The sequence below is a fragment of the Dicentrarchus labrax genome, unplaced genomic scaffold, assembly GCF_905237075.1.
Source record: "Dicentrarchus labrax unplaced genomic scaffold, dlabrax2021, whole genome shotgun sequence".
Classification (NCBI taxonomy): Eukaryota; Metazoa; Chordata; class Actinopteri; family Moronidae; genus Dicentrarchus; species Dicentrarchus labrax.
Genome location: NW_026136703.1, coordinates 7,078,933 through 7,223,111, shown reverse-complemented (window position 1 = coordinate 7,223,111; position 144,179 = coordinate 7,078,933). Strand labels below are relative to the sequence as shown.

Genomic DNA, 144,179 nt, shown 5'->3' with positions numbered 1-144,179 from the left:
GCTGATGTCTTTTTTTTTCGTGCAGGTGTCTAAAACTTCTATAAAATGAGATAGTATTCCTCACATCATTTGTATCTGTAATACTGAAATGGGAGTTCAAATGACTTAGAGCACTAGGTTTAAAGGGAAAAGTGGCATTTGCGTGCTGCAAGTAGGAAGAGAAGACGGATATGAAGCCAGGGATTTGCCTCATGGTGGAAAGCATTTTAATCCTCCATGTAGGCCCCATACAAAGTTCACAGGAGAGTATGTGAACAATGCCTCTTACATTGCGGTCTATGTTTATGGATTGGCAAAAAGAGAGTATATCATGAGCCTTGTATGGACTTCATTGCTGTCAAACGTAGAGGAAACAGAGGGACTTATAAGACGTCGTAGTTGTTTTTGAGAAAGGAGACAAATTCTGTGAAAAGAACTCTTTCTTGAAATTTCAAAAGAAAGAGGCAGTATACTGCACTGTACAGGTTCAGAGATGGACAGTACACTATATATTTAAAAGTAAGAGGCATCATAAAACTTAAGCAGTGCACAATAGTTCTGAAAAGAGCTCTGACAAATGTTGCACCAGATGGTGTAAAGGGGACAAGGACAAGAAGAGGTGAGGAAGAGCGAGTGCAGAAAATGGAGGAGGCTGTGGGCCATCAGAAGTATGAAAAATAGATCAGACAGTCTCAAGTCAAAGGTCTCTGCTCAACAAGACATGAGGATGTGAGTGTCCAACGCTGCATATCACCCAACAGTGGCGCTGACACACACCCACACACACACCCACACACACACTCACACTTCCTCTCTGAAGCTGATTTGTTATCGCTGCCTCTCCAGGGTCAATGCTCGTGTTTGATTGGCTGCCACAACGTAATTTAGAGGAAGTGGAATGTTGCTATGCCGACACCAGTCAAGGCCAGAGACAGAAAGGAGGAAAAAGAGAGTGATGTGTGACGAATATTGATTCTTTCAGTGTAACATTTGGCCAGTCGACTGCTTCCTGATGAAGTTTAAGGGTGATGAAGTACAAAGGACTGTATTAAGTAAATGTTTTATGCATCTGTGTGCACAAATATAAGCATCAATCTGTGTAGACAGTTTTTTCTGCATCTGGAAGGCAGGTCGCCACTGTGCATCAGATTTTATAAACCCTGAGTATCTGGCTAACTTTCTACTTCTGCTTATTAATGTGTCTTTAATTTTAGGATATAACATAGTTGATTAACTAATCTACTATAAGCACAAAGGCCCTGTGACACCAGAAAGTGGCAAGCAAAATTCAACCGCATGTCAACTGTGTCAGCATTTACTAGCTAGCAAGTTTGTTGCCTCAGTTGCTAGCTGAGCAGGAGTACTTCAAGGTTGCAAAGCTGTGTGTGAAGGAAGCATCAGTGAGCTGCAGGCACATTACTCTTATCCTGGCTGATAGCATTAAATAAAATAAAATCAGCTCAAGTCAGGTGAGGTTTCAGGCACTTGCTCCTGTTTGATCTAACCATGCGTCTGTGAGGAAATGAGGTCCGTATTTGATAATGGGATCACTGAGAGTCTTGCTGGCCAAGGTCCTAACATCAAGCACTGCCAGTTTCACCACTGCATGTCAGTGTGTTTTGATGCAGTTCAAGTCTGAGCAATGATTCATTTTACCCAATTTCATCTTAGATTGCCAATGTTGACTGACTGAATAACTGATAAAGACAGACTTTTGTCTAATATGACTGCAATGGTGAAATCTACTCCCCTCTTTTTTCTGACCTGTGTCCCAATTTCATATTGCATTCGTACAGTATATAGCTTGTACTATAGGTATGTACTAAACCCATTAGTAGGCAACACAAAATGAGTGTTCTGTTTTGTACAAACAGGAAATTATAAAGACATGCACGTATGGACATTACAGTTTAATTGGTCTGAAAAAGGTAACATTTGCATACAACTAAAATGCTACAGTAAAACATACTGAAGTGTTTAAGTATGTGAGAATATGTCTGCGAGCAAAAGAAAGAAAAGGAAAAGTAAGTCAAACTGCAGCTTAGATAGACTGCCAGTTTCACATACCAAAGAGAAATTAAACCTATATCCTTAGGCTGCCTCACCACTATATAGCTCCTTTATTTTTCTTGTCCAGCACACACAAACAAAGAAAAAATAATTTTCTGTTGATGGACTAATCAATTGATTATTCATCTCAGCCGTAAGGCATATTTCCCAAAATGTCAACAATTCAGGACTGTAAACAGCAATAACCAGGCAACTATAATGGCAAATCATGATACTTTCACAAACTCAAAAAGAGAACATTTCAAAACAAATGTACAAAACAATGTTTCTATAATAAAGGACACTCCCACCAAGCATTTTCTATAAATCTTGCCAAAATGGAAATCCCAACTCAACATATTACCTGAGAGCAAAGTTCACATTTTGGGAAATACGCTTTTCACTTTTTTGCCAAGAGTTAGATGAAAAGCTTAGATACAACTACAATATCTGCCCATAGCCAGCAGTCAATTCATTTAGTTTAGCATAAAGACTACAAACAGGGGGACACAGCTAGCCAGGTAACACAATAATCCGTGTATCATTCGTTCTTTTCATATTCAGTTGAGATTCCAAAATCGGAAAATGAAAAAACGGTTTGTTATTTCCTTATTCATTTATGAATCTGATACCAAAAAACAAATAACGGTTCATTTTTTTGTACTTTCGATTTATTGCTCATCTCAAAAAAAGGAAATGAAATAACGGGCCACGGATCGATTTTGATTTTGATATTTAATTTTTTGTATGCTTTGTATGAACCGGAAGTTATTGTCTCGTTAGCTTGATTCACAATCATGGAGAGTTTCATCTGCTGCAGCGTAGTAGAAATCTCTACATGTGTCTTGCCAGTTTAAAATAAGTCTTTAATTAAATCAGCATATGGTTCCAGTGTGGCCATGGTGTTGATACGAAATCACAAAAAACAAATACAGAGTACAATCACTGCATGATTGAGTTTTTTCAGGCTTTGCGAAGTGCGGTAAACTTCCAAGTGCTACACACGAAGAAGACAATAACTTCCGGTTCACACAAATCGGACAAATTAAATATCAAAATCAAAATCGATCCGTGGCCCGTTATTTCATTTCCTATTTTTGAGATGAGCAATAAATCGAAGTATAAAAAATGAGCGGTTATTTGATTTTTGGTATCAGATTCATAAACGAATAAGGAAATAACAAACCGTTTTCATTTTCCGATTTTGGAATCTCAACTGAATATGAAAAGAACGAATGATACATGGATTCACAATCTGCATACCGCTTTAGAGATCATTTTCATGTTATATCTAATTTGTTTTTTACTAAAAAGTGGAAGTGTGATGACAAGATGTGGTTTTAAAAATTGGTTTGAGCCCACTTTTTATGCTAAGCTAACCAACTGCTGGCTGTAGCCTCATATTTAGTGGTATCGATATTCTCATCTACTCTAACTCTCAGCATGGAAGCAAATAAACATATTTCTAACTATTGTTTACACTGGTTTTTATTTTTTGATTGTTTTTTTTTAATGGCAAACTCCTTTGGTCACTGTACATAGAGCAATGACACATAAAAGGAAATTCATCTTCTACAACAATAAAATCACAACAGACTAGGGATGGGTATCAGAAACAGTGCTAAACTGGTACCGGTTCTTGACTGGTCAGTAGCGAAATCAGGATAAGCTCCTGAGCAAAAAAATACTGCTATCAGTATTCATGTAACGTTAAATAAACAGCTTACTTTACTAAATTTAATGAAAATGAAACTAAATGCAAAACCTCAGGAAACAATTTAACTTATTTCTGCAAAACAAGTAATAATAAAATAACTGTTGAAATTGTTCAGTTCCTTTTATAAGATACCGTTATTTTTTGCACCACATTATGGCAAGTAGTATAAATGAGAGTACTGATAAGTATTGTTTTTATAAGCGGTATCAATATCAGTGTCAATAAAATCCTCAGGATACCTATCACTACAAAAAACACAAAGAGCTGCTATTCAGAATTGTGCACCAGTTCGTAATTAGGCACAAAGGAACCTTCTCTTCTATATTTAATGGAACCCTGTAAAAATTTTATCTCTAACCTACTGACTCTTTTATTTTTGTTTTTATCATTTCATATTGAATACAGGTACTTTTTTTTTCATAATCCACATAATAATCAGCATTACTGTTGCCCCTCATTTTTAATCCTCTATAATCCCTAACACAGCTCTCTGTCATATTTCTGATGCTGCCTGAAAAGCATGAGCGTAGGCCAGAGGACTGACTGCGCAAACAAATATGCAGGACAAACATTTCATTTACACCACTCAAAACAAATAGAGGCGAACGCCAAGGTAATAAGAAAATGTCACACACACTTACATGTGCTGGCAAGTGTGTACACACTCATCCATGTGATTCAGAGAGTGGATGGACTGTGTAAGTGGAAAGACACACACAGGAAATATAAAGACCCAGGAATGGCTACAAATACACATGTTCATAGGGTTAGAGTCCCCAAAATAAAGAGCACTGAGAGGCCAACAACAAGGGTTTAATTGTAGAAATTGTGACATGAACCCAAGGCCGCTGTCAAAGGGCAACCGATCTGATTTGAAATCCCAGGGCCATTTACTTGGACAAACATCTCACCTCTTGTGGCAGACTGACATAACCCTGGCATTTCCCCTTTTTTACCAATTTTTTCACATCCATACAGCATTTTATTTTAATCCCAAATGTTCCTCTGTGAGACACAAACTTTTTATATAAGTGATTCGAGAGTCATAATTGGAATGAAAAGATTGTGCATAAAATGGCCGATTTCCGCGCAAAATTTCCAGGGCTTGCATGATTTCATAATCCCCGCATTTTCGTTGCAAAAAAGTCACATATATCTTAGCAGAAAGTTGAAAAATGTTGCGTTTACTTCACACATGTAAATTTGCGTTACAGTAAGAGATTGCACTTTGGGCATTGGAAGCACTTATTTTAACAGAAGATGTCTGTTTTGTATAGCTACCTCTGTAAAACAGGAAGCACACATTTTATTTTTTTATATTTTATTTATTAATTTTTACAGAAGTTGTAGCATATTCCTTTTGTAAAGCTACAGAACTTGTTTGACTCATCAATGTTTTGTAAGTTTGAGCCATGTGTTTATTAAGGTCTGAAATAAAAACAAGATGAGAACTTAAATATTCCCAGCACTTTCTGTGATGTAGTATGCTTGCTTATCATAGGAAATAATAAGAAATGACTCTTTACATTAAGGTAGTAGCCTAGTGAGAACAGGGTGTTGGGGGAATCACTTTTTTTCATCAAACCACAGTTTTTGCAAGTTCCCGCAATTTCATCGCATAAAATTGCATAAATATCCCGCATATTCCATCGCATTTTTTAAGAAAATGTGTCGCATAATCAAGGATTTTTGCCCACAACAATCACAAAAAAACTCTGCATTTTTCTGGAAGGACTGAAATATATATATATATAAGTATAAGAAATGTCTTGTATTAGTTTGTCTGCCTATTGATTCACATTATCTTAGTAAACCCTATGTCTACTTTAGTAAAACTTTAAACAATGAAGCATTGTATGACCATGCTCCATTAGTATTTGTAAATGGTGCTGCTACTGTACCCATTTGTGCATTGAGGTTAGGGGCAGAGAGCTCCACATTTGGAAATACGCTGACATACTTACTTACATACATACTGCTCTCCAATATATTAGAACCAGATGGCACTCGGCTTGTGCTACTCAAAGCACCAAAAAATACATTTGCAAAACTCAACAGCGAGTTCTTTTTCAAGGAATCATGACCTGGTTACTCAAGACAATCCACACACTTTGTCGTGAGCGGTTACATGTTGGAACTATTTTCTGTCTACATATCACTACGCAGAAGGAAGCGTGCATCTACTCTTGAATGAGAGGCTCGTACTTGTGACGGTGCAGGAGGTAAACATTAATGGAGTCCTCTTCAGCTGAACTGTAACATTACTTAGCTCACCTATAGCATCGCTGATATAGCTAACATTCAGCTGCAGTTGGCTGGAGTAGTTTGGTAAAAAGAAAATAGTCCCTAGATGAAACTGCTCACAACAAGGTCTGTGGATTATTTGGAGTAACCGGGTCATGATTTCTGGAAAGAGATTTTGCTATATGCAGATATCTTTAAAACTATGTATTTTCGATTTTGGACTGAACTGCCTTTTTAACACAGTTCAAACACAGATTAGATACAGATGTGAACTGATCAGGAAACAGCATAAGGCTGATATTTTAACATATAGACAGTAATGTAGCAGTGAAACTCAAATCTAGACCACAAAGATTCAGTTGGAAGCTGAACATAGATAAGAAGGTGCTGTGGCCCTGCTACTAAGCAGTAACAATATGAAGACAAAAAGTTGGGTAAAAAACAAAGAAAAAATATTAAAAAGCCATTGGGTTGCTTTATCTGTGGATGTAATTCAATTAAGCAGATTGCTTGATATTTTTTTTATTTGTAAACTGAAGAGTTGGAAATTAGTTCATAGACAAGGAGGCGACCACACACATGCCAGTATACATGAAGATAACGACATAAAGAAACACAGACAGTGGGTTCAGTGTTGGGTCAGTAGCAGTCTCAGTATTAGTGATGGTTTCTCAGCCAAGATGAAGTGCTGCTTTCTTCTGCTTTCTCCTCGTGTGTGTGTGTGCGTGTGTGTGTGTGTGTGTATTGTGTGTGCTTGCATCTTTCTCTGTTCATTTGCCAACAGCAGTAATTACATCACTGTAATTGCACAGGCAATCACACAAATGAGCACACACGGCTATTAGACAGATGACCTGGTTTAAAGCATCACACTGGTATACCTACCTTTTTTCATACAGCTAATAAAGCCTATGAAGACTTTAAACCTCTCCGCTGTATTTACCACAAAGCTCCAACTGTCTGCTGCAGTGGGATTAACTTACCTCACAGGCGTCCTGGGCTCCCATTATTTAAAAATCCCTATCAGACACACTGCTGCGCTGTCCTAACATAACAAATCATGCTGAACAGTATGCAAATGAAGCTTTCCTAACTTAGCCTCGCTTATAGTTTTTGCTGTGAGTGAACAGTTACATATACCTGGTGACAGTGGCAGTGGAAGAACAATGGAGAATAAAGTCTGACTGGAGACACACGGGGACTTCTTTCAGATGCAGTGGCTGTGGTGTTTTAAAAGTCATATTAGGAACAATCGGCAGAGTTATTTGATTTACGGTGATGGATTGTGTTTGTCAAGGAAGCAGTACTGCGTGACTGTGTGAGTTGTTTGAATACGGGAAAAACTTGTGGATTATAATGGAAATAGAAAAATATAAATGCACACTGATGCTGCCCTTTAAGATGTTAACACTTAACACACAGAAGATGTGAGCAATTATTGGCATAGCTAGCAATTGTGTCTGAGCAAACATTTATGGCTGACACTGGAAAAAAGGTTTGTCCACATCATGTATTTTCTCCACACACCCATAGGGAGCATAAAGTGTACATTTTCTACATAGTTATGCACAAGACTTTATTAAAGGTGGGTCCTATTACTAAAACAATATGTGAACAAAGTCCAACTTGCAGTGATAATTATGGGACTGTTACGCAATTACTTAAACAACAAATTTATGCGTGAGAGGGCAGTTGTAGAAAACAACCTACTTTATACACCAACATTACCATTCATTTGGAGTTGTGTTTGTGTCCTCATTATTCGCTCTCCTTTTACCTCTGTTTTCCCCCAACTGCTGAGGAATATCACGAGTTAATCGCTAACATTTTGCCCCATTAACATCTATAACAAATTGAGTTACCATCACTCACAGAACACGTTCACACTTACCCAACAAAACACAGAAAACAAACCGCCCGGCTTTGATCCTGTGCATTTCCTCTTTCCACTCTCTTACTCCTTTCCTCCACCACTCCCTCTTGCCCTGTACCAGGAAACATTGGATTGATCAAATAAACAGCCAACTCAACACACTTTGATCTTTGCAACTTCTCTATTCCATCTCCCTTCCTACTTTCTCTCCCTGCCACAAATCTTTCTCTTACTCTTTTCCGCTTGTTCTCTTGCCATCTCTTTCTTTATATATCCTCATATTGCTCTCCCAACACACTTTCTCTCTCATACTTTATAGACCTGAAATGTACTTTTCCGAACTATGCTCAGAAGTATGTAAACTTTTATCCACACCTTAACTCTGCACTTTTTTTCTCCCTTTCAGTCAGAGAGGTGAATTGTGTCCTGCAGTTGGTTGGATGTGTTTGGATTGTACTCACATTTGCTCTGAGGGTTCATTTATTTTATCTCTGCCTAGCATGAATTGGTTGATGAGTTGATGTTTGCTTTGTGCTCACATGTGGATACGATGAGTCAGTGGAGACAAAACAAGCAACCCCAGCTGGCATACTGAGCAGTGTAACCTCTGCATAGATGCCCTGAGAGATGTTTTTGAAAGATTCAGTCAGGGTCTGACACTTGGGTTTTGATGATGGTTGAGACTCTCCAACAGCTTCTGGATGCAAAATACATCCAGTTCTCTATTGTTAGCAGAATAATGCTTCCACAGGTTGCCTTATATAAGGCCAGTGTGCTAACTCACATGGAAAGGATTATTATGTGACCGAAGAATATGTACAGCATTGATATTTGGTGTCTAGGCTTTGCCCTTGTCACTGCCTACAAGGAAATACAAAGCTAGGCACAGCAGGGAGCAGAGAGTGACAAGAAAAATGTCCTAATAGCAGTGTGTAGAATCAGAGCATTCAGCTGGATACTGGGGTGGAGGTGGGACTTTTCCTTTATGAACAGCTGCAGGTGGCAGCGTTGCTTCTGGGTTGGCGGTGTAGCAAAAGGTTGAGTACACTGACATTATGAGAAGGGTGTGAAGAGGATGTGATGCGTGTGGAGCTGCAAACTTGAGTTGACTGCCTGAAGCTCATGACCACAATCTTTCCCTAACAATAACCAAGTATTTTTTATTTTTTTGCCAAAACATAAACCACATTGTGGTAGAACAGAAAACAGACATATGAATCAACAATAATGTTTGTTTTTGGAAGGCCCTGACAAATAATGTCATCCAGACAACACAAGGACATGTGAACAGTGTACTGTCACACCCTGGAGAACACTTCTAACTCAGTTTACACTTTTTTCCCAAAAGTTTTTTGTAAAGAAATCTCTTGCCCGTAAACAGCTCCAGATCAGAGCAGCATCTGGTGTGACTACGAGTGTTTATTCCTCCAGAAGCTTTGGCTTTGCCCCCAGCTCTCTACTGTAGTCGGTGGGCAGCAGCTCTGTTTCCCTGGTCTTCCCTACACAATACAAAAGCCCCATAATACAGGCAAATGTTCTGCTCAGAGTTCAATATTTTCCACTCTTGCATAATCCACGATGGATAAAATTCATGTTTGCCCTATTCATGTTGCCTGATACAAATTTGCGTCTATTTGTGTCTTTGCATTGACTGTGTATGTAATGTATCATGCAAATAATTTTATTTGTGTTTGTTACATAACACAACAGAGGTATAATATTAATTCCATTTTCTGTTTTCCACTCTTAGCCAGCAGGGGGTGGTGCAGTATACCTTCAGCACCTCCCTTCCGCAGTGACTGGCAGTAATGTTATATTTTAATTTAATCAGATCTAGCAAATGGACATCTGTCAATCATGCGGACATTGCTTGGCTAATAGACACTGTTATGCAACACTAAGGATGTGAAGGAGAAATTGCAACAATAGATATTTTTTGAGAAGTCTCCACAATTTTCCAAAAATGTGTAAATTGCCATTTTTGCCATGTAGCCCAGTTCACTCCTTGTCAGCTCCGGAGCTAAAAATCGTAGTGGAGCTGTAAACCTTGCAGGGTCCTTGAGTGTTGGCCCCTGAAGAACAATTTTGTCCTTTTCTTTCAACTCCCCTGCTCCCCCTCTCTCCATCTCTCTCGCCGAGTGTTCACCAAGTTTAAAAAAACATGTATTCCTCCTTTCATCTTTCCCTTCTCCCATTCACCACTCCCTGCACAACACTCCCCTCGACTTAAAAAACATGTATTCATGCATCTTTTTCACAGCTCTCTCCTTCTCCCTGTCAATCTATCAGTGTACCCACCCTCCCCTCCCTAGCTCCTCTCTCTATTTGAACATCTTTCCACTTACCATTCATCCATCCATCCGCAGAGAAGGAGTGAAGAGCGTGGTCACAGTGCAAAGTGGGGTAAATTGGCAAATGCTGCCTGGATGGAAGGAATGGGTGAAGAGAAGGACCAGGATGGGAGGTAAGGAAATTAGAGCAGAATGGAGAGCTCTTGGAATGGAAAGGGAGATACCGCAACTGTTTACCTTCTCAAAATGTTTTATTCCTTCTACACCACTTCCCCATCGATTTCTCTCCTTCTTTCACAGTATATTTATCCAGCAATTCACAGTATTTTTACCCCTGTTTCCTCCCTCCACCTCTTCCACGCACTCATTCTTCATCTATCAGACTCACTCTGCCACTAATTCCCTCTGAGGTCTGAATATAAATGTTGCAAAAACCTACCAATCTGCCAGTGTTGTGGGATAATTTTCTTAAAACTATTGATGCTTTTCGCTGCCTTGCTTTGAGGCACTGAAGCTTGATTCTAATAAATGTGAGCACATGAAACTGCATTGGAAACAAGAGGAATTATCTCAACCCAGTGGTAGAATTTTTTCACTTGGCTGTAAGGAAAATACATTTCTCTCCTCATCATCCCTCTCTCTATCACATCATGTCCCTTGCTTCTCTTTCCCAAAGGTGTCTCTGTTTACCAGTTTCCCTCCATCTCAGCCCTCGAAACGTCCACAACATGGAAGTAAACAAGTAGGCTTAGGGATTGAGGGCGGCAGTGTTAACATTCAGCCAACAGCTAATTGATCCACACAGCATACAGTTTAACAACAGGGCCACAAAGAAAGCCTGGGACTCCAGTTTTACTGCCCTCTCTCTTCTACAGAGGAAGGTCCATTCTTCATGTTCAGTCAGCGATAATGAGACATCTGATTTCTCCCAGTCACGCAGAGAGTTAGAGACTTATTTTTATTGAACGATATCCTAGACTGATATAAAAGTTAGCCAGACAGTCTAAATACCACTAGAAAAAAGAGAGAAAGAGATGCTGGCTTATTATAAGCAACAACATATGGTCCTTTTACTGCTCAAAAAATAATAAATACACATATGAGGCAGAGGCCTACAATTGTTACACTCAAATTGTCAATTCACTGTTCAAATTCCAGCTGTACTCCCTCACTACAAACAATATAGTATATAAAAGAAACACTTGTATTTGCTATTTGGCAAATGTTAGCACATATATATAATACATAAAAATAAGATGGTCAACATGGTAAATATTATACCTTCTTAACATCAGCATCTTAGCATTATCATTTTGAGTAATTCGGCAAACAAAAATGTGATAAGCAGTAGGTGGCGTCAATGACGGAAAACCAGAAGAAGAAGGTGCAACAAGATTTTATAATTAAAAGAACTGTCAAACCTCAAACCGTAAACAAAACAATGCAGAAAATGATGGAAATATGACATTTGTTTGTTTTATGTATTAACGGGAGGATTAATGGTTATTATAGAGCCATGGGAGTGATGAGGAGACTGGGAATGGAAATGGCTGATCAGTAATGTTAGTTAAATGTTCACTACGTTAGAGCTTTCTCCCATTTAACCATTAGATCTTTTTCAAAAATAGAAAAACTACTAAGTTTTCTTCAAATTTTTCCATTTTAGAATAAGTTGATGGAAACATGGCTATTGTGAGCCTGTTAGAATGACCTACAGCCTCACAAAGCTGCTAGCATATTTTCACAATCAGCAGCAATGTACTGCAAGCTCTTTGGAACTCTGATATGAATATATTTATATTCCAATCTTATGCTGCCTGTGTCTCCTCGGCACAAGCAAGGCAACCCTTGGGAAGAAATATTTATCTTGCACTTTTAGTTCTAATGTATAACAAGCAATTGGAAATGTCAATACATACTGTACCAGCTAAGCAAGGGACTGACACCAAAACCTTTAAATCATTGAAATATACTACAGTGTATGTGTGGTGGAAATATCAATAACATATAAGCAACTCTCTATACGTCAAACAAAAGTCACTGTTTTTTATTATTTTATTGTATTTTGCCAGTTCATGTGTTAAGCTACTATTCTGTGCTGAAATAAACATATATATTTGTGCTACAGTATACTATTCTTACAAAGCTTCAGGACTTTCTATGGTGCTTTTGCTTTTCGTAATCAGAGCCAGAAAGCATTCTTCTTATCATAATGAAAACTTGACACTATGAACGAGACTTCAAGGTTGTGTACGTTTTTATATTGACTTAATTGTCAAAAGGCACCACGTACTTGTATACTAGTTCAACCTCTCTCTTGACCCTGGAATACATCTTGATGAATACTCCTCATTCTCTTCACTGAACTTTCTGGAATAGAAATGTGTTGTTGATTAAGCATGCACAGTATGTAGGCCTACGTGGTGCAATATTCATTTATATAAATATCAATATTTCTTTCTGTGTCAGACATATCCGAGAAGTGACGGGATATTTCTGTTCAAAGCTCCATGCTGAATGGCGTAGCAACCTTGGCTACATATACAACCCAGTTTGTTCCACTTTTTGGGATGTAGACTTATTAGCTTTTTGCAGGGAGTTAGATGAGAAGACCGCTCTCATTCTCATTACATTAAATAGGAAGCTGGAGTGAGGAGAGGTTTATCTTAGATTAGCATAAATGCTGGAAGCAGGGAGAAGCAGCTAGCCTGGCTCTGTCCAATGGTAAAACCACCCAGAAGTCCCTGGGAAGCACATATATTCTTGTTAAAGCACAGCTTTTCATTTTTACATTAAACTTTTTTTACATTTGAAAATACATGTAACTTCTGAATTAACAAGCTTGAGAGCCAAATGAGCTTTTTCCAGTTTTTATGCTAATAAACTGTCTCCCAGATCTAGCTTCACACTTAGTTTACAGATTATTTCTCTGCACCCAAAATGATGAACTTTTCCTTCAGGCAAAATTTGAATTCAGAATCCTTCAGAACCGTATTTTTTCTATTGTGGCTTTTTGACTTTCTCAGATGTGGGCCTTCCATATAGTGATTATTTTGGATTGATCTCTTTCAGATGTCTTAGAAAGTTTTAGAAAATGTTTCTTACACTTATAGAAATACATAATAATATAGTAGTGCTCCATAAGCACCAGCTTTTCAACTCAACATGCATAAGCTGCAAGCTATGTATTGCTAGTATGCATAGGTAATACGGCATCTTTGACACATGCTGTGTTGACAACACTATATTTACCGCAGATGTGTTGGAAATTATACCTTTTCAGGAGCGCAGACCTTCTTTCACTCAACTATTCATTCCCCCGGTTAATAAATATGGATTTAAACCTCCTTACTTCTTTCCTTCCTTACCCCACTCCTTACCCTGCTACCATCCCTCCTTATCCATGCCTCCCTATTTCACTTTTTTTGTCCCTGCCTTACCTCCATCCTTGTTGAAAAGAAACAGGGGGCGGCACTATCTGAAAACTCAGACGCCATTGAAATGGCCCCCGGGGGGAGTGCTGCAGAAGAGTGTACACTTAAGGTGCTTTGGGAAGATGGGATGGAGAAGTGGATGAAAAAGTGGCGCAGGGGTTGTACGAACACCTTCCTCATCCTTTCATCCCTCCATCGAGTCTCTCACCCTCCAAAGCCTCTCGAGTGTACTTGGCGCTCCGCTCTTCCTCCGATTTTTAACATTTTGTGGTGTATGAGCATGCCAGACATCCTCCGCACAGCATGGTGCTGCAGGAAGGTGTTTGTTCTCTCATTTCACCCATTCATACTCCGTTTAAGGCTTGAGCTGTGTGACTAATTGGTTGGCAAGCCAAACTCAAGGGGTAACAGCAACGCCGAGCAACAGTGTGTATTCTGTTTGCAGGGACACAGCAGAGCAGCTTCAAGAGAACATGATCTGCTACTGAGCCAGTCCCTTCTTTATACTGTCATCCTGTTGCTGGCTACAGTGTATCAACACACTCACAGAACTGTTTAGTGAGACTGCTTAGGAGTTGGAGAAGAAGTGAGGAGGAGGAGGAGGAGGAGGAGTTGGCTACCAGACAAGCAAATAAATAAATGAAATCTAAAAATACATATTTATATGTGAGAGTGTTTACTGTATGTAACTTGTGGGACTGAGTGTTAATCTTTTAAACGTTTTTTTTCCCCTACCAAGTTTTGAATGCAAAAACTTTACTTTTAGTGGAGTAATTGTTCATATACCAATACTTTGCTGGGAACAAATTGGACTTTACTTTACGCATCACATGAACATAATAGTCTATACTGTTTCCAGACACAGCTGGAGAGGGAACACTGTTTAATTAGTGCGGTAGAAAAAAACGTGTCTCTGTCTCTTGCCAATCTCTTCATGTGTGCTGACTTTTTATAATGTTCACACCTACCTTGTGTGGTTCAGTCCAAATTAAATCTGATGAATTTGCTTGTCATATCTGGTTGGTTTCAGCTGGTGAGAGTGCAGTCAACTGAACTCTGGTGAGGACCTCACAGCTGGACTGAAACTACTTGAAAAGATGGATCTTGGAGTGGTTTAAAACAAATTCTACTAGAGCTTGTTTGTGGTAAGAACACAAAGCAGACCAGCCACAAGATCATGTGAAACTAAAGGTAAAAAAAACATCTGATTTATAATCATTATGCTAATTATTTCCTTTCATCATGTTGCTGTTGGATGCACCATCCTCTTCCTCCTGATGTACCTGCCCATTATGATTTATCATGCATAAAGTACCAGTATTTGACTCTACATTGAAGGACGTGTGTAGGATTTTGTGGTATCTAGAAGTGAACTGGTACTGGTTACCATGACCACAAAACTTGCGAAAAACAAACCAAAAAAGCCAGTGTTTGGTTTGTTCGTTCTGGGCTACTGTAGAAACATGGCGGTTCAAGATGGCAGCCTCCATTGAAGAGGACCCGCTCCTTCTGTAGATAAATACGGCTCATAAGGTAACGAAAACAAAACAATTCTTATTTTCTGGTGATCATACATTAATGAAAACATACCTATGAATATTAAATTCCATTTCTGCTAATAGTGTGAAATCATTGGCAGGACTACTTAGTGGTCAAAAACTCTACAGGGTACCTTCAATGTTTTTATCCAGTTAATAGGCTACCTTGTGAGCTTCACAAGACCACATGAGGAAAGAAATTACACCATTAAGTGAAGTGAAGTGCAGCACGTCATGCATTATAACCTTTGTGATTTTCTACTCTGTAATTCATGTCATGACTCCAATAATGTGAGTGTGGCTATAAATACAACTCTTATCAATGTGCAATAAGAGGGATGCTAAAAGGGGCTTGAACCAAAATAATTAATCAATAAACTTAAAAAATCATTATCTTTGAGGATACAGGTGCTTTTTGTCCAGTGAATGGAACCAAGTGTGAGCCTAACACGGTAGTACTTTAAGAATGATCATTTGAGCTAGGTTTCTTATAATAGATTGTGCATATAAGTATAAGTATAAGTATAAGTATATTTAAGCTTACAAGCGGGGAAAGTGGGGAAAGCGGGGAAACCATTTACTCAGTATTTCAATTTGTTTCAAATTTCCGGCATGGTTTTTAACAAACAAATTGTAAACGCACATAAAAAAATGTTGGAATGTCTGTAATTGCACTTAATAGCAATAAACCTAGCAATGCCAATAAAACACTAGAACAAGCTCATTCCCTTTACCTCCTCTCTGAAATAATGCAGTATGTGCGTAGGGAGCTTGATATAAATGTCACTGTTTACTCTTGTACCTACAGTGATTGTAAAATGTATTACATTGTAACAGGAGAGGTAGCACAGTAAACTCATCAAATAAGTTGGCAGTCATTTAAATGATACCTTGAGATTTTTCCACATAATGAAAATAAAACCATCCATAAAGAAAGACATTCAGAGTCACATAGTTTGAAAACTAAAGGCCAGGTGATTCCAAGTAACAAATATGATTCTGCCTTATTCACACCATTGTAACCTCTTTTCCTGCAATACAGTTGTTTTTCTCCCATTTCATTCCTTCCTTTTTTCTTGATTTCCATATAGTTTCTTTCACCTGGTAAAGTGGGCATGTTTAAATGAAACATGTAAAGGCTTTGCTGTATTCTGCAGAAATCCCACAAAGCTTCACATTGTCGCAAAGTCCTTGACAATAAATTATGCCAGATTCACTTACACAACTATTTATGTAAGCTGCCTCAGCTCAAGGACCTTTTATTTATTTAGAACATGATTTAGTTGTTGTCTCTCCTCTCTCTCACTGAATGCATTTCAAAACATACATAAGTAAAAGCATGCAAAAAGGTTTTTTTATGATGATTAAAGGAAAAAAGAAGCAAGACACAGCTTTCTGCAGATGTCTAAACCAATTATTTACAGCATGAATGAGCTGACTTTTTTCTCTTCTTAAATGATTAGTTGATTAGCTATTTTCCTGCAGAGTTTGAACCTCACGCCCTCAGACGATAACTTTCGAATGCCTGCTCAGAGGATGAGGAGCTTCATTTGTTCCCTGTGCGCTCCATTTGCTTAATACAAAATGATGTTGCTAACTTGACACTTTGCACTTACTTAATAGGATACTGTTCAGAAATGAATCTCATTATTTTTCTTTGAGGTGATGTTGAGGTGATGTCCGCTTCACTCACTACACATTGACACGCACACACATTCAAACTAAGTCACACATACACACTTCCTGTGCCACGCACATGCTGACGCTCTCTTTCTCTCGTACACAAACACATCACCACAGTTGGCCAGCAAATGCTGACACACTCATTAAGCATTTCTTCTGGCTTCATGAGCAAAGGAAGAGGGGCAGAATAATTTAGGTCTTACACACACACACACACACACACACACACACACACACACACACACCCTCAAACACGCACTTGTTCATGTTATTCTGCTCTTAAGAACGATCCATTTACTTACATTATGTCCCTAATGCTAACCTCTCATTTAATCCCTCCATTTGACATTTGATCCTACAGAAGTAAAGCAAAGACAATTATTTTAGGGGACAAAAACATGCACACAAGCTTGTGTGGGGACACACACACACACACACACACACACACACACACACACACACACAGCAGAATAATTAGTGTTTGTTTCATTATACAACACAACAGTCCCTGAAGGCACGGATAATTCAGAATGGGAAATCTACTGCAAAAACACAGGATTGCTTGTGTGTGTTTAGGTCTGTGTGTGTGTGTGCGTGTGCATGTTCACAATATAAGATGCACCTGCTCAACCATATGGATGACATGAGACAGTGGGGGGAAGCTGACAGTGAGAAGACTATCTGATACTCTGGTGGAGGAACTCAATACACAGAAACACACACACACAGACACACACAAAATAATTAATTGTCTTGGCTAGAAAATGTGACTTGTAGTTAAAAACAACATCAATGCAACACATTCAGCTTAAATTAAAAATCTAAAAACATTGACAAACTGAAGAGTAAAGTAATCATATAAATTACCACTTGAGAAACATTTTTTCCTTTAGTCCATTAGTTTCTAGGAAGTTTCCTGGAAATAACTATGCAATTTACCACTAATTATGGTCATAATGGGACATTGTTCATTTGATACACTTTTAATTAATGAATTCCAATGAACTGCTCTCATAGCAATTAGTGCAAAAAAGGTTAGCTGAACATTCAAAAATATGATTTATATTGTTTTACCTAAGCAGTTTTAAGGAAATTCCTCTGTAAATTATAAAATCAACTTTAACTTACTAACTTACTAACTAACTAACTAACTTAACTAAAATAACTGGAGCTTTGTCTTGATTATTCCTGAAATTAGGACTTAATTACATAGTTCTTTCCATGAAATTATTAGAAAACTACAGACCCATAAACTATAGTATTGCCCACCATTTCAAATTTGCTTTAAAATCAACTTTAAAGGGAAGGTTGGAATGACTGCCTTGCTTAAGCGTTGATTACTCTCCTGTAAGTGTGCATACACTGAGCCTGATCCGCCCCTATGAACTTACTTAACAGTTTGACAGGTTTCCAAGCTTGCTCTTGTTTCACAGGTTAAGGTTGGCACAGAAAGCCTTTACATGGAGGCCAGTTCCTCTAGGAAGCTGGCTCGCAACTTTAAATTCAACCAATCCCTGTCAGAACCATCCAATTTTGTCCAACCACCACAACTTTTCTGCAAATTTGACCTATCATTTCAGTTGCACACTCCAAACTACTTGCAATTTTATTCTCACTGGAACAAGTTGCCTTTGATTTTTAATCAATATATACAAAAAAAAAAACACCTTTTCACTCAAGACATGCCTAAAACCTAGCACTATGCTACACACATTTTTTGAATATCTGCTGGGAAATCAGGCCTTTTAGGCTGCAACAATCCCCACAAAAGCTTGCAAGGTCCTGGGGGGACTGGAAAGCACATTTTTCCCCCCAGTTCCATTAAATAACATGCCTTTGGCCTCATTGTGATAGCTTAGTTCCCAGCAGCCTCAGCAAAACATTGGGTATTCTTCAAGGAATCAAGCCTACAAGCCTCATCCTGGAGATTGGACTACACGTCACTAATGTCACCCTGGCCTTGGTTGCTTGCTCTCATGCTGGACAAGAGCATCAGACAAATTCTTAAAAATTAGAAAGTGAGAGAGACAGTGACATGAAGAAGTTGAGTAACTATGGGAAAGAGAGGAGATAAAAAATGTAGCTTTTAGCAGCTGCATGCTATGTGCTGTTGGTGCTAGAGGCTTTTAATAAGCAAGTTTCTCGGTTTTCTTAGCTTTATCTTGTTCCCCTCGCTGCTTTCTGCTGTACTTGCTTTGTGCTGCATTTCCTTGAGATTAGTTGTCAGTGGATGGGACTGTGTTGTATTTTGTTCTTACAGTCCACAGCATTCTTGTCTTTGTGTTACCAAGATAACAAAAGAGAGCTTTTTTTTCTGTTCTTTCAAGACCGCAAATTTAAAGCTCTCTTGACATTTGAAATGGCAAAATAGGGCTTTAATCAGAAATAGCTTCTACAGTTCAACAATGAAACAATAAATCCCACAGTTTGCACTATATTCCATGTGGCTTCTTAATCAACTCTCTCACACTGATGGCATTAAACCTACATCCACTGATTTTTTTTGGCCACTAGGCAGTAGTGGAAATATTATCCTTTAAGGCAATGGTGAAGTGAAGTGAATGTGTTAGTAGTTACGGAGTGACATTATCATTCATTTGTAGTCTTGTTTCTGGCCACTTTGCAGATGTAAATCCCATACTCACTGTCTTTAGCTCTGTTTGTAGTCTCTACCAACTCCTGAGGGACAGACCTCTCTCTTTTGCTGCAAAATGCTCCACTATGTTCACCACACTGACGCTAACATTGCCGTTTGTTAACAGGCCGAACTAGTGACCTGGCAAAATCTGGGAAAATTCCAGTTCTAGTTAATAGCCTTCTTCCTGTTTTATCTCTTCTGGGATGTTTACTCCCCCCTGGCAATGTGTCTGCAGGATTGTACGTCATGTCATTCAATAATAATTTATTTTAAGGGGAAAAGCTCTCTAACTAGCTTGCTATCCGTCGGTTACTTAGTGTTAACTGTCATTTATTAAGCTCATTAGTTTGGCTGCTAATAAGACACAGTCTCACATCTTATTCAAAAGGCATATTAATATTGTATTTGACTCCTGTCTCATAACTGTCCGCAAACTGTTCATCTTCCTGGAGCAGTTTACACTCCGACTGAAAAGTGAATGGTGGAACACAGCTAATAAGCTGGCTTCCTCCATTTTGGAGGATCATGCTGATTTTCTTCGCACCCCTGAGCAAATCCACAGTGTAGCTATTCCATTGAGATTAACTGATTTCACCGATTGACTGGGCCTTTACTCTGCAACAGATGGTGACTTCACCTGGAACCATTAGATGTCAGGCTTCACACTTTAAGGTTTTATCAACACTTTTAAACTATATACTATATATGTAGCAAAGCCTTTCTAAAGCAACATTAAAACTGAGTTCTGTAGTAAAGCTTTTTCGCTCTGGTTCATCGTCCTCTTTCATGCTTTTTCTCCTCTCATTAACTTCTTCTCACAGTCTTGTAATAGACTCACTGTTTTTCTCAGTTTGTTTCTCGTCTCTCAGGTACCTCTGCCTCCCAGCTCCTGCCAGACAGATGACTCAAACTTCTGCTGGTGGTCTATGCGATGGCCTCCGTTAGAGCGCTCTGCCAGGTTCTACCCCCAGTCAGGATCCACGTGACACTGGAGTCTTTGACATCATTTTTAAACATAACATAATTAATACATTTTGTACCTTATTCCAATGTGGCAGAGTCTTCATTAGTAGTTCATATTCAGTGTAAATGTCACAGGTGATTACTTTAAGCTTCTTTCTATACAAAACTGTCACTCACTGCACAAAAGCTGCTGCTAAATCCGGAAAAATATAAAATGGTAAATGAGAGAAACTGAGAGATGGACGGAGGGAGATAGAGAGAGGGGTTAAAAGCGAGAGAAAACGAGGAAGAAGAATATAGAGAGGGATATTCTCCTCTAAAGCCTCTTACCATTAAGCATTTACAGCTTAAGAAAGGCATTGGAAGGTCAGTCAAGGAGGCATGAACCAGGACATTACTGACACACTTTTAAAAAAGAGGAGGATTGTGGATGTGTGGGCTCCCTTCTGTGGCTGTACAGGACAGCTGTGCAGCAGAGCCAATGGGCTTTTTACACAAATTAAACGAGGAGAATTGTTTCCCCTCTCATCTTCTCGTATGACCCTCCAGCGACTCAGGTTCCTGTTTAAATATTCACCTGGTGTCTCTTGGCGTCATCAGCTATTGAAATTTAAATCCAGGGGAGAGAACTTGAATGCGATAGGAGAGCGGCAGTGGGGGTGATTTTGGTTTTAATCCCACAGGAGTTTGAGTTTGTGTCTCACTCTCTTTAATTAAATAACTTTGTCAGGATGAAACATATCAGTTTCATTGACTTTATTACTAATAATTTAAGGTCCAACAGTGAGGGCCCACCACTACTGGAAAACTCGGAATAAACACTTAAATATGCTCACAAAGGTCAGCAATGATTCACCATCAGTTCAGTCAATTCAATTTACCCCATTAAAACAGAAATGTCTGACAACTGAAGTGAGAACATCTATTTGCAATTGCCTGTCAGAACTGTTTCATGTCAAACAATTTCCAGTAATTTAATTACAAAGTGAATCAATTTCCTGCGTTGATGTTAACTGATAGTGACTTCATCCATACTGGCTATGGCCCCCAGGTCGCCTTGTTACTGTAGGTGCTGGCCCATGATAGTAGACTTTGTGGTGTTTTTGTTGTGTGGTGCACGTGTGTCAGAGCCACATTCTTGTGTTTGGTGCAGGAGATGTTAAAGGCGCAGTCTTGAATTTGGGGTTTTGAGAGTTAACTTTCTGGCACAACAAATCTGATTTGATTGATTCAAATCAACTCTTGTGCATTTGGCAGTTTGGTAAGGTTGGTTTGGGTTGGTGTAAAAGCTGGACTCAACTGAACTCTGCAGACTGAATGACCGGACCGAGATCTGCTTTTAAATGAATGCATCACTAATAATAATCAGGTGATATTAAATATATTATTCTAAAATGGGCCATTCTGCATAAGGAATACTTTTACTTTTGATGCTAATACTTTGTACTTTTAGTTAAGTGGGATTTTAAATGTATTTTTTACATCGTGGTATTGTGACTTTTACTTAAGTAAAAGAGCTGTGTACTTTTTCCAACCACTGCCTCCATGCACTGGCTGCCTATGTTGGTTAAACCACTTATTGTCTGTTAAATTTTGGATGTGAATTTTCTTGATGCGTTTTTTCAGTCCATTTTCTACTACTATTCTGGACCATAACATTTGTTATAACTTTAACACAGATAAAACAATTATTATATTTGTGAATACTGCGTGTTAGTCATTGGCATACTGTCAAGGCCTCATGGGAGCACTTTTTTAAAACAAACCCCCCCAAAAAAAAATTTTTTTAAAAAAAGGGAAGAGGGGGGGGTATAAAAAATATTTTTTTTTCCCCAAAAAAAAAAAAAAAGTGTTTGTGTGTGTGTGTGTGGGGGGGGGGGGGGGGGGGGGGGTTTTTTTTTTTAAAAAAAAAAAATAAAAAAAAAAAAAAAAAAAAAAAAAAAAAAAAAAAAAATTTTTTTTTTTTTTTATAAAAAAAAAAAAAAAATTTTATTTTAAAAAAAAAATTTTTTTTTTTTTTTAAAAAAATCAATAATAGGAGACAAAGTGCCTCAATCACTGAAGGCCGATGAGAAGTATTCATGACCTCCGATAAATAATGTCTTTCCTTGTAGAAAGCAGCAGTAGAAACTGAAAACATTATGGCTGCACTTCCAAAAGTAAAATTTGGAGAATACCATCACTAAATATGCAAAGATCAAGTGAACAACATTTCCTCAGAAGTATATTTTCAATATAAATGTGCATAAACCACACTTTTCACATTTCCAGGTTTCATTTTATCCCTTTTTTATTTTACACAACATAACAACACAGTACATGTTGTCTTTTTCTGTACAGAAGCTTTCCAGGAGCTTGTGACCAACACAGGCTGTAGTATACCAATGTCAGTGAAAAGCTCACAAGGTTTTTATGTTCTTTTTTTTTTTAATTCTTCCCTTTAAAAAATATCAATTTCATAGGAGATACGTTAAGTCTTCGTCTGTTTGTTACTTTTTGTCTCAGTTTGTGTCTGTCTACATGTCAAGAAACGTCTGTACTCCTCAGTAGGTAAGAAAGGCTATGTGTGAAATCTCTCTCTTCCTTTGTCCGTCCCCTTCGTCCTAATCCCTCGTTGTGGAGCGTGGTGGAGTCCTAGATCCGGTTATATCATCTGTCAGAGGGTCTGTTAGTGCAAAAGAAGGCACCGACTGCTGTTCTCTTGCCACGGTATGGACACACACTTCCTGTCGGCGTGTGAGCGTAAGAATGGTGTGCTTTTCAGTTCTTGGATTGTTTTTTTATTCCTCTTTTTTTCCTGTAATAATTCCCTTTTCGTGGTATTTTCAGATAAGGTGAGTGTGAATCGGGAAATGACGTGGCGAGCCCATTGTCTTGTTTTCTTTTGTGCTATAAAGTGGAACCAACGAGACAACTCAAGGACGTTACGAGACAACGCAAATTATCCACCCGCCGAATGACCGACTGAAAAACAGATAGGAAACTGTCAAAGTGAAAAAAAAACAAACTGTAAACTGAATACAAAGAATTGTGGAGAAATAAAATATGAAAACGATACAAAAATAACTGGCTGAAAAAGAAAAAGTATGCTCACGCTTTCACCCAGAAAAACACGATCATCAACTCACACATCTATAAACAAAAGGTTCCGACATGAACACACACACACACACACACACCAAAAACGCACAACACACGCACTGTTTCATATGTCACAAACACACCTTTGTTTGTTAGCCTTCACTCACACACCTCTAAACAAATTCAAACTAACACACACACACACACACACACACACATATATATAACTGCAGGCACACACTCATACAAAGGATGAACAATAATGAATAAACCAAAGTTTGTTGGTTGCTGTCTCATTCCAGTTCAAACTGTGCTTTCTAAGATCCAGTCCGAATCACACCGCCCTTTGTCCGAGTCTCCCTCCCCGTCTTTCGGTAGAAGCATCCCGCTCATTGATTGGCTCCTTTTGTTCCGCATTATGCGCCCTAATTTGGGCGGCCCTCCTCCTCCGCCCTGATGGGACGAGTGAGTCTTTGAGCTGCCTCCTTCACTGAGGGAGTACCTCCTCCTCGCCCTGCTCCTCCCTCCCTCCTCCACGGGGAGAGTCTGGTACTTGGCAGGGGTGGAGGAGGAGGCCCGAGGAGCCCTACGTAGGATGGGCGTCTCTCTGAATCGGATGGAGGGGACGGGGCTCGGGGTGGCAAGAGGGCTGGAGAAAGGAGAGGGGGCGTAGGGAGGCGGGGTTTGGTTGAGAGAGGTGGAGTTGTTGCGGTTGGTGTTGAGGTTCTCCAGAGGGGTGGAGGAGGGGAGGAGAGCAGAGGAGGCAGTGGAGGAGGTGGAGGAGGAAGGAGGGCGAGGGGTGGAGGTGGGGAGATTTTCAGTAGTAGCCGTGGTGTTGGAGCAAGCGGAGCCTGGCTTACTCGTAGCGGGCTTCCGCTTTGGCTTGTTTAGTGAACCGGTGGCGGCGGTGGGTGACGAGATGACAGCTCTCTCTTCACCTGCTTTCTCCTGTTCCTCGCCTCCAGCTGTTGGGCTTCTGGCTGCCCAAGGCTGGCTGAGAACGGACGTAGCAGTGGAGCAGTCAGGCAGGGAAGAGTCGGACGACTGAGTCATCGTATCCTTGCCGCCTCCTCCTCCTGCTCCGCTCCTTTTCTTTGAGCCTCCTGAGAGGTCGTCTAATCCGATTGAGCCGTGTTTGGAGGCGCTGGGAGTCACAGTGCATCCCTGTGACTGCTGCCCATTGGTCTGTGAGTGAACGTTGGTCATCGACATCGAAACACCTTTACCCCCCTCACCAGGGTTACACACCTGTGGAAAAAAACAGATGGAAGCAATGAGGTGTTGCTTCTTCTCTTTCCCACTGAAATATGTAGGGCTGAGCAAACTGGCAAAAAATATAATTTTTTCATATCGTGAAATAAATCAAGGCAGTATTTATGTTGAACTCAAACATTACCTTTAGCTTAAAATGCCATTGTAGGTAATTTAAGGGGCGTGAAAATTGACAATAATTATAAGCTGCAAACAGAGAATCTATTTAAATACATAAATTAAACAAAATGATCATAAACTTCAACCATTTCAGTCTAGATCCTGCAGTGTGAAATGTTTGAAGGCAGTAACCTTGTGTCTTGTATCATGACATATGATTATCTTTGTTTCAGTCATGTAACAGGTTGTTTAATATAACTTTTGAGAAAATGTTGTATTACAGTCAGTAAGAGTGGACAGTTATTTTACATATTTATTAAAGTCATTTATTTGAAAAAAATGTTTTCTTACATGCCAGTTTAGTTTGGAATAGAAACAGATATTAACAGATATTCCTGATGTGCTGGCAACATCTTTCTCTGCCTTTTCATGATACAAGTTTACAGATGCTTAAATAACAATAGCTAGAGCATTCCTAACCTGGGGCATGAGGTAACTGGACATTTGACTCGCGCAAAGAAAGTAAACTTAAAAAGATGAAATATTCTAATGATAAAAATGAATTACTCATCAAGTCAAAATGATGAAGGAATCAAAGTGGATAAATATTAAGTCAAAATAATGATGCAAAGTCAAAATTATGACTTACAGAGCACCCTTTAGCTTAGTGGTTAAGGAACAGTATGTATGACTTCGAGGCATCTTTAGTACATGGAGAGCCTTGTGCTATCAATATGTAATTCAAATAAAAAAAATAACAAAAAAAACCCCCAAAACCCTTAAAAAACAACTTTCTGTTTAAAAGTTGAATTAATTTCATTTTATATTTATTTTTATCATTCCAAACCTTTTATGATTTTCTTTCCAGGCAGAAATGGGCTTCCGTACTAACGTCAATGAGACGTGATAATCATGTAGAACTATAGAGAATCAGTGGGATATGGGTGGATGCTGCAATATAGTGTTACTCAAATTTTCAAAAATGTCTTGTGAGTGTTGTCAGTTCATCAGAATTAGACCAGGCTAGCATACAGCCAGCGCGTGAGTAATGCCAATCTACCCACATAATGAAAAGCTCTCTCCTCTTATTCTCTCTCCTATCTGGCCAGAGTGGATTAAGCGAGACAGACAGAGACCCACCTTGTACCGTATCATCAATATAATGATGAAAACGAGCACAGAGGCCACTATTATCCCTCCGATGATGATGATCATAGTCCCGCCGAGGAACTGAGACTGCATAAAATGACACCTCATGTACTCTGACTCGGTGGTGAACTGCACGCAGCCGACCACACGTGTGGCTGTCAGCGAGGTGATGACATCATCGTAGATGGCCAGCACGCAGAGGTCGTACTGGGTCCCTGCGGCCAGGTTGTTGACCAGGAAGTTCTTGCTTGATGGGGGGATCATTCTGTGGCAAAAGAGAGGGTCAGAGAGGGGGGCGGGGGGGGAGTGGAAAAAAATACAAATATTAAATCGTTGAGGGCATTAACAGAGTAGATGCACGTTGAGGAAGAGCAATGTACAATGGGAAGGTTAGGGTTTGGATTCCCACTTGGACCAATGTAACAGCTTTTCTAAAAGCTAAACTGTTGTAATTTATATTGTCTAACACGAGGAGTGGTGCTAGCAACAGTTCCATTTTTCATATTTACACACCCAGTTAGGAAAAATAGCAACATAAGCATTTATTTAGAAACATATTTTTGTCTTCCAGATGAATGGAACTCCAATAATCACCGTCCTTCCAGCTCTGGTTTGGTCTCCACCAACTCCTGAGCAACTTATCTGGCTTTAGATGCTAAATGTGCCAGTTTGTTTACCAGGTACCAGCTGTCTGCTGTTTGGTGCTGGGCAGGTGGCGTACAGTGGAACTCTTGTGCTGGTGGTATAACCAAAACAATGTGCTAAAAGATGCTAAAAACACACCCTGACATGAACTGCATGACACCTTTCAGAATCAAGTATTCATGTGATCCATTGTTAATATTAATGTAGTGATTATATCTGCTTTAAAGCACTCTCATCACACAGCATCAGGAGAAATATAGGGTTTAGTATCTTGCTCTAAGGACCCGTCGAAATGCAGCAGGAAGAGCCGGGGATCAAACCTCCAACCTTCTGACTAGTGGACGACCCGCTCCACCTCCTGAGCCACAGCCGCAAGATTAAAAATGATTAAGAATCAATGCACTCAGCTCCACTGTGTATAGCTGGGTGCTGAATCCTCGAAAACCCAAAAGTCATCAGCAGGACAGGAGACCAATTAAAGGATTTAGTATTGCACGGGCGTATCTGGTTGCCCTTCCTTAGGCTGCTAACTAGCACCAAAGTTCCACTCAGGCAGGGGTGGAGGCTACAAGGGACATGGTTTTCAGCTCAGGGTGAATCAATCCGGATTTCCTTTTATACAAATACAAAGGTACTTTGCCACTTTGACTTGAAGTTGGTTATTCTTCACTGGATATTTGTCACATTGACTACAGGATTTGCACATTTGTCCTTCAGTTTCCCTTAAAGGGCTTGTCAGCTTTCCTGGATTTCCTCATTAAAATGTTAATGAAATTCCTCATTAAAACCAAGGAGGGCTGCTAGTTCACAGCTCGCGGCCTCGTGTACACTGAGAGGAGCAAAGGGCTATTTTGGCCAGGTTAAGCATCTGGTTTAGAGTTCGAGTTAAGTGAAGGTTAGGAGACATGTTAAGGTTTAATGGTTAGTATTAAGAGCTGGGGAATGAATGTAGCTGTAGGTCATTAGTGTGCCCTCAGTGGAATAACAGCACAAGGCTGTAAGAGTGTGTGTGTGTGTGTGTGTGAGCATCTATATGACCCTATGAATAATAATGGGACCATCTGAACGCTGGCTGACCATGAGTGTTCTCCCCTTTGCTTCTCTTGATGTTTTCATCACTATGGTGGTGAACCTTGGTCCCACACACACACACACACACACACACACACACTCACAATGCCATTATTTCTGTGTTGGGACACATAAAGTGACATTGAAGAGTGCAGGTTAATGATCGGAGCGAGTGTCCCCGGCACCTACAAGCTCAGATACAGGCAGCTACATTTGTATACACACACAGAGATTAATTTCCCTATTATTGCTGTGGCCTTGGGCTTCATTTGTGAGTATGAATGTGTGTATGTGTGTGTGTGTGTTTGTGTATCACATTAGCCAGCATTACTGTAATATCTTTGTGTAAAATAATGTGTTTGTTTTATAATTCTGCGTGGCCTGCACATTCTGGGTTCATCTTTTTGTTGCAGGCTTTAACATGCCGCCATGCTTGCAAACAGAGACCACTGTTTACTGGCTCATTAATACTGTATTTCTCTGGGAAAGGCATTTACATAAGTGTGTACAGCTGAGAGAGAGAGAGTAAATAGTTAATGAATATCCAGTGGATTTTTGGACCATTTCTTGACCCTGAATACTTCCACCCTCTGATTATTCAATGATTTGGACAGTATGGGAGCAAGACCTCAGCCACTAACACACAGGTAGACAGTACAAGCATGCGCAGACAAATAAGGGGTGTCATAAGCATACTTCAAACTGACAAAACACACTCTTACATAGAGGTGAGCCTCTTAAAAGCTAATGTAGCTTTAGTGTGAGTACCTGTAGGCTGAATAAGATAAATATTAACTCCATAACACACAGACCAGACACAGCTTTAGTATTGCTGGGGCTCAATATCATTGTTTTTAATAATATAGCCTATAAAAACACCTTGATTACTCTAAATTGAAATGTTTCCTCCTTGGACAGAAAACTGAAGAGTTTTAAAGGGACATACAGTAAATTCCAGATGAAAAGCTTTTTGGAACAATTTCCAAGCAATCCTTTGTTCTAAAACACGTGTGGTATTCTGGGTTATTATCATGCAAAAGTGTATGAAACTACACATAGTATTTGTAACATTTCAGCTGCTTATTAGATGAGGCAGTTTTTCTGATATAACCACAGTGGTTAAGTTTTGGTTGAGAATGTTCATGAATTGTCACATATGCTCTTTAGATAATCTACAGACGAAGCGTAACAGTTGAAATATTACGAATTCTCTGTAAACAACTAAATAAACTAAATAAAGTGTTACCAAACATACAAAAACATAGATCAATCAGAAGTGTGTGCATCCAAGTTTATCAATTCCTTCCGATCAATGGCGGCATGTTTTTCTGATATTTGTGCATTGCACAATGACGTCAATCTAATGCGCCTGCGCTGCTGGAAACTTGCAACAAGAAGGAGTTATGGTAGAGAGGAAGAACCTGTCCATTGGCTTCATTCCATGAAGAAAGGTGACAACAGTGCTAGTTGTAATGTTTGTAAAATGATTGTTTCAAGTAAGGGTGGAAACACCAGCATAAAAATGCTATGTCATTGCAATGTAATTAACACTGTATGCTAGAGCGCCATTGCTTCCCAGCCAGCAGCATGTTATCGAAGGTAAATATCCTCTGTTGTAATAACATTACCGTCACGCATGCAGGTAGATTTTCTTCTTTAACTAAGAGAACCTAAATGAAAAAGAATGCTGTACAAATCTCTCTAATTTCAGTCATTCAACCATCCTGAAATTGTGTGCATGGGCAATGAGCCTTGTGATCTTTCCCACAATGTACTATAAATGGCTAGAAACACACTCCAGTTGCCTGATTTCCATATGAAGGATCAGCATTTAGCTACGTTTTGCGGAGAAATGGCGGAAGCATCGAAGCGCAGTTTTACGGAATGTTGAACTGAGGGTAATGGTGGATCAAACTTATAAAAGAAAACGTGTGTTATTTGGATCCCTAAGCTCTGGCATGAACAATAGAATGAAGCAAGGTGAATAGCACAAGGTAACGTGCTGAAGTAGCATTGTATCTAAACAGAGAAGTATCATTCCGTTGCTGTCCTTGAGTTTGGAGGTATGAGATTTTCTTTCTTTGGAAGGTCATAATAAGTTACCTTAATATTTTTCAAAATAAATTGATTAATTTTATAAAAATCAATAGGTAAGTCAGGCTCACTATAGGTTTAACGCTAATCTGACATGTTCTATTGAAATTCTTAAAGGAATATTATAGGAAATGTTTCAGCTAAAAAATATTACACGACCCTTAATGCCTAAAATAAAACTGGTATAACAGTTACAGGCAAGTTAAACACCAACTGCTGCAACTGTATTAAATTACAAATGCGTTTTGGTTAAAAATCTATGAATGGGCACAAATGATGTACCTTGCTTGAGGCTTTGTTTGCTGCTTAGCCATGTATCCACATGAATAAATGACATTGTCTCTTTTCTCCACCTTCAGAAACCATTGCTTCCAAGAAACCATTAGCTACATGACTCCTGCTGGATTCAGCCAACACCAGAATGTTTCTAAACAAAACCCATCCAACCGGACGCTCCGGCCAGTGAAACTCACATTGCATAGCTAGTTCTCACTGTGAACATGTAAGCCAAGCTGTCATCATTTATAATTCATAGATACAAGGAACAATCAAGATATTGACAATGTGTTTGTCGTATTTGGACCCTGTTCCGCTGCATGCTGAGTTCACAAAATACATTTTCATGCAAATGAGAGGATTTTCTCTTTTGTCTTGCATACGATTATTTCTTGACTGTGTGAGCCGTTAGCATTGTGAACTCATCCAAACTGACTCATTCATTGTGGCTAATTTCTTTGTGTCTGAGCTGGATCTTGCTGCCAGTATTTGAAGCCCTACAGTGGGCAGATGATTGCCTTGGCCGAGACTATTACACTAATCTATCTACTCTGCTCTGCCAAGCCCTCAGCCCAGGGCGCCTGTGTGTGTGCGTGTGTGTTTCTGGGTTTCATTACACTTTCATTACACTTTCATTACACAAGAGAAAGTGTGTGTGTGCATGCTCCTCTATGAGTATGCATTTTTGTACCTATGCCTATATGTGTCTGTAGTATAGGTGTGTGTGTGTGTGTGTGTGTGTGTTTGTGTACACGGTACATGCATGTGTGTGAGTTCCTTTACAGTAATTTTCTCCTCCCATGGCCGCCTCTTCTTCCCAGTGGCTGTCACTGTGTCTGGCTTCCTGCCAACATTCATCACTGATGCAGCACTACATGCTGTTAAACCCCTCACTGTGTACGTGTGCGCTTGGGTGTGAGAGCGCGTGTGTTTGTGTGCGTGTTAATCAACTCAAGCTTTCCTCACTCCAGCCGGGACAAAGCCAGGAGGACAATGCGATCTCCATTAGTTGCACTCATCTTTTTGACTCAAGACAAATGATTGCCTCCGTGCACAGAACAGTGAACTATGATACCAGATTGTTCTATTTCAGGCCATTTCACTTGATTAAATATTGGACAAAGACTAGAGGCCACAAACACGCATTATTCCAGGAGGGGGAAAAAAAGGCATTCATGGCAATGATTCAACACACAAGACCAGGGCTCCAGGTCGAGCTGGAGCCATGCGATAAGGGGCCAGGGCTTCTAATAACTCAGCTATAGTTCCCTTAGCAGCAGAGCCCAGTCAGACCATGTGTGACAACAACTTCCAATGTTTTTAAAATGATATTCACTGCTCTGGGCAAGCTCATTAGTAGTTTCATGTTGCTGCAGGGGAATACAGTTTTTGGTTTTTGCATTTCATGAGGGGAGTGGAAGTTGTCCAGTTTTGAAAAAAATAGTTTTAGTTTTCTAAAGGAGGCTCACAAACGAGAACAGTGCATTACAATGTGAACTTCTTAACATCATGTCTTATCCAAGATTTAGATTCACAGGTCTATTGTATGTTTTTGACTGGCTTAAAGGAAATTTAAATTTCATTTAAAAGAAAATGTGTATTTGCTTTCTTGGAGAGAGTTAGATGAGAAGGTCAATACCTCTCATGCCTTTACGGTAAATATAAAGCTGGTTAGCTTAGCATAAAGACTGGAAACAGCTAGCAGGCCCTGTCGAAGGTCAACAAAATCCATCTAGCACTACTAAAGCCAATTAATTAGCAAATTATGTCTAATTTAACTGTAAAACACATTTTATTGGAGGCTATGTCCCAGACAATTTCTTGGTTGGGCACATTAACTTCCTGGAATCCTGGTATTGGTTGCTCAGATGTTAAGATTAAGCTGAGCTAACCTGTTGCTGAGCACCCCTGTCTCATGGAAGTTATGTTTGTGTATAATTACGTTGTGGTGACAACATAATACCTGCCTGATTTATGTTCAGAGAAAATGTTTCTTGAAACACTAATCTTATGACTCAAGTCACTGCTGACTTTTGAACAATGCTGTACTCAGTATGAGTATTGAAAGATTGCCTATCTTGGCAGAAAACAAATGAAATACTGGTAAGTTTTACTGATATGATATGATCATTATTATTGTCATTTTCTTGTTATATTAAGGAAATATATAATTTGGCCTGCTTTATGTTACCATTAAAAAGTATTTGACACATGACACAATTTGTGACAAGTGAATTGCTGGTTTACATAATGCATGTGAACTTCAGCAGTAGCTATAAATGAGTAAGTAATACATTATAAGTAATTTTTTTATTTTAATATTTATTCATCATAATATTTTTACTAGAAAATTTCCATCCTATCTAGACAAACTCCATCTGCTGATGAAGCTCATGTAATTTCCAGACCAGAAACCAAATGGACCTCCTGATGAGGCTGTTTTGGCAACTGCTGTTTCCAAGGTCAAGAGCCTTGAACCATATATTTTAAGTCAACATGGACGAGAAATCCTTATCATGCTCAGAAAGAATGAAATCTGAACATCTTCAGCATCATAATTTCTATGACAACTGAGTTACTCATGTGGTATTACTGAGAGCAACAGAACTGTGAGACTGTTATTCCAATACGTTTCAACTGTCTTGGAGATGCATTAATGGAAAGATTTTTAAAGAAACAATATGTTTAAAATCTTTTTAAAACATTTTCACTAACATCTAGGGCCTACTTCTAATATATAATGGTATCACACACCAAAACCCTGATAATGAAGCTGTTTTATTTGGTAAAGTTCTTGATGGAGGCGGAAGAAGAAAGTAAAATGGTACTAATATCAGTATAGTGGTGTATTTCCCACCCACATTAGAAGCGTTTGAACAGAAAAACACTGTAAAATTGCACAGCAGTGTTGCCCAAACAGGGATGGGACCAAAATGTGGGTCACAGATATATAAAAGTAGGTTGTCCAATTATTTTAGAAATGGTATTCAGTGCTTCTGGCTAAAGCCTCACATGCTACCACAGAGCAAGCTAGTCTAAATTAAATAGCCTGGAACATAGAAAAAATTGCCAGATAAGGCAACAAAATAGCATCCAAAAGCAGTTATGGGTTTTAAAAACTTTTCTTTACACTGCACTTTTTAAACATGTGCTATCTTCACATTCTCATGTGCTTCTTTTTTTCTCTTACATAATCCAAACCTTAATTGGTGACATTGCATTTTCATGATTCATTTCTTTCATATTCAGCATACTATTTTTCCTGTTCATGTTCTCGACAATTAAGCAAACAATCTCACATGACAGCACACCACACTGTAAGGCGCATGAATACAATCAAACCAGTTAAGAATAACTGGTTCCTAAGCACAAAGAGAAGAGGATTAATGGTAGTTCAACTCCTGCCCCATTACTGTTGACCTCAAAGCTAATGTGGCTTACACAGCAGATGGCACAATGCCATGCTAATAGGTCTGAGTCTCTCAGGCAGACAGAAAACATTGCAGAAGCTAGCTTCTTATCTCTGTTATACCATGCATAATGCCCCTGATGCCAGAGCTAATGGTTGACAAGCACCCACACAGCTTGTAGTCAGAGGTGAAACAGGGATTTTGAGCTCAGGCCAGGTGGGCTTTGCTAAAACCTCCCCAGTCATTTTTATTCATTAAACCAAAAAGTCAGACTCAGGGAGAACAGTCACTGGAAAAGTAAATATTAGCCACCTAGCTAGTGGTCTAGCAATGATACCACAGTTTTATTAATGAGGTGGAACTCATAAGATTAGGATTCTATTTTGTTCACCAATTAACAGTGTAAGAAATTACAGATTACAGCCTTAATATTATGGCTCCCAATACACACTGCCACCTCATTTAAATTCCAAACATTATCTAAACGCTATGATTATCCCCACCCTTTGATTTGCTTTCCTCATAATCATCTTCACACACTAAAATAACTGAAAGGAAAATAACTTTAAAGTTTAGCTTCATTATGTGGAGATATTTCCTGTAAGAACTCCTCTCTTATCAGTGAAAATTCATGGCAAGAACATCAAACATCAGTGCCATTTGTTTGCTCTTATCGGTTAATGTTATAATCTTTTAAAGGCAGGATACAGTTACCATTTGGGGAATTTGAAGAAATAATGATATAATGAATTACTGCTTCCAGAGAGTAAAAGTATGAAAAAAATATCTAATGAAACAAATTATAACTATAAAATGAATCAAATTAATATCTAATTCCTCTTAGTGGTAACATGCCTAGCATTGCTGATCAAACTGGGCTTTAGCAACTGAAATCTGCAGTCAAGAGAAAGAGACAGAATAGTCATACGCTTAAAGCTGCTCTAGTCGATATTTCAATATGGACGAAATGACTGTTTATTGTGAAAGGTGTTACTTGTTTTGTTGAACCCATAGAAAATGTTCAACCAACTCTGCAGTCCCAAGCTCTACGGAGCATTTAAGCGTCTTTAAACTAATTGTTTTGGTTTTACAGCTTACAACTTTACTGTTTAGGTTCAGTCTCACCGCTCTCATCAACCTTGTTTCTAAGCAGGTGACTATATAGTGAACATAGCAGAGCAATGAGCAGCTAAGGATGAAAGCGTTTCCCTAAGGAGTTACAAAGACCAAATTTTTACATTTGTCACGTGGCTACCGTGGCTCCAAATGAAGGGTAATGTCGCTCCACGTCTGCTGGATATGTAAATAGGAACATTTTTGCTAACATGGCTAAATATTGTTTGCAGGTTTAAACAAAGTTTCATTCATTCAAGGACAACATGTGTACCATTTAGGAGGCTCTATTGGCATAAATTAAATATATAGTATTCAGAGGTATGTTTTCATTAGTATACAGTGAACAGAATATAGGAATTGTGTTTTTGTTACCTTAGAATGAGCCATTTTTATCTACAGGTTGCCTTCCATGGAGGCAGCCATGTTCCTACACACTGGTCCTTTAAACTTGCCAAACAGTGACAACAGCTTAATTTGTACATTGCATACAAGTTGTGCATGCAATTAATGTGTGAACCACAATAAATCAGTAAATTATTTGTCAAATGCAACGACTAGTCTGTGATCTTCTCTTGAGTAAAGTCAAGGCCCTACTTTTCACTTTTGTTAATTCCCAATTCCAAAAAAGGAAAGGGAGGTTTGGTGGCAATTTGTTTAATAAAGTATGCAAAGTAGGATCTTGTCTTTCTGTAAGGTTTTATTCAAGTCATCCATGAATGGTCTCAACGCCACCGTCACACACTCTCGTATGTGAAAGTCCGAAAGAGCCTCAATTGGCAGAAGCAGTATGGTTTTATCCCTGTTGGAGCACACAGTTACACATTCCTGAGTTGTGGGACAGTAAACAGACAGTGTGGTGAGATCATCATGTCCTTGGCTTCTTAGTGAAGTCTCAACATCCCACTGTGTACTGGGACATAGAGTGTAGTTAGAAACAGGGCTAAAGGTTTTATGCATATAATATCCTCTTTAACAGTTGCGTATGGTTTTACAATGACCAGGTCAAAGGCTGTATAGGTTCTTAAAAATTGCCAGTACAGAGGCTCCACACTTAGCAAGCTCTCATTACTGCTGAGCTCAGTGCAAACAAGCACAGCTGAGTGGATGTCAAAGTGCCATGCAACGAAAGCTGTCCCAGATGAGGGGAAGACGTTTCAGCACTATCTGTAGCTGGGTGTAGACCTCCATCTGCCCAGCTCAGCTCCATTCCTCCAGTTCAGCTGAGTCATCTACATTTCTCTGTAATGCTGTGGTTGGCTCCTTCCATACTGTCGTTTCTTCCCCTTATTCATTCTCACCCGCTTACTTCTCTGTTGTTTCTCATCTCCTATACAGTTTTTATCATTTTTTCTTTCTTTCTTTTACTTCCTTCCAACCTCTCTTCCATCCTTCCCTCTCTTTTTTTAATTTCCTCTCACATCCATTTTCCTGCTATTTGGTCACCCTCCTTTTCTCCAGTCAAATTCTTCCTAAAACCTTCTTCTCTCGCTTCCTTTTGATCATTCTTAGTTCCTTCTTACTCTGCCCACCCTTCCTCCTATTTTGACCCTTCATCACCACCCACTATTTTACTCTATTACTTGCATCTCCTCCTCCTCATTTGGTTCCTTCCCCCATACTTCCAGCCACTCTTATAATCTTTCCTAAATCTTGTCTCGCTCCTTGTTTTCTTTGCCTGTACTCCTTTTTCCTCCATACAACTTGTCTACGTTTAAAAGCCCATAGACTACTTACAACAATAACACTGTTACGTTAGGTCCGCGATATGTTTATGGTGCTATAAAATCAGAACTGGAACATTACGGTGGGATAAAGGCGGATGTTTTTTACGCCTTAAGCACAGCTGAGGAAGGTGTTATACATGGGCCGCAGGGACCCATGACAAGGATAAACTCCTTCCCGCTGGTGAAAGACAGAGCCGGAGGGGGAGGGGGAGAGTATGCCTTTTAAAAGCCTGGATTCATCCCCCCAACCCCTGTTGTGGAGCCTCATAAAAAAAGCTTGCCACACAATTTGCTTGATGTGTAGTTTTTTTGGCAAATGGCAACCAGCCCCTGTAGCTCGATGGATCTGCTGGAGTGGAAAACAACTGCTGAAAGAACATAGAGGGAAGAGAAAAAAAAGAAAAAAACAGAGCAGATGAGGACTAGGAAAGAGAAAGAGAATGGGTTTAGTAAATGTTGGAGTAGAGTTTATGTCCTATGAAAGACAAAGCAACCTTAGATTTGGCAGCTATTTTGAAGCCTTTATATTTGCAGGCATGTAGTGGATTAATTATATTCAACATAAGCCTAAATAAACTATTTCTCTCGAGCTTGTGCTTTTGGATATATCCATGGTATTATTGATTTAGGTCAGTTTATTTACACACAAAGCAATATACACTCTAGTATTTAATACATGTATTGAAAATGTTTTTCTTGAAATTTGTTTTGTTATATTTCTTTTTCTAATTCTTAATTTTGCTCTTGTTGTAATCACATAGGCGTATGCCATCCTACATTTTAGTGCACAAACTGAACAAGCATGCTCAAACATCTGAATTAGACTTTTTTTTTAGTTTATGCTTTATAATTAGAAACACATGGCGGGCAATTTTTGAGCTGATTCCCTGATTCTAGAAGCAAAATGTTTAAATGTGACTACGTTTATGCCACTACATTTCCTGAATAAATGAAGACTTTCTTTACTTTACTTTATTCCTGGCAGTGTGTAAGACTTCAAAATACCATTTAGACCACAAGAGGTAAAAATACTGTATATAATCTAAGGGGTTGACAGAGTAGGAAATAAGAACTAAACAAGCTCTTTATTTTATTATAAGTTTATTTTTTACTGTTTCTTTTCTCTGTTCAAGGGAAATAAAAGTACCTTACACAGCCTTTTTTTTGTCATTGTTTAATCCATTCACCGACAATTAGCCTCTAGTTTGTGGAGTCATTCTTTCCATAATCCCAGAGTGGCTTACATTCATCCAGACCCATAATTAAGGGCAATAATTGGCTCTATATCTGAATAAGAGCACATTCTACTTTGTGGCCGTTTTATGGTGGTCGTTGTCGGCGCTGGCAATGACTTTTAGTATCATCATCGACACGGCTGGGAATTGTTCAGTAAAAGCAGCGAGGTGTAAAGGCCAAAGACTGCATGTGCCGCTTCTGCCGTGATAGGTCATGTGTAAAAGGTCAGCACATTATTTCATCGACATCAGCCTTACCTTGACCTGACCCTGAAAGGAGGGGTTAACAGCTGAGAGTTAGGTAAGTGTTGTGTGGATGACTCAATTTAGTTGCTTTTGAGAAGGAAAAGAAAAGAGAAGAACAGAAAGAAAAACCTTTCTTTGGTAGTCATGTAATTGAAGCTACATATTTACAGTTTTGCTGTAAAAGCCTATAAGGTACAATGAATAAAACATTGTCGTGCTCTGGATTAGGGCTTCAAAGATGCAACAAAATTTGCTAAATTGAGCTCAATTTTGGGAAGGTTATTAGAAAAAATCCCCAAAAGGTACGAAAAATTTTACTTTTCCTTGGCCACAGTGAACTAAATAAATGGGAAAAAAAAAAAAAAAGAGAGAAAAATATTTAATAATTTCTAATAGCAGTATGCTACTATCTGTGGAATTGTCAAAACAAAATGGCAAAGGATAGAATAAATAAGAGGGATAAACAAAGTAAGCCACCGGATGTGGATATGTTGTATATCTTGAGGATTAATTTCTGTCAGAATGTTAACGCTATTAAAAGTAAGCTCTCATTGAAGTTTCTGGGGGAAAAAAACGTAAAACTTCTAATAATAGACAGTGAGCAACGGACTTCACATGACAATATTCACAACTCGGATTAATTTTAATGAAAGCCTTTGATTCTTTTGATCGGTGGACCTTTACGGACTAAACAAATATAAATAATGCAGGAATAGACACAGACAGTACGGCTTTATGATCACTTCAGAGTTAAGTGATTAAATTAAATTGTAGAGAATCTTACTGATCCAACGATGTGCAACTAAGGTATATAAGTTTCAACATTTATATTTGTGTAGGTGATCTAAACATCTTAAAACTCGTTCAAGCGGACGACCCGGTGGGTTTTAAGATGTTTTATACATCAAGATCATTTCTATAAAATCCAGACGTTTGTTTGTGAAAACCTGTAGCCACACAAGGCCTTTAAAGGAGACGTGCGTCTATTTGGGACCCTACTTTTATTGGAAGTTTTAGGGTAGTAAGAAAATGTCTTGTCAAAGGCAGCATTAAGGATATATGTGCATATAAAAATAAAATCTGGCCCTAAATCATATGTCAAATCTCATTTAGCTAGAAGCTAAAGATCTTCGGTTGCACAGTTGAGAGCTGCTGTTCTTCCTCTGGACATTGAGGCTGGTCGATTCAAAAACATTCACATGATTGTGTGAGCTGTGTGATCTGGGTGGAAAGTGAGTCCAAATTTCTTTTGTACTGTACAAACTGTGATGATTTAAGAGAGTTAATGTTCCATGAAATAGCTCAACAAAAGCCTGAAATATTCTGGTGTATGGATGAGCAAAAATTGGCATGGCTGGTTAATTTGTGTTTAAGTTTGTTAACTTGGTCTCAAAGTCCTGAAAAAGAAGGCAAGATTGATTATCTAATCAGCGTTTATTCAGATTTTTCTAGTGGCACATAGTAAAGGTTTTTGACAGTGATTTATGAATTTTGTTGTAATGAAAATTGGACCGTGAAATATGCTTTAATTATTTTTTTTCTTCTTCTATCTTACTTTTGGACTTTCCTTGCTGTTTGGAAATGTAAACGCAGCACTCTTGTCCTGGCTTGTATGAATTTATGTTGTCTTGTAAGCCCATGCAGGCTGGGCATGACAATAATCATCTTTGGCTCAGTGTAAAGTGTAAGACAACAGAGTTTCGTATTGTTTCACCAACTCACACAATTAACATAACCTTAAACACTAACTTAAACTTTCACTTGCTGAAGCTTGTTACGACACTTCCTTTTGTAAGTTATAATTAAAATTGTGGCTCTTGTGATTGTGATCAAATTGCTATTTTCTTATATATATATATAATGAGTAATTGTTCAGCCATTGTACACTCTTCTTATTATTCTTAATAATAATCATAATCACAGAGATACTCATCATGATATTTAGAAATTGATTATTTACACTTGCTGTTGTGAGGGGGTTTAGTATTGTGGCCGACTGGGCACTAGGCCTGTCTCTGGAATAGAAATATAATATTTAAGCAGGAGGACTGGCGTTAAAACACCAGTACTGTATCAGTAAACATCTGCATGTCTCAAGTGTCCTTGAGCAAGAAACTAAATCCCTGTCAGCTCCAGGAGTGCTGTTCTGCAGCTGACCCTGACCTCCCTGTGGAAGGAGTGGTGGGTGGTGTTTCCCTGCAGGGATCAATACAGAATCAAGTATTACAACTATTACATTTCAGATGTGCTGCGTATTGCATGTCCACAAGCTTATCATAACCGGGAGGATATGCCTGTAAAAGCTTTAAACTATCACTCTTTGTCCATCTGTTTACGCAGAGAGCTGAATGCAGAGTGAAGGAAACATAGAGCCACCCTCCCCATACCCAACAGCATTATACTGAGGAGATGAGGAGCAAAGCACAGAAATGTCAATGTGCGGCAAATCAATAAGCTCTCACTGAACCTGAAAAGTAAGTGCCCTGACTGTGAAAATCTTCCCTTGTCTGTCATTCTCTTTCCCTCCTTTTCTCTCCCTTATGTTGTTCCCCCTTGCTTTCCTCTCATCTTATCCCTTTCTCCCCCTCCATCCCTCTTCTCTCTCTCCTCTGTGTTTGGCTAATGAAAAAAAGGGAGAAATAATCAATTGGTTGCTTTGTGCCAGCGTTGAATGGAAATCAATGTGCTATCTAAAGACAAGAGGGCTGCAAAATAACACAGAGAAACACAAATGACTTCAGCGCTTAATATGGGGGGGGAGCGAGAGGATGAAAAGACAGGAAGAAAGAAAGACTTTCTGAGTGATGTGACAGAGTGAGGAAAGACCAGGGCGGTTGGTGAAAGGCTGTCTAATTGCTCCTCCTCCGTGCCCCCACAGGAAGCTGTTTGTCTTCTGTGGCCGTCATGCTCTCCAACTTAATACTTTCCAACAAGTATTTTAAAGTCTTGGGATAAAAGTACAAACGCAGCCTCTTGCTGAATGACAGTCCTGTAAATGCAAAGAAGCTTTGCTGCGCTTTTGTGAATGAAAACGGGAGCATCAGAGAAAGGTAGATAGATGGAGAGGACAAGCAGCTATCGATGTGAAAAGCTATGACGTTATCTTTGTAAGACAGACAGCTTTAAATCCCATCGGCGCCGTCTCTCCATGATGCATTCTCTGAATGGGGTTAAGTGCTGATGAATTATGTACAGAGATTAGTAATAATATGCAAGGCAGATTATACCAGCAGATTCTTCTATGAATGATCGCAGTTTGTTAATTATATATTGGTGTCGTCACACAGAGATAAAGACTGTAAAAGATCAAAAATCACAATATTATAGCTCGTACTGAATAACTCTTCAGAGATTAATTTAATAACAACCAAGAGTATTGTCATCATCGTGAACCAGACGGTCAATCCCAACGCTCCCCCAGCTCTTGATGATGATGCGTACTGATGAACTATGTATGGAGATTAGCGGTGATATGAAAGACAGATAATACCGGCAGATTCCCCTACGAAATCTCTATGTTTGTTAATTCCCTCTCCCCCATTTCGCCGGAGTAAATATTTAGCTCAAATAACAATCATTCCCTGCGAGATCGATCTAATCTGTGTAATCCTGAGCAAACGGTAAAAGTCAAGAAGGACTAGCGGAGCTCTCCCTGTCAAGGCCGTCCTGGTGAGTCAGCGGCACAGAGTGAGCTGCATTGTTTTGAAGGGTTCGACCGATGATCAGGAACTTTCTCACCTTTGCTGTCCATCCCTGTTGTTTAGTCTAATTTGCCCCGATATGAACTCTCTGACTGTGCTGTAATGTAATAAACATGGACATATAGTATGTGCATATGCTCTGACAAAAACAATCTTAATAGCCTTCAACATTACCACGATTGTCTGTTTTTGACAAGGAAACCTTTAGTAAGAAAGGTATCTTATTTACTTTCTGGTTTTTGGCATTTTGCTTTATTAGACAGGACAGTAGAGAGAGAGACAGGAAAGGCAGGGAAGAGAGAGAGTATGACATGCAGCAAAGGGCCTCTGCGGAACTTGAGGCCATGTGGTAAGGTTAACCCAGACACATTGTACACGTTATGTGAGATACTGGAGTACCCCTAAAGGTATGTATACTACTTTTATTTTTTATTTGCCATTCACTTTTCTGTATCTTACAAAAATGCTGTACTTTTTTTTAACAGTAGCCTATCTTTCATTTACAGGATTAAGGCATTGAAGCACCCTCATAGCACCCTCATAGCATCCCTTGTTGTTCCCTTGTAGCACCTCTAAGTGCCCTCGTAGCACCCTCATAGCTCCCTCGTAGCGCCCCTGTAGTGCCCTTTTAGGTCCAATGTAGCTTCCTTGGAGTGCCCTATTAATGTCCTTGTAGGTCCAGGATCATTAAAGTTGCATCTAATCTACTGTAATGTAATCTATACAGCTTAGTAATTCTCTACCTCCACATTAGCCATATCATGGTTCTGTTTCCACTGTGTAAACTGTCTGACTCTACTGTGATGAATGCCATGGTGACGTAGTGATTCTGTCAATCTTACCTGTAAACCAGCGAGTCATCTTGGCTCCCGTTGTACTGTATCTGGAACATCCTAATGCCTGGAATATTCCTCTGGAAGTTGAACTTGATCAGTGCTGTTGACGAGGTGGCCTCAGCCGTCACCACCCTCTTATCCACTCCGCCCTTCACATCACCTGTCACATTGCTCCCGTTGGCTCCGCCTCGGGTTGATGTGGAAATGTCTGATGATCCTGGGTCTGGCTCCTGGATGTTGTTGGTGTTGTTGGAAATGTGCGGGAGTTTTATAATAACCAGGTCTACTGTCTGGTGGGCTTCACCAGCAGGGTTCGAGGAGATGCAGGTGAAGGAGCCAGTGTCTTTCACAGTACTGATGAGGATGTCCAGAGTCCCATTGGTGTAGACCAATGTTCTGGAGGAGTTTGATACCAGTTTACCCTCAGGAGAGATCCAGTGGATGGCTGGCTCTGGGTCACCTCTTGCCTTACACCTTTAGGGCGAGAAAACCAGTAGAGGGGAACACATTAGAGACAAGACAGCTGTACAGTAAAAGCAGAGAAGGGCGGTTTCTGGATTCCCCCCACCTTTCCTCTTAAACGAAATCTAAACATTATCTACTGTGTCGACAGAGCACATTAATTTAAGTTAGAATATGCTTGACAGTGCAGCCTTACAGGAGAATTTTGTCGAACAAAATATAATTACCAGTACCTACTGGGAAAAAGAAGTAGGCACAAAGAAAGAAGAAAAGCTGTCAGGGAATAATAGCCTAGCATTTTTACAGTGACAAAAAGTATTTTAGTTTTTTTAATATTTATTAAAAACTTACATATAGTATGTATATGTGTTGTTTTGGTCTATGAAACTTTAGATTAATAATAACTTTAGCCACAATTCATGATTATTTTTATTATCAATGAAAATACTGGTCTACAGAATGTCAGAAAATAACAACAAATTGGCATTATAAGTTCTATTTCATCATTAAAGGATTTATTTTCAAATGTCTCATTTCACCCGACCAACAGTCCCCAAACTTAACACCAAACATATTCAGTTTGCTCTCAAGGAAGGCAAAGCAAACCAACAAATATTCATATTAAAGCAGCCTGAGCTAGAATTAGTTTTTCCATTTTTGCTTAAAAAAATGAATTAAATGAGTTCCAGATTATTAAAAAAGTTGCCAATTCATTTTCTGTCAGCTGACCTAATGGACTACTAAACTAGTAGTTCAGCTTTAAATAAGTTATTATGTAGGTACAATAAACCAAGGAACTAAATGTGTGACTTATTCACAAATGTTAATGAGGAGCCAGACTTTTAGGCTTTTTGACAACAAGACATGGATTGTGCAAAAAGGTACTTGCGTCATGTAAGTTAAATACTGAGGAACTGAAGAAAAAAGGGACCTATTCATATTCGTGGATGTCTTCCAATGACCTTTTGTCTGGGTGCACGAATGAATTGAAATGGGTGCAATAATAAGCTACTTTTAAGTCATCAAAATTATAAGCAATCAAAAATAAGCAGTACAAGTGTCATTAGGGTCATTGTGACCATTCTCATTTTCTGTAATTACTGTGAAGTGCTGTGAAAAAGAATTCCGAGGGAAGTGTAGTAGTTCTTAAGGGGACTATGGTGCAGGGTTACACTACACACATTCTCTAAACATGGTTGACAATGTCTATAGTAGTGAACTAAAGTGAGCTCCAAATTATGTAAAGTTTAGGCTATTGTGGAAGTGAACAAATTAAAAACATCTTGCATTTCAATGTATCCAGTGATGAATTGGTAAAATAAACACTGGGTAAACCAAAATATTAAAAATAATTATTATCCACACCTAACCATGTGCCACTACATTTTCCTGGCTTTTTGCAGTTTAATGCAATAAAATGGATGCTGCAAAATATGAGAAATGTTAGGTGCGTTGACCCTCTGATGAGCTCTACTTATACCTCATAGATAAGAGAATAATAGCATCTCAGTGATTTCCTTTGCCACCGTTTTTTCAATTTCATCATAATTCCATATTCGAAAATATAACATCTATCATGATTGGAAGCGTGTGACCAATATATATGCAAATGAAGTAATCATCATCTCTTCGACCTGTTGTTGTCTTGATTTACTTTGGCCCTCCTTAAAATTTTAGTGTGATGTCCCTGTCTTGTGCTTCATTGAACAGAGGGGCATTTCATGTATTCTTCAGTAGCTTGTTAACATAATGCTAACAAAACTACAGGAATTAAACCGGACAGGGTGTAGGTCTGTGTTATAAAATAATGAGGACATTTTGTTTGAGTTTTACTGATTGCATGTGTACTATTTTTATGTATCTCTGTTCAAAACGGATACAGATACCTGAGTGCAACTCTCTGCCCTTCAAGCACCCTCATCTCATGGGAGTATCTGGTGATGAGTGGAGGCTCGCAGAGAAACTCCTCTTCAGGGATGGACCAGAAGTATCGGCCAGAGAGGTGTTGGGGTGAAGCGCAAGTCTCCAGGTCGTCCTCTCTGTTCAGCCTTCGCAGCCACAGTAACTCACAGTTACAATGGAGAGGGTTCCCACCAAATGACAGCGCAAACGAAGTAGAGGTCATGATCCCTGACGTGGCCAGGACCTGGAAGTGTGACACAATGATTACATTTTAAGAAAAACTTTATAAGTCAAGCAACATTTTATTTTCCAGTAAAACCCTGCTTTGTTCAGTTGGAGCTGTATAATTCAACTGGGGCAGTTGATTTTTCCCATGAAGAGATAGAGAAAGTGTAGTGAAAAAAATATATTTCACCTTCTTCCCAGCACTGGATGAGTAATTGTATAAATCAGCAGGCCCATAACATTAGGACACAAATATATGTTTAGGATAATGCCAATAGCAAGCAAAAAAGCAATCACCAGAAAATGGCTGAAGACAGAGTTGGTCCATTCACTAAGTTGAAGACTGGATCGATGTTGTTCATTGTATATGATGGAGAAGTTCACTTACTATTCCAGGACAAATTCAATAGAATCTGGGAAAACTTGATTAAATATATAACGCCAATTATGTCAGATTTTGTCATAATAATAGAAAATGTAAACCAGACAACCCCATGGTTCATCGGTAAAGAGTTTGAAATGTTGTTGTAGTTTGAATTGTACCACTGTAAATGAACTATTAATGTGAATGTTAAAAAAAATTTATGAGGAGACGTGAAAAGACACTCATTAAATCTCCAACAGTGACTTGCAACATTGCGACTCAAAACACTGCAGTTTGAATTCAGTTCCTCTGCAAACAAAATAATCCTAAACTGGAATACATGATTGTATTTAGTTTAGTTTTAGGCACTTTTCCAAGGTTGGGTTTAAAAGGACCAGTGTGCAGGATTGTGTGGCATCTAGCGGTGAAATTGCACATTGCAACTAACTGAATACCACCGATGTCTGTATTTGACAACCTGGGAATGGAACGTGTAGGAGAAACAAAAGTGGCTGCAAAACTCACAAAAAATGCATTATTTTCCATTTCTGCCAATAGATCCTCCTAAATGTTACACACTGGAGCTTTAGTGTGGTGGGAATAAAAGCTCAGAAAATTACCTGTGCTCGTTGAAAAAGTGGGTCTGGTGGCAGCTTTTGGAGTTTATTAGAGGTGACGTCCAGCCGGTTCAGCTTCTGTAGCAGGGAAAAGGTCCCCTCTGGAATGAAGTCCAACATGTTGTGGTCTAAACTCAACGTATGGAGGCTAATCATTTTCTGCAGGAATGACAGAGAAAAATGTTGTTATTCTTTTGGCCTTCATATAGATGTTTTCTGACGTATGTGAGGAGGTTAGGAATGTATAACCTAAAGGAATTCAAAAATTGTTTTAATAGTTCTTTAGTCTTTAAAATTCTGGTTATTGTCACTATCCTTTCAGTCTCTTCCTTCAGTCCTTGATGTACAGTGGTGATAGAAATGATGAAGCTGATGTTGTAAATGTAAAGTTGAACTGAAAACAATGTAGCATGTGGTTAATCATTATAGAAAACACAAACCTAAAACCTTACAAAGCACTTATTTATCAAACTATAACTACGTAGTCAACTACTTGTTAGAGACCCTGACATTTGTAATACATACAAATTGCATGTTGGCTAACAAAGAGCAGTAGTAAAATTGTAACTGTTAGCACTGAAAATGCTTTGAAAGGAGAAAATTCTTCTTCAGTGGGAAGTGAGCTTAATTCATAGTCCACACACTCATACTTACCCTAACCCTAACCCTAACCCTAACCCAAAAGCCCTTAGGATCTCTTTATTTTAATTTCAAATAAATGGCCAAAAATGTTTTATGGCCATTTTATTGCGCTTGGGAATGGCTTCTTTTAAGGGCCTCCAGCCAAATAGGTTTGACAGGTTGCTGCAGTTTAAATAGATCCTGACCTGGATGGCCTCCCAAGGAATAGAGTCCAGGTTATTGTAACTGAGGTCGAGTTCTTCCAGCGCCAGCAAGTCATTGAATGCTCCCTGGTGGATCAGCACCAGCTGGTTGTTGTTTAGAATGAGGTGGTGAAGCTTTGACATCCCGCTGAATGTATCGTTGCCTATCCTCGTCAGTCGGTTACTGCAGATAAGACAAAAAGAGAGAAACTGATTACAACACCTCACATTTATCAAGAGGATTTCATGCAATACAGACTGGAAGGCAACTCATGAAAATTGGGCCAGTAGATTTTCTGTTATCTTGCTGACAGACAAACAGCACTGAAAACATAACCCCCTTGGCGGAGGTAATTATACAACAAACACATACCAGTCTACAGCTGTGTGCAAATCCATACCTGTTGAGGTGTAGAGCTCTGAGGTTTTCCAGATCGGCAAAGGCATGAGGTGTGATGTAGGAGATGGTGTTTCTGGATAAGGTTAGGTCCACCAACCGTGTCATGTTTGCGAAATCTTTCCTCTTTACACTGTGGACACATAAGTTAAATTAGACAAGAGACAGACATATATCATCTATGAAACGTCCTCCAGCACAACTGTAGATCTGACCAACACCAACAATTCAAAAAGGAACTCTGATTAAGTGAAGCTGTCAGTCATTCTACTGATAAAAATGAATTTCTAAATATTAGAGTAGTCCATTAAAAGGTGAATATTTGTCAGTCTTTCAGTAGAACTGGAGCAGATATTTTATGGGAAAACTCTTTAAATATGTAAAAGCAAAATGTAAAAAATAACTGAATTCATATATGGTATTCCTTTTATCCTGTGCAGCTCATTCAATATTTGTGATCGTGAACAACTCTCTCCACAGGCTACAAAGCAGAGAACCAAGGCTCTAAAGTGCAGTGCCATCAGGAGTCAGCCTTGAGCTGCTCCATTGACTATGAACTGACTATGACTTACTCTGGGGCCTCGAAGAATGTGCTTTTTTTAACACCTAAATTAGTTTTATTTCATTCTACTGCCAGCGGATAATGTGCTCGAATCACCATAAAAAGCACCCCGGGTGATGCCAGTCTGTCCAAAAATTCAGCGACTTCATTCTCGCCAGAGAAGCTCCAGGCTGATGACGCCTGATGACGTCATCAGTGTCTCTGTTTCCAGCTTTCAGGAGTCTTTCCCAGGATTAGTATACTTTGTTGTTAAAGTGCGAACACAGTACTGTATAGGTGGCTGTTAATAATTAAATGTCAGTAAATGTTAGTAGTAGTAATTTAATAAAGACACATTGTATATCACAATGAATTTATCTTCCAATGAACACATTTTGAGAAGACCAGAAGCAAACACCACTACGTTTGTGGATATAGTCACTATTTCAGGAAGTTGTAGCAGTTTTAGTGCTGGTAGTAACAGTAATAGTACTTGCAGTATATCGTAGATAGTATCAAACATTTTTCTGCCCTCACAGTCTCACTAGTAACAGTAGTTTTAATTTAACTGTGTCACTAATTGTAACAACAGCACTCAAAACAGAGGGAACTCTAGTAGTAGCGGCATATGTGTTAGCAGGTGGTGAGACCAAAAATAGCTCTGCGTTTAAAAGGTCTGCTCATGTAAGACAACCAACCAGGAGGCAAATGATATATCAGATAGATCTGTGATTAGTGGTCCTGCTTTAATTTTGACACAATGAAACAATCAAATTTGACCTCTAAGAGTGAGTTTGTTTTTTTTAAATGATAAAACATGGACGATTTCTACTAGCTAGAAGTCCTGAGGGAAGCTAACAAGTATCTGGTACAACAATGAAATTCAAAAAAAATTCCCAACTGGTGTTCCTTAGGGGTTTACGTTTTGTAACGTTATGTCATTTGTTACCTTTCCATCGAGGCAAACTGTTAAGTATCAGGTGGCTACTTAATACATTGACTCCAAAACACTCCAAAGGGGATAACACAATGACAGAGAATATTGTGAGGTATAGCAGAGGGTAAAAATATATTGTTTATGTTACAAAATGATCCACCAGGAAAGTGCCACGTGTTTGATTGACCACTGCGCTGTGTTGCCGGATGTGTTCCAGCAAAAGTTGAGCCTGGTTCTACTTTTTTGCCAGATGACCCTGGGGTAACCCCAACTATGTCCAATCAGCAGTCTCATTGAAATGAATGAGGCTGTGGTTTCACAAAGTTTGTTCTCTAAGTTGTACTAGTAAGGGAGAAGGTCTGCAGTATTTATCCTATAAAGTAGGCTACTAGTTTCTCTTAGTGGTATCACTGATGTGAACATTACCTTGTGACAAAGTTGTCAGCCAGCCGCAGCTCCACTGTATGCCTGTCAATGTTCGGCGGTACAAACAGTAGACCTTTCTTGGCACAGAGGGTTGCCAGGTTGGGTGACAGGATCTGACATACACAGCGCTTCGGGCAGATCTGTGCCCGCACTGCCATGGCAACTGCCAGCATCACACACAGCAACAGCCTCTCCATGGTTACCACCCCACCTGGACACGACGCCTGAAAAATGAGACAGACAGGGACAAAGCGAGAGAGAAATGGAGACTTTAATGAGATTGGACTTTTTTTCCAATAGGAGTTGAGCATATATTGTATAATGCATACTGGGAATAAATAATATAAAAGACAAACAAAGGCATTTCTTCACCTAGTCAAATTATTGGGAATTATCGCCAATTTGAATATATTTCCAGTGTTTCTGCAAAGTATTCTATTCTCCAGTATTCAAACCAAAGAAAAACCTGTGTGCCTCACACTGCTCCACAGTGTTCACTCTATTCAATGTCATTTTCTCATGCTACGCTGGACTAATAGACTACTTATCACCCACTGCACTTCCTTTTATATCAACTAAACTGTATGGCACTTTGAATGCAGAGAGCTATATGGAAAGTTAAGTGTATATATTGAAGGGAGCGTGATAAGTGCAGTATGGAGAAGGAGGACTTGCACTCTACCAGGGCCTGGTGTTAGTGTATCGTGTTATTATGCATCAAGAATCACTAAGTGTACATCAATGAATGACCCCTGAACATGCATTGGAGTGACTCCGATTCTGATAAAGCTAAAATCTTAATGACCAGACGTGACTAGATGAACCCAAAGGCAGCTGAATCACCACCAACTTTTAGGCATCGCTAATCAAACCAGAGGAGATGTTTATTAGAGTCATTTATAGCTCAGCGGCGTTGCCATGCATGTACATGCATGCACTCACACACACGTACTCAGTCATCATTAGTAAGCAGCAGTGCTTGTACTTAATTATGAAAGTTTAGAGAGAGAGAGCCAGAGCAGGGCGAGGCTGGGAGAGAGAAAATGCTCATTAATGACAACCTTGATTGGGGTTTGAAGGACATGGGAGAATCAGGATTAAAGGGATCACAGTGCAAACACAGACACGCACACTCTCTAGCTCTCACACACACACAAGCATGCACACATACATACAGATTAATATACATACACACACACAACACAGGCTGGGTGAGGGTGAAACTGCAGGTGAGGTTGTTCTCACACTATATTATATTAAAAAAGTGATGAAAAGAATTTTTTCAGTAAAGTGCAGTGTACTGCAGTATTTCTTCAGCCAGATACTAATGATTATAACTAACTGGCTTTATTAACTGTAACAAATCATTTCATCAGTTAAGAGAGAGAGAGTGTGTGTGTGTGTGTGTGTGTGTGTGTGTGTGTGTGTGTGTGTGTGTGTGTGAATAAATGATAGAGGAGAATACAATACTATACCAATTAAAGCTGGTTGTTCTAATGACTGTGTACATGTTTATCGTTTATGTAATGAATTGATTCAGCTGTGTAATAAAATGACAAGTCGCACTAACAAATGGCTTTTAAAGAGGAACAGATCTCATCAGAGAGCTGTGATCCCCACTCACTAAGAAGCACACAGTTAAGGTGTTAAAATCAAAAAGCTTTCCTGTTCAATTTTGCCTCCATCTGCGGTGTGAATTCATTACTGTGTCGTCTCTGCACTTCCCAGACAAGGCCTGTCAGTTAAACTGTGTGGCCTGGACTCACGGCTGTCACTGCTCATGCTTAACCTGCATTTTTCTTATTTATTCCGAAATCATAAATCTGGCTACATCCTGTTTGCCAGACGTGTTTGCAGGAGAAGAGATGCCAGGATTCAGGTGTGCATAAAATTACTTTATGAACTGATTATGGGTGGAATCATCAAAATCATTTATCAAAGAGAGTAATTATTCAGATATTTAACACATTTATTTAACTTGTCACCTTGATTCTGCCCACATTGTGATCCTATCTCAGTATAGAAATGAGTTAAGTGGGGCTGGTAGACTTGTCACCAGACATGGGTGTGTCCCAAGTCAAGTAAAACACCATTATTTTTTACATCACATGTTGCTTTAGCATTTGCTTGCTTATGCTAGCAGGAAAAGGTGGAGGTCACACTGCATGGATTGCATTTAGACCTGGCTGAGATCAGATCACTCATTACAGTGTGTTCTGTGTGATTTTACACTTTGCATTAAGGTGTGATTTTACACTTTGCAGACACAGCCTGCATGTTAATGCGTTTTGTAAACGGGGTCTTAGAGCCACCAATTAATACACATTTGGTGTGTAAATGACAGCAGAATAGTCTGTGTGTAATGGACTACATAAATAAACTACAAAGGTCATGTTAATTGTAGAGAAGAAACATGTTAGCAACTGTAACGGTGTGGATCACTGATTTGTTTTAAATAGAGTTGGACAACAATGGAGGTCTATGGCAATAATAACCTACTGTATAGTTAGTTTTGCTCTTTAAATTGGATTTGTTTAGATAAGAACATCACCATACTTAACCTTCTATTCTAGTCCTGAAACTGCACACCAGTAAACCTGATCTGGAGAAATACAGTAGCTGTTATAGTTTTAATGCTGTGATGACTCATCTTTGCAATGTACAACCTTGGAACCCATTGGCTATCGCCTGACGATTATTTAGCCTTGGACTGTTTACATGCAGGCAGCCAAAGCCCGCTCATACCTGATTGGTCAGTACTACCAGGATTACAAATGGAAACCAGAATGCTTCTGGTGCCAGAATCTTGGTCCCTTGTCTACGGATGTGAAGTAGTGATGGGATGTCATCTTTGTATCAGTTTCAGAAACCGACACTTTTCCTGTTGCTATCTGAATGGAGTCGGTGTGATAAAACTCCACGGCCGGTTGATATAAGCACTACATATTCATATTATATCAAATTACTACCCAGGACTAGGAAGCCATTCACCCTTTCTCTAGTCTAGTTGTGTGGTCCTCTCTCTATATATCTCTTTCATTGCTCAGTGTAATTACTGAGCTGAAATCTGCCACAATGTCAGAGGTCATACACTCTCTGTTTTTCTTTCCCTCTCTATTTGAGTGCAGAGAAAGAAGAGCAGAAGGACAGAGCGGCAGCTAAATAGAGCGCCGGATGACTCATATGCACAGGCGCTAGACAGAGAGAGAAATAGAGATAGAGAGAGAGAGAGAGAGAGAGACCGAGAAAGCTCATGACCCTTGTGACACGAAAGCAGATATCAGCTCATTAATTACACTGAGAAATGACTGTAATGAGAGCGAATGAGTGAGAGAGACAGAGAAATGGAAAGGAAACGAGGGAGAATTATCAGTGAGGGAGAGGAAGAAAGAGAGATCAGAGAGCGAGCTAATTAAAATGAGTGCTGAGCTGTGAAAGGAAAAGGGGGAGAGGGACGAATTTCATTTAGCGAGGAGAGACGAGGTACGATAGATGATGCCGGTGTCGCGCTGTCACACTTATACGTGACACACAAACCATATAGAACACTCACTATACGGGAAAGGACGCATATGCTACTCACTTGTCGTACACGCATATGGAAAAGCAGATTACAACAGAATGGCGCTCGATTTCACACAATGCCCTCTCCATAAACACACACATGAGATACTGACTCGGCGTAGCTTGAGGTGACATGTAGGACCACTGGGATCAAATGGAATGGTGAATTAACCAAAGGGATTATGGGTAAGGAAGACAAATTAAGCTCTGTTTGTAGTGGTGTGTAAAATACGATTCTGTTTAACACACGCGTGCAGCCTGCTTTATCCACTTCTTTGAAAGCCTTCCACACTGACACCCCAGTTCCCCAGGTCTTCCATAAAGCCAGTTTCACCCCTGGCTTGCTAACTGATGAACAACCGGCTTCCCGGACAGCTCGAATGGATTCTCCCCACGCTCCATATACTGAAACTGATCTTAGGCGGCATTTAAATCTCACAGGGATAACCAATGGAACGACTTGGCAGTTAAAAGCGACGGCTTGGAAGTACTCACACATTCAAACTCTTTTGAAGCTGCCAAGAAGCCATGATTGAAGATTTCTGTAGACTTTTGTTGTTCCTGATCAGCTTTTTCACACTTAATGCACAACCAATTAGGCAGTGATACGTTTGAGGTCATATGGTTGATCGCAAAACCATACATTGCAGTATTTCATAAGAAATCCAGAATGTTTTTTGTGTTCAAATCCCCATTTTCAATCCGAAAGCAAAAGTAAACAGTGGTGTAGGGATTTTAATTCTAAATCTGTTTGGGTTGTTGTTCAGTTATTAGCTTAGCTGTGGTTTAAGATTTAAGACGGGTTTAAACCTCATATAATCTTGTAAACCCCACTGCAGTGTCCACAGACGCTGAGGGTAGAACTGCACCTTTTCTTTAGTGTAAACCCAGTTGCTGTGTCTAGTAGAAATCACCTATATGCCACTAGAGTTAATTGTATCTGAGGTTTAAGGTAATAAACTTCACTATCAGATTTCTACAGCTAAGATTAGTTCTTCAATTTCTTTCATATATGGTTTTATGAATTCAATTATGAATCACATTTAAAAGGTGTCCGATATACCTTAACTAAGCTTTTTAGAGACAAAATGTAATAGTATATATCGTTTACGCTTGTACTTGACGAGCAATCAAGACTAACTTCTGTGTTTTATCCCCCTGCAAGTTCTGTTTTAGCTTAACCTGTAATAAACTGCAGCTAAGCTAATCAGATGCTAAGTGGCACAGCTACATGATGTCTAAGTGCCTGAGGAAATGGTTAACAAGCAGCAGCCGGCTGGTGGGTCCAGTGATTACAAACTCATGCTGTGCAGCCAGACTTTGTTCAAACCCACAGATTTACTTTAAATTCTAGTGGAGAATCTAAAGTATCCAAAGTATCCAAAGATAGCAAATTTCTCAAGCAGAATGTTGAGTGCTTTGTGTGCAAATGTTTTAATTAGCAGGACTGGAGCAGCAAAAAGTCGGAACTAGAGGGTTAAGGCTGAGACAATAATATACAGGCTACTGTCACAAAGTGAGATATCAGATGGTTTTTCAACCTTAAAAGGTTAGGGGAAATGGTTGTTGAGATGTTAACTAGGTGACAATGGAGGGGAAGTATTTTCCTGGAAATATTAACAACAAGAGTTGAACAGTACCGTTTCTATGACTGACACAGGCGAACTGCCAAAGTCAAAAGCTCGTATAGTCACCACCGTCGGAAAAGTCGGAAACTCATCTGTCATCCCAAAGTGTCATCCAGCGGTTTGCAGGGCCCTTTGTCAGGTAGTCTACTATGGTACTTGTGTTGTTAAAATAGATTAGTCATGTCAGAGTTAGGAAAACACTTCATATGCTGAAGTGTTCTCCAACAGTCTCAGAGCGCCAGGCTCTTGTTGAGAAGAGCAACGTTGTTTACTGCAACATATTGCTATTCAAACAACTCCAACATCCACACAGACCTACACCCTCAAAAGATTTAACTGACAGAGAAAATTAGATCATTACAGACATTCATAACAGCCTCTCTCTGACAGCATTTTTTTAGATTACTGACAGATATCAGGATGATGGTGCAAATACAGAAGCTTATGCAGATTTCTCCTTCATTTGTCACAATCCTGCTGGCTGCAGCAGAATACAGTAATAGGAGATTACTCTAATGCATATCACAGTAATTTCATTTGACATGGAGCATTTGCTCTGCTGTATTTCAATCAGTTATAGATGTAGTAATGCAAAGATTAAGATAATGTACAGACTTTTATGTTAAAGTATACATAATTGATGTATTTGTATGTGCATGTGCCTCTCATTTATTTATCATAGACATCAACACATTGCATTTCAGCATGAAAAAACCTTCATGATCCCACGACAGATGGAGCTGTCAATGAATTTAAGATTAGTTTTTGAGTACTTTGAGAACTTCTCATCCATGTTGGCATTAAAGCTGAGGTTCAAATTTGATTCTTGTTCTTGGATACAGTGGCTGAGAAAACTTTATTGCCAAAAGATCCATTTAGTAGCTGTTAAATTTGCCTTAAAGTTGGAAATTTACAACTACATGACAACAAAGCAAACTTGTGATGTGACTGAAAGCTCCAGAACAGCTACTAAGAACTAAATACTTGTGGTTCGACTGTTTTCTCAACTGTTTCCAAGATCAAGAGTTAACTTTGAACCTTTGATTGAAATTTTGTTATACACAAACTAAGATGACGCAAAACATATTTACACCCATAATACATTTATTAGGTCAAATACATTCTGAGGAGCCTTGAAAATGTATGTTGAGTGTATTTGAGTGTGTTTAGTATTTACTTGGTAAAGTACAAAGCATCTGTGACACTATTAAGCAAAAAGTGTTATGACTGCTTGTTGATTTCACTCATTAATGCACCTCAATACTGACAGGAGATCCACTACAAATACAGCATGCATTATGGAAAGACTTGACATCATAAAGACAAAGCTTGTGCAAAATGGGAGTACATTTGGCTAATGTTTTGGACACTCAGCACACAGATTTATATTCAAGGCATGGAGGAAATTATAGTACATTGCTGTTGCCACTGGAAAACCTTTTAGCTTCTGTTTTTCATTTTCTTGAGTGAATTAATAGTTTACATGGTCTTCTGTGCCTTCAAGCTTGTATCTTTGGTTGTTTGTACCAGCATCTAATGCATAACAAAAAAGCACCAATGCCCAAGCCACTTAACTAACCCCCATGCCTTCCTGTTCTCTCGCTCCCATTCTTTGGCTTTGTTTTTCTGTGTGTCCACTGGAGTAAACCTTATGCTTAAGCTAATGGCTTTACCCACTTGAACAACAGGGGTCAGCAGCTGCCTAAATACATCACAATTACTCCTTATTCAATTAGTGCACTTTGAGGCCGCTGCACTGAGCGAGGCCAAACGCACACAGGCAAGATCTGAATGTGCCTACATGAGCACATGAGCAACCAACCGCCAATGAAGACACACACACACACACAAACAAGCAGAAGTAAAATGAATTTCAACCACACTGAAACTCGACTCTCATCTGTTTGAGCGTTTTGCAGTCAAATACATTCTGTGTGTGCAGTTGTAGCTAGCTACTGAGCTAATTGCGTTTGCTCCATTAGTTGGCTTGAAATTCTTACTTTTTAATGTACCCAGCTGTTTTTACATGAGTATCTTGTAAAAGAGGTCTTAAATGGCGACATCCTATCCACACTGCTTTAACATGTGGGGAAATGCAAAGCTTCACAGACCTCCCAGACCTCCCGTGCCTCAAAAGCACTTGGACAATTGCTGTTCAGGGGAGGCGTTTTAGCGAACAGTCAATCCCAATCCATCCACTTTGCTCATATTGACTTGCGAGTGATTTTGCACATGCATGTTTTCATTGCGTCAAGGCTGAGAAATCCCTATTTAACCTGCCTCCTACTCCATCACTATCTCCACTTCATGACTGAATTGGACTTAATGGATGAAATCAAACCAATGAAAGGCAGTCACAGCCAGCTGGATGATGTATAGGAGTACACGAGCTGCCAGGAATACGAGACGATCACAGCCAAGGTCAGTTTGATAGCAGTGGAATGAGAGAACGCGCAGATGGCCACACACGCGTGACTAAAACCTAACACACAAATGCAAATGCAAGTTTAATGCACACGCACACAGATGTATATATCAGATATATCAAGACAAGCATGCACCACTTTAGTATTGATTTAAGATTCAATACTCAAACACACCCACATGCATTATGTGTATGACTGGGAAGGAAAGAGAACCAGTGAACGAAAAAAAGAGAAAGAGAGAGGAAGAAGTGTAATAGGAGATCTTGGCGGTGAGAGCCTAACAGTGGTCCTTTAAGAGCCTGATTCATGGTGATGCTGTGTAATATCTGGTCGACAACGCTATTTCCGCACCATTACATCACAGTGCTATTTTTCAAAAACACGGCGGAGTGCATCCATCACTGGCTATCAGATATTGTGTTCACAGGACAATTTCTGTGCCATAACATTACTACTACTCTCCCTCACAATGCATATTTCTGCATACTTGAGTGATACTGAAGAGTATCTGACGTGAAATGGGTTCACAGCTCATTGTTTAATGATACGAGGGATCAAGGGCTGTTGGTGCCACTGCAATACATAACTCGTCTTTTAGAATGTAAAGCAGTCTATACATCATGGGACCAGGATAATATCTAGAGCATGCAGCTACTTTAACTGCATTACAGGCTGTATGCTATACCTCAACACAGAGAGAAGAGTGTAGGTCATTGAGTGTAAGGTAATAATAACTAATGCAAAACACATTTTTTTTGACATGCCAGCAGAACAGCTCTAGGAACTGCAATATCAGTCAACTTTTGTCCAGAGTGGAATATCTCAACAAATACTGGAAGGACATTCATGGTCACTAGAGGATGAATCCTTCTGGTGACCCCCTTAGTATTCCTCTAGCACAACTTTGGTTTATCACCAAATATACATACATTTTCATCATCCACAGTTGTACTTTTAGTGCTGTTTAGAAAGTAGTAGTAACATGTTAACCCCGCTGATGTTAGCATGTAGCTATTTTGCACAAAGAACCAGTGAGGCTGACTGCAGGTTCACTGGGCCACAAGCAAGGCTTCATGCCTTGTTTTTTGTGTGTTCTTAAACGCTATCTCACAAAAAACATACAATTCCATTATATTAATTGTAAGAATCCATATAAATTCAGAGACACAAACTTGTAGCGTGACTTTTCAGCCTTCCCAGCCGTGAAGACCATTTGGCCAGCCAAGTCAAGAATTGTGCTTGCACGCTTGCAAATTATTTGCACACTGATTTTTGTACTGCCCTGTTTACTTCAGACAACATGGTAGTGAACCAATACAGAAAACAACACATAAATAATGTGAAATTGATTCAGATCAGTTTCCTCATGGTGGACTTGATCAATACACCCAGTAAAATGTTAAGCTGTAATGTTCCATACACAGTCATAGCACTTAAATGCGCACGGATGTAGCATGGTTAATGTATAGCTCGCAAGTAATACACATACTGTAAGCATTACTTACCATAAATACAATTTGAGGGCAGTGCAATGATCCTCTGCAATGCTCTCTTAAGGTTAACAGGCTTTATGTCTGCTAGGCTTCTGTGTTTTAGCTGGTGGCACAAAACAGTTGCATTGGTGGTAGGTCCAGCCTTTGCTACAGTATAACATGAGACTGCTGAATCTTTTGTGAAATGCAGCACTCTTTTAAAGCTGGTTTCGATTCTGGCATTTAGAGGAGTGAGCACTACGTGCCTAAATGTGCTTTCAGATAGAAACTGAAGCAAAATATAGAGATGGTGTGAATACGTATATGGTCAGTGGAAAGACGTGAATTGTAGTGAAAACAGGTCCAATTTCATCCATACCTTACATTTTTGATACCTGCTTTTCCTGTTAAAGGTTGGAGGGGCGTCACCTTAAATGAAACACTTTAACTTGAGCATAAAAATGTGAGATTGGGCGCCCGGTTTGCTCAGTTGGTAGAGATGGCGTCCCATGTACCGAGGCTGAGTCCTTGCTGCAGCGGCCCAGGGTTCCAAGCCAACCTGCGGTCCTTTGCTGCGTGTCATCCCCTCTCTCTCTACCCCCCTTTCCTGTCTATCTGTCACTATCAAGTAAAGGTAATATCCTGGCTCATGCAAAAAAAAGGAAGGGGAAGTAAAAAAAGTAAGACACACAAACAAATTGTATTTTTTGAAAGCAATAGTCTGTTCTGTCAGAGTTCATTAGTCTGTTCTGTCAGAGTTCATTGGCTAAAAACACAAGCAGCAAAAAACACTCCAGTGATAAAATTTGCTAGAACACAGAGAGATGAGACCCAAGCCCGCCTTCACTGCCAAATCCATACTGTGCATTATTGAGTTTCACAACATCAGGGGAGGAAATATTGGGATTTACAGGCGCCATTAGGTGCTATAACAAAATCAAGGAGTGTGTCATTAACTAATAGTTCACAGCTTATTTAACCCACAATCCTCAGTGTTTTCTGCAGCTACAGCGGATCACACGCTCAATCCAAACAAAGCTCCGAGGTTTGTTTGGAAATGTACTGACAAACCAGCCTCTCAGCAAGGTCTCACTGTGATTACAGAGCTCTCATACACCCAAACAAACCACTCCAGGGTTAAAATGACTGCTGCAAACCAAATAGGTGTGAAAATGCCTGAAGAGGTGTTGGTTGTACAGTACAGCAATGTCTTCCGTAACACTGCACTGAACAAGCCAAAGCTTTCTTGTCTCTTTCTTCCTCAGCATCTACCGCAGGATGAAGCAACAAGGGCTTCTCTTAGAGTCACAAGTGCAGATTTTCTTTTCTGTGGTGTGTTTTTATCCTCTAAAAGACACAGGCGTGTTTGATGTTAATAAAATGACACCATTTATTTCACCACGCCATCCAAACTGCCACAGCACATTGATACATCCCCCCAGTTGGAGGCATAAAGACGAGGGTGAGATACGTTCTATTTCTGTCCAAAAAAACCCCCATTGCATTAATCTATCCTGTCGTTAAAAATACACTTTAATTTCCTTAAATAGGGAAAGCACTAAGAAGATTTGGTGTTTTTAATGTACTCATACATTCAGATAGAAACTAATACATGCACATATTTTGATTTAACAATCACTCCCTGCTAAGACCAACTCTGCCAAATATACTCTGATTCACAATAGTGTATCTTCCTGTCTCATTCACACACACATACATACAAGCAGACATCCACATAAACCCACACACATTCACACCCTCACAAAACCTCAAGATATTTGAACTTTGATCGTATCATGAGGAATTCTTAGAAGACTGTTCGGATAAGGATAACTTCCGTATGTGTGCTTGTGTGTGGTTTTGTTATTATTCTGCAATTACAAAGTGTTGCATGTTTGAGGTCATTAAACATTCTGTATACATTACTTTGCACCATTTTTAAGATTGAATCCAAACCTTGCAGGCTGTAATTGGTTTCCATTCATCTTAATATGCAATGACAAATAAGTTGCAGTGACTTAAATTTGCTTTGGATTGGTAATTTATCTACTGTTTACATAAGTAAATGGCATACACAATTTGTAGTAATGGCTGTGGCCCTTAGCAGTTTGTTGACCTGTAAATGATTTGCAGCAGATTGTTTTGTTGGTCTTCCCATATATTCTAGGTTTTCTATTAATACTTTGTGAATGTGCAAGTATGTTCAAACAATTTTAAGCTGTTTGAAGTCCATGTGGGAGCAGAGTGAGTGTACAATTAGGAAGAAACTAAGCCAAACCATGAGGGATGATAACCTTAATCAGCATGAATATTTTAGAATCTGAATGTACTGTAGTTCTTGTGCAAAAATACTTAAGTTAAAAAACTCAGCTGTTTTCATGAATTCAGGAAAATGTGACAAAATAAAAGAAAGTAATGTAAAAGGAAGGCCCAAACTGAGATGACTAGAAAGATCATAGAAAAATTCTGAGGCTTGTAGGAATCAAGGCGTTCAGAAATGATTTATTTTCATAATGGGCTCTCTAGGGGGGACAAAAAAATAATCCTGAATTGGGAAAGGGGCAATGAATATTTAATTTAAACAGTCTAAATTGGGTCAGGCTGTTTTATATTACAATATATGACAGACAGACAGTGACAGTAATGGACTAAAATACAGTGGTAGGGAAAGCAAAAGCACATAAGACTGACAGAGACAGAAAAAGAGAAGACATGAAAAAACACGATTTCTATTCGAGTGTCCAGAAAACTTAAAGTAAACCTTTGAAATGTTATAAAATGCAAATACATTATTAGCTGCACTGCAGTTCATAAAAAGGAATCCTGGCACAGAACTACTTTGAAACATTCACAATTACAGATGGATTGATATGTTAGCCTAACATTTCAGGCTAGATTCACACATTTGCATATTATAATATAATGAAACAGTATCACTGGACTTAATTGGTTGCTTAGGGGCAATGGAATAAGCTGTGAACACAACACTGACACATAACCTTATAAAGATAATACTGACTTGATAAATACTGCCTACATAACAAGCAGCCACATTAGGAGTTGGGTTTCTGGCCCTTGATAAATAGAAGTCCAATATTCATTTTTGTTTTGGCACTGTTTTTTGTCTCTACCAACACCTGGGGGAAATATCTGGCATTTTAGCTGCTAAATGCTCCACTCATTGACAGTATGTGGATAAAGACTGGGTCTGTGAAGTGAAGCAAACATGGACGTGTCTTAAACCTGCATGTCCAGCAGGGGGCAGCTCCATGGGTTGCAAAAAAGAAGTCTGATAAAATTGCTTATTGCTCGCTCATTGGGAAACCCTACTTCTTACTTTATTTATTCTCATTGTAAACAGTTTCCCAATAGGTTTATGGGTTCAATCACTAGTTTCATGTCTTCATCCATACAGGATGATGTTCATTTGGTAAATTAAGGTCCCACTTAGAGTAAAATAGACAATAATGGCTACCTTCTGATTGACACGTCATTTTCAGAGTCCGTCCAGCAAAATGCACGAAACTCAGATCAAAATTTCAAACTAGGCAGTGCTGATCAAATATGAATCAAGATTCTGTTACTGCATTGCCAATTCAAATCTCTTCAGAAACATATTTTAATGCACTGTTTATATGTAATTTGAGAAAATGATGAGCTGCCACTGCTTCCTGCTACGGATGTGCTGAAACAAATTTAGGTGATAATTCTGTCTAGGTTCATCACTGCAAGCAAAACCTCTCATATTACACAGTCATTTCATACATTATTATGAAAAATATCGATTATAGCAGCATTAAATCTAAAGCGTGATGACTGTGTCGTGTAAAATCTGAAACGCCCCCAAATCTGCACCATGGGCTGAAGAAAAGATGCCTGTGGCAGGTTTTAGTCCGTGCATTTATCCATCTAACTCCAGTCCTGCTTTGTGTTATATTTGGCAATCTACCCCGAACAGCACTCTGTATTTATTGTATTTCTGTATTTTCCACTGTTTCTGTTTTTGTAAAAAAAACACCATCAACCAGTTTAACTTTCACCTCGTCGTCTGTGATTGGTCACTTTGGGAAAAGTGACACTAAATTGCTCAGAAGTGGCTGTACCAAATAAGGCTCAGTGCTTTAAAGAAGGCGCCTAATGGACACCATGAGTTGAGAAAGCTTGACTTTCACTGAGTGGGACTAAGTCCCCTTCCATAACTGTAAGAGCTGTCAACATTATCACATTATTTTATTTTCATTTATGCAAAAGAGCAATAAACTGTTTATTTCAGGGACCTACATTAATTCATATATATCTACATAATCCTTTTTTATACAAAGTAGTTCACTAATTCACAACTCAAATTCACTCCCTCACAGGTATCCTTTCCCTCCCCTACTGGCTGTTGGAAGCATCGCAGTGTCTACTGACAGACTGTGGGATCATTCACTCGCCTCCACTCCTGCAGAACTGTGTGGGGAGCTCAACATCTGACACTGTGTGACACCCTTTGAGTAACAAACCTACGGCGTACATCACTGCTGATATGCGTTTGAAATTTGTAAATTAATTAGCTATTTGTGTATGTCGGCACAGTTATGTTAGCCTGGAAATGTCCATGTTATGCCAATAAAGCACGTTTGATTTGAATGGATGAAGAAAGAGAGCGGGAGGGAGAGATAGCGAGAGGTGGGAGGATGACAAACAGTTTCCATCATACTCCTTGAGGCAAGAAGAGGCTGCATGCTTACATAAGAATACACACACAAACACACACACAGCACACATATGCATCTCCACACACTAAAATACCTTGTTTTTGTTTGTTTATATGCAGATCAGTTAATGGGGTTGGCCTACAGAGCAAAGGGTTGTGGGAGGGCATGGAAAACATATTATGGCATTAGCTTGTAATGACACATTGTTGGTTTTACGTGCATGTTTGTGTGTGCCGTCTGAAAATAGCCACACACAAACGTGGAATGTGAAAGCATGAATCTCAGTCCCTCTCATCTCTGTGCCTGTCTTTCTCTGATCTGATTTCCTACTGTACTGCACTGACAGCTTCCACAGCACAGATAGAAAGAAGTATGTGAGGGAGCGAGAGACTGTAGTTAAAATGATAACCAAAAAGCAACCATCTTTCATCTTCCAAACAATTAAGAATAAAACGGCTAAATCCTCACTGGGAAACCAGAGCGTGGCAAATCTCACTGAGAGGATATCTCTTGCAGGAAGAGCGGCTTCTGCTTCCGAAAGGTTTACCCATCCCACTGCTTGCCCTTCTCATGTCAACTATTGACTTTTTTTTGTGTTGGCGCAGAAGCAATCAAACAGCTACAGTCTCTAACGTGCATTCAAGACAATCCCCAGCAGCCCCTGTGGTTCTGAATGTTTCCTTGAGCGTGGATTACTTCAGTGTTATATTTTTGTCTAACTAGATTTCCACTTGAAAGAAGATCCAACCAGACATTCAATTTGCACAGATGAGGGCAACAATCTGGTTATTTGAGACTGCTACTACCAATTCATATTTAGTTCTAAAATTCCTTAATCAGATCAAAAAACAAATTAAGTGTAATCATCCTAAAATAGATTACAAAGAGTTAACTTTTCCCCATGCTGTGCAGGTGCATCTGGGAACATGTGTAATGTTGCACCGGAGTCAAACTACATTCTTTTCAGGATCAGCATCTATGCCATTATTTAATATTCCCTATCTGTATGTTGCTTGAAAGCACTGTTATGTTCTCACTAATGACAGTTATTAGAGAAGTCTGTTGGAGATGCTCGATGCAATTAAAAAAAACACCCCCCGTTTTAGCCAATCAGAATAATAATTCGCTAAATGGCACCATTACTAAGTTATGACATTTTACAGAGGACAGACAGGCATGTTACATGGGCCTTCCAGATTGTCAGATTGTTATTTTTATAGCTCTGAGGACTAATGGCAACAACTATTTACTAGCTAATTAACAATTAATTTGCACATACTTTGCATTGCAACTGAGGGAATAGTGTACTACCACTATTACACAGCCCATAAAACTGAAATTATTCCACAGACAGGTGTTGGTTTGTTAGGCTGGTATGTTTGTTTGTTTGTCGATTTTGTTGTTTTGCTTCATTTTCTGGTTTCATTTTGATTTCTATTCACCTTTTAACTGGGAACCACACAACATTTTGTTTAGTAGTTTTTTAAATATAAATAATTGACAAATACTGAGTTTACATATTAAAACATTTAAGTTAGCCACTTGGAGAAGGTAAAAGCCCAGGTAAAAAAATACCTTTATTTAGGACCGGAGGTTAATGATATAGTAGTAGCATTTATTTTCTTCCTTTTGCTCTAAATATATGTTCCTTGAAAGTATATAGAACTGCATATAATGTAATAATATGTGATGTTTTGCTTTTAGTTTTGTGTTATGTCTCCATGTAGCATTATCCTGAATCATGAAAACAGCTGGCATGGCATGGAAATAAAAAGAAACCAGCTAACTAAGGGTCAGTTTGCGCTTGATCAGAAGTATATCAAAAGCTGCTCCGAACAGACAAACTGGAAGCTGTCATAAAGAGGGAGGGGGAACCAGTATTGTGTAACAGCGTACAGTCTCAGAAGGGTCTCTCCTGGAAGGCATTCATTGTGTTGCACTTTGTTATCCACATGCAAAGTACCACAAATAGTCGTGCCATGAAGGTAAATGAGAGATCCGAGGCTGGTCCAATCACTGTGGGAAGTGGGAGTGAATGTTGATTTTGTATAGTTACATAAATAGCCAGACAAATCCCCAATCCAACCGAGTGTACTGGCCCTTTAAATGATTAACTACCGTCCAGTGTTTTCTTTTCTAACTTATATTGTAGTCTTTTCCCCTGAACATTATATAAAAAATAGTTAATCTCTTAAGATCAAAAATACCCTAACCTTTACATTAGCACTCATTATAATCCAATCACATTATGTGTTTACATTTTGCCTTGTTTTCTCAACTGTAACCAGGTACTCAGTTAGGGTGCCTTTTTCTCATTTCCACATAACTCAATAATGACCACCATTATTCCTTAATTTACAGTCATTATTTTGTAATTAGCAGGCAGTAATTTACCTTAATTCTCTGGGGGAAGTCAGTCAGAGCACAATATTGACAGCTCCATCAATAGTCTGAGCTCCGCATTGACAGCTATCATTGATAGAAGAAGAAGGCTGATGGTTAAGAAGTATTTCACTTCACCCTTCTTCCAAGTTAATACCTCCTCTACTCTCTACACACTACCTGACATCTCTCCAAAAAGAGCTACCTTCAGTTTTTCCTTCTAGCATTTACATTTCAGCCCAAATTTAATACTCCGAAGGCAACAATGCCCTGACCTTTACCATTCTAAAAATTAACTGCTCGTGGTGTTGGTGACCTGGGGACTTAATCTTTATCCCAGGAACACCTCCAGAGGATTTTTCAAATTCTGGCTCCTTATTCATTCATTGCTATTTCTTGACACCAATAAGAACATCCCGTCTGGGGCTTAGGAGGCCCCATGTAACCACAGTGAGGCACCAGAAGATGGATAAAGGGGATGACTAGGATGGTAGGAATAGGACTGTTTCCAACAGAATAAGACTAAACCAATCGCTTCAATGTGGCCTTTCTTTACAACCAATTGTTTACTTGTAAACAGTAGTAATCTAATTGAGTGCAAAGAAAACTAGTCGAGTGCCATTTCCCAAAAGCATCTTAGGGCTAAAATGATGGTAAAATCCACCTCACGGATCTTCTTAAGATTACGAGGTGTTTCCCCAAAGCACAGTATCTTAGTGTTCATCTAACAGCATCGTCAAAAGGCTCTGGAGGCCGCAGGAGGAGTGGCAAACTGCAGTACATGTTTCATTGAAATATTTCAAGTATTTCGCTCATTTTTCATCCTTGTCCTGATGCTCTACTTTTAATTGCCATATCTTCTCTTGCCTTCTCTTGCCTACGTCTACATTATAGTAAGAAGAGTATAGGTTTAATATAGAAATGATGATACAACTATAGACAACTATAGACAACTATAGAATGTCACTGCTTGGTTTCAGGGTTTTATATGTACACGAGAGTAACGCCTGACTGCATGGAGCAGCTACGTCAATCCACATTTACTTTCTTAAACTTCCCTCTACCCAGTAACATGAATCATGCAGGGCAGGGGGCAGAAAGCTGACTGCACATTAAGCTTTGGTTTCCTACTGAATGATTCCAGGCATAAAAGTGTTTCTTTGTGTCCTTTACAACACATGCACTTTGTGATTTATGTATTTTTGATACACAGCTTGGCTTACAGACAGTAAAATGTGTTGAGCTGCTTTAAAGTATACTCAGCATTCTCATCAGCACCATGGAAAGAAGACATTAGGAAGCTACGTGTGCACTCACTCATAAGTGCCGCTTTGGATGGAAATGTTCTCCAAAAACACTCTTAACCTCAGAAGATTGGCTGTTATCTGGAAACAGGCCCCAGATCTCTGGTTAGTATAAAAGGGAAAAGTAGAAAAGTTACTCTGGGTAGCAGCCAACTAAATGTCTAAAATAAAAATGAAAATGCACAGCCAAAACAAAAAGATCAGACCCAGAAGACCCAGAGTCTCTGCTTGACTAAACCGTGAACTCCATGGGACTTGCCCCCAATGTATCCTCCATCCTGTTGTTATCAAAGTTACTAAATATAGACTTTCTGAGTCCAGCCGGAGGATGTACTTTAGACATGGTCAAGTTTGAGGCAGACTATGAAACTGCTGGTCCCAAGCCAGCCCACTGCGATGTTTACTTCCTGAAAATAGCTATCTTGACCTTGTAATTTTCAACCGAGCTACTCAATAAGAAATGAGACACAAGGAGTGGGAGAAGAGAGGGAGAGACAGACAGAAAGGGACAGGTAGAACTGTGGCGTGCAGGCAGTATGTCGCAGGGGACACTGTATTTGTGTGTGTGTGTGTATGGGGCAGGGGGGGGCTGGAATAAAAAATTTACACTGATCCAAACATGAGCACACGCTTTTATTATTTACACAAAGCACATTTAACACACAATCACACACATACATTTATTGTATTCGCTGTTGGAAAAAAGTAATTTCGAAAAGAATTACCATGAATTTTTAAGAAACGCTGATGTACAAAGCAACATAGAGAAAAGGACAAAAAAGAAAGAAAGTAAAGGTGAATCACAGCGAGAGACATGGAGAGTAAGAGAGAGCAGCTATGTGGGGAAAATATTAAACTTGCATAAACCTCAGTGTTTACCATGCTCCTTGGTGTCCCTTCCTGTCATAGCAATAAAAATAGGACTTCAAAGTGAACAGGAGGGGGTTGAGGTGAGGTCAACTGCTGTTTTAGAGTACTCCCCCCACAAATGCCTACCATACATGTGCATGTATTTGGACATGCAAGTGCACACTCTCCTCTGTCCACAGCTACAGCCAAGGTGCCCTTGAGTAAAACTCAAAAGCTGCCATTCCTGCCCCACTGAAGCTGCTCAGTAGCTTAAAGTAGCAGACTGAGGTTGTACAGTAGGCAGCTGCCAGGTGTCAGTGTGTGCTGAATTTTATGAATGTAAAGCAGGGTTCTGCTGGAAAAGATCATGAATATATGTATTTATTATACAAAAAAAAATCTGTATTGTATGTAATCTTGCACTTTTCTCAAACTACAGTGCACGATACAATTTAAAAAAATAGTCCACTATAAGAAACAATGCAAAATGATTGTAAAGATTTACCGCTTAAGCTGACAATTTATTTAAAATATAATCATACATTCACAGAGAAAGGGAACTACTTTTCTGTCATTGTAATTCCCTTAACATTTGGACTGTGTCAACATTTAGCCAGGAGTAGCCTTAAGTCCAAGCTGAGCAAGCATGGCTCCTAATTCATTCCTGGCTCTCTACCTCTCCTCCTGGGGTGACAACACCCACTGGGCTGGTCTTACTGATCTGGGTCTGCTGCTCTCTAATCCAACCCCCCCCCCCATGCCATGATCAAAATCTGATCAGAGCCGTTGCCAAGAGTTTTGGTTTTAGGTGATAGTTATTAATTACTGAATTAATTAGCTGGATGCCGGGGGGCATAGAGAACCTGCAGATGGATCTACATACATATGTCTGTTGATACTCAAGAAACCCCTTCAGCTTTAATTTAACACACTGCAAAGACTGTGCAGTTTTTTACACTCGTTAAAAAGTTAAATTAAAGAGGGTTTCAACTCAAGAGGGAACTTTTATTATTCATTGCAGGTCATTCAAGTCAATCAGTTTTAATGAACATAAACTACTCTTTTGCAAAACTTCAAGATGGAGGCAGGAAATCTGCAGTTTCATCAATTATAGACTAAAGCATCATGCTGATAAATTGAGAATGAATGATTTCATAAACATAGGGGGTATAAATAGGAAATAAATAATCAAAATTATTTTGATTGAGTTCTTAGTCAGAACCTCATCCACACCCTGTTGACTGACTTCCGTCAATGTTAATGTCATCATTTTCTGTCCAGTTCTTTGTCAGGGCATGTGTGTTTCTCACTGTAATTACATTTGGGTCAAGTGGCAGATGTGTGAGGTTTGTACCATTAGGAAGAAATTGATATAAATGAGAGTACTCAGTTAACTGGGTGCACTTTGATATCTGAATCTGACACATGCAACCCCACACATATGGAAAGATGCTTGTTTGTGTTGTGTGTGTGTGTGTGTGTGTGTGTGTGTGTGTGTGTGTGTGCCATGTTGCCTTTAACGTGCCAGAGACTTATCAAGAGCCACTGGCTAATCACCACAGTATCTAGGTTAAATACAGCTCACCACTGTATGTATGTGTGTTTCTGTGTGCACTTGTTTGCAGGTGTGTACACTGCAAATATACACAAATAACCTACACATACATAACTAGGCTAAATACAGCTTGTGTGTGTGTGTGTGTGTGTGTGTGTGTGTGTGTGTGTGTGTGTGTGTGTGTGTGTAAGGTCTGAGTGCATGTGTGTGTATTATCCCTTGCATAAAAATACCTGCATGCCGCTGTGTGTGATCACTTCATAATACCTGGGAGTGTGACTAATCTAAATTTATCCATCAAAAGCTACTTGTCACTTCACAGTCAGAGAATCATTCAATGGCTAGTGTGAAAGATGATGTGAAAGGTGTGTGTGTGTTTGTATGTAAAATATAGAAAGCTATAAAGCGATTTCTCTGAAACGTTACAGTTTTATCTATAAATACACCTGCTTTAACATGTCCCAGATAACATTATATTCTGAATTTCAGTCTCAACAGGCATCCCTCATAACTGAGGGAGGAAGGTTTTGTACACTTTTGGCACGGTGGAGTAATGTTTTCTTCGAACAGTGTTTGTTTACATTGAATTGAATTTATAAAAGGCTCTTGGATGAAGAAAAATCAGGAAATGGCAGCTCTTCCACCATGTGTTCCTAAAAAACAAAAAAACAAATAATCCCATTGTGTGATTCTCTTTGAAAATATGTTAAATCAAACCCCATTAGCTGGGGCTGTTCTGGCTCAAAACAATGACACTGTTGGTAGTCATTTTGTTTTGGTTCAACAAGGGACAACAATTTTTTAATATGAGCTGTACCGACATGAGGCCGGTCCCCAAGAGATAAGAACGCTAGAGAGAGGATCACATTTGAATCACCAGTGTAGTGTATGAATGCTGTGTGTATGTGTGTGTGTGTGTGTGTGTGCCCCACAACTGGAGCTTAAAACTCAATCTGTCGACCTAAAGGGCCACAATTACTGACACACTGTGTCTCTGAAAGCTGGTAACTTGATTCCCCTGCTCCGTAAAGCAGCTAAAACATTCAGTGCTCAATAAAATGTGAGCGTTGTTAAGTTATTTTCATGCTGCTGAAGTTAAACATTACTGCTATGGTATTACAGCCGCCATGTTCTGCAAGGAAAAGACTGCTAAGACTATAGTAGCAGGGAAAAGCTCCCCACGGTGCTGAAGACACAGCTATTGCTTAACACAGGGATGTCAGTGTACCACGGAGAGCAGAGAGCCTCCATGTTCTTACTCCATTCAAACAAAGACGGAAGTGTTCTCTGTGGGGCTATCCCTCCACACTGTGTCGTTGTCCATATGTACAGGGACTGACCCCAGATAAAAACCACCTGAGAGGTTCTAGCACATGTTTCTCTACAGTAACCATCACTGGTCATTTTGATTGAGAGCAAGTTGACATGAGAAACATGATGAATGATAATGACAAAGATTATTGTGTGAGAGGGCAGACCTAATGTCACTACATAGTGTAAGATACGGTTGTTAAAAGTGGCCTCTAAAGGGTTCTTTGTGAAAATAATGAGGAACACGTGGTCAGCGGCCTGTCACTTAATTATTCACATGGAAAATGATTCCGCTACTTTTGGAAAAAATGCCCATCAGACTAGGCAACAAGCAGACTTATTACAATAATTGTAACTTGAATCTAAAGGATGGGTATTTTCAAATTCTGATCTGAGAAAGGCATCTTTTACAAATTCTTTGTTGGTTGCGCCACAGTGCCACCTGTCTATGGAACTACTGAAGCACTTACACCTGCACCACGGATGCACCAGAAGCAGGCAGGCAACTTCTCAGAGGATGGTGGATTCTCAGATTGAGCTGCGCATGCTCACACAGAAGAGGCATCCTAGGCCTCATGGTATCATTATTCCAGTCTGCTACACTGGATCTAGTGTAAATGTGCCTAGTGAAAAAGTGCCTCTGGGATCTAAGGCTGAGCTTCAGCAGCTCCCTATGGCCTATGGTGGTTGCCTTCAGGCGGTTATGGTTAGCCCTATGCTTGTGGGAGAGCAAAGAGGAAATTGGCAGAAGATGTGCAGCGGAGCCAGTGATGCATCTTCAATTGGTGGTGGCGGATCCCTTCCTGACAGGATGGAAGACTGTGCACAAAGGGCAGGGAACACTTGGCCCAGGGGTAGCCAAGTATATCAGTGTGCTGGAGCTATGGGAAATACTGTTATCCTTCTGCCAAGCATCTTACATCAACGGGGAAGCTGTTTCCCTTGACCCTCTCAGCTAAAAGTCCCGGCCCAGGCAGGTGGACTCCCAGGAAGTTGCATTTCTTCCTGAACATCCAAGACTGTCCACGGGCCATTGGTACCAGTAATTTCAACCAGATGCTTGAATATTTGTTCCAAAATAGTCTTGCAAACAGTGTTAAAAAGACACCTACACTGATTCATTTACAGCAGACTGTTATTCCCCTCATTATTATTCCCGAGCGCCATATGGAGCGATCCAGTTTCAAAACAAAATAGTGTGATATTAACTCTAATTACCAGTGAAAACTTGACATAGGGCTCTCACCACCCACTACATCAGTTTTGCTTGTTTACCAGATGAGAAAGTCAAACCGTAAACAGAATGTGAGAAAATGCTGTTGGAATCAATAGGTCAGTTGACACACAGAGTAACAGGGACGCTTCAACTGCAACGACTAAAGGAGATATTGAGCATAATATTCTAAAGATTCTTTAACATGAGGCATCACACCACTGCTGACAGTACATGTGCTGGTTCACCAACTGCTGCTGGCAAATAGTGTCTAAACTAGAAGGTTTTCATAAAAAACACAACACACAGACACACTCACACATACACACACACACAAGTCATTAAGAAGGTGTAGGCAGCACATTTCCTGTTGAGGGACTTGACAACATATTTCTCCAATGAGTACAGTCGTCTTCGTCCATATTTGGACAACCGCAGTGCACTTCCTCTCTAAATGTTCCGCAGACATCAGCAGTTAAGAAAGGCATGATGGGACAGATGGATGAAGAGAAAGGGGGGCGAATCAGGGATACAGTGGAACATGAACCCACCTAATCTCATTTTAAAATGTACATCTGTTTGTGTGTTTATTTATTTGTTTATGTAAAGATTACCTTTACATTTGAGAACCCCTTTTCTCCCTGGACACAGCGAAAGGCTTTCTGACCAAGGATACAAAATAAAGCCTGCTGACTTGTCGGCTCTCTGCATCTGTGCAGGAGCGCTTCTTTTTCTTCTTTTACTTTAATCTTTTAGGAGGCCACGTGTGATCAAGTGCTGAGGGGTAGCCTCTGGACATGGATACAGATACAGACATGAGTATTATCTACTCAGCTCAGGCCTACATTTCACACATTGGCGGTGTAGAAAAGCCTCTGTAATGGCTTTTCAACTAATATGGAGCACCGCAGCTCTTTAGTGGCAACCTACATAAAATAGCACAACAAATAATATGCAACACATTATGCAGTATGCAAGGTAAAATGCTAATTTAATTAGGGGTAGAATGACCACAAAACGAACCCAGAAATCACCCGTGTAATCCTTTAATCACCACAAGAGAACACGTCTCTGACAAAGACATGAAAAATCCAACACTACACACGCTTTCTGTTAGGAACTGGAGATGTGCTGGAACATCTATTTTTACCACCAAGAAGAGCAGGGAGGTGAAGATACACACCGAGGGGTAGAGACAGAGGGGAAGGTACATACACTCGCATCGACGAGCAAGAGCAAGACACAAAATGCAGAGCCAGAAAAAGATGACGACAGAAAGAGAACGAAACCTTGTAACGCTGAACCCGGGTGCTCAATTAGAAATGAGGTAAGAAGAAAGACAGGGAGGGAGATGAAGAGTGGAAACAGGCTGAGAGACAATGAACAGAGATAAGATCTACCTAGCCGGAAGAAGAGGAGGGGAAATCTGAGAGGAGGGAATAAAAAAAGTGTGCACAACGGAGACCGAAGCTATGAAAAAGCGGCAGACATGTTGGTAGAGACACATTTAGCTTCAGGGGAGGAAGGCTAGCATCTGCAAGCTGTCTGACTGAACACATCGTTTGGAAAAAGGGAAATGGGGGCATCTGAGGGAACACAAATGTGGACAGTTTGAACGTGCATTAATGAAACAGCTAAATTAGCAAGCACAACAGGGAATATATCCAACACATTTTAAATGAAGCCCATTCCTCTTATGACTGCATGTCAACAATACAAATTCAACCAAAGCGATGCCCTAAATCATGTGTTTTTACAGCAAAACATCCAGTGAGGTTGCACATATATTACACAGGAGGTTATGAGTATGTGCCGTTTTTGTGTAATACTTTAAAATGTCAGTTTACACACTAAATGTTCTTGGTGTCTGTTGACTAATGCAATTGCCCCACAATGCAATGCACCAAGAGAATAGAGGTGCCCCTACCAGTGTTGCCACAGTTACTTTGAAAAAGTAATCTGATTACTGATTACTGCTTTTAAAAGTCACTAAGTTAGATTACAAGTTACTTTATTAGTTACATTCAGCAGCTGCCGACAACACCCCCGCCACCTCAAAATAAATGACAAGCGGTTTTGCCAACACTCATTGTATTGGAAGTGCATTTTTAACAGTAACGTCAACAATGTGTCTCCTGACATTTGAAGTCTACAACATACTGCCCGACCAACTTCTTCAACTCTCCCCCACTTACTGGTTTTGCACCGATGTCCAGCTTTTGTTGTTTGGGTGGTGGGGGACCTCCTGCTCTCTGCTTCGTACCACCTGCTGGGACTTGCTCTGTAAGTTTGACTGTGCAGTGCTGCGACTCCAAATGTTTCTTCAAATTTGCGTTTTTGTAGCTAGATAGCACTTTGTCGCCACCAGCACAGAGTGTACAACGAACATTAATATTGCCATCTTTAACTGATGCAAACTCAAAATGCAAACTCATGGTAACGCACAGTGACTTGGTTAGGTAACTTTAATCTGATTACCGGTTTGGAAATAGTAACGCGTTACTGAAAAAAGTGGTCAGATTGGAGTATCGCGTTACTGAGTAACCGGCATCACTGGCCCCTACCATGTGTGGTGATGAGACAGCTTCAAGAGCATAACAGTTAAATGAATAATTAAATCTTCTGTTTACTTGCAGTAAGTTTACAGTTTCACTGAAGATAATTATCTTATGAGAATATTATAACAGAAGGGATCCAGTGAGGTGATTGAACTGTAAAACATATCTGTGAGACTCATACAGCATACAATTGTGTGTACCAGCTGCACACGCACAGTCACACAACAGGGATATAGATGGATATAGATGCACTTGCATAAGCAGCAGCACATTTCCAGACAGGTGAAGACAAAAGAAAAGACAAAGTAATGGATGTGAGGCTGAGAGAAGCAGAGGGAAGTAAAGTTGAAATGATAGAAACAGAAATAGAAACAGAAATAGAAAGAGAGACCGAGGCGGAGGAGATGGAGACGAGAAAAGAGGCTGCCTTGGAGGGAAGAGAGGTGACTGGGGAGAGAAGATAAACTTTTTACGCAATTCTTGCTTGAAATGGGCTAGATTGTAGACAGTGAAGAGTTCAATATGTGCAATGGGGAACTGTATTCTGAATACTAAAAGTAACAAGAGTTTCAAAATCTGTACTCAATGACGCACTACAAGGACGTTTTTGGTTATAAAACAGTCTCAGTTTTATACTGATTTCTCTAGATAACCTACATAAACAAACAACACCATCATCGAGAAGATTGCCTGTTTCTATATCATGCCTGCCGGTCGCATTCAGTCGGATTCCCCTAAGAATCAATGAAAGGAGGCGTTAGAAAGACTACCGCTTTTGTCAGCAGGGGTTGCCAGAATCAACTCGTAGCTAATATCACAGAATCAAACAATCTGTTTACATTCAGTGTTGGTTACCCAGAAGCATTGTGTGTGTCCTTCAGGTCTAACGAACAGGCCAAGTGCATTTCTTTATTCCTAAAACATTCTTTTAAATCATTTTGAAGACAGTGTGTCTATTAGCTTCCAATCTTCTTCTTCCAGGCCTTTGTTGGTGCATCGCAGCATATTTTGGCACATTACTGCCCCTTGGTCATTAGTGGGAAAGTGTGACATCATTGGTTGTACTGCGTATGTCCACAACGCTCTACAAACAAACTTGAAAGGGCGACAGGCAAATGGGGGTAAAAGTGTCATTTGTGGAGGGATGCGAGTAGTAGCTGTATTTTCAGAAGTTACAGTATCCTTTCTACTTCTTCCCTTGATTGCACTTCCATCCAAATATGTCTTCTTCTTTATTAGTGACCATTAGCATCCCTGAGAACAGTTAAAAAGGTATGACAACATAGTGGATTATACAAAATAGACAGTATGTCTTAAATTGACTTCTCAGAACCGTTTCCTGAATTTTTAGCCGTACTGGAGTCATTACATCAACATTTTACATTTTATTTAACCTGTTTTGATTTGAAATGTCGTCACAAGCATACAAAAACAAACTGTCTGTGTCCCTAACCTCACTGTCTCTGTCCATTTCTGTCATCCATCTGTGGTTTCTAGCCAGGCTGTGGGCATTCAGCATACAACAAACAAGTATGGCTACCCTCACATCCTGTTTCACACACTCCATTTCTTGCTGCTGCCTACGGTTGAGAGAATTGCCGAGAATTTCGGGGAGGAAGTCGGAAAATAATATGACTGTGTGCAATGTGATGAGGTAGTGATAGAGACAGAAACTCACTTCCTATACAAAAGACAAAATCCTGAGGGGGAGTCTTTGTGAAATACTATTGCAATTCAAAAGAAGATAAACAAGCAGAAATGACCCTAATACGGCAGAAACAAGAGGAAAATGAGCCGCTTTGTCTGTTTGATATATAAAAATAAGCATGTGTTCTACTTTCACTGCAACAAATCACAAAAGGAGACGTTGTCAAAATGACTGGTAGTTGTACTACTTTACTACTCTACTGAAATGTTCTCTCAAAATCAGTCTTTTGCTCTTTTTATCCATTTAACCAAATTTAGTAAAGATGTGCAGGCAGACATAACCGAGAATACATAGGTGAAACAGCAGCAGTTACTATAATGGCACCTGTAGATCAGTAAGGAAAGTGGCCCATTAGCCAAACTAAAGTGGGTACTTGAACTTAATTAATTATCTATCTGAGGTTAATCCACCGTCTCCTCTTATCTTCCATATATTTTTAATATTTTGGCTGTTCTGTTATGTAAGACTAAACATGTTTTATAAAAACAATTTATGAATGTGTTAGGATCTATAAATCTTACTTTTCAGTTACATCCAGCCTGCACTGAGGCTGCCAGGTGATAGAGTAGGTATTGATATTGATACTATGTTCTCTGTTTCTGGCATACCGGCTTTTGGATTAAATGCTACATACACACTGTGGGCACAAGCGGCCCATGCGGGTCACTTCAGGACCGTGACCTGTTCACACTGGAATCTGATATGGGCCACATTTAAAAAACGTGAACAGCCACACAAACAAAAAATCTGAGCAATAAATCGGAAGTGAGAGCTAAGGTTTGCAGTGTGAACATAGCTAAGTAGTAATATTTACCATCATTACTGGCAAATCAACACTTTTCAGAGACTACCTGTGATATGCAAATTGCCTAAAAGGAGGAATTCCAGGAAAATGTTGTCAGTTTTTTGCACTGCGCTCCCCACCAGCCCAGCTGCTATACAATAATAATAATCTCTCTGTGACACTGCTTCAAAAAGATTTCTGTTTCTTACAGCTCCTTGGTCACCCTTACAATATTATTACACAGTTTTAGAAGGCTTATATTTAACTTGCACAAACTTTGAGTCGACTCTCTTTAGACCGGTTTTGTTTCAAAGTATTTTCCTTTAATGCAACATGTCATATTCAATTCTTTTGTGCCTCTTATATCAGGTATCTGTGTCATGCTGGGAGTGGTGCGTAAGCGTTTGTTGCTGCTGACCAGCCGAACGCAAGCAGGAAAAAAGAGACCACTTTGGAAGTGTTCATCATGACTAACAACTTCACATAAAAGCAACAGAGGGAGAGAGAAAGAGAGAGAGAGAGAGAGAGAGGGAGGGAGGGAGAGAGAGGGAGAGAGAGAGAGAGAGAGAGAGAGAGAGAGAGAGATATCTAAGCATGACTAACTAAATACCTTGGGGCGTGTGTCTTATGTATTTGCATTTCCTCTCATGTATGAATTATCCTCGTTCCCTTGCTTTCTTCCCTTTTATCTCTCCTCTCCACTCTCTCCTCTCCACTCTCTCCTCCTCCACCTCCCCCTCCCCACCCCTCCTCACACCTATTATCCCACGGGGCCAGAGGCGAGGCAGCGGGGAGAGGTTAGCTTGGTGACCCAGGCCTGGCTGGCCCTCGGCAGGTGTCGGCTGCCAAACTCCCCCCAGGGATCCAAGCAGTCTTTCAACTCCCTGGGAGAGAGAGTGCACACACACGCACACACACAGACACAGCCTGGCGAGATTATCACACACACACACACACACACACACACACACACACACACACACACACACACACACACACACACACACACACACACTCACAAGCTGCCAGGGAGGAGGTAACAGGGAGGTTAACGGAGGAAAGCCGGAGATGAGATGAGTGGAGAGGAGAAGAAAGACGGGATGTGATGAATGAAAAATAAAAAATGAGGATGAGCTGGGACGTGGGATGAAGATGAGAAAGGGAATAATACATTTCAGGAAGGAAAAGGCGAGCGCAAGAACAGCAGGATAATAAAATATGGTGGGGTGAAAGGAAATGGCAGAAGAAAGAAGGAGAAAAAACAGGAGAAGCAGAGAGGGGAAATGTAAAGAACATTAGAGACAAAACAAGAAAAAAAAATAGTTCACTTGATATTTAAAAAAAGTGAAGAAAGGACCAAAAATATGGAGGAGAAAAAAAAGAGGGACAGAAAATGTGACTAAATCCGTGCTTTATAGGGACCAGCTCGGACGAGGGTGATAGAAAGGTCAAATCCATCCATCCACCCATTCGTCCATCTACTTCCGCCTCACGTACTCTCACCACCCCCTCCACATCTGTCAATCCATTCTGAACTCCTTGTGCTAGCAGTCATTCATCTCTCCATCTCCTCCTTTTTATTCGTCCTCCTTTCCCTTCCATCCATCCATCTATCCATCCATCCATCCACCCATCCAGGCCTCCATTCATCAAAGCGAGTAGGGGACAGAGGGAGACTTGACCTTGACTTTGATCTGTTTTGCTGAGCAGTTGAGGGCTTCAGCACACACACACACACACACACACACACACACACATGCACACCTACACACCTACACACACACACAGGGTTGTGATCCAGCTCTAAAGAGAGCATTAGTTCAAGTTGCTCTCAGAAGCTGAAGGGGTTGCGGGTTGAATTCCCCCATCGGCGTATCGTCCTGTGAGTGAACTCCACAGCAGTGGAATGTGTGGCACTTTGTTCATTAAAAAGATAAAACAAACAGAGACTGCTGTTTGATCTCTCATCTCCCTCCCTTTCTGCCTCTGCATCTCTCACCCCTGCTCTCCCTCAAGCAAAGAAAACTGTAAAAAATAAATAAATAAAAAATAAACAAATGGTGCTCCGTCTCTTGTTATTTCTAACCCTCAGTTTGTCTGTACATTCTTAGGAAGGCTTGATTGACAGGTCCCGAAAAGAAAGATGAACTACACAAACACACTATATATTAGCAGCATACTGTGCTGCATGTGGGCCTGCCTGTTTGCATTCTCCTTTTTAATTTTATCTGTGCCACTCATTCTGTTTGTTAGAAAACTTCATTTGCCAAAGTATGATTCATGCAGACTTTTTCATCAGTACCGAAAGTAATCGAGTTAATTCTTGTTTTATCTGTCCATGTTTACAGCGCAAACTAGTAGATAACGCAGCTTAAAGGGCCACTCCACTACCTTCACACACAAAGGTCAGGTTTACTGGTCAGCCTGTGGAAGTTGCTTTCCAAAGTTTGAGAAAACAACCCTGATGATGCCAATAAAGCTGCAACTAACAATTGTTTTATGATCATTTAATCTGCTGATTAGTCTCATAATTAATCAATTATTGATTTGGGCTATAAAATGGCAAAAAATAAAAATAACAAGAGCACATTCAATTGCTTATGTCCAACCAAAAACAAATTCAGTTTGCTTTAACAAATGAAAAAGAAAAGCATGAAATCAGCTCTAGATGTCATTAAGAGCTTGTGTAGTTAAAGAGCCTGTTGAGTTGCATTATGGGTAATGTAGGATCCAGCATTTTTCGGGCTTGACCCATGCCCACCAACTAAGGATATCCGGACCTTTTTTTTTAAACAGTTCTTTTTTCAGTTCCACAACTTTAGTGCCATTATAATATAATCAATGAACAATTATAATCAATGAAGCACACGTTCAAGTGTCCATGGTGGAGATTGCCATAATCTATGTACATAATATAACAATATATGTCATATCTAGCTATGTCAAGCAGTGAGAATATGATAGGCCTGTAAATAAAGAGGGTGAAAGATAAGTCTGTGGTGGTTTGATTACACAATCTACACTAACCATATGAGTCACGTATCACTTGACATTTATATATCAAGCATTTAGCTACAAATATGACTAAATGAATAGGTCAAAGGCAAAAGACAGAGGCAACATTTTGAGGGTATCGATGAACAATGATGAAGATTAATTGAAAAGCATGACAAACAGACATGCGCACGCATGCATGTATGTGTGCAACCCATGAGGGCTGCATAAAATGCTTTGAGAATCTTCCTCTAGCTATGATTATATCTCAGCACACCCAACACCCTTTATGTGCACGTGAGTGAGATTTGTTAGGGTCAGAGCAGATATAAATTTGCCGGAGAAACTGTTACAAATGTGTAGCTCCACACACACACACACACACACACACACACACACACACTCACACACGCACCATGTATCTTATCCTCTATTTTGACTTCAATTAATCCAGTTGGTTGTAGAGAATGTATACTGTCAAGGTTAAAAAGATACAAAGATCACTGATTTAGCAATAATGAACCTGTTTCATAGATAGATAGATAGATAGATAGATAGATAGATAGATAGATAGATAGATAGATAGATAGATAGATAGATAGATAGATAGATAGATAGATAGATAGATAGATAGAACTTTAACCTTTCCTTTCCTGCTGCCTCTTTCTAGCTGAGTTCAGCAGTCAACCACATCCCAAAGGAAAGTATTGAGGTTGAAAGTGTAGATCCAACAGCCAGCTGAAGAGCGGAAAGGGGAAAGTAGTCTGGGGAAAAGAGAGAGGGCACGGGGGAGTGGGAATCAGCAGCAGAGTCTCGGGGGGTAAGGAGGTTAGAGGTGGATTCCTGACAGAGAAAGCCTGTATGAAGATGACAAGCTACCATATCCTCGCCTGAAAACATTACTGGGTGGATAAGAGATGCTGAGAAAGTGAGGTGGGTTAAAAAAAGGGTGAGAATGTGACGAACCTGAAGGTTTATTAACAAAAAGGTCATACCACTGGGTAAGACCTCAAGCCTTGCTGATTCCTAATGAAATGGCCAAAGTGGGCCAGCTTGATTTCCACAGCAGAGCCTGGCACAACCTGGTTTCAATGACAAGTTTAAACTGGGCCAGCCTGCTTTCTACTGTATGTTCACACTGAGTGAAAACAAGATAGCCTGGTTTCCACTACAGGGCAAAACAGGGCTAGTCAAATTTCCACGGCAAACTGACAGAGAACCAAATCACACTATTTGGGTTTCCACTACAGGGGCAAACAAAGTCGGATGTAGCCAAATCACTAACGTAGCTTCCCCTACATCTCCATTTCCACTACTCAAGTAACCTGGCATCCAGGTGACAAATCCAAAGCTTGCTGCTTTGACCCAGATCTAGCCAGCTTTACTTGACTACTGTGACTCAGAGCCTGCGTTTCTGCTACCAGGAAAAAGAGGCTAGCCTGCCCTCCATTACAGCAAATCTGTTTGGTAGAGTTTAGTCCCGAGGGGGACAAACTTTTATTACATGCTTCCACAGCTCAATTATTAAAGGAATAACTCGACATTCAGGGAAATAGGCTAATTACACTACCAAACACTCAAAATTGCCACCCCCAGCCGGCTGCCAGCTGAATATAGCCATTCATTCCATTCAGATAAGCAGGGACCTTAATGGACCAGCCAGAAATTCTAGGCGGCTGTTTCTATTTCTTGCTGAGAGTTAGATGAAAACTTCAATACTACTCTTAAGTTTGCATGTTAAATATGAAGGTAGAACCAGCAGGCTACTAGCTTAGTGTAGCATAAAGACTGGAAACAGGGGAAAGCAGCTAGCCTGGCCCCACTTCTAAAGCTCACTAATGAACATATTATATAATTATATCTTGTTTGTTAATAATCATAATAATAATCATAATCATAATAATAATAATACTACTACTAATAATAATAACAACAATAATTCAGTCAGGACCACTTTCGTCAAAATATATTCCAAGCAGAATTACATTTGGCGGTATGGCTCTGTTCTGGGACCTCCTTGTCCTTCCGCGTGCCTACGTGGAAAACCTTAAGGCAGGGAGAGCACACCTCCCTGCCCTTCCATGTGCCTACATGGAAAAGTTTAAGACAAGGAGAGCGGCAGCAGAGACCCCCCAGGGTACAGAACAGAGCAAGCATCAGTGGCAATCAGAAAATGACATTGATTAATTAGAAACAACATAAAAAGGAGGAGCTGGGGTGGAGGTGGGTGCAAAAGGCTTGTAGAGCAGCAGCAGAGATAGGCAGGCAGGCTAAAGCAGCTTAAATAAGGCGCCATGCATGATGTTTGCCAATTGGATGCTTGAGGAAATCAGGTGAGCTGTCAGCTGACTGTGTATGGTATCCAATGGGAAGCTTAGAGGAATCAGCTGATGTATGTTTATGACTAGCTGTGATCGTATGATATAGCTGTAACTGAAAGCTAAGCCTGACTTCGTGCCCTGCCTGAACTAACGCTATGCTCAATTAATACTGTATATAAAATAAAATATAAAACTGTAAAACTTTTTAGTTTCTGTTACTTTTGGACAGAGCCACGCTAGCTGCTTCCCCCTATTTTCAGTCTTAATGCTAAGCTAAGCTAACCACCGGCTGGTTGGAGCTTCATATTTAGAATAGAGGCATACATGATGGTGTCAATCTTTTTGTCTGTGTATTTCTCAAAATGTCCATTAATCTAATAAAAATGACCCAAAAAAAGTATCTTACCTTCAGAGATGTAAAAGCGAATAACACTCTTCTTCAGGATTCACATGTTACCACGGCTCTAACATCATGGATGAGGGTAAAGGTCCAAAATCTTCTTTTCTGTTTTCACTCACTGTAGAACAGGAAACAAAGAGAAATAAATGGCCGTTCTATATTGGACTTAGAAAGCAATTTCCAACAAAAACAAACTTTTTTGACAGTGTGAATCTCTTTCTGTGTTTCCCCAGCACATTCTAACAACCTGTTACATGTATAGTGTATTTATAGTGACTACTACTTGGCTGGCAGTAAAGGTGGACAGTGTTCTCTAGCATTGGCTGTGTCCAAAAACAGCTTAATTATCAATAAACTGCTTGGCTAGCCTTAACTGAGAACTAAAGCGCTGCGACTGGGCACCATTGAACCGAGTGTGATAAGTTGAGAGCATATGGTCTATAGACTGATCCCCCCACACAGGAAATGTGCCCTCGCATGCTGTTGCTACTGGATATCAATGACTTGAACAACCCTGGCCATTGATCCGAAGCTATCCCTCTTTCTTCCTTCCTTCCTTCATCCTTCTCCGCTTTTTTCTTCCCCCTATTGCTATTTATCCTCCCACACTTCTCTTCCTCTTATCCCATTTTCCCATTTGAATTTTTCTTCTATCCCTATACCCTGTCCATGCTTTACGTCTGCCCTCCATCTCTCCCTGCCTTTCGCTTTTCAGCTTTCCTCCTTCAAAGGATAGAGGACACAGCTAAAACAAAGGCTGCTTCTGTACCAGCTGAGCCAGCAGGATGGAGGGAGGGAGGGCAGGATCAAAATGAGGCAAGGAGGAAAAGAATGAGGGCAAAGAGTAAGGTGGAGGGGAGGGTGAGCAGGGCAGGGTTGAAAAGAAAATGAAGAGGGGGCAAGGGGAAGGCAACAGTGGGAGAAAGAGGGGGAGAGAGGTGTTACCAGGGGAAAAAAAGCAGAAAGTAGACGGAGGGAGATAGAAAAAGAGGGGATGAATGTGAAAGTGTAAAGGAGAAAGACGGAAGGAGATAAAGATAGATGCAGAGGAGGGTTAGAGACTGGTCTCACATCAATAGCATGGTGGTGTCTGGTATCAGCAGGATCACACACACACACACACACACACACACACACACACACACACACACACAGGCAAAGAGTTATCGCAGTCAGCCAATAATGAAATCTGCCTAGAGCAGCACAAACACATGAACTCGATTTTTATCACATGGAGAATATCTACCTTTCCTAAATCTGCCCATTGGATTGTTATCACAGGTATGCCTCTCTATTTATTCATTCACCATCGTGATCCCAACTGACATGGATACATTACAGTATTGGTATGAAGTTATTAAAAACTTTCAACAATTATTGGACTTCTTTGATAACATACTGGACTTTAAAATATTGGATAGATAGATGAAGTACATAGATAACATGAACTGAATGATGGATTAGGTTGGAGATTTACTAATTCCCCACTCTCAATGTGACCTTGAAGCCTTAACTAAAATTATGCAGTGGTAAAATAGAGCCTCTTTGTCAGCAAATCTGCCAGGAGCAGTCAAAGTGATTGACTGGTGTTAATATGCTGGACCACACCCTGTACTGCATGCAGGGGCTAGTTTAGTTTCTTTTTAACATGCACTGCAGCTAAATAACACAAATTACTGAATGATGGATTCAATGAATTAATTAGCCTGTTTCCTTCCCCAAACATTTGTTTATTTATCAACTCCTTCATTTTAAATGATGTTCCACCCTGCATATGACCCCGAAAGAAACACGACTACGACTACAAAGTGAAAAGTGTTTGACAATGTGCCTGCACAGCAGAAACTAGTCCAAGGCTATTATGTAACTCCACCCCGTACTTTGTTGTGGGTGCTATTTACAGACACAAACAGACAAATAAAAGTCATCCACCTCACCTGTCTATGCTTGAAATATAATGCGTGCATGTTGCTTCCATTAAAAAAGCTTGACAAAAGTCTTGTGTCAGTCACCATCAAAGGTAACCTGACAATTGCTGCAGCACGCTTCAGCATTCAACTTTCATAAAATCCGTAACAGCACAAAGCGTTAAAGTTGCACCACACAACAGCACTGCATAAACCATGGGTCAGTAGATAGTTTCTTGCAGATTCCCAATGGGAAAAGACAACTGGTGCAGTCTAATGAGCCTGCGTCCCCGGGGTGAGAGTACATCTACTCGGTTATTTTCTGGACTTTATAAGATTGCATGTATCCTTTAATGAGCCCAGATACATGGGGTGGCATGCCACGGTAACTTTACTCAACATGGATTCCTGACGATGAAAGCTTTGACCAACCCCCACGTGAAACAAAAATCACAATTCTGTCCACAGAAAAAGGTCTCCTAAAAATAATTACTTTCAATTATTGAAAATCTCTTATGTAAGTTCAAACTTGGAAGCGCTATAACTAGGCTGCACAGCAGCAGGAAGTCTAGTGAATTACAGTGTGTTTGCTCTTTATTTCAGAAGAGTTCACAGCATGGATAGTGTACAGAGACCACGCAGACATACATGTATGTTTTATGCTGTCAAAGTGTATTATGTATGTATCAACCATGACATTCACAGGGTTATAAAGGTTTGGCAATGGTACACATTTTACCAAATGGCCCCATATTTTTATAAATTACATGCATGCATTTTCTCTGCTTGACTAACCTATAAAGAAATAGAGTGATATGTGAAGAAAGGAGGAATTACTATTTAAGTCAAGGCATTAATAGGGTTTTTCCGTGGGCCTGGTTGCCATGATGACATGTATTTCCACTACAACTTCACAGATAGCTGAGCCGCTGTGGTCCTACTTGGTATCAGGGCCGACAATGGCCAACTGGTGAAGGTCTCCTCCTCTTAAGCCTGATATGTTCTTCTGCATCAAATCAATGCTGTAGGTATGGCGTAGCCTCGTACCCTGCAGCGTGTGCATTGTGTGAAGATGGGAACCAACGATGAGTTGATAATGCTGTCTGACAATCCCTCTTCAAACAAAAACAGACAAACAGACACACATGGGACGCTGCCTCACTGCAAGACGTGCTCCTGTCTGCCCCCTCGTATGCCCTCATCTTTGTGTGTCATGGGCGGGGGGGGAACAAAACGAGGGAGCGTTTTCAGTCACAACTCAACAAAGTGGCATAGAAAACCCCCACCGCCAACTAGTGTTTTGATGGAGCTATTTGCAGAGCAATGCACAAACACAAGTGCACAGGTATAAATGCTCATAATGGCGTAGCTAACTTGTGTAGGCTCAACGTAGACCTCACATACAACTATAAATCAGCCTTTAGCTGTATCTTCAGTGGCTAAACTCATACTGTATGTCTGTGCTGGAGAGAGATGAAGCTCTCTTTGTTGAGCTCTCAGTACTTTTGTAGCTTCGACCTGAATCTCTATGGTTTGGAGTTTAGTTTCACTGCTGTGTTCCTGTTTGTACCTTCATTTATCAGCCTTATTTTACTGTTTGATCGCTTTCAGCTGTATCAGAGCTGTGTTGAGTTACCGCTGATGCAAAGCAAACCTTTCCTGCTGTTGCTGCATCACATTAAAAGCTTTTCAGTGGTGAATCTGAGGGTTGCTTTAATTGTGAATAAGTTATAAAAAAATGCAATGTGTTATATCAAGTTAGTGGAGCTTCATCAGCGTAGCTATTCTTCAATACGAAAACAGGTCTAATTGGGCAGATATGCCCATATTCAGAGCTATTTGGTCAGTGAATCAGTTATAAAGATTAAAGAGAAGAGTAGTGGAAACAGAAAGAGCCATCAGAGGTGACTTCTCAACCACATGTCATATATCATGTATTTGATAAAAGGGTAGAAACTACCTATCAAATGCAGGCACAGCTTGCAGCTAAGCTAGCAGATAGGAAGTCACAAATGAGGAAGCCTTTGAGTTACTGGGGGGGGGACAACACCATCTGTCCCTGATCGATCTGTTCTCTGTATGTACAAAACTCATCCCTCCATTCAACTCCAGGTAAGACAGCGACCAGCCGACCCCCAAAATGTTGAAACCGATTCGTAGTGTGATTAGAAACTCTAATTTAATGTAATTAAGTTAAGTTAATTGAGTTGTGGGCTTTAAATATAAGATTAATTTATAGCTAACACACTAACCTAACCTATCCTAATCTAATAGAAGTAAGCAAGATGAGTTATTTTGTTTCAGGCAGCGCACCTTGCTTGATGTGAATCATAGATTGTTGATGCGGAGAAAAGATTCCTCACAGAAGCTACAGTTAAGGTACTTTTTTTAGAGCCACAGTTTTTTCCTCTTATGAGATAAGCAACTAAATTTAGCAGCAAAGCTGTCTTTGATCTCTGCTGCAGGCAGCCAAGGCCACTAGTCCAAACCTTTCTTTACAGGTTAGACTAGAAACTGTAACTTCTACTGTTGAAAAGTATTTTACTAAACAGACCTGTATTATTTTTTTATTCTCCACAAAAGTGGATAATCTACAGTAATGTATGTGTTTACTTAGGTGCCCAGGTTGTTGGTGTTGATTTTTTATTCCAGTCATTAAACAGAAAACCTCTCATCCATGTACTCCTGGAACACAGACACACTCACACACATGTAAATCCAGTCAGAGGCACAAGTAGGAGTGCAAAACCAATCTCTCACTCCCTCAAACACGCACACAGTCCATTAGCTGACACAATTCTGTATTTTCACATAGCAAAATATTGGATTTAGGAATTCAAAATGCCAATCTATGCAGGAGACACACAAACACACACACACATAGGGCGTATGTATGTGTGAAACAAGTCATATCCTCATGGAAATCTCTGAAGCTTGTCTTGTGCATATAGCCGACAAAAGAGCCAAGCATAGCAAACACTACGTTCATGTGAGTGGGTATGCGTTTGTGCGTGTGAATGTTTGTGTGCAATGGTTGACCGAGTCCATGGATAGAGCACATCGCCAAGCAGCCAGCAAGTCACTCTTCTGAATTATTGAAATAGGTTAGTGAGCAGGAGGAGAACTGCGTCTGTATGTGTGTGTGTGTGTGTGTGTGTGTGTGTGTGTCTGTGTACAGCACCGCACTGCAGATTCACAGCTTAAGCTTTCTGTTCTATCCAGGACTGTATAGAGGGAATTATTGGCTGTGCCTTCTATTCATTTCTAAGCCTATTAATAGAAAACAGGAAGTCAATTTATTTATTTTTATGTAAAATATTGCAAATGGCGGATTAGGTGTGTTTCAGATAGCTGGGCTCCCTGAATAAAATCTGAAAAATGTAAGTGAACCTGTAATAAACTGATAAATACTCTGCAATATTAGTGATTGACATATTTAATAGTTCTTCTAAAGCCCCTAGTTCCAACAAGCTTCAAAACAGTGTCACTTTATTCAACTCTTTCAGTATCCTCTGCTGTTTTTTCCCTTCAACCAAACACAAGCTAGAATAAATAGTGCAGCAGGATAAATACAGAGGCTAACCAGTGTTTCTAGATGAGATAAATATAAAGAAGGCAGGCAGAGCTTCTGATCTGTGCTGCTGTGATATTTAACGCACCAATGGAACAGATGTACAAACAAGTTGTTGCACTTTTCGCCGGAACGAAAATAATGAATAATGCTCTTTTAGTAGAAGCCGTTCTCTTTGGATCTTTTTTTGGGTCCAGTTAAAAACGAGACGTGGGACAAACACTGTAACGCAATGGGGTTTTTGAAAAAAATGTCTGAATTAGGTTGGAAAATAATACTTGGTGAGCACAGTTTCACCAAGTGCAACTGCAAACTAACAAATCAAACAATAATTAAGACATCTGGTGCATCTCAAATATGAACAGAGACGCTATAAAAAAAAAAAGATGTGAAGCATTTAAATAATTAAGCATGTAGCAGAGAGTTTTCAGCTAAATTAGCCAGAGGTTGACCCGTGTTAACTTAAATGTCACATGCCATCTGATCTTGACGCAGTTCTTGCTTTTCTGAATCTGTTTTTGGAGAATTATTAAGATCTGTGCATGATTCCCTCTAAAGGCATTTTTTTTGTTATTACAGCGCATTTCCAACACAGTGGCAATTCAAAGTGCTTTACAGTGCATCAGCAAATCGGAGACTACATCCCTTGGTGCTTATGAAAATGTTTTGCACACACATTGCATGATGGTTCGGATAAATGCCAAGCTGTTTTTCCGGCATAAAAAGGATTTATATCCAACTAATCTAAAGAACATTTGAAGCTTATGGAACAGAGTCTGGATAATTTGGATGAAGTGTCTTGGTTGTCTGAAAGCATTTGCAGTTTCACTACTCTTGGCCTGGAAGCCACAATTTTATTATCCACATAAAGATGCTGATTGTTTTGTTTGCATTTCTATGTTTTCCTGACTTCATCATTATGTATATTTTTAATCTCTTACACCTGTGTTCTTTGATGCTGCTGACAATAAAGATCATACTGACTCAGCTCATCTTACAAATGTTATGTTTGCAGATCAAGAGGGAAAAATGCAGATATGGACAGTGAACTGGGAGATGAGTCAGTCTAATTAGCGCAGCGGTATGTTAGAGTCAAACCCACTCAGTAGTAATAGAGCCCAGTATGGATGCTCCCACACATTTACTCACATTAACTCATCCAGTCACTCGAAACAGCACAGAGTTGGTAGTGTACTACAGAGAGCAGTTATATAACTGAGGTGTGGTCAGTCAGTGGCGCTTACACAACCCAACGTGTGTGTGTGTGTGTGTGTGTGTGTGTGTGTGTGTGTGTGTGTGTGTGTGTGAGAGAGACTGCGCGTTCCTTGAATATTGAATTATAGTGCCCAAAATGTGAGTGTAACGTGGCTCGTTATTGTGAAGCTACAACTTTTACCCGCTATGCCAATGGATTCAATGCAAATACAGCACATTGAACAAACACACACACACACACACACACACACACACACACACACACACACACACACACACACACACACACACACACACACACACACACACACACACACATTACACACACAGCAAAAACAGTGACAAAACATCAGTAGAAAACACCAGAAGAAAACACAACAAACACCAGCTGTGGCTATGTTCAAATTATGCTCAGTTACCAAAAAACTGTCAAAGTGCTGATTTCTATATCGCTGTATAAGTGTGCACTGTGGCTTTGCAAAATGTAGTAGTTTGGCTATTTGAATTCCTAAAGTTAACCAAAAACATGGCAAGGCTTCATTATTTTGTTATTCACACCGCAGCTGTGGGGATGGAACCACCATTATATCAATACATTTTGTAGAAAACGAAACACCGGTCTGATTTTATTACTACCAGGGCTGCAACTAACTAACTTGAGCGTGCCATCTAGTTCGTTACACAGAACCATCTGGGAAGTTGACGCTGTAAACTGTTTGGAAAAGGGCAGGCACTTTCATAATGTAATCAAACTCTTCCAGAAGTCAGTGGGAAGAAGAGCGAAAGGATCTTTTCCATCGAGAAAAGCCTTCAGTGCGATCTTCAATGAAGAAATACTTTCCAGTTCTAACTAATGCTGGCAGCATCTGACCCGATGATAGAGCTACAGATGAGAAGTCGGGAGATCACCACTGTTCACAAAGACAATGGTGCATTGATTGACTAACATTGCCATCTCTTGAGCCCTGCCACATGGCTGACAGCGAAGTATAACAGTATGCTGGGTGCCCGGTTAGCTCAGTCGGTAGAACTGGTGACCCATGTACGGAGTTGCTGCAGCGGCTCACGGTTCTAATCCGACCGTCTTTGCTGCGTGTCATCCCCCCTCTCTCTGCCCCTCTTTCCTGTCTGTGTTCAGCTGTCACTATCCAACCAGAGAAAACAAAAGAAAAGCAGCAGATCTTCATACTTGAGAAGCTGTATCCATGCGCTGTTTAACATTGGCATTTGATTAAGGAGTAAAACAATTAATTAACAGTCTAACTAGTTATTAAATTGACTAATCATTTTAGCTCTGATAATGACATAGCCCTGAGGAAGGAAGAGTACCTGCTAAACCTTCAGTGAAGTCTATTATAAAACCTCTAAAGGTTACCAGAAAAATAAGAGCAAGTCACTCAAGATGAAAAGGCACTGTTTCAGTCCCTCATACAGTGTGTTTAAATGTTAGAGAAACAGGTTACAGACACCCCTCTCCTGCAATAGAAATGAGGGGAAAAAGGGACACGAGGCATCAATCTGACATCATTTCCCATGATTCACAGCCTCATATCATGCTTTTATTCTATATCACATAGCTCAGTGTTAAAAATGTAAACACCAGATGACAACAGACCGTGTGCGTGTAAGTGTGTGTGTTCTGGGGGTCTCTCCAGCTGGACCATCTGTCATCTCTGCATTTATCATTCTTTTCTACCTCATCCCTCACATCTCTGTGACTGCTACCCACCCTCCCTATCCTGTCTCTCTCTCTCTCTATCTATTTATCTATCTCATCTGGCTCACATTGCATTCAGACTCCCTTATGAACTTTATTTTCACATTTATCCTTAACAAACACAATTCTTGTCAACATAATTTACAAGGATGTTACTGTTTCCCAAGGGTAAATCATGTTTGCACTCAGAGTTATAGCCTTTAGCTAGCTGTTAGATATATATATGTCTTATGAGTCAGTCAGCAAATGCATCCAACTTGTCATTTAGCAGCAACAACGAGGAATGAGGGTGATGAACGAGATAAAGGGAGAGGGATATAAATGGAGGATGGAGGTAGAGTGTGTGCACATATGTAAAGAAAAGGAAAAAAAGCTGTTGTTTGTCTGTCAAACTGTCTATCAAATATAACACACAAACAAACAAAGCAAAGTGGAAGAATCACATTATCAAGTTTTCTGGCTGGCTGACAATCTCTGTAACATATTAAAATTGATTTAATGTATTCATTTTATACCTTTATAGGCAGACAGTTTCACCTACAAAAGTATATATATATATACTATATATATATATATATATATATATATAAACCATAGAAATTATCTTACAAATGCCTTTGTCTTTGGATAATCTTAAGGCAATGCAAGGTGACCAAGCAGCATCCAAAAACAAACTCTCTCTCTTTTACCTTCCCTGTCCAGTTAAAGTAGTTTGTTTATTTGTATCTGTTCAACCAACTAAATGATTATCTGTATGTTAAATAGGTGGGGCTTGAGCTACTCTGCTAAGTTAAGTTAGTTACTTCTTAAAAGCAATACATACACCGACCAGCCGTAACATTCTGACCACCTTTCGTCTAGCCATCACAATGTGGCCCTTGTCAAAGTCGCTCAAATCCTCACGCTGCCCATTTTTCCTGCTTCTAACACATAACCTTAGAGGACAAAATGTTTACTTGCTGCCTAATATATCCCACCCACTGACATGTGGCATGATAACCAGATAATCAGTGTTATTCACTTCACCTGTCAGTGCACATAATGTTATGGCTGATCGGTGTATCTTATTTATCGTGACTCAGTTTAGCTACTGCCTTATTTAGTTATGTGGGATAATAAATCAAATCACCAAGGTAGTCAAAATCAATATTCTTCAATTACATATAGAAGGGAAAGCACGTAAATTTTGCTGTGGCTAAGACTAGCCACAGCAAGACCAACAAGCTAGTTAACATGATATAGCCCACTTGCTTTAGCTGTCTAGTGGACTGTCTCTCTTTGACAGACAGCGGAGTAAATGTAAGAGCTTTAGAGTGTACAGATTACCAAGACAAAGTGCAGGAACTGCAGTCTGAGTGGGAATACAGAATTCAGTTAGTACACAGCTTAAATGTATTTAGGCTACTGCAGTTAGGTTTGGTTAATGGAGTTATTGGATACATGTTTTTTTTTTTTTTTTTACAGAAAATTAGAATTAGATTCAGGTCTTAACTCCAAACATGTATATCTAGTATCCACCATAAGGCTTTGTATAGCAGTGTAGCTACATACAGATGATTGTGTACAGTGAGCAGAGGTTGGATCCAGTCCATGGCCCAGACGAATAATCTCTCCCCCAGTGCCCCTTTAAGCACATAATCCTACATTATAAGAAACACAACGGTAAGCAAGGTTATCTGCTAACTGGAGCCCTGTGGTCGTACCTGCTCAGTCCTCCTATACTGAACAATACTAACTGGCAGGCCCTGAGTTCCAATACACAACAAAGGGGGAGCATCTTCCTTGGGTCGCCACACTTCACATTTCTCCTTCCACAAATGGCTCCATAAAACAACATCCAGAGAGGCTGAGAATATAAGAATGCAGATGAAAGAAAGTGAACACCTCAACTCTTTAAAACTTTAGCATCACTCCTACAGACAGGCACATTGAGCACCAAGACACACACAGTCAGGTTGTACTCAGTTCAAGCAGCGTTTCCTCAAGAATCCCTTTACTGGCGACTTAGCTCCACTTAAGCTCTTTTCACCCTAACAGAGGCAGCAATAAAGACACGCCGCAAAAGGCCACCCTGCTGGTTGCAGAGCCTTTCACAGTGTCCTTTTGAACAACTACTAAACACACCAAAATGTTGCTACACTTTTCGGTTGTAAACCAGCAATATTTGATTTGAAGTGCAGCTTTTAAAGTCAAAACCCTCTGAAAAGTATTTTGCTGTTTTTACTTTGCTTGAAATGGACAGAGACGCATTTGTCTGTTCACCGAGGAGGATATGTGACACAAAGGGCCCGCCAATAAGGAGCCCACTATACCTACCCCAGGAGTTAAGAATGTACGGTTAATGCAGCTTGTTTATCTAATTTACATTCAGTATTGTGTGCACATGAATGAGATTCATGCCTCATACGGCGCATTTGAAATAAATACACAAATTATACTCATTGTCATTAAGTATAGGCCTCCTTAATATGTCTGTGTATTCAATCAAAGCACACATAAGATAGGCTTTGAATGAGCATGAGTCTAGTATCCCCCCAGTAATACAGCTGCTGTTGTGCACAAGAAGCATTGGATTTCACTGGCTCCTTCCTCATTACAGACAGGGTCAAGGATTGTGATTACTCTGGATCGGGGCAGAGTTCAGCCTTTAATATTTGGTGGCGGCATGTTATTAACATAACTCACAGCTGTTGCTAAGTAACTGGTAAATCACTATTAGACAACTTCTCTGCATCCAGATCATCCATATCATCTTTCAGGTCACTGCATATGGAACCTTTCATTAGACTGAGGAGGTTCAGTGATATAGTTTTCATGTGCTATACAGGTATTTTAAATCAAGCTCGACTTACTGCAGGAGCTCAGATTTATGTTTCGTTAATGAGAGAAATATTGTCATGTCAATATGGATTTTTCATCTTGATGTTATGTAATACAATAAGAAAATCTCTCCTCCATGAGAGTATTTTGATGTGTTACCTGCTGACACAGATGCATGTTACATTTAAAGATGCACAGAATGATCACAGTAATGTGAGGGAGGGTGGCAAATTGCTGATCAATACCAGTGACTCAACAGTTTCTTGGCCAAGTGCTGAGACGTCTGGTTTTCAAACCTCATTCTCCAATACATATTCACTGTTTTGGAAACAATAAACTCCCACTCAGCAGAATTACAAGAGACTCCAAATCCCTTGGTCCCTGCTTTAATTAGCTACCTCGCTTTCAGCCTTCAACCAGACATAACTATCTGTGCAGACTGTATGAACATTTAGTTCATTTGTTTGAACATATCCGGTGAACATTATAGTTCTTCTATACACAGAAAGAAGGGCCGAGGACACGCGCATCCAATCAAATGTGCAAACAATGTCTCAGAGCTGCTGTCAGCTCCAGATACAGCACCTCCGTTAGAGTGTTGCACTGACACAGAATCTGTTTAACACACTGATACCCGTCTCTCCCACTGTCTTATCGTATGAGTTTATTAGTCAGACTGATATTGTGTTTTTTAAGTCTTGTTCATCATAGCAAAAGGTGCTGGTCAAAAGGTTGTAGACACATAGAGTTTTCCCGGTTTCTATAATTGCACAAGTCCATTAAATCTAATATAAGACTGAAATTGCATATTATTTAACCAAAATAAATACATCCTCTAGTATAAGCATGGTAAATTCATCTTGGTCACTGACATCTGCATTAGGTAATTATATACACAGAATCTTCCCCTGTAGAAATGAATTAGACTTGAATCTAGCAGGATCATTTCCCTACAGAACAACTTGGCCACACAGCCTCCTTTATATCTCTTTCAGAGAGTGACTTATCGCCAGTCTTCAAATTGCTGCAGACCCATTTGAAGCGTGGATGAGCGTTGCAATTGCAGCCAGCCAAGTCACAACCACAGTTCTTTCACCAGGTAGTCCGGGAATTTACAGGCAATTCAGACCCTGAAGAGGTTATCCTGACAGGAACATCCACTTCTTTAAAACAGCAGTGCCAGACGGCCAACCTGACAGCTGTTTAGTATTTTCCATCAGTTCACTCGCTAAGTCAGCACAGACTTAATCCCTTGCGGTGAAATAAACTTTCATTTATTTATTTCATTGTAACTTATTTATTTCATTTAGGATTTATGCCATTTTGATTTCATGAAACAGGTGGTCCAGGCATGCGTAAGTGTAATCCACTCAGAATAATACTGTTATTTGTTCCAGACTGTTAAGTCCATTGAGCTGCATTTCGGTGATATGTCAGGCTGAATACATTTTCACAGGCCGGCCAAACAGATGGTTTGTTCACAAAACAAGGAAGGGACATGAAGAAGAAGGAGCTGAATGACAGTGTTAAACACGTATGTAGAACATTTATTTTGAGGCCGTATACAGATTTTTGCCAGGAGACATTCGTTGTATAATAGACTCCCAAACCCAAGAATTTTTTAAGAATTATGGATCAACTGCTCGTATACCATGGCCACTAAAAACGATCAATTCTGATTGGCTGGCAGGTGTGGATTTACTTTTAATAACCAGATAGTAGAACTGGACACCTATTATAGATGTGTTTGTTTGCAGTTCATAATGAATGGCTGCAGCATTAAAGTGTAAACAGAGACAGCAAGGCTTAGCTACAGAGCTAGGGTTATGTTTGTAACCATTAAAGTCAATATATACGGTATATGTTTAACTGCAAACATGTTTGATATTTGAATCTGGAGGTCTGGCTATGTTAGGGGAAGTTAGTAGCATGTGGGTCTCAGCGACATTTGCAGGAGAATGGAGATAGATGGGGCCAAAACATCTATTAAATGTACTGTTTTTGTGAAAACATGAAGAATTAGAGATGTTTCTCTTTCATTATATATTAGTAGATGTGTGGCAGGGTATATGGAATGTCATAATGCAGGACCACTTTCTTTTTTTCTGTGTTTTAGCACCATGAAAGTAAACTTACTCATCAAATTGTGTTTTTACACTGTTATACTGTCCTCATAAAGTGATGAATGACGCAAACGAGACACGTTCAGCACACTTTGTTACTCACCGTTATTCACCCTTCATTGTGTAGAGCAGTTGTTTTTGCTTTTTGGTGAGGACACATAAGGGTAAAAGCATCAGAGCTGACTGGAAATATGCAGCAGACCAACATTTTGAGATGAACCAGGCTGCTGCTTTTCTGGACTGCACACAAGTTGAACACCAGCTTTCACAGCCTCATATCTAAAGGAATAGTAAAACGAGCCGATACATTGCTGCTTTTAGGAAAAAAACAAACTCCTACAATATAGCAGCAGCATCCTCCTCGTACACTATTATTTTCTCCTCCTTTTTTGTTTTAGCCCAGTTGTATATCCATCCTTTATCACTGTCGCTTGAAATAAAGTCTGTGAAAGTTTTATAGTTAAAAGGTTCCACCTGTTTTAGCCATTGCAATGTTCCATACTTCACATAAGCCACCTTCTGTCAACACTAATGATGGCTGTAAATTGACTATTCTGTCTGTAAAACAATGGTTTGACAAAACAATGACAAACTATTTTAAAACATCATGTCTGAACTACAAAATAAAGATAATGCTTACGAAAGGAAAGAAGTAAAGGACATATGAGCAATTGAGGATGTTTCTAAAGGCTGCTGGCAAGACAACAATCATGATTAACACCTATTTAGGATTTTGAGGTTTCTGTGCTTTTAATGAAACATCAGAAATTCTCAGGGCCAACAGCTTTGAGGAAGCTCTCTGTGAACTCTCCGTCATTTTGTCCAGAACATGAGGTTTGTGATATTTCCAACCATCTGCAACATAAATATTGCTTAACTCATTTTTCATCTCTAGGTGATCCTGATATCTCCAGTCCCAGCTCCTGAGACAGGACTAGTTTTCAACCAAAATCAATTTTGCAACCCCTGTGAAAAAACCTGCAAATAGTTGGAGAAGAAAGAGAGGAGACGGTCCACCACAGAGACACAAATGCCTTTGATCTGAAGCCCTGTGAAACTGGCCAGCCTACACACACATACACGCACAGTGTATGTTATGTATAGGTGTGTGTGTGTGTGTGTGTGGTGTGTGTGTGTGTGTGCATAATCATGTATCTCCCTACAAAACGTCAGTGGACTTCAAAGGACATCAGACAAGTACACAGACACACACTGCATATCCCATTATTTTGAAAAAATAGGCCAGAATATATTCTACAGCAGTGTGTTTTGATGTGTGTGTGTGTGTGTGTGTGTGTGTATCTGGGACAGAAGTAGTGAATGTAGTCCAGCCAAGTTTGCATCTTTGACCAAAGAGCAAAAGAAGTATTCAAGGATGGAGAGTTTTTGCGGGATCATTGAGAAAGATAAAAAGATGGAAAATCAGCACACACACAAACACACACACACCAACACACACACACACACACACACACACGGTAGTGCAGCTACATGGTTGTACTGGTATCAGTGTATGGATTTCATCTCAATTTTCAATCTCAATTTGGGTCTGAAGACTAGCTTGGACAATCCATGTAAGAATTTTCTCTCCAGATTGCATTCTTTGGCTTTGCCTGTCAGAAAGGAGCACTTACTCGACAACTGAGTAAACACTTTTGACAATAGGTGGACTGTGATGACTCCTGATGCTAGGCAACCATCAAAAAGCCAAAACTGAGCAAATTCTCCAAAATAGAAATTGACAAAAAGGGAAGAAGAGGAGGATGAAAACTAAAATGGCATAAGATGGTGTATGGGGAATTGAAGTGAGTGAGGCGCTCAGACACTCTGGGGAAATTGTGAGCACCCACGGGGAAATCATACTGAAGGGTGACCATTCCTGGAGAACAGTAATATTGTCACTTGAAGATGGATAGAGGACAGGAGACGGTTACAAAGCAGTGACTTTTAACTGAATTAAAGTTGTGTGTGTCTATATTTAGTTTCTTTTTAAGTTTTCATATTGTGATTTTAAAAACTAATTTTGCATCCCATTTGTGACCCAGCCAGGGAAAGCTCGATAGAAATAACCGATGCCGTCATAAATTGAGTTAAGCCTTAAGAGGAGGTAGTTGCAAATATTAAACATTTTTTAAAATGACCTTATTGAAAACAATGGGCCATCACTAAATCAGAAGGAAAATTTTTCAAATCTTTCAATACCAATCAATATCTTATCTCCCAAATGCAAACACCAGCTGACCTGGAACATACTGCAACAGGCTCTATCCAACTTGGTCTGATTAGTCATCAAGCACAAACCATATTCATAATCATGCATTAACTTGTCGATATTCTTCCCGATGAGGTCACATAGGCTAATAATAATTAACAACAACAAAAAGCAACACACATACCCACAGAAAACCACAACAGCCCAATGGAAACTATTTCCATACATAATGTGGTTTGGATTGCAACTGAGCAGGTCTATTTCTCACATATTGACTCATTACTTCCATCTAAACTCAATCCTGTAATTCAGAAGCAGCCGACCAGATCTGTGAGTTATTGGGCATTAGTTGGAAAATGTTTTTCTACACCCAGAGCATTGGAAAATGCTTAACTATAGGGCCAAAATCCATTCCAAACATTTGAAACGTGTATCAATACTCACAAGTCTCATTAGCAGTTAAAGTGCTTCTGACTGCTTTTCTACACACATTTGCATCTCGCCTGATAAAGCAGCAGGCACATACATATTAAAACACATCCAGCACAGATTTTTGCTCATTTAGTCATAATCATCTCGGAAAAATTGGATTTAGATTTGTGAACATTTGTGTAAAGGGGGGGCATCTGTTTATGTTTACAAACTGAAGATAGAGTGGTAGCAGTGGTTTATGGAAGTTGGGCTTTAAGGTGGATTTTCTCATTTATTTCTCAGTCCTATACGGTGTGAAACCAGTGGCCTGTTCAGCCTAAGTGAGTGGCCTCGGAACTAATTAACATCCATATGTAACTCACATGTTCAGTTATGACGTCCTCACTGCAATCCTATGGGGGAAAACACAAACAGTATGGCTTAAGTATTAGTTCTCAGTCACTGCATCCCTGCAAAGAGCTTGAATTGAACAAAATGAGTTATGCGCTAATGCATACAAGTGACTTATTGCATCTAAAATGATCACTCAGATTTATGTGCACTTCATGGATCATAGTGGTAGTGGGCTATAAAAACAATCACATAATACAACACTTGTATACAAAGCAGTTAAGTGGAGGCTTTTTATCCAAAGCCTCTCAGGGTTCACTGGGTACTGTACTGTACATACTTTCAGTATGGCCGGCCCCAGTGGAGCTGAGCCCACTGAACTGGCAGTGTTAGTGCTCTGCTCTGCCCCTTGAGCGGCATACGCTATGTTTATTTATACACTGTGTATACAGACACACACAAAATTACAACACACATTCTGATGGACCAATTCACACATGCCTATACATTATGTGTGCAGATTATCATTATTCAGCCCATGTACTCAATTCAGCCCATGTCATGTGTGGCCAAAAATGCAGAATTGCCAAAGTTACACGGGGATGCAGCTGCGTTATATAAAAGTGTTAAGAGACCTGTTAAAACCTTTTGAACATGACAATGGGAGAGACTTTTTAATTTAAATTAAGTCTTTTATATTGTTTTGTCTCTGAAGCGAATGGATAATACACCAGCACTAAGCAGCTTTAAATGCTGATTGCGTGCGTAAATAACAGTCAATACCATTCCTCTGATAAGATATTCGTTCATCTTGCCTGTGACCCACCTTTAAGCCCCCGTCATGGCTTTGATAAACGTCAGTATGACACATTCTCTTTGAGATTACTCTTTAATCCATGTACTAATATTCCATAATAACACAGGCCTACACTACCTTTATGTGCATTACATAAGATCATGATGGAAACACCCACCATCTGGCTATCATGACGTTAGTGACCCCCTCTATGAATAATAGTCCATCTTTTTTCAACTATTGCATGCAACACATTATCTAGCCTTCTTATTGGTACACAGTTGTACCATTCAAATAATACATACTGTGATTAACACTACAGCAGATGTGTAATCTGACAATGTAGAAAATACACCAGAGGAAGATGGTATCATCTATCATATGATAGTAATGGAGATGGCCAAGAGTAGAAAATGTGAATGCTGAATCAGTAACTGAACTTTTGATTATCTACTCAGTTAATCAAAATATAGATGGTGCTTAAATAAATGTGTATTCATCGGGGGTCCTAACCTTGAACTCTGAGCCGATGAACCCTAAGAAGGGAAACTGAGTTTTTGTTTCCAGTACAGCTGATCTAAGTCAATTAACTCTGTTCACTCAACTATAAAAAGCCATCATCAATTGAGTTCCGATGCTATGATTCACCTTAGCAACCATCAAGAAAGAAAAGTCGCCCTACTTTACCCAACTGGGGTTAGACGTTCTAATACCAACACGTTCTCATACCTAAATGACTGAATAGGTTGAGTGCCAATGACTCCCAAAACGCCATACATGTACCAGACTTCTGTGACATTGGACCTTTGTTTTCAGGTGGTTAACATTGTGAAAAGTTCACAGTTTGGTTAGGGTTAGGCACCAAAACTACTTGGTTAGGTTTGGGGAAAGATCATGGTTTGGTTTTAAAATATGTATGTTAAGTACGTTATATAAGTTAACTTAACTACGTGAGTTAAAATAGGTCAACATTGACCTTTGGGGTCACATGAGACACTTGGGTGGAAGTGTATGTTTGTTTGACCCATCCATCCATCCACCCCTCCATACACAGACTTTGTCGCTCTTTACACTACATCACCTGACTTCCTATTTGCTCCCGTCGTAATTGCTACGGCCACTAAGTTCACAGCCTAACAATAAATGTAAATATTGGTCGTAATAAGCAGCTCCCACAAATGACCTAAACAGCTATTTTTTTGGTGGCTGTCAAATACGTGCTTATGGCGAGTTTGAGCACATTTTCAGAAAAACAAAGAAATGCACCACAGCTAGAGTGAAGAAGGAGAGAGAATTGGTGTGAGAGAGAATTTCAGCCAGAGTTAATGCCACACTGACTTTGCCTTCATTTCCCAAGGTTCTCAAGGATACCACAGAATAGGGAGGCATCTTGTTCTGTATTGGTTTAGGCAGTGCTTGTGTGTCTCTTGTAAGACTTTACTTTGACCAAGCTGGTTGCATTATATTGGGTTAGGCAGGGCTGGGCTGTCTGCCAGACAGTGATGTAATTACATTGTTAACAGTCATTTTGTCAGGCACTGCGAGCTATACACAGGTCGCAGCCTTTACCTCGCTCACTTTCAGAGATGACATTACACTTGCTCTACCTTGCTCTCTCCCTCGCTCTCTCAGTCTCGCTCTGTCATTGGGGCGGACACTGAAGGCTCGCGAGGGTGACAGTGACTATGCCTGTGTTTAAAAGGCATTTGACTTGTAACTTTTACCGCTGTCCTCTCTATCTGTGTGTCTCGCTGACATTAAATTTGCCTCCACTTTTGGTCGCTGCTGTCAGTTTGTTTTCTATCTCTTTGTGATACAGACCTTCCCAAATCAAAACCAAAACAAATTTTCCGCAGGGAGTGCGTCCCTGTCGAGCCCATTTAGTAGCACATCTAATTTCCTTATTATTCAAACCATATCATACCTGCTTTGTTTCTGACATTAGCATGCACACGTGTATAAACTCTAGTTCTTACTGCAGCCAATATGCAATAAACACCTACAAATAGAAAATCTCTAAAGATGACGAGAGACACAACTAGTCAGAATAATGGAAATACAGTTCAGTTAACATGCAGCAAACACACCAAAACACAAATTAACATTTGGCCACATATCTAAAAAAAAAGACAGGTTGAGCACAGGAAGCAAGCAGTTCAGATCACACACTGTACTGGGTCAAACAGAGGAAGAATGAAGCTGAATAGATATTTTTGGATGAGAACAAGTGAAATAATGTGTTTCAAGTCTTTATTATTTGTGCAGGAGTATGCAGTTTGGAAGAAATCCAACAGGATGGATCAAAGAGAAACAACAACGGAAAAAGAAACGTTCATTGTAAAATCTGGAGACACATTGTGAGATCTTGTTGAATCTGTCTGGATCTGGCTTAATCTACAATGTCAACAAGTCCTGGGCATGTGCTAAAATGTCGACAATTTTCTTCCATCCACTTTTTTTATCCTTTAATGCTTATCTAAGCTAGAGCCTATCCCTCAATATACAGGGCATAGGTCAGGAAAGAAATAATGGAGTCAGGACAAACTGAAACACAGTAACAGCATTTAAAGTCCACACAGAGAGGAGATTACCAAACATTTCCAGACTGTAGAATTTAGTGGCATTTAGTGGTGTTGTTGCTGATTGCTATGCCCTCACCTCACCCTACTGTTCCAAGCATGAAGGAGTAGCCACAAAACCTGCAAAAAACTCAAAAGGCCCTATCTAGAGCCAGTGGCTGGTGTGTCAATTCTGGGCTAGTGTAGAAACATGGTGGTTCAATATGGCTCCTGTGGACCAGCTCCTTCTGTAATTAAAATGACTCATTCTAACGTAACAAAACCACAGCTATTCTATTTTCATATGATTACACACTAATAAAAAAAATCCCTGAATATGAATATCATACTCAATTTCTGCCAACAGATCGTCCTATATGTTACACACATGATGCAGAATATTTTTGCTGTTGCAGTGACAGGGGCTAACAAGGGATAAACCGTGTTGCCAATATTATGAACTGAAACCTGCGACAGCACCAAAGCTGTTAGATTTGACTAACACAGGAGTACTGTGGACTTCTAGAGTCTTTCAGCTGAAAACAGCTGGCAGATGTGGCTGCAAACGACACCGGTGAGAGCAGTGACCGTGAACCAGAACAGTACAGTCGTGGGCCTAAAAACCAAAGCAATGATGTAGAAAGAAGCTCTAAATCTTTAAAGAACTGAGAGCCAGGTCTTAATTGATTCACACCTATAATCGACCCCTTCTACATTCTACATTTTTATTGGTTTTTGCACTGAAAGAACAGCATAGCAGTAAGTAATAATTACTCTGCCCTTAAAACAGGTTTCTGAAAGTATTAACTTGGTCACATCCAAACATAAGATTGACACCAGATGCTCACTGAGAGGCCAGTGATACTGAGTGGATTACCAGGAAAATGTACTGAGATTCTTCCTTTAGTGATGTGTGATGTTTCCTGACAGTACCCTGGTGAACCTTGCATTCAGATATGAAAATGTAAAATACGGACGGTATCCTCAGCAGGGGTTTTTTGATCGTTAGGGTTTTGAAATCCCATTTTGGTGTTCTGTTCTCGTTTGCCTCCTCCGCTTTGTCGTGGTTTGTCAAAGTAGCTTCAATGGAACCAGCCTCCTTGTCTCTTCTTTTTTTTAAAAAAATGGGTCATCTTGTCCCTGTTTTTCTCTCTAAAAGGACTTCAAGATTATTGTCACTAAAAACTCACCATCCTCTTATTCTTTGTCTGCTTCTAAAATTCAATACGAGCCTTTTTTTTTTTTTTAACCAAGATATTACAAAAACGCTGACATTTGCTGGCCACTGCTGCATTCACGTTCAAGAACATGCAACCAGAAGGCCTTTTATTTCCTGTAAAGTTAAGAGTTCTCTACAATTTGTATTTGGAACTTGTGCAAAAAATAAATACAGTGCTTATAAATAGCATACACTCTTTTTGCTGTTTTGTATCTTTTAATACCTGGTGAGGATATTGTCCCCCACAGGACGTACAGTGAGCACACACACTCATGGACACACACACACACACACACACAAAAATCCCTAGCTACAAACACCCCCCTGCTCCAACAAAACAATGTCACCTACTCATGTACTCAGAGGTAAAGACAACTGGACCGTAACCTTGAATTACACTCTCTCTCTGTGTGTTTGTGTGTATCTATTGTTTTTTTTTATGTTTGTATGTGCGTCTGTGTGTGTAGGTGATTAATCAGAGCAGTATCTTTAGCAATGTCAGCACAGAGATGATGTATGAGGGCTGCAAACACAATAAAAAAAAACCTAAAAACGAAAGCACACACACAAAAAACCACCAACATACTGTACACACGCATGCACACGCACACACACACAAACAACTCCACAGTGTGCTTGCACCTGCAGTAAATTTTATGGGAATAATAAATGCAGTGAACTACTTCTAATTGAGAGTTCAGTTCATGCCCATTACGCTGTACAACTAATTGCTATTTTGTGCAGGTTCTGACTGATGCGCACACACACACACACACACACACACACACACACACACACACACACACACACACACACACACACACACACGCACACACTCCCAGTATGAACTCGCCACCAAACCTAGTAGTTCAACACAAAATCATAGTTGCATTCTGAACTGTGTTTTGCAGCATATAATTTAATAATCACTTCATAATTCTGCCTGAACATACAAAAATAAGCTTGTGCACACAGACACACACACATGCACCCTTTATATCTCATGAACATTCTGTTTTCCTCAGAACCACACAACAAAGAGAGGCCAGTCTACCTTTGAGAGTCTGCAGATTCTTAACTAACCACTGTCTTTCTGCCAAAATGGCACATGAAACAGTGTTTCTGTGCTTCAGGCATGGAGGGCAGCTCAAGCACAAACAGACACAGGGTTCCTCAGTCAGTCTTTTTTCTTTAAACAGCCAAAAAGATAATCAGTCATTGCTGACAAGAATTCTCCCACATGGAGAAACATTTATGCACACGCCCACACAATCTTGATCTCTCTCCCTGACACACACACACACACACACACACACACACACACGTTCAGAGCAGCTATCTGAGCTTATGTCCCTGAGTCTGACCTGTTGTGCTTAAGGCTATAATTTCTCCACTCTCGTACTTCATCGCTGCTTTTCTCAGCCGTTATGGTTTGTGTACACTCGTAATCGCTTGTTTGTTTGTTCACAATCTATCCAGCATACAGACACCAGCCGCCTCTGTCCAAAGCATAAATTCAGTCCATCCACAGAGCTGTAAGTCTCCACTGGTAAAGACTCTCTGTGTTATCGCATCCTGGATGGATGGATTGTAATTACATAGACCAAAAAAGATCATTGTGCAGAATTTAAAAAGAATCAGTGCGTTAATGAGAAAATGTGAGCAGGAGCGAAAAAAGACATTTTTTCAGTCACACCATGTTTCACCCGCAATCTGTTAATCGGCTGAAACATTTTAACGACTCCCCTCCGTACGACAAAGGGATGATCAAAAACATAAACTAACATCAGGAGCAATGAGCTGTCCCTAATAAAAAAACATTTAATACCAGGCAAATTGGAGAAAAGCAATACATGTCTGCTTCTCAGCCCCAGTGTTTCTTAAGCAAACACCAAAATAGCTGGCAAACCATGGCAGCACACCGCAATTGTGCTCTTCCCAAACTTCAGCTTTATGATAGGTGACAGCCAGCTATTCCCACTTTCCACCATTATAATGGAGCAGCAGCCTGAGAGAACAAGTGTAGCTGACAACTAAGCAGCTGAGTGCATGTACATTGAAATAATGAGAGCTACAAAGTGGTGTGTATTCCCATCAAAAAAGTATTTTAAGTAAGAAGCAAGAGTAACTGTTCCAAAAAAATGATAATAATAATTCAAACTAACGATTATCTTGGTTATTGAGAATTTTGCAGATGATTTCCTCCATTTATCGTTTAATTGTTTAGTCTTAAACGTAAAAAAATAATCAAATGGCAATGTAAACAAGTTATAAATCCACTATAAACTTACGATGATGATGTTGTGCTGTTTCTGTTGCGCCCAGGTGACCAAAAAATCAGCTATTGCATCATTTGTCCTTTGTGTGTGGCTGCCCCCTCATATGTCTAATAGGAAAAACATAGCAGATAAGACATTTACTAGACAGTCTGTTCAGTAATACAGAACAACGTTAGACCCAACCAAAACATATTTCACTTTAATCCAAGTTGACCCTGAAGGACACACTGTTTTTTAAACCTCCTTGTTCGCCTCAAACGGAGCCCACCGAACTGTGAAAAAAAGGCCAAATGAAGCAAACAAGTCAGTTGTAGGAGTCATCTAGCAGCTCTATGCTGCAGCAAATTAGGTTTAAATTGCTGAAAAAGCATGAGAGCCCTTTTTATTCTGATGAAAGAGTTCTGTCACTCTGAAATCGTTTTGATCTGATCACAAACATGTTTTCCAACTGCAAATCCACTGCTGTTCCCCCAGAGGGTTTGTGTGCGTGTGTGCAGGTTCGAGTGTGTTTGTGTAATGTGTCTTTTCACAGTCTCAAGGAAGACTGCCTTGCTAAGAAGTGCTAAAAGCTTCTAATGCAACGGTGACAGGTTGTTCAGCATGCCTGTGTGTGTGTGTGTGTGTTCTGCTTCCCTGCAGCATACTGTCACGCTGCTGCCCACCAAGCATGCCACATGTCACAACCACTTTCCTCTTGACTTGTCACGCATGGACTTGAACACACACTCTCAGGCAGTCAGCGCACACGCAGTTCAGCACTGCGACTGCCAAACAGAGTTTTTCAGCTAATCTCATTTCGCACAAAGAAACACACATACAGTTTGCAATCAGTGAGAGATCCGCTGCATACTGATTGATTGCTGCAAGGTCAAATGAAGAGAGGTAGAGAGAGAGAGACAGAGAAAAAGAGAGTGGGGAGTGTTTTGTTCCCATCTCTCCCAGTGTGCCATTACGGGGTGATTATGGTGGTAATGACCCTGTAACTCTAACACCTGTCAACTGTACATATAAACTGTGCTATAGCTCCTTTCTCTCCATTTATCCCATCCTGATCTGTGGGGAGTGGTGACCTAAATCAATACGACTCAAAAAGAGGGTCGGCTCCCCCTCCCCAGGTGTCCTTTCAGAGGGTCCAGGGGGTCTTTAGTTCATACCAAAGGGATAGATTTTACTCTAATAATTACTACATCGGTTCTACATTGTTTTACCACGCAACTTAATGGATGTAATGTGGGTATATTTGGGGTATGAATACACATTAAAATCCTCAGTCTGCAGGTTAGAAAAGTGTTAACTGGTAGCAAAAACCCACTGTTAAGAAGCTCCAGAGCAATATATTTTCCCAAAGTGCCGTATTGCTGCTCAACTGGCAGATTAGTGTAAAAGTCTGGTTGTACTGGGAAGCTCTCGGCAGCTGACAGTGGAAATTTGCGAGGTGAATGTGTGTAACTGTGAATGAATGTGAGGCACGACTTTGCTGGAAAAGAACACTGTAACTCAGCAAACACCTTCCTTGGACAAATGAACTGACAGCTAAAGTTGCGGTCCAGTGAGAAGTAAAAGCTGGAAAAACATGTTGGAATTTTTGCCAGTACGCGGCCAGTTTGGCGTTTATAGGCAACTGGCATCTTGTGTGAAATCTGGCCACTATTGATGGTACAATGAGCATTCTGGGTCACCATTGGAATAAAATCAACCTCTTCCAACAAGCAAAATGGCTCAGGAATTACATCCATACTGGACAAATCTTAATACTTCATGATTTACGTCCAGTGCCAACATTCAGTGCCAATGCAGGAAGATGTGTGCACTTTATGTAGAATGGAGTGTTGTATGATGCTTATTAACCAGTGTTTTAGGTGCTAACCCTAACAATACCTTAACCATGGCTCATCACCACAACATCATCGGTTCCTAATCTTTACAATACCCTAACTATATTCCACAGATATTGTAAAAACCAAGAATGTGAAAAACATCAGTGTTGACGTTGAGTGTAATCCAGGATTTTGTACAATCTAGTGTTTTTCATTTTGGAGTGTACGATAAAATCATCATCATCATCATCATCATCATCATTTTACAAAGATGCAGGGATGGGGGAGATTGCTAAATAGAAGACAAACCAAAAAAAAAAAAAAAACCTTACATTTGCTTAATTTTGAAAATACATTTAACAAATGACTAGATATAAAAAGATGTAAGAGCATTTGCATTTGTCTAATTCACTTTCAGAAAAAGTGAACATCCATGCAACCCACTGGACATTTAACCGCGGTTATAATCACTAAAAGCCTTTTCAAATTAAGCTTCCCTCTTTTCATTGAGGAGACTAATGGTTGGGCTAATATAGCTTTATTTTGTGTATTCGTGTGTTTGTGTGTGTGTTTCTTTGTTTGTCTGGATTTGTATATGTGCCGCCACACACTGATTCCCTCTGTCTCATGTTGAAACATCTCAATTATGCCTCCTCACTTGTGTGTTTTCCCCTGTGTGTGTGTGTGCGCTGTTGTTACGTGGGATCCATTATGCCCCTGGTTTGTCAAGGAACACAGAGGCAGGGCTTACTGCCAAGACTGAGACCTATCAGATGCATGTGTGTGCATGTGTGTGTGTGTGCGTGCACTCAATGGGAAATGTATTCAGACTTAACCATGGGATTTTCAAGGAGGCAATTAGTTGTTTTCAATCAGATTTACCCCCAATATCATAATATAATTAAAAGGCGGGGGCACATTTAATAATTCAGTGATTAATTCTAACAAGGGAGGTGAGAAATCGCCTGGTGTGAGTTTGTTTACATGTTTGTGCACTCTTGTCTGTGTGTGTGTGTGTGTGTGTGTGTGTGTGTGTGTGTGTGTGTGTGTGTGTGTGTGTGTGTGTGTGTGTTGGAAGTATGAATAAAAGCTTCACAGTCAGGCCTCAGGAAATCATTGGCATCACTCCCTCTCCTTTCTCTAGTATTTCAGATGCTCTCTCACTCCCATCTGAGCAAAAGATCCACACTGAAAAGCACAATGACAGCAACACACTCTGCCTGTATCTGTCCTTCACTCTCTCTTTGTCTTACTATCTGTCTCTCTATTGGCGTCATTATAGCCCAAATGAAGAGGCTTGCTGACAAAGTTAACCCACTGCCATATTCCCATTAGCAAACAGTCATACACACACACATGCACACACACAGTAGGGGTATTTAGAGAATTGGCTGTGAAGCTGCTCCCAGCTTGCCCACTGTGAACTGAATTGAGCTGTACAAACAGCATTTAAACAGCTAGGCTAATGTACGTTGTGTGTGTGTGTGTGTGTGTGTGTGTGTGTGTGTGTGTGTGTGTGTGTGTGTGTGTGTGTGTGTGTGTGTGTGTGTGTGTGTGTGTGTGCAATGTGGAACTGGAAGTGAGACAAACGTTGTAGTGTTGAGTATTGAGAATCCAAGAGTTAAGGAGATGAGAGAGAGAAGATTAGAGAGATTTTTATGGACAAAGGTTGAGGGTCGAGGTAGTAGATAAAGAGAGCGAGGGAATGGATTGAGACAGAGAAATGGGGAATGAAGGAAAGAGAAGGAGGGAGAAGACACAGGGGTTTGGCAGAGACAAATGAAGCAATCAAACAGCGTCTTACTGTGGGCCAACATTTTTTTTTAAATAAAAGTTCTGACAATTACTGAGATCAACCAGCAGAACACAACTTCTGTTGTCTTGCCAGGGTAATACAGAAGCAATCAATTCTGACATTTAAAGCAAAAAAAAAAAATCACAAACAACCAGACCAAACCAAATTAATTTCACAAAGTTGTCCAGTGTGGATGCACAAGGGAGTGGAGTGTTTTGTACCGATGCCGCTGTCAAGGTAGGAAAGCCATCTTGGTGTTCTCCTGGCTTTATTCTGCCTTTAACTGTGAATTAAAAGATTGGCTGGGCAGGTTGAGTCAATCTAATGCCTGTGAACGTGACTAGAGCCAAGTGCTGATAAGGGTAGCTTAGCATACAGCCTGGAACCAATGGGAAACAGCTAGCCTGGCTCTCTAAACTTCAGAAATCTGCATACCAGTGCCACCAAAGCTCACTAATGATCACGTTTACCTGACAAACAGAAATGAAAATGAGACACTGGGGTTTTACTGGGTGTTATACACTGTATGTGTTATTTCTCATACAACTAACTAAATGGCAGCTCCAGCCTGGATTGCTGTTTCCCCCTGTTTTAAGTCTTATGCTAAGCTACGTTAAATGCGTCTAGCCTGGCTCAGGACCACTGAATCACCACTCGCATCTAATATTTGTTCAGCAATTCAAATCAATCTGATGTTGCGCTCCCTGACAGCTGTTTCTGCTAGTTGACCAAATATTTGACCAATCAGAGCATAGTAAGCAGAATGACGGATGAGGGGACGCCATTTTCCTGCATCGCTAGCGAGCTACCTGGGTACATTCATGAAAAACCGGGACAGAAAAGTGAATGAATCGTAGCATAATGGCGGTTCAATATGATTATCAGGCTGAATCTCTTGCTGGTTGCTACATGCTGAGTGGACAGACATGACAGTGGTCTTAATCTTCTCATTTAATTCTTTGCAAGAATGTTAAATAACCGTAGTTCCCAAAGTGTCAAACTCTTTTTGTCTCCTATTTTTTGTCATGATCTAAATTTCATCTTACAGGTTTCTGATCCCCCCCCCTTCTCCGTCTTCCCTCTAATTGTCCTTTCTCTTCTTCTCCCCTCCCTGTGTCCCTGTTTGTCTCCTCGTCTTCCTCCTGAGTGATGTGGTGTGATGCACGCTGTTACAGTTTCTAATTTGACCTCTCCTCTGCAGCTCCTCCTCCTCCTCCTCCACCTCCTACATCCGCTTCCTCTCCTCTGTCGCTCCAACCCTTCTTTCTTCCTTTCACACTTTTCTAATATGGCTTTCTTGTGTTCCCTCCCTTCTTCACATTCGCACCTCCCTCCTCCTAACAAGCACCCTTTTTCTCTCTTTCACACCTTCCCTATTTTCCCCTTGTTGTTCTCTCTCCTTTTGTCCATCCATTCCTCCTCTCAATTACCTTGTCTGGGCAGCATCTGGTAGCCTGGCCCAGTGTGTGTGTGTGTGTGTGTGTGTGTGTGTGTGTGTGTGTGTGTGTGTGTGTGTGTGTGTGTGTGTGTGTAGGTGACCAGGTGTTTAGGCTGTGTTGTGCTGGGTCCTTGTCATTCTGAATGGAACAGCTGCTAACAGATAACAAGTAGCTGGCTTCCCCGCAGGTTTGGAGACAAATTAGAAACGCAGTCACATTATTCAGTCAGGACCTTTCCTGTGTCACCCTGGGCTCCAGCTGAAACAAATGGCCACATGTTGGGGCGAATAATCACCATCTTATCCAATCAGCTACTTGAAAAAGGACATCAGACATATAGATAATGAAAGTGACGTTCACTTCAGCCAATACAGGTTTTAGGATTCCTGTATGTTTTGTATTTTTTTGTAATCTTGTCTGATTTATTGTTCAAATAAATGTCAAACACCATGACATTCTAATAATTCATCTTTTTTCTCATGGATAACTAATGTGGTGTTAATAATAAAGTTAATAAAATCCAATAAGAACATTCAGCTATATTAGAAGTTTTTTTGTTTTTATTACAGTGTAAGCCATTGGTTTTGCTTCTATCTGTGTAACAATTAGCGTAGCATGCATGACATGTGTTGAACATGAGTTACTTTTGCTTGCAGTAGCAGGTGGTGGACTCTAAGCTGAAAATGCTGGGGATTTTTTCCAAATGTAACAATATTGAACTGTGCCACCTGATCTAAAAATAATTAGAGCTGAAATCAGCTGAGATTCATTGCGACTGCAATCTGACATTCATTGGGTTTGGTTCCGACAAAACAGCCAATTATTGACATCTCATTGGGCTTTAGTAAACCGTGATAACTGTGACATTTTTCGCTAAAACGATTAACTTATTAATTCGAGAAAATAATTTGCAGCTTAACAGATAACAAAAATATCTGTGAGCTGTGTCAGAAACATAGTCGTTGAAGCTGCACCACTTCAACCATTTCACCATAATCGCGTTCATTTGTAGCCTCCAAATCACCGAGCAGACACAAGTACAAGGGGAAAACAATACTGGCTTCAGGTTGGGAAAAAAGAACCATGTGTTTGGACCTGGCATCTCAAAGGTGTGAAAGTATTGTATTGTAGCTAAAGAAAAGTGAAACAAATCAGAGTTGCATGGTTAAGTATATCCACACTGTTCAGTCCCGTCGCATGCATGTGGCACTGACATATAGTCAGTTATTTAACTGTTGCTTGAGTAATATTTAAGTTCTACGGCTCCCTAATTGCATTTTTTCTATTGAGAATGCAGTAAGACTACAATAAGCTCATAATGACCATGCAATTACAATATTATATGTCAGTACACAATACTTTATTCTGAAATAACAATGCAGAAAGTTGTTAGGTTAGACTTTGCTCACCAAGCTTTAAAAATTAACTACAGTTCTGTTTTAATGACTGTAATTTATTCCCTGCAGTTAACAAAGTTATTACAGAAAAAAATTGCTTTCTTCAACGGAGCAAGCAGCATGTCACATCTTCCAGACACCATGGAAGAAGCCATATGATCTAGTGGGCCCCGTTCCATTCGGCCCAACCTCTGTGGTTCGGCACCCATGTGAACCACAGACCAGATTTAACCATACACTTACTTTATGAAGTAATTATCTAAACTTAATGCAGAGTTTCAGTGAATTCAGTGATTGACAAGACAGATGGGTGCTGTGGTTTACTCTGAAGTGCAATGATTGGAAGAGTGACTGATTGGCTGTGACCGCTGGCATTTTCATTGGTGTAACTGGGAAGACTGGGATGTTGATTGCAACTTCAGAAATATCTGCTGGCTTCCCCTCAACACACAGGACCAACTCCAGTCCCAGCCTGTCTGTGGCACAGCAGCTTTCAGTGTTGATGCTATTACTTGTGACATGCAACCAATCAGATCATGCCGTGGGCTGGACATTGAGTGAGACTACAAAGTGTGGTACTAACAGAATAGGAACAGTCACCCTTAGTCCTCAGACTGGAGCCATTTATGGTTCTGACCAGGGACCGAGCTGATACCTAGTCCTCTGAACTCTCATCAGTGAAGCTCTTTCTGTTACTTGATGCCACACTTCGTAAGTTAGCCGCTTTGTGTCTCCCCCCAAATGAGAATTAGGTTAAATGTAACTAGGGACAGAAATGACACCACAAGTGAATAAAAATTACCTCATTGTAGTACTGTAGGGCCCGCCTCCCCAAGTGATTGGCTGCCAGCTGTGGAGCTGATGGTTGAGGGATGAAATGGAGAAAGAAGATTAGGAAACCTGATCATAAACTTATTACAGGGTCTTTTAAAGCCTCTCAGGCCCTTTCACTCTCTCTCTCTCTCTCTCTCCCTCTCTCTCTCTGCCATTCTCCCGGACTATTGAATAAATGATGAAATTCAATCTGGCTCTGCAATCACTCCAGTATTTTGTTTCCCTTCCTTTTTCGGCCCTTGTTACAGCCTCTCCTTCTTATCTTTGCGACTGAATAAAGGATAAGATAGCAAAGTTTTTCCTGCAATTGTTTGTCCTCTAATCTCTTTTATCTCATTCGTTTTTCTCGGTCTCCCTCCTGGTAATTTGCTACAGTAATACAAGACTACGTGACTATTATTTCTTCTCTAAAACCTTCCACATCCTGGGTAAAACACCCCATGTTTACCTGAATAAAGTGGCAACATGAACAGGACAAGTAATGAAGGCAAGGTAAAGCAAAACAAAAACAAAAACAACGATAAGTCGATTAATCAAGTACTGGTCCACCATAAAATGAATCACCAACTATTGATTCACCGTCAAATGTGTATATTTTCTGGTTTCTTTAGGCCTCTGTGACAGTAAACTGAATATATTTGGGTTGTGGACAAAACAAGAAATCTGAGGACGTCACCTTGGACTTTCGGAAACACAGTCTTTTCACAATTTTCTGACATTTTATGGACCAAACATCTAATCGATTAATCAAGAAAATGATGGACAGACTGATCGATAATGAAAAGAATCGTTAGTTGCAGCCCTACTACACAATCAAAACTGTCTCCAAAAAGGGACAGTTTACAGATCAGCATCAGTGTAATCAATTCCTCTTATATCACTTATTGACACGATTACTGTACTAACTACTCAATAGCAATAGCATTTCAGCTAAGCAGCCCAGCTAGCCTCCAAACCCACATGTCACATCTTTATTTAGCATGTGTTGAAACTGATAACAAGACCTTGTTACTAAATGTAATCAGTTACTTCCTGCCACTACAGAATCGCTGCAGCAGCACAGCACAGATCACCACAGTTGTTTGCAGCTGATGAAGCGCCGTAGTCACTGGTTACTAGTTTCCTCATATTGGATAAAGCATCTGGGTTGCATGCTGTTACTGAAGTATACAGCATCACTGCATTATGAGTAGAATAAAAGGTGGAACTGTGTTTGGATCTGATAAAGCGTATCTGGGTGGAAAGCAGCACAGATGCCGCAGCTTAACTGCTGCTGGCTGTGGATTTTCACAGGATAAACTCTTGTCTTCAGGTAGCAAAAACACCCCTTGAGTCAAAAAAAGACCCTAATTTCCAAAGCATCTGGCTTTCTACAGATAAGTAGTGCCATGTGTTTAGACGCGGAGGGAGCTGCTTTATTTATTTATTTGAGTCTATTTAATATTGTTACACCCTGTGGATTTTTAGACATGGTTTAGATGATTGCAAGCTGCGTCCTTTTATCTTAAATCTCTTGGGGACCATCTCAATGTCTCTGTCATTGTTACTGCTAATACAATATAATACCCTAACTGTCCTTGTCAATCCATCTGTCTGTCTCTTTCTTTGAGTCACCCACGCTCCATCTCCATCTCTCTCTCTCTCCATTACTTTCCCCAGGTCTCTCTCTCTCATTCCCTCTCCGTCCTCTTATCTGATGGAGTGAATAATTCATGTCTATTCTTCAAGGAGGCTCTTTGTTCTCCCCCCTAGTGTTTTCTTTAAAAGCACTTGGGATTGTGTGCATGTGTGTGCAGCATTTGTGAGTTAAACTCATTCTAGATTCCTCTGCTCAGACACGTGTGCACCTACACACACAAACAGAGACACAAGGCAACCGCCATAGTCACGCCATGTTTCCGAAAACAATCACTTGTTCCTGCATCGATTTTTTTTTTTTGGTTCTTAGCGTAGAGACGTCTCTGTCAGACAAGAGAGAAAAATCAGGAGTGATCCAAAGAAGTGGAAGCGTGAAAACACGCAAAAGTGTGAGTTTCACTATTTTGCATTCTGTAGTGCATATCTCAGTATGTGGTGTATCTGAGTAAATGTGTGTGTCTGTGAGAGACCGTCTTAAATTACCATTTTATCAGTATTCGCCACAACGATGGAAAACAATGCTGTGTGTATGAGTGTGTATTATTGGAGATGACAGATCATAATAGTTTGGCACTTCCTAATCCCTCTCTCCTGAATACTGATGTACCCCCCCCACACACACACACACACACACACACACACACACCTTTATTTTCAAGGCATCAACTGAAGATGTTTATTTCTCGTACTGAATTCATTATTTATTTCAGTAGTGACGTTATTGCCCTACACTGTGTGTCTTGGATACAGAAATACAGAGGAAGATGAGCAACTTGTGTATCTGTTTAGAATCACATGATGAAAATGTGATATCCTCTTTATAAATCAATATAGCTGTCTTGAACCAATGCAAATATGTTTTGCAAGCGCTGGCTCTTAAGTCCAGAACGCGTGCTGTTTCCTGTGAATCCCTTATGCACGTGCCACTTGAAACCTCCACCACTCACAATGCATATACTACTCCTACTATAACATCTAGAAAGGTAACTAGTGTACATGCCTGTTACGGTTATGGCAGCATGACCATAAACTGTATCAAACATTCAGTTTTACCTGATGTAAATCAGGAAACGTCTAATATGTGGAGGAGTGTGGTTGCTTGATTGCGTCAGCCTATCAGAGTCAGCCGCGGTGGCTGTTAGCTTGTCTCACCTCAGCTCCAGCCAGGATTCCTTCCCTTTGATGAAATTTGTCTTTTATGTGAAGATCTATTTCACTTTAATATAATTCACACAGGAGCGATGTCTCTTTGCATTATTTTGCATTGCTAAAGATGGGGTCCTATGGGAGTACTGGGCCTCCTGGGGCCCGCGGTTACTATACCTCAGGGCCTGGGTTCAGGCTTCAAAGGGATATTTCGAGGGGTGATTTCAAAAGCCACATACTTTATTACTAATCAATGATGATATGTCTGAGTGATTTCTTTCCAGACAGCATTCGTTCTCTTGTGGCTATTTTCACACACGTTATCATCATAATCATCCTGTTTGTCATTTCACCAAAGGCAAACACAAAGGCAACCGATCCAAAGTCGTGACAGAACAGAGTCAACACTTCAAAGACAGAACCAGCCACATTGGATAAAAATGAAAAAAAGTTAAACATAGTTTCAAATTTCCCTTTGATATTGCCATGATAGGCAGAGCTGGTCAAGGTCCAAATCACAGGCCACAACAAGAGGAATGAAACATGACGGCAACTGTGAATGTCTCTGTGTTAATGTTAAATATATTTCTTATCTTTCTTTTCTTTTCAGTTTATTTTATTTGGTTAATTTACGCAGTAGCTTGCAGCTACAGTGACAGTTCAGATGAACTAATAGAAGCTTGAGCAACTGTCAAACAAGCAATCAGTGGTGTGAACAAACAAATTAAGAATTCAGCCTAGTTAGTTTGACAGTGTCACACGTTTGCTCATACAATGGCTCAGTGCCATCTTTGTGCCTTTTAATCCTGCTGCTGCTGCTTCTGAATTGGACTTTGGTGGATAGTTTGCCCTGCAGCGTCTCCCTCACTTCACAGAGTAATTTCAGTGTCTTTAAATGTTTCTGTCCCAAGACAAGTTGAGTTTGTTTCTGTTTCCATCTGCCTCTCTGTCTTGCGGGCTCCGTTTTCCCAAATACGATGTACATCAAATATGGCCACCATATGACTAAAGCAAATGTAATAATCCACGTACATATGGAGCTCACCAAGCGTACCGAGGGGCCCACGGCAATCATCAAGTGTTCTCGTCCACCACACAAAAGGTTGAGTTAATTTCTGTTCCGCTGATTGGAATCACAGCCACTCCACCCGTCTACGGCCTGCAGGCAAAATGAATATTCATACCAGTTTAGACCCTGGTCATGAATATTTATAATGGTTAACACCAGATATGCAAATGAGCCAGCCAACCCAGATGGCTTCAGATCACGACATAATGATCACACACACACACACACACACACACACGCATGCACAAACACACTCACAAAGAAACAAACACACACACACACACACTGTGATGTCTTTCTTTCTAACAGCAACTTGTCGCACGTATCGGAAAGACAAAGTAGAGATGGGGGAAAGATTAGAAAAGAGTGCAGAATTTAGCCGCCAAAAAAACTCAAGTGAGGGATATGATATTGACAGCAACAGAATGTGCCACTAAAAAGACAAGTTTCCTCCACAAAGGCTCATATGTTGATACCGACAGGAAAGGAAAGGAAGCAGGGTAAATAAATACTTTCGGAAAGTAATCCATGCATGTTTAACCAACTCTGGTGACGGTGCTCAACAGTGGCTTATAGCAAGATTAAAGCTGGTCCTCGAGGATTGCTGGCAGTGTTATGTTGCCAAAATCTTTCCCAGGTTCCTGAAGTACAAGGTAGGCTGATGAAAACAATCAGATTAAAGAAGATTACTGCCGTACAAGGTAGATTAATGATAGTGTTGTCTACAGAATACACTGAAACATTGACTACATTTAAATGTAAACTCATTTTCAACTATTGATCCGAAGATGAAAATATTCCTCGTTTGATATGGGTCCTGTAAACAGCCCACAATGACTTCTGCGTGGATTTCCTTCTCTTTATGCCTGTAAACCTGTTTGCATCGCAAAATATTGAAAAGCTCCATCACCATAAGCAAAATAAAACTTAATGGAACAAGACTAAGCACCCTGCAGCTCTGTGGGCCTTTACTATCTGTGGCACAGCAAGACTTTGAGCTAAATGCTAACATGCTCAACACTGACATGTTGATGTTTGGCAGGTATAATGTGTACTATGTTCACCAACTTATTGTCGTATATTAAGCATGCTCAAATTTCCTCAATGTGACCTCTGACAAAATCTTTAAGCTAAATTCAACTTGTTTTGAGGTATGTTGGAGGATTTCCCGTTCCCTTTTATTTGATCTCTACAATCACGCACACTCCTTCCTCTTGTATCTCCCCCACCCCCCAACCACACCCTCACCCAACACACATCTCACACACACAGAGGAACAAACTCTGCCTGGATACTGTAAGCACAATCAGATATTTCCTTTGAGCCAAAGCCTCGCTAACAAGCTTATCGCACCACATACTGTGTGTCTGTGCGTATGTGCGTGGTCTCGTGCATGCCTGTTAATGTGCTACACATGACACATCTAATGCAACCACACACACTGTACATGTGTTCTGATGCAGGATTAAGGCCAACTAGCCTGTTGTCTGTAAGCTCGACATCACCTGAGATCACACACACACAGGCAATACAATTCTCCGCTGTGTCACTGTCTTAAAATACTGTTGAATATTGGTTGAGCAAAGTCAGGTAGCTTATTATGACTGAATGCATTTATACTACATCACTAAACAGCCTTGAAAGTACCAACATTGCTTGTATAGTGCAGTGAAATCCAGGGAAATAAATCAAGGAGAAATCATCTGAAATGCTCGAGATAAGATATGCATTTTGTCGTGCTGTGCGGAACTAAAACAGCTGCAGTAGCATCAGATTTGTTTTACTGTGCAGTCAGAATGAGGTCATGCTGAGCGACAAAGCTCAACTGGGTCACAGGCTGTGACTCACTGTAGGTTGCAATATACCTGGACTCAGTAAAACTCACACCTAGCAAAAAGGCATCAGCACACAGCTCTTTCTGACCTGGGCAAATGTGCATTTATTACTGCCAAGCAATTTCCTCAAGAAATTGCAACAGCGGGCGCGTTGACTCAACATATAGAGCAATAAAAAAGTATTTAACTTAATCTTGGTGGTTTCTACATGACGGATTTGTGTCTCTTACGGACTGAATTTGCTTCAAGAGATGATGTGATTGGTTTCAAGATGTTTTGGAAGGACAGGCAAGTGCCTCTTCCTCTATAATAACCTCCCTGCTGACATCAAACTGTCTCTGCTGAGACTTTTAAATTTAAACTTTTAACTCATATTTTGGCCTTAACTTTCAGTTAGTTGCTTATTATTTGATTACCTCAGGCCTTGTTATCCTTCCAGTGGGTGACTCTCAGTCTCAGTGAATCTATTAATCCACTGAAAAAACCAAGGTGACTTCATGTGGCTCACATCATGCTGGATGAATCATAAGTAACTGTTATTGTGCTTGCTTTGGTATATTCGCAGCATGGTAAAATGCTTTAGTTTCAAAAATGACAAAGTGGAGGCAGTTAGAACACTTTTAGCCCTGCTGCTAAAGATTTCAGCTCAACCAGCAAACAGAGAAAGAATAAGAATGGTGCCCAGCTTTGAAAAACAAGTGGCGTTTAAAAATTGATTTCAAATTATCCAATGTCTGCTTCTGGCCTTAAATGTTCATATATTTATATATTTATATATATTTAGTTACGAAAAGCCCCCAACAAGAGAGAAATGTTAGAAAGAACAGCTAAGATGAGTTAGAATCCCTCTAGGATTTGTCACACATAACACACCTGTTATCACAACTAACAGTGATGTCACAGTGTACTTACACAGCAAGCAGTACACTTGTCTATCACTGCAGCAAGGTGAGAAGGTAGACCCCCAGAGGTCAGCAAAAGCAAGACGTAGACAAGAATTGTACTACAGAACAACTCACATTGTCCTTTTCAAAACATAATATTTTAAAATAGTTGTATGAACACTATAAACTGACATATAAATACTCATAATAGTATTTAAGTATACACATGCACATGAGAAACAAATGAGTTACAGCACTTGTTTCAGCTATGCACCGGTATGTATATTATATATGAATATCATACAGGAAGCACTAATGTCCACATATTTGTTTACAGGTAGAAAGGATGTCACACTATGTCTCACTAGTCCATCTCTTGTAAATGTGCTGACTCATTGTGTGGTGCTGGTAAATGGTTGAGTCATGCTTTTGGTTTAGCTCCCAGAGGGCAGCTGCGGTAATGCTGTACATCCTTTTTATCAGCCCACTTGCTGAGTTTGTGTGTGTGTGTGTGTGTGTGTGTGTGTGTGTGTGTGTGTGCGCGCGCACATATACTTCTACATGAGTAGATGTTTTGTGTGCATGCTGTATCTGCAGTCTGTGAGTGCTCACAGAGAAGCTCTTACAGTGTGTTTAAGAGTGTTTGTGTTTTTATGAATCCTAATTCTACTACTCTCTGTATCTTATCCATTAATCATAGTGTGTATTCATCCCTTTCTGCACAGAAACGTATACCGTAAACTACTGATACTGTTGGATAAGCACATCATAAGTCATAATAACCAGGCTTAAAAGGGCCACTCCGCCAATTTCCGACCTCATACCCTATCGTTTTAATATAGGGAAAGACGTGAAATTCCGTGTCTACATAGGCCACCCCTGCCTCATCCTGCTTTCCTGAAGGGGAGGCTCAATTATATAGTAGAGCATATGGACAAAGGCAAGAGCAACTTATATTTAACAGCTGACAGCTCATTATCAGGGACAAACAGCCCCTAAGGGGATAATACACACACACAGGTTCATTAGCTTATCCCATTGAATAACAGAAGAGGTTGAATCAGAGAGAATCTGGTGACTTATATTAATTTGATATACACTCAAACGAGCCCCTGCGGGAACTTTTAATGTGTGAATACACACATTCTGGGGAAATCAAAAAGTTGATCATTTGTCACAGTCACATTGTTGGTTCACATGGCACAATATACCTCAGTGCACCCAGGCACATTCAGTGCTACTTACAATGAAAGGTGACTAATTCTAATTCCCAAGTGAAAGATGATTTGTAATGAGACGTCCTGGTCACCAGCTGAAAAGGGAAAAGCTGAATCTTCATAAGTTAGATTAGTAAATCATTTAAAGGCACCCAGCGGAGTATCAGAACACTAGCAGCACTATGGACCAGTGTGTTAAGAGTGAGTCCCTGCTTGTATGTCATTAAATGCACACAGAGACATGCACTCTGCTTATGTGATCCACAGTTCTGGTCGACAGCTGGTGGCAGTTACGTGGAAACAAACGTAGGAATGCACCAACAAAGGACTGCAAGCTAGCAAACATGGATGTAAACAATCCAGGTTTCTTCCAAAAATCGTCTTTTCCTTTTTTTATCAGGAACCAAATTCATTAAAAAGTGTTTATTTTGCCTGAAAGATACACACGATTCATTATGGTGAGAAACTGAATGTAAATGTTTGTTTATAAGAAAAAAGACACCAGATGGTAGTTTTAATTCTTAATTTTTAAACACTAAAGCACACAGTCTTTAGAAAATAAAACATTTAATTTTGTATATACAAGCAACCTACTTCAAACAATAATCAGCTTACTGTAAATGGATTTAAAGAACCCAGGAAGGCTCATATAAAAGCAGACCAAAGGTCAAACTCCCATTTATTGTGTGAAGCAAACGAATTCAGCAGATCTGCTGTTATCTGGTCATCATGTCATCACCAAGGGATTAAGCATGGATGGATTACTTAACAGGACTAGGGGTCCAAAAGGTCAGGGAGCCCCTCAGCAGAGCCTGTGATATGTAATAGAGAAAATGCCTGCGTGATATGAATATTATAATGTATTAATATTTATTTATCCACTGATGGAGGGATATCACAACAAAGAGGCCATCCGGATATCTGTGTGTGTCTGAGGGGGTGCTAGGTGGAACCAGGGGCCTCTGAGGTGGGGGCTCATCTCATAGAGCTTAACAGTAAAAGCACCGCAAAAAAAACAGGGCTTCGAAGGAAACCAATGCCAACAGGATCAGCACAGTCAAGTTGTTTCATGTGCTGCTATTTGAGACTCAATGCCTGGATTAAAGTGATTCATCACTGGACCTACCCACAGTCTTTTATTTTGACATCCCATTCTCTTATCTGTAGGGTTGTTGCAACAGTTATTTCTGATCTAATTCATCTTCAAACAAACAGCTCAATGACACTTTCATTCATTCTGCTCAAGTCTCGCTGTTCTGCCCCCCACGAGTAGGTTGTTTTTATTCAAAAATAATTCACTTGGTTGCTTAATATCATAAGAGTATCATCTAAATTTCTCCAATGTATTGGCAACTGCCTCAAACCATGTCAATATCCCTCAGCCAAATATATCAGGCCATCAGATTTTGGAGTGGTTGTTAGTGAGTAGCAGCTTGCTGAGCTCAGGTTAGTGCCAAGTAGAAAGAATAAAAAATAAATAAACACTGCCAACAGCTAGGATTAGCTGGCTGCTTTTTATAGTATTTGGTGTAAAGGCTAGCTAAGTGGGATGCAGTGATTTGGAAGCCATCCCTGCGTGTAAAGCAGATGGCTAAACCTTAACTAGCCAGAGCAAACAACCTACTGTAGATCTGATGTCAAAGCAAAGACACCATAACACAGTGTTACTCATGTGTAACTTTAAAATAAGTTATTGAAAGGAAACTAAACCACAAAACACTGGTAGTGAAAGTATGGCTTTTACTTTGTTAATAGGAACACAATGGCAGTTGATCAGTATATATATATATATTGATGAAAAGCTATAAGATGAAAGCTGAAAACCACATATAAAAGGACCCCGATTCAAAATGATTCATTTCCTTTTAAAAACATACATATGCTACCTCCTACACTGACTGACAGATATTGTGTTAACATATGGTTTAATGAAACACACAGTATCTCATATGTGTGGAAGGTAGAAGCAGTGCACAGGGAGGTGAAATTAAAGGTTTCCACACTACAAAGAGTCCCACCTTGCATTGTGGTTTAAATTGAATTCCAAAATAATAACAAACGCAACCCCATGCACCATCCTCAGTTTGAATCACTGGGCTAAAAGACTTTCTGAGGGAATAAGGTCCACTGAATAGCAGCCTATACAGTGCTGAACCACAAAATGTACCCATAGCTAGCGCCTGCTGTGTAGCGTTAATCTGTGTGTGAACAGATGGCGTGTGCTAACAAGCTAGGCTAAATGTAGCTACTGCTGGCATGGGCCAAGACTGATCTCTGACATCCTGATCCCAAGCCTCTTAATTAAATGCACCATTTAATCCATTCAGTTTTCAGTCCGTCTGCTGCTCCAAAAAACAACACCACTCATTACTGATGACCTACTCGTCTTTCTGATTATGACATCACACTATTTGAACAATTAGAATGACAGAAAGCCTCCTATTGACAGGCAGGGTTTTTAAGAAATCATCATCATCATGACCAATGATGATGCTGTTGTTCTTAATGACGATAAGTAATATTTTGTGACCAATTAACTAAGGAAGATGGCAATAAATCCATAAAGTGCCTCTACAACAACCCAAATAAGACAGTGCTAACCTTTTTGATATTGATCCATAACTCAGGATATACAGGTAAAAAAAGGATACATGCTTTATATGGATGTTTACACAGAATTCCATAAAAGGATTCAGTGAAAACTACCAGGGAACCATATATCTTGTTGTGTTTGAGATCCTTTATACATCCTGGGGTTATACTGAGCCCTCTTGTTATTTGAAAAAACTATATATCACTTGGTGTTGGGACTGAAATTGGCCATAATGCTATAACTGCATACTTGAGCTATCCATGGTCCTAAAAAGTCTACTTCAAGCTGCCGTGCTTTCCATGGCCCTGAAACCTTTAACCTGTAGCTGCATACTGTAACTCAGGGGTTCTCAAACTTTTTGGGGCCAAGGACCCCTTATAGGGAAGAAAATTTTCCAAGGACCCCCCTTATATTTTCAAATGACTATACATATGGACATAACTGTTAACATATCTCCTCAGTTTAGCTGGTTTGGGCTTAGCATCACTTGATGAAGTGGAAGGTCTTAAATAGGCATCCATCGCCACTAGCTAGCTAGACATCAGCAGGAGCTGTAAGTGATGCGAGCGAGTGATGTGTGTCAGATTCACGTGATACAATCCTTTGAGAGTTTTGATTGGCCCAAAGCTAATGTAAGCGGGAGTAATTGGATCAGTATTTCTGTTTTATTGGCGCAGTGGTTCCCATGTGTACTTAGGCAATTTTTAATGATACAGCATAACTTTAATAATTTATTGCAAATTATTTTGCGGACCCCCAAGCTATGCCTCGCGGACCCCCGGGGGTCCGGGGACCCCAGTTTGAGAACCGCTGCTGTAACTACTTAAGTCCATGGTCCTGAAATGTCTGCACGCAGTAGAAGCATACTGTAACTGTCCATGGTCCTGAAATGTCTGCAAGCAGTAGAAGCATACAGTAACTGTCCCTGGTCCTGAAATGTCTACAAGCAATGGCAGCATGCAGTAACTGTCCATGGTCCTGAAATGTCTACCAGCGGTAGCTGCATACTGTAACTATCCATGGAGCAGAAATGTCTATTTCAACCAGTAGTTGCATAGTGTAGTTTCCCATGATGGTTAAGAATCTTACATCTTATTTTTGGTGAAATGTGTTGGCATTTTTGCTTTAAAAACTTATCTGAAACTGAATGTGCACATAGAGAAAATATGGGGAGAAAATGGCTGTGATACAGTGCAGTCGGAGAGTATAACAACAAGTGTTGTTTTGGCTGTGTACTTCAGTGTATCAGATTTGAAATGGAACAATGCCTATGAGGTTAAAGTGCTGACTGCAGCTTTACTTCTCAGGTGTTCATAGCCACATCTGATGAACAGTCAAGAAATAGTAGCCTTTTTTTATAATGCGCTAAAAAGGTCCCCCAAGGGCTAAGAGTCCAACACGGTTCACTCAGTACTGATGTGAATACCCCCCAATCACTCTTACTATAAAGCTTAAAGTCAGCACTTTACTCTCATAGTATTTTTTTCATTCTAAATCTAATGTGATGGCAGGGAAAAAAGTATTATTTCAATGATTGTCAAGATAGTTTTCTTCTTCTTTTTTATCTCTTTGTAACATTTTCAGTATCTTCTCTCAATACAACAGTTGTGGTTATCTTCACTGTATGTGTGCCATTCTAATCTATAGGCTTTGCTCTGCTGTTGCACTGACCCATTTTCTCCAATGGGAGCATTTAAGTTCCCTCAATCACTGTCCATAATCTGTGTATTACACTACACTGAGTCTCATATCTAGACTAATGGCGGCATTAAACTTCTAAATGTATTGTGTATAATGTATAAAGTGAATCTGATTGATGACTTAAAAGATCCACCGCTACCTGTAACTCTTTATCCATTTTCTCAATGCTCCAACTATTACAACCACATCTGCAAGAAAGCAGGGGCGGTATTTACTGTTTTTATTCCTTATTTAACCTGACAAGTTGATAATGCACTATTATTTATGGAAATGGCCACAGGGAGTATTTTCTAAAGCAATACAAACACACACAGATTATATAGGATAGTCTTCTGTACCGGATGTTGCTGGCTTTTATGAGCCTACCTTGCTCGGAAGGAATGAGACTGAAAGGAAACGGGGCTGCAGAGTAATTAACCATTTTAAACTATTCTATTTGTTCACATTGTAAGTGCTCTCCAGCATTGTCTTTGGCGGTGGATTGGGGTGCTTACATTTTATGCCAAGCATTTGATGTTGTTTGTTCTTCTACTAGCTGATTTTTCTCAGGATTTTATAGCAAGCAATAACATTTTAGCGAGAGTTTATTCAGCGCAACTACAATAAAAACATGTTCAACACAACCAGTCGGTGCGCCAAAGAAGCCTCTAATCAAAAGGCAAAACTACCTGGAGAGTTTAGGAAACACTCTCAATCACTCTGATCTGTGTTTACGATACTCAGCTTGAAAGATAAAATCACGGCAAATCAAAACACTAAACTGACACCAAAGCATGCACAATGAACATGACATGTCGGTTTGGCAAAACATACAAATGCAGCTCTACAGAAAACACAGACCACACACATCGTCAGCATGCTTTGCTACCAGAGGCTGAGGACTCACAGCCATCTAGAGTTGCACAAACTCAGCAAGTCTGTCAGCCATTCTGTAGGCAGAGAAGGCTGTAGAAAGTTAAGGATGCATATGGTGTGAGAGGATAGTTTTTAAATGTTTGTGCCCCAGTCTGAAACCTGCTGTCTACAAAGGGGATTTCATAATAATTTCAAATGGCAATACTACAAAGCATCTCTCTCAGTTTATAAAACGCTTTCCCCTGCACTGATGTTTCACACATTTCACCCTTGGGATTGTTTCAAAAGAGCTACTGTACTGTTGGGTTGTGTAATCTAAAGCAGTGTTTTGTGGAGTGTGGGCCAGTTTCGTAGACTGAGTGTCATGTCTGGTGGTGGAATCCCCCTGGTGTCTTGCAATATTTACAATTAATACTATGATGACAGTGAAACCAGCTCCTGTTTAGGCTGGAACGCTTACAGCACTAATGAAATATTCTGAATTCCTCTCAGTGTTATCTGTTTTCTTGCACTGATGCATCATGTTAGGTATATATGTGTGCAACTCACTGGTAAAGCATGCACACTGGCTAATGTACACACATGGAGTTTATGGTACTGCGTACAAACCTTGTGCAAGAGCCAAACTGGAATTTATACTGTGTGAAGTTATAGTAGGGATGAAGCAAACCAATGTAACAGCAAATGCCATGCTAAACCTGCTATATATACATCAACTGATCATGAAAGCTGTTCGGTAACCTCCAGCAGAACAAGTTAAAGTGAAATTACCTATGACATGATGTAACATCCTTCGGAATTGAAAATCATTCAGCCAGCTGAGTGCAGAAAAAGCCACTGCTCGTAGCAGCAAGCATGCCTCTCTCCATACAGAATATATGGAATTAATAATCATGGAGTTATTAGACCGTGTTAAAATTAGTCCGTTTTAAAAAAAAAGCCACGGCACACTTGTTATGAAAAGAAATCAGTGTAAATTCCAATTTATTTGCAATTATTCTGGCTTGAATTTGTGTTAATTGAATGTTAATTACACACGTGACACATGTACGATAATCTAAAGCATTGGTCCAGGTCAACCAAAAGAGCCACAAGATAAAACTTAATAAATCGAACAGGATATGAAGCCCGAAAAGCCCAAAAACATATTTCTGAATGACAAAAGAATTTTATTTTTTTTTTTTCTAACCTTTTCAGGCTTTTTATTTTGAATGCCTTGGGCCATTCAATCTCTTTAGACCTCTAACAAATGTAAAAATAAAACAGTCTAATAAGGAACAACCCTGTTGGTTAACCTGGTTCTAATCTGTAGAAATATGCAAAGGGAATGCAAGTACATACACTGTAGCTTTCTTTTAAGCGATAACAGGCCAACAAGGTTGGGAAGCCCTGATTTACAATGCTATACGATAGTGAAGTTCTTCCTTTAATTCTTATTTCTTGCTTATGAGACAGAAGTTGACATGACTGCAAAGTTTCTAAGTTCTGAATATACTTTATTCATGCTTGGCCATTAGCATAATGTATACATAGGAAGTGGGATTGTGGGATATGCGCCAGAAGCCTGTCTGTATTGTGTCACGTTCACCCACAGTTATCCGTCCTGAACACAGCTCATTATCGCCCAATGTGTCTCACATCTGTCATGTCACCCACTCCTCATTCTCACACCATCATACACACAGACACACAAACATCCTCCCCGCTGGCCTCCTAAAGCAGGTTCTAGTGTCAGACATGTCACGGGTGATTCTGAAGCAGCAGGTGTCTGGGGAAAGGGGATGGGGGAGGCGGTCATGAGGGTGACAGAGTCATTTAACTTACACAGGAAAGAAAGAAAAAAAAGAAAGAAAGAAAACAATTTTGAAGAAATATGTACAACTGAAAATGTCATGTATTTACCAAAAGCTGTCTTTTACAAAGGTGACTTGCTGCCGCAGCAATTAACGGCGCAGATGAGCTGAATTTCCAAGAAGATGCCCCACAATCATTAACAACAACAGCAACAACCTACAAATCTATTCTAATGTAATTAACGACTTTATAATGGATTTTAAGCAGGAACTTAACTAGAGCTACCAGCCAGGCAAACACTAATCCTGCCTTGGCAAAGACAGGCCATTTATTTAGACTTACTGTGATTTATCAACAGTGCCAACTGAGTACAGCAGCACTAGTTTCTGCATGTCAACAAAGCAATATCTGACTGTCATTTACATAGTTATGTTATTTCAAGGGGACAAATGCCTTTAAGGTAGCAGTATTTAGTTGAATGTGAATTGCCATAAACTCAATATTTCAAGACAATGTGAAGTGTAACTCTCGATGAAGTCAAATAAGATAAACGTTGTACAGCATTTCTGTCATTTGTTTTTATATCTAATAAGCTTGTAGCAGTACCTTGGTATGTGGGGGGTTAAGGTTAGAAATGTAGGCTAAACTGTTTAGTGTTTTTTCCAAATTCAAATGGAAACCACTGAATTGATTGAAAATGGAACAAAATGGAATGAAACAACACAGTTATAATGCTGTTTACCTGACAACAACTAATTCCAAGTCAGAGAGAATACCATGACTTTGTGTAAGGCTTACCGAAATGTAGTGGTAGCTTTAAGAGGAACAAGGGAAATAAATCTGGACTTTTTTAGTTGCAAACTGCAAGGGATGTACAAACTGGGCATCGTGTGAACAGCCAGAACATTTCCATATTTAAGTGCTTAGAGGGAGCACATACACATTTAAAAAAGATGAGGACCCAAGTTTTAACCCTGAGGCACACCGTACTTGGTCAATTTGAGAGGTGGGTTCTAAAACAGTCAAGACACAGTGAAGCTGACCCAATCATACAGGCTGTGTAAAGCCTGCTCAAGGTTTCTACCTCATTGTTGGGTAATTTTATAAGGAGTGCAGTCTAGACCTTCTATATGAAAAGTATCCTGAGATAACTTCTGTTATGAATTGGCGCTATACAAATAAAATTGAATTGAATTGAATTGAATTACTTCTGTTTTGATTTGCCATTCATATTCATATATATCGCTGTATCACCCAACTACAGTTGATCAAATAAAACCTGTACTGAGGTTTTGCCTGCATTTACTGTTAATGAAATATCATTTGTGAGCACACTGGAAGCTGTAAAACCTTCAGCTTTTCTATTACCATCTATTATTTTATCATTAAAAGTAATCCCTATGAACATAGATAACATAATATACCAGATTCCTCCCAATACAGGTGCTCTGCTACTAGTTGTCAGTGTAACTGAGCTCTAGACATTTCCCCAGTTGGGGTCATCTGAAAGGTTCAGTCTGACTTGTCAATCGTGTATTTCAGCAGATGGTTGGGTGAGTAATGGAGAAAGGGATGAAGGCTTGTCTTTGTGTTCTTCTTGTGTCAGACTCACTCATGGCATTTTAAAGACATGTTGTTTTACTTTATAATAACCACACACACACATCATTTCAGTCACCAGCAGAATCAATCCAGACGTCACAGCGTCAGGCCAGCTTCCTATAAGGTCTGCCTCGCCTCTCCGCTGCTAATAGGAAATGTTCCCTAACATCTGTGGTCTCCATCCCTTCTCCCTATCTCTCCACTCTCACTGCCTCACTCTCTCTCTCTCTCTCTCTCTCTTGCTCCCTCTGTCTGTCTCTGAGCAGTAGAATAAATTGAATTAGAGCTCCACCACCCACTCTGCAGGATCCTGCAGCCCTCTGTCAGATAGCTAAACAGAGAGGAAGAGAGAGGGAGAGAGGGAGAGAGGGAGAGTTGCAGAGAGATAAACAGAGGGCAAGAAGAAAGACGGGTATAATAAAAATCCCCCTGCCCCTATAAAGAATAAAGAACAGTCCTTACAGCCTCTTTACTCCCCTGTACTACAGCCTGATAAGAGGCAACACATTTGTTTTTTATTTTTTAGAGCTTTGTGGGGACTGTGAGAGGCAAAAAATAATGAGCGAGACAGGACAAATAAAGGATAAGAGAGGCGTTGCTTCTGCCTCACCTCAGCCTTCACTATACATGCCAAGAGGAATAAAATAACAAGTGATCTTTCATTATCAAGCTAGCAACACACACAAGCACACACTCAACCGTGGACCAGATGTTTATCCTTAAGTTCTGTACACTTTCAACGCCATTCATTTGGTGCCGACGCCACTACAGCTAATTAAATCTCAAAAACTAAGTGGAACTCTGGAGTAGCTTTAAAGTACAACTTATTTCTTCCCCGTCTTCCATTTCCCGGTAAAAACTCAAAACACAATCTGTAACACAAATGCATTGCCATTCATCCTGAACCTAATGGCACGGCAAACCACTCCTTTTAGGCATAAATAGGAGGCTAAACACAACTAAAATGGACTGAAAATCACAAGTTTCTCTCCCTCGCTCACTCACCCACACTCTTTTTCTAGAGCCAGGGAAGCATTTGCATAATGCCTCCATATCCACGGGCCATTAGCACCAGCATGAGTGGCTCGTGTGCATAAATGTATTGCCTTGATCAATCAATGTGAGCTACTGTACCGGTACAAACCGATGAGACTCCAATCCAGCAAAGGATAGAGGCACAGGAAAGAAACACAGCATGTCATGACATTTCACAGTCCTAAATTACAGACACATTAAACCCCACAGACCCTCACTGGAAAAAGGTTTGATTAAAATGGTAATTTGTAATTTGAGATAATTTCTACTAATTTACTGCACATTATAATTAAATTGAAAAACTTCTCATTTACTGAGGAACCCCATAGAACCCTTTGCAAGGGCCTGTGTCAACAGCACACACTCTGATGTGCACTGATATAAAAGTAGATTCAGTGCAGGTGCTCAGGAGAACATGACTGCATTAGCTTTAATAAAATGCCATAAGAATGCATGGAGTTTTCAATTTTTAAATACCAGCTCAAGTCACATACACTCATGGGACTTGAAAAAAACTCTGCATGACCAGGTGCTTCCACTTCACTTGACTTTTAAAGCCGATTTCAGTTTTCAGTTTCAGTGTGTTCGGCAGAGCGCGGTCAGTAAGCTCAGTTCACAGAGTCAGCAACAGACTACATTACAGCATACCCCACCAAAGACAGGCTATTTCATTTATCAGAACAAGCTGCATGGATGCCTTGCTACCTTTCATGTGTTATCGCCCTCATAAGGAATGCATCCGAGCCAAAGGACCGAGCAGAATTCAAAACCCAAAATCCACCCAAATTCATGAAACAAAGAATCAATACATTTTTCTGGGCTTCCATGTTTTTGAGCTCCAATTTCATTCTGTGGGCTGTAGGCAGTATCAAACCATGCAACCATTCAATATCGAATGGATAAAGTGAGATCCCTTTTGAGATGTTTGGCCATTCAAACTGTAACAGGCACAGACAATCAATTTACAGGGGAGATATAGCAATGGTAGATAATCTCGTAAGGGTTTAGATTTGACTTTTTTTGTTCACCTTGAATGTTGAGTATGTCTTCCTATAGATCCCAGCTCTGTGGGGTGTGTGTCTCCTGCTCCAACAGGACGTTTACAATAACCAAGGTCCTCTTGCAGCGAGCACAGCTCCACCAGGCTTCCACTCACACAAACACAATATAGCAGTACAATGGATACAAATGCCGGAGCACTTCAAAGCAAGTAAACAATATGTCATTAATCTACAGTTTGTGCTCAAAGGGGGCATTTTCACAATGCGGCTCTACCTTTAACTTCATATTAGAGATCATTTGCAATTTGAAGTAAAAGCCACAAATAATGAGCCCTTAATGAGAACATGTGAACAATTCTATATCAGATTGCAGTATTCAAAGACAGTGTGTGGGAGAAGGTGCACCAACACTGACTAAAACACAGTAAAAAGCCCATTCTCTCTGGTAGCGTTCAGTTGAGCTGCACTGTACTGGATCCCATTCCATTCACCGTGTCATATACCCAGTATTGGGTGTCAGGACACGCGCACGCACACACGCACGCACACACCTATGATCATTTCAAACTGACAAGTGACAGAGACGCACACACGCACTCAACACACACACGCGCACACACGCACAAAAATGCGAAAGCTCCATCATCATCTAGCTGCGTGCCAGGTTGTTGCGCACACACACACACACACACACACACACACACACACACACACACACACAGTGCACAGACAGATGAGTCTATGCACTGTGTGTTTTTTGTGCAGTCGCATAGGTTAAGTATATAACATTTGCACACGGCTTACACACAAACACAGTCTCTTCACTCACTGCCTGCCCTCCCCTCCCTCTCCCTCTCTCCCCTCCCTCTCTCCCTCTCTCCCTCTCCCTCTCTCCCTCTCTAGGTACAGGTGCAGCGCGTGGCGCACAGAAAGGGGCCGCGGCGCACTGTTTGTGCGCGCGTGGAACTTTAATAACTCGCTGTGCCCCTTAAAGGAGGCTAAAATGCCCCGGTACCCCGCCCGAGCATCAGAGCGGGTGTACGGTTTGCTGGAGACACACCGCGCGCGCGCACAACTTCTCCTTCTCCCCGGCGGCACTGACACGCGCTTGTGTGCGCGCGCGCGCCCATACAGGGTACGGGTGCAGAGCTGCTGAAATGTAGCCTCCTGAAACTAGCCTACGTCTGGGTCCACCAAACACGGTGTGTCTCTCTCTCTCTCTCTCACACACACACACACACACACACACACACACACACACACACAGCTTCTATAACTTATACCGGGCTCAATTTTGACCTTGCAATGTTCTCAGCGCTGTTTTTCCTAGCCTACAACCCCCCCCCCACCGCCCCTCCACACCCCCACCGCCCCATTTCAGCACCCAGACTAAATGTCCAAAGGCTACCATATAGGAATTACTACCCCTGCCCTTTTTTTTTTTTTCTGTTACCCCTCAGCACCCACCATTCCTCTGCTCCAACAGACGCAGCCACAGAGACAGAATTAGAAGAAACGGAGGGACACAGGGGAGGAGAGGACCGAGCCGTCATTACGCCCGTGTAAAAAGAAATAGAGGAGTTTAAACTTTACCTCTTTCCGGGTGTTACGGTTCCTTCGTTCAGTGTCAGGTCGCAATTATCTTCCCAAATCCCATAATGAGAAGGACGGTGGTGATTATAGTTGTAACTCCACACAAATAGGCTCCAGATAAGAGAACGCGCCCCATATATGTGGATATCGAGGGAAGTGCGTGTAATATCCTTTGGGTGGCTGTAAATTCCGTACGGGTTTATAGTTCAATCCGGTCTTCCAGAGGGGTGCGTCCGTTTTGCATGCTCACAGCGCCCGACGGCTACATCCTCCTCTTCTCCCTCCTCTCTCTTTCTCTCTCTCCCCGTCTTTTTCTCCCGGTTTCATCCCTCCATCCGCGGGGTGAGGGAAGAATCCCATCCGAGAGAACCTGAAATGATTCCCTGCCCCCCCACCCTCCAACTCTTCCCAGGCGCTTCTTTTCTTCTCTTTTTCTGCCCTCTTCTTCCCGGCAGTGCCTCCTCTCCCTCCTCGCGGCGCTCTCCTCGCGCAGGTGAAATAGGAAGAATTCCACTAGAAGAGAAAATATCCCAGGTAAAAGGGCGGAAAAAGTCTAAATATTCCAGTAGAACATTCCCGCGGGTTGGGGCAGAGTTTGTCGGTTATTAGACACTCCTGGAAAATCCACAGTAGTCCCTTTCCTGCTTTCTTTGGAGACCGTTAAACCGGTGCAATAACGGATTTTTGGATTTTCACTTCACAGGCGCGAGCTTCTAGCTCTCCCTCCCTCTCTCTCCTCTCTCTCTCTCTCTCTCTCTCTCTCTCTCTCTCTCTCTCTCTCAGTCTCCGAGTCTCTGTTTACGTCGCTCTCCCTCTGTTAACTCGACTCTTTGCGTCTCCTCTGCAGTCTGGAATGCGAGGGAACAAAAGAAGAAAGAAAAGAAGAAAAAGAAAATAAAGACGAGTTAACGTCCCGGTAAAGCTGTCGTCCGGTCACTCACGCCGAAATCTTGCCGGTACAGTCCCGCTGATCCTCGGTGCTCCTCGCCGGTCGCCTCTCCCGCACCGTTAATCCACATAGCGCAGCGGGCATGACAACTCCCAGGTTTGCTCAAATAAAAGACTACGACTTCCTGGTGGAGTTTTCAAAATAAAACCAATTCACCAGGCACCGTATTGCGAATCCACAATCTGCAAATTATACTTCTGGAGTCTTTCGGACAATATTTGTGCACAAATATCGCACGTGAGTGGTCCAGTTTGGCCGGTCCCGGTTGGCCCAAGTCCCCCGGGGCCCTAAAAGCTCCAGGTTCAATGTGGCATACAGAAATGTGATTAATTGTAAATATGTTTAAAGATATTCACCACTACTCAATTACAATATCACCTGAAACTGAAACAGCCAGTTCTTGTATTATTACCTCCTCTTAAAACCAGGTCTCATCCTTTCATTATTCAGTGTATATTCTGCTCTCATGGGCTTTCTAAATAAATATGTTTAGTTTGAACATTCAAAGCTGCAGACACAATGCAAAACACTGGAATGTTGGTGATGGTGGCACCGGGTGTCAAAAGAGGTCCATGGCTCATTTAAGCCAGAGGGCCCCACAGGGCCCCACAGTGGGTTAATCTGGCTGGGTTAATGACATAAGGCTGTCATTTTTAATGAAACTTCTAATGCATTTTTTTATTTTGGTTTAACAAGTTCAATCCTTTCATAAATAAATAAATTATATACTCAGACATCTATATAGATTGCTGGCTCTCATGGTACCACTGGTGGTACGCAAGCTGCCTCTAGTGGTATGTGGAGGAAACTGAAATATATATACAACACTACTATCTACTATCAAATACAACAAAAAAATTAGAATGGAGAGACTTAAACCGTGAAATTGCTGAAATGTGGTTTAAATAAGTTTTGCATTTCCTGTAAATGTAGATTGTAATATAAGTATTATTTCTATTCTTTAACATTGTGTGAGCACTTTGAACAACTTTAATGAACACATTTCCCCCCGGGGATCAATAAAGTAATTCTGATTCTGATCAAAATGCCTCAAAAAGAAATGATTTGATGATTAGCAGATGATTTAGTAATTATATCAAACTATGATTGTCCAGGATCACCTTTTTTTTATATATAGACTATGAAGCTTTATTTTTTATTTTTGTCAATTTTAAATTAAACTGCATGATCTTCCTTCCATTATAGACCAATATCAGTATTAAAAGGAGAGAGAGAAAAAGAAAGAAAAGATTTGAAGTGGGTGTGGTGACTTAAGCTTGCCTTACCGAAGCCAAACCTATATCACTGGTGTTTCATGAACTCGAATAATACCCAACCTTTTATTTTGAAGTGAAAATCACCGTACTTCCGGGCTGCGCTTTAATAATCCTGTGGCGCTTCACGCAGTTTAAAGCCTGCTGCATGGAAGTTGTCAAAGCCCCTCTTATTCCCAGTATCGCGCACCGCAGCAGCATACACCCTGCCGGTCCTGTTAGCGGCTCCGGGCCCACATATTCAACTTATACAGCTGCTTTACTGCATCTGTCCTGCTCATATTGGGCCGCTGTGAGACTCCCCCTGCTCCTCACTCATTCCGCGCATCATCGAGAAAAGTAGAGCGTGCCAGAGAGTGAGGAGCAAGTGCGGCTGCCATCCTTTTCTGGCCCATTTGGAACTGTGTAGCACCATAACAGCAGATATATATATAAATATATATACCACCTCCTGAGATTACATTCTCTCTACCTTCTCTGCTCTGGCTTTAGAGGAGGCGTTATAAAGTCTTAAAAGAATGAGAGTGCTGCATGGGCGACTCTCTCTCTCTCTCTCTCTCTCTCTCTCTCTGCCCTCACAGAATATTGTAAACGGTTTGAGGGTAGAAGAGATGAAAGAGCAGAGAATAAATCCATACTGGTTGTGAATGGGATTCGTCGTGACGCCAAAATTCCTTGGTTAAAAAAGTTAAAACATGGATTTATTTATTTATTTTCAACGATGAAGAGATATTGGGAGAAAATGCTGATTTTCCATTTGTACTTTGTAAATTGAACAACACATCAATGTGCATCAAAGCGGGCCACAGCAAAGACTCCAATGAAAGGCAAAGATAAAAAAGCAAAATGCAGAAATATGTTTGCTGATCTGCAGCTAGAATCCCAGCCATTTTCTAACAGGCTGTCTCCAGATATTACGCTTTGTTTAAGGTGGATCTTTTTAAGCTGAGGTTGCAACTGATATCAGATAAAGGAGTTCACAGGGGTTTATTAAGCTGATGCATCTGACGCCCAACATCTGAGGGGCCGTATCGGCTCTCAGTTCCATAAAAGACAAAACTGGTGATATGGGGTTTCTGCAGGGCACTGATAAGCCTGATGGTGGTCTGTTGAAGCAGAGACTGGAATTTCTGAGGAGGGTAAAGTGGATGAAATGTTTCTACCTCCATTTCCCAGCGAGGAAAATACAACCCTGCTGCTTCACGAAGGCATTTGCTGTCAAAGAGCATTGTTGCTCTTGGTAAATGATGATTGAAATTTTGTAACTGAAATACATCTGCGGTTCACTGTGCAGTCTTTATTTTGATTATTCTTTCTTTAGTCACTTGCACTAGCAGATGAACTGCATAATCTTTTTGCATCCATTATTCTAAAAGCAAAGTTTGACATCACATGACTGAATGTTCACAGATGACGTATTGACCCGATGTAATCCTGAACTGGGGTCCAGATTAGACTGTAGAAATCATCCTCGAAAGACTTGAGAGAATGAGCTTGCATGCCAATCTGTTTAAAATAAAAAATAAAATCGAACTAGATTTGTGTAGGACAGTGTAATATAATAAATCTTTAACTGAACTCCAATTAGTGTATCTCATGTGGTATTAATTGTGCTGAATGACTAGCAATAGCAATCAGTTGCATAAACAAACCACATCTATTATCGTGGAGAAGCTAAAGGCTCCTCAACTTAAATTGTGATCAACGGTATCTGGATTGGTATTGATTCAGTTTGATATGTGTTGTTCTCATGAGACTGAAAAGCGGACGATGCATGCTAGTTAGCAGATAGGTTGTTGTTGGGTTGGAGGATTGCAGTCTGAATGTGGAGTAGTCTTACTTTCTTACGTAATCTTACTATTTCTCTGTAAAATGTGGCCCTATTGTGTAGCTAAATGCAGTTGGAAATCCTGCAGCATGTGACCTGCGTTACCTGCACCGGAGTGATTGTTCATGACAATAAACCGGCGTAATCTAACCTTCAGGCTACTGCTGCTGCCAATCAGTTTATTGATTAGCTCTTAACAGCTGTTAAAGTCATTGAGACATTGTCAGGTGGCTGCTGGGATAGCTCCCTACTGAAATCACTATACATTTGTTAGCTGAGTACGCATAAAAATGAGCAATCGACAATTGGTTAACCGTTTAAACCCTAATCAGGCTTTTTTTCAAGTTGTGTCTCAAATTTAAAGATATAATCAAACCTGAAATATCACTTTGTTACTGTTAAGAGACATCTGGGGGTAATAAATGCTATTTTTATTGTTTTACAGTCCCATAGCATAAAGGGACCACAGTAGACTGTGTATGCAGGGGCTTGATAGAATTATTGATCACCATTCACTCAACAATCGCTCAACTGTCTGCAGAGATTCATCTTTTAGCTTCACGTCCACGCTGGGAGCTGCATAGACTGCCAATTTCTGCTACTAGCCACCTAAACCGGATCCACTTGCTTATGTGCCTAATTAGTTCAGGACAGGTCTCCTACAGTAACATGCAGGCTACTGCCCAGCCTCAGTATGGGCTATGGCTTAAAATTGACAGTGTAGCTTTAATGACAGAGTCCATCTATGGTTGTATCCACTGTTTGAGTTGTAGTAAGCTCTACGGTACACTTCCATTGTTGGTGAAGTAAATGATTTTGCCTTGAGAAGAGGTGGATACAGTATGGTGGACACAAGCCACCAAACTGAGCCCTATTCAGCTGTTAGAGTGGAGCTACACAGCTTCTCACTGTACTCATGCAGGTTATTAGAGATACAGGAAAGTGCTGTCCCCAGCAAAATAAGCATTGGTTTTGACTCCAACAAGACTAGGATGCTGGTCCTTGTCATTTTTCATCAAGTTTGTCAAGTTTTTAATATTTTTTTAGGGAACATTCTTACATCTGTCTGCCAGCAGTTACTTTCTACCCAGAAATGATGTTGCTGAAGTAAAAATATCCAATTTTAAGATTAGGTGGCAGAAAAAGTATGTGAGATGATCTATGAAATGAGTATTTCAGATCCAATTTTTAAAAACAATTTAAAGAGTGGAGAAAAAAAAGCAGTTATATGCTATGTTTTTTTTTTTTTCTTTTGGATGGATAAATTGAGGATAAACAAACACTTTGATACAGAAAATTGAAAATACAGAATATGGATTGTTGGATACTGTTAGGTAATTTGTTAAACCTGATGAGTGAAAGAAAATCCGTCCTACGTCAGGCTTTACATATGGTTTGTTGATGAGCTCAGTTTTGATCTGTGAAATGCATACCATGAGTTTATCCCTTTTGATAGGGTTCACACATATGAAGGTATCCGTTACAGCTTAATTGAGGAGACTGAGATTTCCTCACAAGAATCCACTGCAGATACTGAGTGAATTTAAAGTAGCCTCTCAGAACACACCTAATCCTCAAACTTAATTTTTCTTTCTAAAATGTATCTCTCCACATCACAACCATAGATCACTAAAGATCAGTCCAACAACGTGTCCTTCCTTATAAACCTAAAATCATTCTAACCTACAGTTATAACAAGGGGCTTGTTCCTAACAAGCACAGTGTCACAACCGGTCACTGACCAATGCTTTTGACGCCCTAAGCCACTAAAACTAGAGGCTTCCAGTGGTGCTGATCAGTGCATTGATTGTCTGATCATCTGGAGACCATGTTGGAAACAGTGGTAAGACTGAAATAATTGGATGGCTGGGCGGAAATCCCCTCAGTGAGACTTGGATAAGTGATCAGAAAGGAAGACATTCAGCAACCAACTCAAGATAAGGTCTGATGTACTGTAAGGTTGTGTGAGGCACCTACAATTTGGTGACATTTATTTAATCATTTTGAAATTATTTTAATATATTAGCCTTTTATACCCTTAACCTGTTGTCACATTGTTAAGAATCTAGCAAAGTACTGACTGTTTGTGTTCTGTTTGTCTGTTTGAGCTCATAAATTGTCATTGTCAACCCGGACTTTTTAGAGCTAATCTTTTAAATTCTCTTTACATGCCAGTATTTGATTGGGTCAGACATAAAATTGGCTGCCACTAAAAGCTATAAAATCCCTAACCCTTGTAGTGTTTGTGTCATAACTCTATCCACTGAGGCAAAAGCTGAAGATGAAAGCACAAAGGCACTGTCAGTATCAACATTAAGCTGCTGAAGCTTTAACCCTCCGTCACTGTGGATCAAGCTATTGATTAGCTGTTATGGCTATTGCAGACGGCAGCAGGTCATATTGGCTGAAATCCTTTTGCACACACAGATGAGTGGTCAAGAAAGTACACACTCAGCAATGAGTTAAATCCAGGATTTTTTTTTCTCCCCCATTGCATCTATTATCTACCCCTTAGTTGGGCGTAATGGCCTCAGGAATAACATTAAGAGCATGTAATTGTTGTGAAATGTTCACAGAAACGGTAGTGGCTTCACTAATGTCCCCGTCCAGCTATCCAGTGAGCTTAACACATGACCCAGTAAACACCAATACAGACCAACTGCTGTTTTAGTGCTTTACATTTACTACACCACTAAAATGTAAAAAAAAAAAAAAAAACAATATACATGATACAAAAAGGGTAATTGATTTGGACTTTAACATGTAATTTTAATAAACCTATATAACTATCCAAGTGAAATTCCACAAGTCAATGAACATGATTCTCCTAACGAACAATGCACGTAACAAACTAAAAGTAACACTCAGGTGGGTCACTATGGTCTGAGTGTTGTAGGTTTTCGGGGGTCTAATAGCTTATAAGCTATAGTTGTTGTAATGCAACCCACATAATCCTAAACTACTATGTGTTGTAAAATGAAAGTTGTTCCATTATTTTACTCTGTCTTTGCTAGGTCACTTGAGGGAAGCAAACGTTACTGTACGGCAGTTGCATTTTACAAAGTCAGCATAATCCTAAGCTTTATACAGTTTTCTTTTTCCATGTATCACATCCAATCCATAATGCCTCACATGTTCCTTCTCACATGGTTTAGCATCATGATTATATATTTAGTGAAGGGACCAATAACCTAGTTTACTAATAGGGCATTGGGTCAGAGAGACTGCTCGAATAGGAAATGTATTAAAGGCTGCTACAATTGACATTACAGGAGCAAACTACCAAACTAAAGTCAGTATACACCAAAACAAACAACATATTTTTTAGTGGGATGTCACTTTTCACTGTAAGGAGAAAAAAAATTAGATAATGTAGACCCATACCAGAGGGAAAAAAGTGTACTGCAGCAATGTTTAGTGTTTTGCTATGAAGCGATTGATAATGATATTGCAGCCATCAGATTTTAACATCCTTCAATTTTTTTTTTTTTTTGTTTGTTTGTTTTTTTTTAGAACCTAATTTCCTAAAAAACAGCACATCAGCTCTGGTAAATCCACTGTACACTACCTGCCCAACACCAGGTGACACAGTTTGTGGCTAACTGGTGAACACAGTGGATCATTTAACAGCTAAAGAGACCAATATCAACCTCAGAGGTTGGTAGAGACCAAAACAGAGCATTCAGGTGGGATGTTTGAGTAAGCGGTTAGTTCACATAACATCTTAAAAATGTGATAACTTATCATGTTTACAGCTTATTCTAATGCCCCCAAGTGTCCAATAAATCAATTAGTACAGCTTTAAGTTATTTCTTATATTTCTTATACTTCATGTATATATCACATATGGTAGAATGATCCCATTGAATATGCAGCATGCATAATTCAAGATAGGTTTGCACCAAAGACTCATTGTGTATCTAATGCTAAAAACACAGATGTTAAAGTGCTTAGTGCAGGAAACACAGCTGTTCTTCATCTAAAACCTACAGCTAAGAATGTAAATGAATCCAAAAGTTAAAAGTTAAAGGGGACATATTCCTGTGAATATCACCAAACTGACTGAAGGTTACATGTAATGATAAGGCTTGAAGCTGACTATTTGCTTTCACCACTACAGTCAAAATACTGTATACAGGGATTATAATGACATGCATACAACTCAGCATATGGTGAGAGGAAACAGAAAAAATGCCAGTATTTGATTTATAATCAGGTTTATTATTAAGTAGGTTTTCACATACAATGGATTTGCCTTGGAAAGTTGGTGTATATGAATTAAACCTATACAAATATAAAGATAAAAAAATGAGTCTTTAGGCTCCTTCTGACCACTGCTCCATTTTAATATGTAGCCATGTTGCTTTTGCAGAAATACACCATACACTGTTAGGAATAATGTGATTATTTGTGTTATTATTAAATATTCAGATAATTGATGACAACATGCAAAACAAATAAACTCTGACATTGGTTGGCGAAACTGCACATTATTAACACGGAAGCCAGAATAATGAGTAATCCTTCATTGGCCTTATTTGATCCTGTTGTGGAACTCAAGTTAATGAGAGTTCACCCTCATTAAATTCAGCATAGCTGCTAAAACTAGAGGTAATTTAAGCATATTGGACAATATGCCAGCACAGACAGAGAGAAATGCTGTGCAAAGAAGGAGTGAGGTTTTCTCAATTGCAGTCAAAATGTGCAGCAGATTCATTTTAGACTGTCGGATAAGAGCTGTTAAGCCCCATGGACTCTGCTAGAGTCACTTCAACACGGCTAGTAGCGGAAACTTAAAAATGAAAACCAGACCCAAATAGGGTTCTTTTGTTATTTACTATATTTATCACAAAGTATATCCTCAACAGATCAGTATGCTTGGTTAATTAATAAGTTAATTTAACAAAAAAACTTGTTCAAACTTATTTAAAGTGAAACAAACAAAATTTTGTAAGTTAAAAAAACATTCTTGATCAAGTAACTTTTTTCATTTTAAGTGACATTGACTTAGTGTCTATTTAAACTTTAAAAAACAAAATACTTTGTGAAAAGTACTTAATCAGGAATGCTTCTGTAACTGACAAAACAAAATTAGTGTCACTTATTACTAAAAGGTGCTTTATCAAGGAAAAAAATAATTTGTGTAACTTTTCTAACAATAGTGTTCTGTTTCAACATTTTTTTTATAAAGTTAAACTAACGCATTAAAGTGTTGTGTCCCCTGTATTAGATAATTTGCTCAGTTGTTAAGACACTGCACTGACAATATGTTCAGTTATATGCTGTTAGCATTACCCCAAAGGAGACAAAAATATCTAAAATAAACTTTGTCACAGCCTTCAAATCATATGGTAAATAATCTAAAATGATATGCAGAACATTTTTTACTGCAAAAAACCTGGGTGCCAATACAACTATGTGTGTCTACAACAGTTTAAACAGTTGGAGCCTAAAACGAAGGTAGGCTGAGACAAACTTGCTTCAAAACAGACAATATTTCTTCTGACTATGGCAAAGACATCAGCATGTTCAAAGTGTAGGGATCAACGACAACAGAAAAATAAAATAAAACTATTATCTGTTGAGACCATCAAAAAAACACCTCCATTGGTGAAGCACTTAAACACTAAACTTGGCCTTTTATGCTGTTGAGTCATCTATAGTGCATGAAGCATCCGATACAGTATGAGGTTCATTAGCAGCCAAAGTTTTGACAGCTCTGGCACAGTTCGCTTTGTTCTAGAATAATAAGGCTGAGAAGTACTTTCTCTCTTTCTCTCCATACCAAAGCACGCACACACACACACACACACACACACACACACACACGCACACACACACAGACAGACAGACAATAAGGCAGAACATTAGTTATTTTTGCACCACCACAGTGAAGCCAAAAGCCTACATTATACAACACTCACTTTTCATACGAATATCACACTTTTAAGTCAAACTCAAATTTGATTTCTCCTCTATTTTTGTGTAAGGAAATGTAAACTATAATAATTCTGCAGATATTGCGCTGTGTTTTTCCACTTTATTTCCACTTTTACTTGGATATTTCTTTTACATATTTGTGGAAAACTTCTAAGCTTCTGAGTTGTTAGACTGACATCTGAAAACCAGCGTTGCTAATGTGCTGAAAACTTCCATCTTCAGCTTCAGACTGGAGAACTTTATATTCTACAAACATTATAAGTTATTAGAAGAGTCTTTTCCTTTTTCAACAATTTACCAGCATACCTTGCTAGCGTTAGCACGGGTTCCCTCAAGATGTTAACATTCATTCATGTTAATTTCACACCAGTTGATTCACCAGCAGCTCCTGCTCACCCAGGGCCATGTTCATGCTGCAGAAAGGATCTAGCGAGTGTCAGCAGTCTCTCTTTCATGGGTCCAGATGTGGTGATGGCATGTAACCAGACAGTGAAAACTCATAGCAACAAGAAGTTCTGTAACCGCTGTGGGAGCAAATTCCAAAGCTCTTTGTCATTGAATTTGTGAAAAAAACATAATAGTTAGCATATCATTAAAGTGATTTAACCTGCAGGTCATATTATCTTAACACTGTGGTCTTTAGCTTTAACCAAATGGCCAGTACTGACAGCATCAGTCTGTATCCTGGAGAAAACTATTAAAAGGCGCTGCAACACTGCAACACCAAGGATAAACTGTTTTATTCGCAAAAATACATTTTAATTGCAACCTTGACACATTTTCAAATATAACAATAGCAAACCTAGATTAAATTATCTATTATTTTTATAGTAACAAATTGTAGCTGACTGATTGTGAGGTTTCGTCAATAGACAATCATCAGCACGATGCAAACAGTCATCTCTTTGTCAGTGAACTCTGCCATATGCTTTCCCCTGTGCATACGTATGGTCTGGAAAACAGCGTTGTTAGTCATGTTCGCTTTGTCGTGCGACTGTGCTTCAGATTACACCATCTGCTCTGCAACCTACGGAACTGTGCATGTGTGTGTAGTTTCCTAAGCCAGGTACATGTTGCATTCATGGTGAGATCTGCTCCTTACTCTCTGCCTCGCAATGCTATCTACCCTGACTCAGATAAGGCTTCTAAAAAGTGTGTAGATGTGTGTGTGTGTGTGTGTGTGTGTGTGTGTGTGTGTGTGTGTGTGTGTGTGTGTGTGTGACACAGAGAGACAGAGTGTGTGTGCACTGCCAAACAGATAAGCCTTCCCTGCAAGCCTCTTATTCATGCAGCACCTAACAAGACAAGGCCACAATCACTCTGAAACCGTCTTTTACTTGTTTACACTTCAGCATGACCAAAGAGATCATGTGTGTGTGCGTGCCTTCATTAATGAGTTTGATATGTGCGTCGAAGGGTGTGTTACTATCTGTGCTTACATGCGTGCTCACATGGGCTTTGTGTGTGCGTAGACATATTTGCCTTCTTGTATTGATGGTGCGTTTCTGTATTGTGTGTTTGTCTGTTCTTGTGTGC

General features: G+C 40.0%; 1 protein-coding gene across 6 annotated transcripts; it reads right to left on the bottom strand.

The window, feature by feature from the left end:
- Positions 1-22,681: 22,681 nt before the first annotated feature.
- Positions 22,682-133,670, bottom strand: lrfn5a (leucine rich repeat and fibronectin type III domain containing 5a). 6 transcript variants are annotated; one of them, XM_051389972.1, is made up of 12 exons: positions 132,653-133,670; positions 112,658-112,713; positions 98,588-98,617; positions 82,235-82,346; positions 49,060-49,283; positions 47,160-47,288; positions 46,762-46,942; positions 45,938-46,093; positions 44,713-44,972; positions 42,371-42,838; positions 26,002-26,275; positions 22,682-24,738 (listed from the first exon to the last, which is right to left on the bottom strand). In XM_051389972.1, exons 5-12 carry the CDS (start codon positions 49,254-49,256, stop codon positions 23,794-23,796), a joined length of 2,610 nt encoding a protein of 869 aa, XP_051245932.1. In that variant the 5' UTR covers positions 49,257-49,283; positions 82,235-82,346; positions 98,588-98,617; positions 112,658-112,713; positions 132,653-133,670; the 3' UTR covers positions 22,682-23,793. The 6 variants fall into 6 exon arrangements, with proteins under 6 accessions (XP_051245932.1, XP_051245947.1, XP_051245956.1 ...); XM_051389987.1 differs by lacking the exon at positions 98,588-98,617; XM_051389996.1 differs by lacking the exon at positions 112,658-112,713.
- Positions 133,671-144,179: the final 10,509 nt, after the last annotated feature.

Excerpts from the sequence above, each read along its gene's own strand:
- lrfn5a (XM_051389972.1), bottom strand. The coding sequence starts at position 49,256 with ATGGAGAGGCTGTTGCTGTGTGTGATGCTGGCAGTTGCCATGGCAGTG. Across the intron at positions 47,289-49,059 it reads GCTGACAACTTTGTCACAAG|TGTAAAGAGGAAAGATTTCG; the intron begins GTAATGTTCACA and ends ATGTGTCCACAG. Across the intron at positions 44,973-45,937 it reads CACTTTTTCAACGAGCACAG|GTCCTGGCCACGTCAGGGAT; the intron begins GTAATTTTCTGA and ends TCACACTTCCAG.